Source organism: Lissotriton vulgaris, chromosome 11 (genome assembly GCF_964263255.1).
Source record: "Lissotriton vulgaris chromosome 11, aLisVul1.2, whole genome shotgun sequence".
Taxonomy (NCBI): domain Eukaryota; kingdom Metazoa; phylum Chordata; class Amphibia; order Caudata; family Salamandridae; genus Lissotriton; species Lissotriton vulgaris.
In genome coordinates this window covers 571,905,335-572,049,513 of record NC_141699.1, presented here as the reverse complement: position 1 = coordinate 572,049,513, position 144,179 = coordinate 571,905,335, and positions in this window count along the sequence as shown.

The window sequence follows — 144,179 nt, the reverse complement described above, 5'->3', positions numbered from 1 at the left end:
ATATATATATATATATATATATATATATATATATATATATATATATATATACATGTACTGCTCTTACCTCCAGATCTAAATACCTTGAAACCTTAAAAATAAATATGTTGGCACATTTAATACAATAGATCGAAACTTATCTGTCTATACTTCTTTTCACAATATTTTGGTAGTGGATATTTTGGCTACAGTACATTTGTAGCATTATGTGTATGGTATAATATTCTAGTGGAGTGCCCCGTCAATGGACATATCTTATACACATGTAAGCTTCTGATTTCCTTTGAGAACTGTAGCAAAGGGGATTTTTATTCCACACTGTACACCTAAAAACGATAGTTAGAATTGTAGATAATTAAAGTAAGAAAATCCCAAAAGGGAGCTACGAAGTGCTATTATTTTAATGAGCCTCAGAGCATAGCCTTGATTTTGAAAATGGCCAAAGCTCTAGCCATAAATAGGTGTGCCTGAAATTGCATAATTGGTACCACTCGTAATACATGTAATTTGCGCTGCAATGATGCATATTGTGTGTATTACGCTTGGATGGTTGCTTGGATGAAAAACGTATTCAAGAAAAGCATTCAAATTCAAAAGTCATGCAAAATACATACACAACACATTGGATGTTCATCTGTGTGAAAAGTACACTCTCGTTATGCACTTGAATACAAAAATCACATGAGAATGCTGCTCAGTGTTTTGGACAGTCGTTTGAAGTACCTTTTCTACTCAAACCAACTCGGGCCCAAGAAAATTATTCGAATAGGTTAAGAGTAATTAAAAACAAAAATATGTGAAATACGGAAAATCCAATCAGCGAAAAATTTGCATAGATTACGTTTCTGGATATAAAAATATTAGACTTGTCTAGCCAGTTCTGCTTAAAGCAAACAAGAAACACTTCACTAAGCACAAAAATAACAGATGATACTAAACAGAACTTGGCACTGGAAAGATGGAACCCACCAGAGCAAAGGTTTGGCACAGGGAGTCAGTCAAGGAGCTCAGATGGCTTGAAGAAAATGATTACTTGGAAATGTAGACATTTCCTCAGTATACACCTCTTTAACAAAGAAACTATGTGTGTTATGTGTAGCTGGTCCATAGGCAGCAGATGGAACTCTCAATAAAAAAAGTTTAAAAAATGTAATTTATGTATGCTCGCTTCTCCTGAACCATGGGACCTCTGGTTTTCACTTAAATTGAAACAGATAACATCTTTTTAATGAGCTGTATATATAATGCACCAGACACTTGCCAAAACCCTCAATCGTGAATTTATGACTAGCGTTTTAATACCTCATTGACACTGAGAAAATGAATTAGACCTGAGCAGTAACAGGATATTAATGAGAAACTGAAATGCTATAGCCTATTTTCTTTTCCCCATTCATGTAGAGTGTGCCTCCCAGTTCCTTTGCCGTCCACAACCTCCCTACAGAGCAGAGAGGGACTTGACAGAAATAAATCAAACAATATTATAGCTGTGCTGCGAGTTTGTCAGAATTATAGTTTTTTTCCAAGAATATTCTTCACTTTGGTACTTGTTTCGGAAAAAGTTAAAAAAAATGTTGACTGGCTGTCATACTTCTATGATATGTATGTCTTTATTCCTCAGCGTACAATCACACACTGCTCTCTCATTGTGTCCTAACCTCTAATAACCACACCTTAACTCCTCCCAGTGAGTTACGTAATTCTATGTTGAGTCCACCCATAACCGCAAGGGTCCTTGTGCACATAGTTGCACAACACTAAATCTCCCCCATTTTAAAATAAAAATAACAAAATTCACATCATATCTCTTCAATCAGGCCTTAGGCACTCACACTAGCCGGTCAGATTGAGTGGTATAAGATGGTTGAGATGCACTCTGATTGGGCATTGATGGCACCGGTTCTGATGCATGATCCGGACTGCCAGGCGGGGTCATCTCATTCATGATTTTACGAGCTGACAACCATTGAGGGAGGTGCTTAAAGTGTGACGAGTCCTGTGTGATGGACTGTCCAGGACGATGCTTCATCACCATGTGTCCTTTGCACTTTACAACCCTCAAAGGATCAACAGCAAATGGAGTGCCTGGTTTCCTCTTTTGTTTCTACTTGACCAGGATCCAGTCACCTTCACTAAACACTGTTTCCTGAGCTTGTCAATGATGACCAGCAGATGTTTTCATCAGACACTTCACAAAAGTGTCATGACATTCATTATATCCACATTCAAGGTTTAATATACTGTCCATTGGCGCAGTTTAGTTCCGATAGCTCTCCCAAATAGCAAGGTGGCAGGACTCTCACCAGTTGTGGAGTAAGGAGAAGAATGTTATGCACGGAGGGATGTGCACAGGGCTTGGTTTAACTTGATTCCCTCCATTGAGGCTTGTTGAATTACTCATTTGAGGATACCCATGAATCGTTCAACAACACCAGAAATTCTTTGCATTCTTTGCTATTGAATGCCAGATCATTGTCAGATTTGAGAATGGAAGAGATTCCACATGCTGCAAAAATGTCATCCAGCCGCTTGATGACCTCAGATAGTTGACAATAACTCCTCTGCTAAAGGAAAACATGAATACTCATCGATAACATCCATTAAATGAAATTCATTTTCTAAAGGTCCAAAGAAATCAACTGCAGCTCTTTCCCACGCATGTGCAAGAAGTTCAGACATTATCAATGGGTGGTGCAACACTTTGGGGTCAGGCTGTGCAAAGATGTGCCTCTTTTAGTTCCCACTCGATTAGCTCATCGAAGGGCAGATGCCACACTCATTTCTAAGGGCTCTTTTGGTGGATGCAATGCCATGATGTCTTTCATGGGCTAGTTTAATTAACAACTATCTTAGGCTATCAGTTATGATGACTCATGAGCCCTCAAAACAACAACTTCCGTAGTAATGGACAGATCATCCTTTAAATTGTTTGCATTTTTGAAATTCAACTTTGTCAGCAAAAAGTAGAGCATACTTCTTCCACAACTGAGTGGAAATGATGTCTATGACGATAAGCATGTTCCTATCAGCATCAGTAGCAGCAATGATCTGATCAATGGAGAGGGCTGCTGGAATGCTAGATCCCACACTGAAATTAATGAACTTCTTACCAGTTTTGGATGTTGAACTTTGCCGCTGTAATAGTACTCATGAAAGGTGTTGGAAATGGCCCTCTTTGTAGGGTTATACTCAAACCTTTTGCTTCCTGCTCCTTTCTTTTTCCTGACCTGTGGTTGTTGTCTATAGGACTCTGTACCCTTTACCACTGCTGATCAGTGCTAAAGTGCATGTGCTCTCTTTTTTATTTTTTTTTATTGTTTCAATCCATGTAACAAATCCGAGAAACTATATTACCTATTAGTCCAAACAGTGGTAGTTCATACTTAACTAAATATTTGATAGAGTGGCCTTAACAAGCACAAAAAAGAAAAGCCAAAAAAATTCCAGCAGCAGTAACCAAATCCTGATATCATTATACAGTCTAGAACGGTTGCTTATTTTATATATTGTATCATAGCCTCCCATATCTGAATCCCATGTTTTTGACGTTGACGTGATTTTAGAGCATGTAGACTATGGGGCATATTATCAACGGGGTTTATCTCCGCTTTTTTGGCTTTAAAAGCCAAGAAAGCGGAGATAAAATTATCTCCCTAGTACCTAGCTGTCGCTAACACCAGTTAGCGACAGCTAGTAGGAGATAGCGACCATCTTGGGCCCCGCTTTGCATGTCAGTGATATTTATCACTAATGACATGCAAAGTGGGCGTGCCAAGATGTTAGCGACTGGAAACAGTCGCTAACATCGCTATCTCCTATTACCAACTTTTGGAGATATTCGCGCTAAGCGCAAATATCTCCAAAAGCTAACACCTGCCCCTGAGCAGTTCTTAGCCATGTTATCCAATGGTAGGTGGATAACATGGCTAAGAGCAATAGCTCGGTAATGCATGAATATTGCTGACTTTTCAGCGATATTCATGCATTTCGGCCGATTTTTATCGCTTAGGAGATATACCTTGATAATAGCAAGGTTCCTAAGCGATAAAAATTGCCGCAGCTCGGCGATACAAATATCGCCGCTAAACCAACATAGCGATAATTATCGCTAGTTGTTGGTAATATGCCCCTATATTCCATATTAAACACATGGTGACATTCTGCCCTCCACATCTCGAATGTGGGAGCCTCCTTTTGAAGCCAACAAGAAGCAATACATAAACGTGCCAAAGCTGCTGCAATTAATAATAAATATCTACATTTATTCCATGGTTGGTCATTTGAGATATTAACCCCTATCCCTAATACCATCATTGCCTTCGTAATTGAAATAGGAAACCCTGTGACTTCTTGAAGAAACAATTCTATTTGTTGCTTAAATTGCCATAGTGCTGTACATTCAAAGAAAACGTGCACAATGTCTGCTCCCTCACTTTGACACCTGAAACAATTACCATCATTGTTTCCACCCCATTTCACCATACGTTCAGGTGTGTGGTATAAATCAAAGATAGTCTTAAAATGTTGCACTTGTGAGTTAGATGATAACAATATTTTTCTTGCCATATCTTTAGAGGTTTGCATCACCTCTTCATTAACCCCAAAACGTATAGCCCATTTGGAATCATGCATAGCGAGATCATCCTTTTGAGACTCCATAAATATAGAATATAATACTCTTATCTAAGCCTACTTTTTAATGGCCTCCACCATTGGGAGCGTCATGATTCCGTAGGTGATATCTACCAAGATAGTCGCGCAATTGCAAATACTTAAAGAATTCATGATGCAGAAGTTGATAACTTTCAACTAATTCCTCAAATGAGCGCAGCACCCCGCCCCTATAAAAATCACCCAAATGTCTGATACCCCACATCTTCCAGTGCAGCTTTTTATAATCCCAGAATACTTCAGGGAACCTTAAAGTTGAATCTCATGGAGTGTAAACATTCAATTGTGGGATATTCACACATTTATGTAGCCTTTTCGAAGTCTCATAAACTGAAATCATAACCTTAAACCTTGTCTTCTTGTAGTAACTTGGCTCAGAAAAATTCATTAGCACATTTCTAGCTTCTTGTCCTAACAGCAGTTGAAATATTGAAGGAGCTTCTGCCGAAATGGGATCTTCCCCTGTCAACAGGCTGCCGTAAATTTGCAAAAAACAAACATAATAGTAGAAACATAAATTCGTTACTGACCAGCCTCCCCTATCTAGCGATAACATTATATATTTAAAAGCTCTCCTGACTTTATGTTGCCCCCACAAAAATCTATCGCAAATGTATTGAATCCCTTGTAGCTGTTTGTTTGTCAACTCTAAAGGTAATGCTCTAAAATAATACAGTACTTTGGGAAGGACAATCATTTTTAAGACATTTCGTCTTCCAACTAGTGTCAAATGTAAGCATTCTAAACGGTCTAACTGATGCTTAACCGCTGAGATAATACTACCCCAAATAACATCAATTAATTCTTGTAGGGATATTTAGATTTTAATGCCAAGATATCGAGCTTTATCAGTTACCCGGTTGTCACCAAGACAGGCCAGATAAGTACACATTTTCTGAGTTTTGGCCACATTTCATTTATATCCCAAAACCTCCTCAAATTCAAGAGCCAGCTTTTCTATCTCCATTAAAGCTTGTGCAGGGTCTGCAGAGGCTACCACAATATTTTCTGCATATGCTAGAACTCATGTCTGATAAAGCCCACATTCCATTGATTTTATCATATTGCTTTGTTCAAGCATCAGGACAAAAGGGGAAATATATAATGCAAAAAGTAGTGGGGAGCAGGGACATCCCTGCCTTGTTCCCCTATTAATAAAAACTTGCTGAGATTCCCTGCCCATACAACAGATTCTGGCTCTCGGTGCCTTATACATACTTTGAATCGACTTGATGAATTCAGGCCCAAACCCCATCCTGCGCATAATTCCCCACATAAAAACCCACGAAACACGGTCAAATGTCTTTTCCGTGTCAAGGAATATTAGCCCCAGCTTTTTCTGATGCACATTAGTATATTCAATGAGAGCAATAACTCTGTGGATATGATTAATGGTGCTTCTACCTGAAATAAATCCATGTTGGGACATTGAGACCAAGGGCGTAATAACCCGCATAAGCCTGTTAGCTAAAATCTTAGCATAGATTTTCCCGTCAGCATTTATGATCCTGGTATATTAGGGGGCTTGTCCTTTTTAAACACTACGATTGTAGCCTCGTCCCAAGATGGGGGCCCATGTCCCAGCAGAGCTTCCAGGAAGACACCCAGCATATCAGTTTTCAGCACTGGAAAAAGTAACAGATAGATTTCTATGGTAATTTATCTGGACCTGCTGCTTTTCCATGTGCTAGCTGTCTTAATGCATTCTCAATTTCCTCAAAAGTTATTGCTTCATCCAGTAGTGCTTGCTCCTCAGCACATATCTGATTCAAAACTAGTTTTTGACAAAAATAATCAATATCTAATTCATCAGGGTCATGTTGCTGCTTGTATAGCTCTTGATAATACTCGTGAAAAATCCCCATAATACCCTACTCTGTTTCAGCTGTGTTGCCCGCCAAATCAGTCATAAATGGAATATTTTGAGAGGATTGTCTTACTCTAAGTCTTTGTGCAAGACACCGCCCAGTCGACTCTCCGTATTCATATCTGCTTTTTTTTTAAGTATTACAGTGAAGGGCAATTTCCTTGCACTAAACCGCATTTATTTTAGCTTTAGTGGATGCTATTTTACTATAAATACTTTTAACGTCTGCCCCCAATTCCACTTCACAAAGGTCATCCAATAACTGGTGAATGGCTATTTGCCCTCGTTTTAATTTGGGAAAGCCAAAACTAAATACCTCGCCCCGTAATCCTGCTTTAAGAGTGTCCCATACAATAGGACCAGAAGCTGATCCCCTATTTAGATCAAGGAAATCCCTTGTCAACCTAATCATATGATCTCTAAATGCCTTATCGTTCAGTAATTTTCTATTAAAAGTGAATGTCCTTCCACCCTTCCTCTGCCTAATCATGTATAAATTCAGCAGAAGGGGACCATGATCGGCCGTAATTTTGAGCCAGACCTGCATTTTTGCTCCAACTGTAAGTGCCTTAGACAAAAATATATGATCTAGTTTACCAATTTTTTATGCAGGTATGAAAAAAGCGTATATCCGGGATCTGACTGATGTAACGTCCGCCATGTATCCACTAACCTGTGATCCCTCAATATTTGAACAATGGCCTTAACAACTTTGGGTTTACGCCCGGCATACTTATATTTGGGACCTAAAATTTGACCCTCTAAATGAATGTTAAAATACCTGCAAAAAAACAATGGAGGGGCCATAATGCCAGTTCAACATTTAGATTTTCCAGTATGTCAGCTTCATCTGAATAAGACCCATAAACCGAACAGATGGTACACTTAGTTGTTCCTATTAAACATTCAACAATCGCCCATCTACCATAGTTATCAACCAATACCCTCCCTGTACCCGTGATGCCAAAATTGCTACGCCCCTATTAGTAGAGGATTGCCTAGTCGCAGAGATAAAACTATAACCTAATTCTTCCATCAGTTTGCGTTTGGCCCAGGTTATGTGTGTTTCCTGCCTGAAGGCACAGGAGATCTGGTTTCATTATACACAATTCTGCGGCAATCCTGCACATTTTATTGCTGTTATTGAGGCAGCAAACATTGAAAGCACATATCCAAATTCCCTTAGCCGCCATATCTCTGGTAGAGGGCCAGTACTAACAGATTCCTACCTAGTCTTTTCCAAATGTTTGTTAGTCGTCTTACAGAAACCATAAATACTTGTAAATGGATTGATTTTTTATGAAATGCACCCCCCACCATCCCCTCCCACCAACCCAGAAACCCCCACTGCACCCAGCCCCAGCACCCCCACCCTAACCCCCCTCCCCACTCCCTATCCCCAATTTGTAGGCAATTGGACCAACGGCTCTGTGATGCCCGGTGAGAGCCAACCCGTGTTCCCCCATCCTACCATCCTATCAATCCCAAACTAGATGGCATGATTCTAAATAAAATGCATTGCAAATAGTTGCTCAGTTCACTTGACATATACTATAACACAAACATAATATTGACACTGCCATTTATACCGAGTTATACCAGCTATAAAAAAAAAACGGCGGCATTGCACACGGCAAACATGACAGATTGCTCCTAAATACACATATAAACAATCATATTGAACCCAGATATTCTTTCGCTGTCAGCTCTGAAGTAAAGAAACGTGTTTGGTCCTTGAAAATTACTTTAAGGGTAGCTGGATTTAAAAAAAACACTTGGGCTCCCTTTCCCTGAAGAGGATTAATCAACTGACGTAGCTGCTGCCATCTTTTCTCCACAGTTTGATGACAAAAGTCAGGTCAAACAAAAAATTGCATTCCCTTAGCAGCCCGCTTTTTATCTGGCTGTGCCAGGTCATTTATTGCCTGGTGTGCCAGAAAATTTCTCAAGCAAATCAGAATTGCTTGTGGTCTGACATCCTTATCACCAGGTTTTGTAGGCCTCTGTTTGAATGGGAACCTATGAGCCCTTCTCATAATTCTCGGAAGGCTTCTGTGAATAATTCAGCTCCAAATTTGTGAATATCATGTCCCCTTGTGCCCTGAGGATTCCTAACATCCGCACATTTTTCCACAAGTTTGGTTTGTACATCTTCTTTGTATTGCTGCGAAGCGTTCACCGTTGCCCTTTGACTTGCTAGATCATCTTCCAGTGTGGACATTCTTGCTTCACCCTTATTCAACCTTTCCGAAAACTCAGTACAAGATGGGGGGGCGGAGCTAGCCAGCGTCTATGGCGGACGCGTAAGAGCAGAGCTCCGCGTCGGCGCCAACTATTATCCGACAAAGATCCTTGCTCAGCAAAGAAATCCCAGCGAAAACGGCAGGAATTGTCGACCCTACTCCTTCCGCAACTCCACCCAAAGTTTGGGGCCGATCCGCGCTCGGACGCACCATTTTTCAGCGGCTGCGAGGTGGCGAGAGACCAGGCCGCGATCCCCGACCTCGCTTGAGAGCCGAGACCAAGTTACGTGACCCGACGTGCGGCTGCGCGGACAAGCAGACCTAGACTCCTCCGGGTCCCGGCGAAGGCGGACCCCCGGACTCCACGCCACCTCATCGACACACAGAGTCACCAGCTGGCGGGGGTTCCCGGAGCCGTGAGACCCCGAAAAAACCCCTGGGCTAACTGCGGAGGAGGCGGCGAGCCGCGTGGCGCAGGTCGGGCCCTGACGAGGCGCCATTACCCAGGCCCAGTCGACAAACGAACCCCACAAGCCCTGGACAGGAGGTCGGCTAGGTACCAACTCAGCCGGCACCCCGGGCGGAGCCCGCCACGCTTTCCCGACCCAGCGGCATACTCACGCACTCAACGAGGGCTACGTGCTGCTCACCCGCTGCACCCCCCAACGTGGTGCGGGCTATAGACTGTCTGGGAAACGCGACAATGGTGAAGGGGGACAGGACCCAGTCGAAGCTGTCGTTCGACCAGCGCCGCCAGAAGGAACCAGGCCCTCCGGCCTCCCAGTCGCCAGGAGCGACCAACGACCCGGGCTCCTCGCTCTGCGCGGAAATAAAAGGCATGCTCACGACCATGGAGAAGGGCCTGCAGGAAGGTATGTCGGCCATTGGTAACAAGATCGACGCCCTGGCGTATCGCATGGACCGCATGACGGAGAGGGTGGATAAACATGCGGAACGACTCGACATGGCCGAACGCAGACTGACTGAGGCTGAAGAGGCGCAAACGGAGTGGGACGCCGATCGAAAGCAGTTTGGCCGCCTGCTTCAGGTGATACAGGAAAAGTCGGAGGACTTGGAGGCGCGCTCAAGACGATCCAACATACGAATAACGGGTGTGGCCGAGACGACCCAAACGGGTAAGATGGAACTTTTTGTCGAAAAACTACTTAAGACACTCTTGGGAGACGACATCTTTTCCCCAATGTTCATTGTAGAGCACGCCCATCGCACCCTTGGACCTAGGCCACCCCCGGGCGCAAACCCCAGGCCGATAATTGCGAAATTATTGAACTACAGAGACAGGGACACGGCGCTCCGTGCGGCCCGCGAGAAGGGGTCACTGCAACACGAGGGGATGAACATATCTTTATACCCTGATTTCACCACCAAAGTGCAGGAAGAACGACGACGATTTGTCCCGTACAAGCAACAATTGAGGGACCTTGGCCTGGACTACGCCATGTTATACCCGGCGCGGCTGCGCATTAACCGTCAGGGGCATTCTCACTTCTTCACGGATCCCAAAGAACTGCAAAAATCCTTGAAGGTGTGGATGAGGGAGAACAGAGGGAACTCAGACACGCGTGCAGCGGAACAATCAGGAGCGGAGGACCTGGAGGAACAGGACTGAAGAGCGATAGCGCTCTTACGGACACACCGGCAGGCCGCAGCTTCAGGGGCACACATGGCGCCGCTCCACTTTGACACGATACGCTCCCCCCGCTCAGTCTGGACTGTGGCATATCTGGACTCCCTGAGCGCCCTAGAGCGGGGGAGACCAGAGTGATTCGACTGGGTGCCCCTGGGCCCTCGCACTTGCGGCACACAGCAATCCTGGATGGGCTCAGCTGCCCTGGAACCGGACACGATGCAGGTCAGAGGCGGCTGGAGGGACGGGAGGGGGGAGGGCTCGGACAGAGAGCCGAACCTTGTTATGCACTCCTTGCTTGCTGAGCTAAGCCTCTAAGGCGCTGGCGTGAGGGCTATGTATGAACACTGCACGGAGATCCAGGTGGGACACTGGACGACGGACTGAACGAGTAGGCTACCTCTGCCCCAGCGCTGCCAGCAGTGACGGCTCAGATTGAGCCAGTTTGTGGTGTTGTTGAATGGGATTGCTAGAGGGTGGCGGGGGGGGGACACAGGGGATTCGGTCACACCAGGTTGGGGTCAGTTGACTGTGGGAGGTGGGTGGGGGTTCTTGTTCTGGAATTCGGAATGTTCGGGGGGGGTCTCAACTGTGTTCTGCAATGTTTAATGCCCTGGAGGGGACTGAAGGTGGGGGCGCAAGTGGGAGGGGGGGTTGTTTACTGCTGGTGCTCATTATATGTTGCCACTTTTCTAATGGCTGAATCGATACTAGGGGACCCACTGCTTAACACTGAAACCCTAACTGCGTTGACATGGAATGTAAGGGGTTTGAACGACTACCGGAAACTCCGTAAGGTGCTGCACTACCTCCAAAGACACCATGTGGACCTGGCTCTGTTACAGGAGACGCACCTACCCAACACCAGTAGAATGCTCACACATAGAGGTCTTCAGGGCAACTCCACTTATGCGGGCTTCACCTCACACGCTAGGGGAGTTCTCACGTGGGTAAATCCTAAATCTAAACTTTCACTCACGCTACTCAGAGCGGACCCGGAGGGCCGATTTGTGTTAAGCAAATGCACGGGTAAGGGACATAATCTCCTGATCATGAATGTGTATGGCCCGAATTATGACTCCCCAGAATTTTATGCGGCGCTGGCGGGGCACTGTGCTGAATGGCCCACTGATAAACTGCTTTGGGGGGGGGACTTTAATTTCACCTTTAGCCCTGAACTTGATAGATCGGGGGGGGCCCCCCAGGCGCCCAGCAGCAGCTGCGCAACAAATGCAAGCCGAAATGGTGAGACTGGGGCTGGCGGATGTCTGGAGGGAGCGGCATAGCGCGAGGGGGGGTTACACACACTACTCAGCGTACCACAACCTCCACACTAGGATTGACTACTGGCTCTCCCCTATTACTCTACTGACGATGGTGAGGGACTGCATAGTTCTCCCGCGGACGCTGTCTGACCACTCCCCCATTCTACTGGTTCTGAACACACCACAACCTAGAATCCCCCCGTTCACGTGGCGCTTCCCACCGTACTCTCTGTTAGATGAGGCATTCAGGGCAGAACTAGGGGAGGACATAGACACGTTCTTTTCCAGCAACGTAGGCACGGTGGATAGCTTCGGAACGGTTTGGGAAACCTTTAAAGTCTATGTTAGGGGTGTCGTCATGGCCAAGCATTCCAGTGTCCTCAGGGCTATCAGGAGTAGACTGTCACTGCTCGAGGGGCGAATTGCGGATTGTGAACGCCAACGACTGGCGGACCCGTCCCCGGCGGGGGATGAGACGTTGCGGGGGCTCCTGACAGAGTTCCACGAGGAGGCGGACAGAGAGGTCAGGCACCTAGGGAAATACGCAACGGCCCGCGTATACGGTGAGGGCGACCGGCCGGGTTCTCTGCTGGCCAGGATTATGAAGGGCGCCAGGCGACGCCAGGGTGTCACTGAATTGCGCTCCGCGGACGGGGAGACACTGACATCGCAGGGAGATATTCTGGCGGAATTTAAAGGATTCTACCAAGACCTGTACACCAGCAAGATCTCGGGTGTGGAGAGCCACATAGACAATTACTTAGACTACATCAAAATGCCGTTCTTAGAGAACTGGCAGAGGGAATTCCTGATGTCCCCTATACTCCGAGAGGAGATTGCGGACGCCCTAGACAGCATGAGGTCAGCCAGTGCGCCCAGAATCGATGGATTGACCGTCGCCTTTTATAAGGCGTACAAGGACAAGCTGCTCCCCTATCTCTCCACCCTCTTTGATGAGATCTGCGAGTATGGTGCGATGCCCCCTTCTATGAGAGAAGCACTCATAGTGACGATTTTGAAACCTGGCAAGCCGCCTGACCTCCCGGGGTCCTACCGCCCCTTGTCCCTTATCAACGTCGATGCGAAGCTGTACGCTAAGGTACTGGCAAACAGACTAGCGCTCGTCGCCCCAGAATTAGTTGCCCCAGAACAGGCGGGTTTCATCCCGGCCAGAAACCTCACGTATAACATCAGAACGGTTATGGGAGCCATCCAACACACCAAACACGACACCAAGGCAATCGCTGTCTTCTTAGATATGGAGAAGGCGTTCGACTCCGTTGAGTGGACGTTCATGCGCAAAGTCCTCAGGAAACTGGGACTGGGGGACCTTTTCCTCCAACTCCTCGGCGCACTTTATCACCAACCTACTGCGAGAGTTCGGCTGGGTGACGCCGTTTCGGAGGCGTTCACTGTGAGCCGAGGCACGAGACAGGGCTGCCCCCTCTCGCCGCTACTGTACGCGCTGGTCGCCGAACCGCTGGCTTGCGCGATGCGGGAATACCACTCCTACGAAGCCATCAGCTACCCTACCTACAAGATCGGTATCTCCACATATGCGGACGACACGTTGTTGTACGTCAGGGACCCGGTGAACAACCTCTCATCGGTCCTGCGGGAGGTGGTGAGGTTTGGGGCCCTTTCGGGACTGAAGGTGAACTGGCCAAAGTCAGTGGCTTTCCCTCTGACCCCTGTTACCGAACCCTTCGAGATGGACTACCCGGTACAATGGTCCACGGACCCGGTCAGATACCTGGGTATAAAGATACACACGGACCCAGACATAGTGTTACGCGAAAACTACGGTGTTGCCTATAGCAAACTAGTTGACGATGTGGAGCTCTGGATTAAGCTACCGCTATCTTTAATGGGCCGCATTGCCTTGATGAAGATGGTGGTCCTCCCGAGATTTTTGTTCCTCTTTCATAACCTCCCGATTGTCCTCTCCAGGGCTTTCTTCACGACCTTAAACAAACTCCTTATCAGGCTCGCCTGGGCCGGGAAACAACCTAGAATCCAATGGAAGGTGCTTCAGCTCCCATACGAGCAAGGGGGGCTGGCCGCCCCAGATCTGGAACGTTACTATAGGATAGCGCAGGCCTCTCACCTCCATACCTGGATACACGGCGACCCAGATATCCCGCATGTGATTCTGGAGCGCCTTTTCGCGGCCCCTACTCCACTCCCGGCGATTATCTGTAGCCCTGGCGACCGCAGGGTGGGCACACTGGATTCCATCCGTTCCACTAACCACGCTTGGAACTCCATAATACAGAGGCAAGATAAGATACTACTGTATGCTCCTAATATGCCGATACATTGGGCCCTTTGGCTTCCTACTTTGGCGGAACCTGGCGTACACAAAGCCCTAGCTGGTCTAGGGGCGCACACGCTGGGGGACCTTTTCCAACATGGCAAAGTTAAGACGTGGGATCAGCTGGTGCGGGGGCTGGACCGCCCCTCCCTGCTCCATCGCTTCCAGTATCACAGGGTGCGTAGCGCCCTGCTGGACTTTCTAGGCCCCGATATGGAGGAACCCCCTGTGATACCAGAGCTAGAGTATGTCATTCACACAGAGTCCCAGAAGAAGCTTACTTCTAAGCTTTACAATATGGGACACGCCCACACGGCGCTGCAGTACACTAGGGCGCGATTGGCCTGGCAGACCGATTTAGACATACACATTGACGATGGAATGTGGATGTACTGCTGCGCGGCCACCAGACGGATCTCGCTGAATGGGAGACACCGCCTTCTTCACTTTAAATTCCTGCAACGAGTATATTATACACCTGAAAGATTGCATCGCTATGGGCTTCGCGACTCTCCCCGTTGCGAGAGATGCCGCGCCCCAGTAGCGGACTTCATGCACGTGGCCTGGCTATGTCCGGGAATCAGTAAGTACTGGACGACTATTTTTACGGAATTAAGCAAATTAACGGGACAGGAACTGGACGCTGACCCGGCACTCGCTCTGCTGGGCTATACGAGGAATGTGCCGGCGCCGGTGCGCAAACTGGTCAGCATGGGCATACTACTTGCCAAACGGGTCGTGGCCTCCTGTTGGATGAAGGGTCCGCTCCCGACTCTCAAGCGGTGGGCTAACGACATGCTATACTGTAACACGCAGGCGGAGACATATAGCGAATTGCTCCCTCCCCGTAGCCGCCCCAAAAACTTCTGGGAGCTCTATCGCACCTATCTCTGCTCCAGGACGGACGACGACGACTTGGCCTCGGGAGGGGATGAGGGTCAGGAGGGCGCAGCGAACATAGATCCCCCCTGATTACAGCGGCAGTACCGCTTGCTAGACAGCGCTACTAAGTTAGGTAGAAGTTCAGCCATTCACAGTCTTACGGGATCATACATACACCTGGGCACTCAGCGGGAGATGCACACCACCACTCCACACACCTCTCCAACAGATTGCACCTTACACCACAGGGAACATGCAGACTAGAGACCGGTTACGAGAGGGCGGGGTTGGGGGTTGGGTTGTTAGTTGGGAGAAAATATAAAATTTTACAGATATGTCTACTATGCACAGCGCACGATGCAATGCCACTGGCATACCATCCTGGGACCTTCACCGACCGGCCTGTACGCTGGACAATTCCAAGCTGGGAGCTTCTTCTTGGTACCCTTGTTGTAAACACTACTGCCTCATTGGTAAGAAGACCTGGCCTACCGCCGGCCCGAGAAGGGATGTAGGTGAAAGGCCCTGTACGCAATGTAATGTGCTATTGTTTGATAAATAAATTAATTAAAAAACAAAAAATAAAAAAAAATAAAAAAAAAAAAAAAAACTCAGTACAAGATTTCGCTATCCGCCTAACAGTGTTCTGCAATTTACGACAAGCGACATGTGTTTTGGCGCTTTCAGTCGTGTCTGTGCCCTATGTTCACAAATACATTACCACTAATATTCGTCATTGGCAGTCGTTCAACTCCTTCCCTACCCTTTGCATTTTCAAAAACAGATTCCGTTGCAGAGTAGCTAAAAGAACCTTGAGACCTATGTTTTTGTATCATAGTGGTTTCAGGATTTCCTTCATCCGGATTTGAAGTATTAAACTCGCTGCCAGAGGTGGTCCCAGATCTCTCCAAAGAAAGGGATTTCGAACCTAAGTGTTCGTCTTCATCCTGATCTGATAAGTGATCTGACATAGAAAATAAATTGCCTTCCCCAGAATCGCTCTCCCTATTGATACCTTCCAAATTTGGAACAGCTCTCATCCACAGTTGTCTCTTCATGCTGCCCTATTGATATCACAGCGGGTTTAATCGTATTCACAACCCTTCGGTACCCACAGAATCAGATGTTGTCTCCTTTTGCTTTGTTTCCTCGGAGCAGTTGGCAAATGACATTTCCTCATCATGATGAGTTCACTTTACCAGGCTTCGAGTAGCTACAGAGGATAATTGTTTTTTTTTTTACAAGAATAATTGGGGTATTTGAGGTATCTTTTGGTATCTTTCGGTTCCTCAGCTCTTTCATCAGAGTCTCTACCAAAACTTAGACTACCCCATCTTTGGTATTGCTAGTGATATTACTAATAGAAATGGCAGCTCTACTCACTGCTTCGCTAATAGACTTGGTTTTTCCTCCTGGTCCAGTTTTTGGAGGCATATATGGTGAAAAGAGAAAACAAGCGTACTATAGGATAATCTAGAGCACCCCTAAAGCTGCTCCAGTTTGCACTTTTACCAGATTTGAACCCCCTGGTTCGGGCACCAGCAAATATCAGCAGATTTTCCACTCTAGCCACACGTCTCACGAGTCTCAAAGCCAGACTCGCTACTTCAATTAGTGCTGTGAACTGTTCAGCTTCAATTAACTCACTAAGGAAAAACCCAGAAAGAAGTCTCAAACAGTCTCAACAAGTTAAGGCGGAAAAGGCTGTAAAAGCGTTGTAAAGCGAAACAATGTTGCAGCACTCTGTTGCACTATTCATTAAGGTTGGAATGCAGATCTGAGTTTTAGAATCAAAAGGATTAAGCAGGAACAATGTTGTTAAAATCCCCTTGTCCAGATCCCCACTGAGTCCGCTGAGTCACCGGGAGCTCAGCAAGGGTTGAGTCACCTTCCTCAAGCTGTTCGCAGTCTCCTCTTCCCGTAGAGCTTCCCTCCGCACAGCAGCGTTACTGCACCGTTACTGCCTCCGCAATCAGTCACCACAGCTGTGAGATTCACTTGCTAGAACGCCGATGCCCAACCCACAAAAAACTGCTCGGTCACGGCTTCTCAATCTCAGCCGCAGCGTTCCGACTGACCAGCCATCAGCGTCGGCGTTAGAAGGGACCGAAGCCACCAAAGGCTTATCATAAGATACGTCCATACATAATGTTAATTGCTTGACGCCACTTTCCCTCAGTTTAATTTCAATCTCCCCTCAGCCATGCAGTTGTTGGATGGAGGAACTGCTCCGGAGCTCCTGACACACACGTTCAGCATGGACGCCATCCTGCCCCGAGTCTAAATCAAGTGCATATGCTCTCTGTGTAAATTGTTATTATGATTGGTTATCCATGATTGGCATATTTGTCTTACCAGTAGGTAGGTGCCAGTAGGTGCCAGGGCTGGTAATTCAAATGCTACTAGTGGGCCTGCAGAACTTATTGTGTCACCCACATGAGTAGGCCCGAAGAGATGTATCAGGCCTGCCAGCGCAGTGACTGTGCGCAGTTTGCTAATTGCCATGTTGACCTGGCCAATGTACCCACTTGCCAGCCCTAACCCTTCCCTTTTCTTACACATAGGACACCTCTACAGTTAGCCCAAGGTACCCCCTGGGCAGGGCCCAGGGTATGTGAAAGGAAGGACATAATGGGCAATGCTGTGTAACATGGTTACCTGCATATCTTCTCATAGAAGTGAGATGGAAAATTGGAGTCTGGTATCCCTGAACTCAGAATTGAAGAACACATCTTTTAGGAAGGAGGGTTTTTGAATTCTGTGTTTGAAAATAGCACTTTTAGAAAGTGGCCCACACTGACAAAAGAAGAAGTTGTGCACTGGAAGAGTGCACCCAGATCTGGTTTGGACTGGGTCCAGGATCCCTCACACATAGAGAATAAAGACTTTTGGGGTACAAATATGAGAGTTGAGACACATGAATTTTAGACTACTTTGGAACCTAGGAGAGACCTTTGCTGAGGAGAAAAGCTGAAGAGCTGAAGGAGAAGTACTGCCCTAGCTGTGTGTCTGGGGTTGGCCTGCAGTTGCTATTTCTGCCAAAGGAAGAGCAAGGGACTTTACTGTATGCTGTGTCCCCCTGCTTGACAAGGACTTTGCTGTGTGCTGTGTCCTGAAAAGAAAGTCTCCAAGGGCCTGAGAAGAGCTGGCCTTCTGCTGTGAAAACACTGGTATATAAAAGTTTCCAAGACTATTTCGTGATCAAGAGGAACCTGTTGCCAAAGAGGACAGCTGAAGAGACTGAGGAGAAGTACTGCCTTTGCTGTGTGTCTGGGTCTGGACTGCAGTTTGCTGTTTCTGCTGAGGAGAGGATCAAGGGACTTTGCTGTGTGTTGTGTCCCCTGTTTGAAAAAGGACTTTGCTGTGTGCTGTGTACATCTGAATGAATGAAAGTCTCCAAGGGCCGAGGAAGAGCTGGCCTCCTGTTTCTGAAGTCCCATGCATAAAAGGACTTCATCCCAGCTTCCTAAACTTTTTTTCTTTGCTGGATGTTCTGACCTGCCCTGAGGTGCCTGTAACTGTGTGTGAGGCCCTTGCTGCTGGGAGCTGGAAGCGTGACGCAACAAGGGCGAAGTGTGATGCCACCGCAGCAGCCACGGTCGCATCACCAAGGAAGTGTGCCGACGCTTCTGCGGTTCACTATCGCATCACCAGAGAAGCGTGTCGTGGGACTGTCGCATCGCTAAGGAAGCGTGTTGCCACTGCTGTTGATCACAATCCCATCACTGGAGAAGCTCAAGAAACCACCGATTTCGCAACTTGGCCGTCGGGCGTGCAAGCACCGCATCCACGTTGTCGCCTTGCAGCAGAGACGATATTTTATCGCATCGCAACCGGATCGCCGCAGCGTATTGAGGCGCCATCTTGCCGCATCGCAACTGGAGCGGAAGGAGAGTCAACACATCGCCTTCTCTGCAACCCTATTGTTTGTTCTGCATTACGCATCTAAGGTACTTTGAGAGAGGAGTGTCGCATTCACCATCTACAAGTTTAATTTTGTAACAACCCTTTCTAAAGACACTCTACTGAGTGTCTGTATGTTGGATCTTTGTTGTTTTGGTCTTGTTTAGTTGAGCTAAAGATATTATATTTTTCTAAACTGTTGTGGTGTCCATTTGTGGTGTTTTCACTGTGTTACTGTGAGTGTTAGTACAATTACTTTACACATTGCCTTTGGGATAAGCTTATCTGCTCATGCCAAGCTACTAAGAGGGTGAGCAAGGGTTATCTAAAGTGTATAACCCCCTTACCCTGACTAAAAGCAAGGGTCCCTATTTGGACAAAGGTACCTACCTCTTCCAACTACAGACCCCTGTTCTAACAAAAAGTAACCAGTAGAGTTATGATCTTTACCCAGCTTGTACATAATTGCATAGTCATAGTCTTGCAGTCATAACCTCCACCTCTCAATGCGAGGGGTCATCTTGGCTTTCGGGTTTCCAAAAATATTGAGCAGCACTTCGTGGTCTGTAATGATGGTGAAATTTTTTTGAATAGAAACCAATGAAAATGGCCCACACTTAAGCCAGGCTCTCCTTCTCCAGTTGAGAATAGGCATGTTCTATGTCAGACAGGCTTCGACTACTCTAGGCCACAATGTGTCTCGAGCATTTGAATGACCATTATGTTGAGCAAGGATTGCCCCAGCCCCACCGGGTTTGCATCAACTGTGATCTCATTATGTAAGTTGGGGTCAAAATGGGCCATCTCTGTTGCATTCTATGTTACATGTTTTATTCTTTTGAAGCTTTGTTCACAATCAGCAGACCACTGGAAATGGACATCTCGTTTTGTCAGGTCTATCAATGGGGCATTCACAGTACCAAAGTCGCAAATATACCTTAAGCAATAACTGGCCATTTCTAAAAAGGATTGCAGCATGGTGACATCTTGTGGGGGCAGGTAGCTGATAGTACTTGCACTTTGTCTGGGTCAGGAGTCATTCCCCCATCAGAGAATATGTGCCAAAGAATTCGAGTTTAATCTTGTGAAACTCACACTTTGTGCATTGAGATCTGCATCCGCAAGTAACTGACACACTTGCATAAGAGCCTTGCGATGATCCATTTGCATTGCCCCAAATACCAGTTGGTCATCACTGTCAGTAAAAGCATGTGCAACAGGTTGAAATATTCAATGTATAATATCCTGAAATATTTCGGCAGCTGACAACACTCCAAAACCCAACATATTAAATCTGAAAACACCAACATAAGTCGAAAAAGCAGTGATATACCTGCAGCTTTCTTCCAACTCGGGCTGATGGTATTCCTTGTTCACGTCAAAGCAGGAAATGACTTTGTTACTGTTCAGTTGTTTGATCATGTCCACTATGTGAGGACCAGGATGCCTTTCTCTTTCAATTACTTTGTTGGCCTCACACATATCAACACAGATGTGCATTGCACCTCCACTGCCCTTTTTTTGGCACCACCACTACGAGGAAAACCCATGGTGTAGGACTGGTGGAGTGCTCAAACATTTGGCATGCTTCAACGCAGTTTCTAGTTCTTTCTCAACAGCTTCTTGCATCTGAAATGTGATTCTGCTGTGCTGCTAGGCAACAGTTTGAATATCTTTGTTGATGTGAAGTCACACTTTCATTGTCTTGAGCCTGCCTAGGCCACGAAATAATGACAGAAACTGACTCATAACTTCAGATTGAGTGTGGAGTCTGCAGTTGAAAGATATCAGTCCCATTTCAGATGCGGGGCAAAACTGAGTAGACAGGAACAGGATGAAGTTCCCGGAAGAACATGAATTTATTCTTGCACTGATAGTGTTTTATGTCTTGTTGTCGCTATGAATGACCCTTGACTCTTCAATGGTTTAGAAGCAGCCCACATGTAAACTGTTGTGTTTGACATGTTGAGGCATGGCACAGGACCTAGGTTGCTAAACTTTTCGACCAGCATGATGTTAATCGACGTACCACTTTTTATGATAAAGGTTATGGGACAACCTTTGATGTATTTGGTTTCTCTTTTGCTTTGCAAACTATTATCAAGTGGTTTTCTTTACCTCATCCTTTGGACATTTGTCCTACATCTGGACATTTGCCTTAATAGGGAAATGAAAACCCACATCTGAAACACAGCTTTTTCTCCTTTGAAGGTGTCGACATGCATTCCTCTACCTTGTGCTCGCTTTTTATTACCAACGTGATTAATTTTTTGCTGTTCCAGTTTCCATATCAGAGGCTTGTCGATTTGCTCTTTCCTCTGCCCTTGCATCCATTTGTAATTTCTTTAAGCTGAGTGTTTCCTTTAACATGCTTCTTCTGAAAGAATCTGAAAGACAGCCATTGACGGCTCAGAGACGTATGGCTTCTTCATCCTTCAATTCACTAAACATGAAGTGTTTGATAAGCCCATTAAGTCTCTCAACAAACTCATCCATCCATTTTACCAGCTTACTGTTGTGTTTCATTGAAAATCTACCTTTCAATGTCAATATTCGGCATAAAGTTGAACTTGTCTTCCAATGCTTCCTAGATTTTACGGTATGATACTGCATCAGCTTGTGATATTTTCTTCATCAATTCTTTTACTCAATCACCAGGAAGGTTCTTTAAGTACTTAATTATTTTTTCATTGTCTGCTTCTTCCAGTGCGTCTATAAAATCATCAAACATTTCGATCAATTCAGTCCACTTGGTGTCACTATGCTGCTTCTTTGCCGTGTTGAATGGTGGTGGTGGTTTCAGGAACACAGCTGCATTGTACTTCATGCTTTTTTCTACTGCTGTTGAGAGCATATGCTGTTTAGACAGCCTGAATTCACACCTTCTGTAAGCACCAGCCTTATGCTTGAATTTGGGCTACCATGCCTGCTCGGAGGTTGTATGGCACTTTGTTCCTTTGTCTTGGTGAGTGAGTTTTCTGGTCCTCAACCCTAGTTGTCTTTGCTGTCATCTTCCTTCTTAATGGTGGGTGACAGTTCTATCTCTCACATTTGATCAGTGCTGTGTTTAGCTTTTTGCATCCTACCTGGTCATCACTGCCTTTAGTCTTTCATTTTGTATTAATAATGGCTCTGAATTATGATGTGGCGCAATATTTCTTCTTTTGGCCTCACCAGCGGGTTTCTGGTGGGCTTTCTCAATGCGCTCCTCTGCAGGGCTTTCAACTTCTTCAAGGGACCTATATGGGCTGGAGCGGGGCTTTGACTCATCCCACACCAATTTTGATCTGCTTCTCATAGACTTGGGCATATGTGGCATGCACAAGCAGTTTACTGTAGCGTTGGAAACTCTCAGGGAGAGCAGCTTTATCTCTTTGAGGCACATCCCCCACTCATCACCAGTTATAGCGTTCTCCCCATTACGAGAGCATACAAATGAATATGTCACACACCGAGCTTTGGATTGTACATCTTTATTTCTCAGTATAAAATCACACACTGCTCCATATTTACATCATAACTGCTAATAACCACACCTTGACACCTCCCACCGAGTTACGTAATTCCTAGTTGAGTCCGCCTAAAAACGCAAGGGTTGTAGCGTGCAGTCTCACAACAGTACAACATGGTGAAGCAACAAGAATGTAATTGCTCTGAAACAGCTCACATAATTGCAGAGGGAAAAGATTTGACAAAAAGGCCACCATATATAAACACACTTCATGGGAGCCCAACAGCTGAGATGTTCAACCGCGGAACTGTAAATTGAGTGCTAAATACGGTGCTGTATCCTGTTCTGAAATTATATATGATGTGGTTATATGCTTAGCAATTCTGAAAACAGACCTAGATCAATTTTTATGAATGAATGCAATCAATATAAGCAAACTCAAGTATGCATTACGAGGCAAACATTCTCAAATATTATTGTTCCTTATTTGCAGAGTCAGCACAGGCCTAATTGCACTTCCTTACAGACTATGCCGTTATCTTGAATAATACGATTCTGTGGCCCCTGAGTTTTTTACTCAACTAGGTAATTACTGTATTTGTCACACAATCCACAATCTGCTGCTGCATAATCGCAACCCAAGCAAATTGCTTCTATTACAAAAAGATCAAAAGTTACTCACAGGAGTGACACACTTGCTCCCACACTGCGGCCGACCATTTGCAATGATCCGTTGCTGGTTACTTTGGGCCATATTACTAAGGTGAAGTATTGTCGCTTTTTCGGCTAATTGTGCCGAGAAAGCGGCGATACTTCTAGCGCCCTATTAACAAGGGCATGCTAATGCCTGCCTCAAGCCCACTTTGCATGTCAGCGAGAAACATCGCTTATGACATGCAAAGTGGGCGTTTCCACGTCCAACTACATGTAAAATGTGGTTGGAGGTGGTAACACCCTATTACCAAGGCAGGCGTTGGGAGAAGGAGCCCTGCGATAAACTCGTTTATCGCAGGTCTCCCAATGCCTGCTCTGATCAGGTGTTAGGCATTGATAACATGCTTTTCTGGAAAACTGTTAAGATCGAGGGCGGCTCACTATACACTGTCTTTGTGGATCTTCGTGCGGCCTTCAATCTAGTCCCTCGCCGGAAACTGTGGAGTGTGCTTTCAGAATTGGGTATTCCTCCCCCTCTTCTGAAAATGATATTTTGACTCCACACTGAGAATTTTGCACAGGTCAGGTGTGGGAAAGATGGTTCTTTTTCAGCTAGATTCCCCGTTGGCAGGGGTGTAAGACAGGGGTGTGTCTTGGCGCCCACCCTGTTTTGCCTCTACGTCAACGGGGTATTCGCCCACCTGAATGCGGTCCCCAATAGCGACGCTCAAAGCTTGCTGGGTCTGGGATCTCTGCGATCATGTTCGCAGATGATACCTTATTACTTTCCAAGACCCCTAGGGCATCCAGCGAGTTCTGGATGGCTTTGTGTCTTTCTGTCAGGATCGGGGGTTAGAAATAAATACCCTGAAAACGAAGTTCATGATTTTTAACCATCCGATATCAACATGCCCGAGCCCGAGCCCCGCGATAGGTGGAGTCCGGCTTAAAAGAGTTCAGACGTTCGAGTATCTGGGTCTCACCCTTAATGAAAATATGACGTGGGTACAACACCACATAAAATCCCAACTAAAGCTCTCTCAAAAAGCGGGAGCCATTCTCAAGCTCTTAAATAAATCCTCTGTTAAACCAATTGGCCCACCTCTGGAAATGTATAAATTGCAGGCACGTGGGGCGGTAATTTATGGTGGCGAACTGTGGGGGTCACAAGAGTGCACCCGCGATCGCCGTCACAGAGAACATATTTTTAAGACAGTTGGTATTACTGCCTCCTACCACACCACTGCTGCCACTCAGGTTTGACCTGGGCCTTAGGCCCATAAATGAGGAACTGGGCCTCAAACCCCTAATTTTCTGGAGGTGAGTCTGGGTAACCCCAGAGCTTAAGAACTACAGGCAAGAGCTTTCAGAGGTCGTAAGTCTTCCGAATGCGCGGAAACTTCCTTGGTTGAAATACTAAGAGAGGAATTTGAGAGATTAGGCCTCTCGTCCATGTGGTCTGACCCGGAGCATGCTTGCAGAAATGTATTGCGCAAGTACCTGGTCAACTTTTACCATGAAAGTAACCTTACTGCCTGCTTATCGAATGTCCAAACTGGTACTCTGACCGGCACGTCTTTTTTTTATAACTAAAGATTTTTTCAAATTTGAGTCTGTCTTCGACGATGTCAGTCCAGTTGTTTTTAGGAAGTTGTATCTCCAATGGAGACATGGCTCTTTGCCAATCAGAGCCCTTACGAGCAAGTGTTGTTCACCTACTCCCAAAAATTGTCCTGCTTGTACCTCGGAGCTGGAAATTGAATTGCATGATGTGTTTTTCTGCCCTGTTTACCAGAAAGCTAGAAAGAAGTGGATTATTCCCATTTGTAAAAATTTGAAGATTAGGCATTGTTCTCAAGCTCATAGAATACTTAAAACTGATCTTTCTCCTCTAATTGTTTTTGCTGTAACTACATTTTTAGCAGCCATGTGGAACATTAGAAGGAAATATGCGAATATCGCTGGAAATAGGATCTAGTAGATACATTTGTGTAGTTGCCAGGGAGCTTGACCTTTAACTCTAGAAGGGCTATTAGTTGATCATGTATCTATCTATGTTTACTGTCATGCTCTTTGCTGTAATGAAGTAGCTCCTAGGATACGCCATGATTGTAGTTTTTACTGTGTTTTAATGTAATGTATCAATTTTTTATTGTTTAATCTAATATGATTTCTTTTATGACAACATTGTCGAAATAAAGATTTAAGAGAGAGAGATAACATGGGGGTGTGGATTATAAAGCTGAATCCACCCGCCCATATTATCAAGGCTCACATTAGTGCGTGACAACAACGCTTTTTTTCACGTGCTAATGTTCCCTATCACCGGCTATTGCCGGATTTAATATCGCCTATGTGTTGCGCATTGATAATGACGCGCTAACACAACGATAAAATCCGGCGATAGGGAAATGTGCGATGTGCGTTTTTTAACGCACATCTTGGTAATATGGCCCTTTATTCAGGTGTTAAATGAGGAGCAACTTTTCACCTAGACCGTATGAATATATGTTGAAATAAAAAAAATACTTCATAAAATTGTGGAATTTTATTTTTCTATCTCCATGTTCTTCCATTGCTGTGCATTTCCATTTGCCCAATTTATACAGTCAATGCCTTTTTACCTGTTCCTCTCTGCCCCTCTAGTCATCCTGTGTCATTCCTCTCATTCCTCTCTTCCTCTTCCGCTGTTTATATCATTTCCCTTTCTTTCTTCCTCTGTCACATGTCTTTGCTGTTCCTTTCTATTTCACCGAGCCTGCTGCCCCTGTTTTATCACCCTTTCCTTTCACTCCTTTCCCTTCCTCTGCAGTCCCTATCGCTTTCTCGCGTTTTCTCTGAATCTCAGCAAGGTTAACTCACAGTGACTCGCAGATCAATTATTCATGGCAGAAATATATCTCTTCGTCTCTAATTTATGGTGTGAGAGCTTCCTTATGTTTGAGAAAGGAAATCTCACCCATCAGGGCTCTTAATCGCGACCTGCAAAGCACCATGGGATGTAATCTGTGGATTTGTTACTGTAAAGTCACACAACAGCTTCATGTTCAGGCATCAAAAAGCCTCCTCCCGAAGGTCCTTATCAGCCAGGCAAAATAAAGACATAGATCTTCACTCTCACAGCTCTAGTAATCCCAAACTAGGTGTACGAAATTCCCTTAATTTACTTTTCTGCATTTAGGTGAAATTTAGGTACAATTATGCATGATTATGCAAAACGAAAATCCATCATTTTGCACTTTATTTTAGTGTTTAATGTGTGCTGGCATCAATTTCTGACACAATGATGCATTAACAAAAGCACCACGGACAACAGCAGCTTGCAATGTTTTGTTGCTGTGTTAACTGTAAACTCTCACAGCCATTGCCACAGATTGTTGTCATTTCTTTTACAGAGAATCACACATAATTATGCAAAGCAGCGTAATTTCAGGAATTTCGCATAACAAATGTAACAAAATACTGAAATATACAGGGGCTTTCAGTCAGCTTCATTCATTCACTGGTCTCTTTCAGTGCCATTCACATATACCGTCTATATACTTATGTGTCTATAAATTTTTTACTTTTCTCCTAATGTAAAAAGCAAAGAAAAGGAAAGACAAATTGAGCCTCTCTAATGCACTACCCAATACTTCGCCCTATAAATCTCTCAATATATCCTCAGCCTCCACTCTGACTCATCTCAAAACTCATTCTACTACTATGACCTCCAAAATAACCATTTCCCGAATCCTATCTCCTCTATCACTCCTTGCATCTCCTCAAACCTCCCAAACAACCCTTTTAGGTCGAGGACCTAAAGGCAGCGCTTGCGCAGTCTTTGGTCGGAGAATTAATGTTTTTTAGACGGGGCTTGAACCCGCCTCTCTCCTCCATCTCTCCTCCATTGGCTGGCTTCCTAAACGAAGGCCAGCCATTGAAGGAGAGGGGCATCACTCCAATCAAGCCCCGTCTCTTTCGGATTCGGGGCGTGTTTTTGGCGTTCTTTCCACCTGTGATGTCATCCGTCACTAAGAATGCCAAAACACGCCCCCAAGTCCGAAAATTGCGGAGCTTTGCGGCCGCCATTTTGCTGCTCCCTTGTCCCGTCCGTCTCTGGCATATATGCTGCTTTGGAGATCCGTGAAAATGTGCTGGGAGGAAGAAGGCTTTGGATCCTTGTCGCCCGTCAAATCCCCCCACGGCTACTTCCTGACCGCTATCACCTGGTTACCCATATTATGCTCTTCAAGGTTAGACATGGCTTGGTTGCGCTACAAAATTGTGTGTGATCATCGTAAGAGGGCAGAAACAGTTTTACTTAAAAAAAATAGCCAAATCTGAAAATACTTTTCAAAAGTACTAAAAAACAAAGTAGAAAAAGTGCGCAAAGCACGCATAGATTATAGGACAAATTATGGCTTGCAAATTAAAGCTGTGGAGCACAAATCACTTAAACCCCTTCTCATGTGAGAGAAATCGTTCACACCGGTCACGTAATTGGCTCCCTCCACATTCAAATTATTCACTTGAAGATAAGCTCCCACCAAAACTCTGCTGGGGCCTGGCTAATTTACTGCACAGATAGGGCACGTCTCTTGTAATAAGAGGCCGGATGCACTGGGGTCGGCCATTTATCAGAATTAGCCTTCTTTTCTCAATTCACAGTGAATTACACTGCCTACACTGCGTCTTCCTCCACAGAGCCCCAACCCCTTATGGCCGCCTAATGTGGCAGGCAAACAAAATGGATAGTCTCGCCTTGTCAATAAGGCGGGTGGCGCTCTCTGGGCGAGACGTTCGACTTAGCAGCAGGAGTGTGGCATTAGCGCGCTTGTCCCACGAATGTTAATCATCGTCAAGCTGCCTCTAACTCTGACATGAGCGAAATCACTAAATTTGTGCACTAAATGCATTGTAACAGGCTCATAAGAGAGCGTGACATATACGGTGGAGACAAACAGACAGCTTGTTTACTCCACTTTGCAACTTTATAAATGTTGTAACTCCGACGAACCATTCAGAATTATTTCTTGGCTGCCAGAAGCCGCACGCCTCTTGCATTCTGAATGCAGAGCATGAGTTTCAAAATCGTTTGTCATCACTGCAGAATGAGTAGAAACATGTCACTGCCGTCAGGTGGCGTTTGAGACGGCCACGTATCTGCAGGAGCAGTTTTATTTCTCCTGGGTGACTGTCCGTAGATGCGGTCGCTCGGGTTTACTCGAAGCTTGGCATGTGCCAGAAAGTGTTTTTAATGCACGAGTCCTGGCACGTTTAATAACCACTGAAATCTCATAAATCATCAGCCAGCCAAGTGCCAACCGCCCCGTTACGTGCTCTGGAACAGTTAACTATGACCACAGAGATGGGCTATACTTTTACTCAGGAACACTGCCTTGATTTCATACTTGATGGGTGAGACTCGAGGCTTAATGAGGAGGGCCTAGCCATATGGTATTACATATATCTATCAGTGATGGCATTATGCCTTTAGTTAGCAGAAGCTTGGATCATAAGTGGCTCTGTCTGTCTGTGGCTCTGTCTGTGTGTGGATCTGTCTGTGGGTGGCTCTGTCTGTCTGTGGCTCTGTCTGTGTGTGTCTCTGTCTGTGTGTGTGTGTGTGGTTCTGTGTATCTCTGTGTGTGGCTCTGTGTGTGTGTGGCTCTGTGTGTGTGTGGCTCTGTGTGGATAGTTTTTTTTGTAGGTGGCTCTATTTGTGGGTGGCTCTGTCTGTGTGAGGGTGGCTCTGTGTAGGTGGCTCTAAGTGAATGACTGTGTGGGTGGCTCTTTGTGTGTGTGTGGGTGGCTTTGTGCGTGTGGCTCTGTGTGGGTGTAAATGCAATAGGTCATGCATTTGCGAGCGATTAAGCTATTGGCATTGTAAATGACAATGCCATTTATTTAACGATTAAACTATTGGCATTGTAAATGACAATGCCATTTATTTATGATAAAAAAAAATCATGAGCAATGCCAATAGCTCTACCTTTAATAATGCAGAGACCATTGCATTGTAAATGCTTGTTAAACCCTTCCAGCATGTATACCTCCTTAGACTCATCCACAACTTAATTTTTCCCTTATCCAGTTTCAAAGACTCTTCCCTCCTCCATCTCCCCTTTACTGATCCCAAATCTCCTCTTACTGCTGTAATCTCCAAAAAACACTGTCTAGACACTTCCCTCTTCTATCCCTCCATCATCCTTTTCAATCTAACTAACAGACTCACATGTCGACTGTTCAAACAAATCCATATTTCCCTTTACTAATTCACTAATCCTTTTTGGGTTCTGGAGTAGCATGCTACTTGCCGAAAAGCAGTTTGACACCTCGTCAGGGTTAGTACGTTTTTTTATCAATACAATTAAAATTACAATATTGCTTCCACCCACCGTTGACTACAGAATCGGGCATCGGCGCAGCCCACTTCATCCATTATCTGTCACGCAGTGTGAGTAACTCCATTTTCCTAATTTCATGTGCCCATCAGACTGAAAAGAAGTACATCAGTGCAAAGACTGATGTGCCTAGAATGCTACTCACTTATTTTGATATCTTTACCATTTGTTTTGCTTTTCACATATGCTTAAAAACAATATGTATTTGCATAACAAATGCATGCTTGCAAAGGCCAGACCTATTTGCCAGTCTGTTACATATGCAGCTAGCTTGTCACCCTATTTTTGGCACTCGCCTGAAAAAATTAAAACATCAAAAACAGCATCGAATACCAGCATTGCAATTTTATTCTAACATTGCTTACATTATAAATCTAGCATCGCCATTGCTGTGCATTTTCTTCTCAGGCTCCTTTCATAGACTCATTGATTGGTAATTACAGAGGTATATCAGAGTTAAATGTCAATATGCGTGCGCTCTTGCCTGCCAGGCTATCCGGTTAACATCCTTTTTATGCAAACCGACTTGCAAAGTACAAAGACAGAATATTTTACTTCAAGTCAAAGCATTTAATATCCCACCACTCCAAACAAACCTGATTTAAGTAGCACATTAGATACATTCTAAATGGACACACAATGACTCCAAAAAGCAAACTCTTTACTCACATCCCTACTTCAGTGGCAGCCTGGGTTTTTCTTTACAGTGGTGGTCTGAGTGGTAAGGAAATCTTGCAAGTTACTGGTAGACTAGTGACCCTAAGACACATTATGTTGTGGCCAATAAACCCATTTATGTGTTTGTGTACAAAATGGGATTACAAATAGTGTGTATATCTGTTAGGAATTAGGTCCGGTCCACTTTCTATGGACATGCCTTTCCAACACATGACCTGCCTTGCTGGGATTTAAGACTGGCCCAACCCATGAATCAGTGCTTGGTATCTTACTACATTGGGTTCCAGGTTCTGGGTCTATTAGTCTCAGTCTTGTTGGGTTCACGGGCTCGTGTTCCCTATTCTATCCATTTTTCCTGTTTTTTGATTCCCGTTTTGTTGCTCACTTCTCTGAACCCTTGCCCCCCCCCCCACTTGTTGTACTTGTTTGTTATCCGTAAATCATCATACCAGTGACCCTGCCTCTGGAGCTCTGTTTTTGTGAAGCTTGTTGACTCGTACTTAGAGGGATTGCTGGGGCTCCAGCCCCCTCGGACACTCACCTGACACGAAGTACGGCGCATTGGAACCTCTTGTGAGAAGAGAGGAGCCACCCGGAAAAAGCTACGGGATTGCAGAGTAGCGTGCTTGGCTTCCGCAGTTTGTGTATCTGTCCACGTCGTTGTGGGCTGCTTGGTCGTTTTCCGATGCGCTGACAGAATCAGAACAGCGCGAGTTCGCGCCGGACGCTGTGTTGAGTAGTTGGAGTTTTTTTTGTCCTCTTACCGGGTATTGTTTGCTAAACCTGTCCCTAGGGGGTTTTTTATGCCATTGATTCGGCTTTTTCCCCCTATATCTGTTTTAAAAGAGACCTGTGCACAGAAGACATTCCTGGAGAATCCCCCTAGACAAACGAAGACCGTCACTGGGATTCACTTGTTTTCCTGCTACCTGCACTTCCCGAGGCCAATTCTGTCTTTGATACAAGTAAGGAGGTTATGTACTGTATATGGCAGAGTGTGGTCATAGATTAAGGAGGGAGGTTGTTTATTGGGATTTGGGGACACAAGAAGTAATTGTGCATATTATTCCTTCAGGTACAGAAGTGTGGAGGTGGTAGCAAGTGATTGGTCTGCTGTCCTGTTCTGGGGTGAAGCTGTCCTGTCGTCTCTTTCTCTTGTTTTGTTTTCCCACCCCCTGTCCCGAACTCAGGTGTTGTCTCATGGTTATATGTCCTATGAGTAACATTTGGGTCGGGGTAGTGGATTGGGCCATACTACGTTCCTGCAGTGTTGGTCGGGCCGGTGGAATCTAACAAGATCACAGATATATGGTCCTGTGATTTGTGGCAGGTGAAACACCCATGTGTTCTTTGCGCACTTCGAATAGGGAATAACAACTGCTATTGGTGCTTGTTAGACCTGGCACCTTGGAGTGGGTCTCCCCTCCATTTTTCTCTGTTGGCTCGTGTTTATGCTGGGTTTAGATGCTTTGGGCACTGTGCCACTGCTGTTCAGGGACACGGTGCAAGTGCTCCCTATTATAAATTGATGTATGGATTAGTGAGTCCATGATTGGTTGGTATGGTTTACTTGTCAGACCCTAGTATAGTGTACTGAGTGTGCCCTGGCCTTGTAAACCAACGGCTGCTGGTGGGATTGCAGCACTGGTTGTGCCACCCACAGAAGCAGTTGTAAAAGTGTGTCTCAGGTCTGCCATTGCAGAGCCTGTGTGCAGTCTGGTACTGCCATTTTGACTGGGCAAGTGCACCCACTTGCTAGTCCCAAAAACCTTCCATTTTCTGCATAATAGTCACCCCTAAGGTAGGCCCAAGGGCAGGGTGCATTGTAGGTAAAAAGTAGGACAAGCCCTGATGTGTGTGGCAAGTCCTTGTAGTGAATTAGAGCCTTTTTCTTTTTTCACTATTGCAAGGCTACCTGTTCCCCATAGGCCAGAATGGGCAGTTTGATTGGTACATCTTATAATCCTAACTGACTCAGGGAACTAGGTAGAAATTCAAGTTTAGTATACCTGAACTCAGAATGATAAAATGCATCTCATAGTGAAGTTGGTTTTAACATTCTGTGTTTGAAAATAAATACCACTTTTAGAAAGTAGGTATTTTCTTGATTAACCATCCAAGCCTGCCTCTGCTAGGTTGTGTATTTCTTATTTGGAGTTTGAGTGACAGGGGCTGGGGGATTCCAGGAGACAGGGTGAGTCAGGACAGGGCTGAATAGAGAGATCTGCCTGCAGATGGGAGAGAGGAGTTGCACCTTGGACCTGAATAGGGCTGTGCCTTCCCTCCACTATGCTGGCTCCAGCTCCTGTGGAGCGTCTGATGTCCCTGGTCTGCACTGTAAAAGAAAAGAAGGAGTCTTGTCAACAAAGTGCTCCAGGACTGACCAAAACTGGTTTGGAGTAGGCAAAGGCCTCTCTGCCTTCAGAGAACAAAGAGAAAATGAGTATAAAAGAGGGGACCCAGACCACAGAACTTTAGATCCCTTTTGAGAAACAAGAAGAAACTTTTGCTGAGGAGAGGAACAAGAGAGACTGAGGAGAGGCTACCCCCTAAGCTGAATTGCTGCTTGGGGGATTGGCCTGCAGTGGTTGCCTGACTGCCAACGAATGGAGAGAGGAACTTTGTGTGTACTTTCATCAACTTGTCAAGGATCTTCAAGGGCTTGAGAAAGAGCTTGCCTCCTGCCGAAGTCTCGGGGACAACAGACTTCATCCACCAGCTCCCCAAGTGTTCTTTGGAAGAGCCTGCAGTTGTGTTGGGCTTTCTGAGGAACTGTGTGTTGCAAAGAGCTGGAAGCACGACTCATGAAGGAGGAGCATGTCGCCGAACTGCCGCAGTCGCTTCACAACGTAAAAATGCCTCGCATCGCCGGAGAAGAGGATCGACGTCGAACCAGACGCCACCGTATCATCAGAGAAGCGTGTCACAGTCGCTGTAATCTCATCGCTGGGAAAGCATGTCGCCGCTGCAAGCTGTCCCACTATTGCCAAAGCCCCTCGCATCGCCAGAGAAGAGGATTGACGTCGCATCAGACGCTGCCGCATCACCAGGAAGGGTGTTACAGGGCCTGCCACGGCTCAGAAGAGTCATTGAGTCGCCGCAGGGCCATCAGCGTGCACGCATTGTGTCGTATCAAGAAGAAGATGCCATCTTTGTCGCATTGTACCGGATCGTCATCGTATCACGGCATTGCGAGCCGGATCGCCACGGAAGCGCAGTAGAATCTTACGCATCACCTACCCTCACAGAGAAGAACCGACGCATCCCCTACTCATCAGTAGGGACCCGTCACCCGACGCATCACGCGTTCTTGCGTGTAAGGAACCGATGCATTACCTTCCCTGCAACACTTTCATTGGATAGCGATACGCATCCTAAGGTACATTGAACTCAAAGTGCCGCATTTTACATCTTAAGAGAACTAAGCTATTTCTACCATTTTTGAAGTACAGTATTGTGGATTTTTGTCATTTGTAGTCTTGTGTTAAGTCTTTATAAAAATACTTATTTTTATACTGCAACTTTTGTGGGGTCCATCTGTAGTTTTGTCACTGGGTTACTGTAATGGTTCACAAATGCTTTACACACTGTCTCTGAGATAAGCCTGTCTGCTCGTGCCAAGCTACTAAGGGGGTGAGCATGGGTTATTTTAGGAGTGTACCCCCTTACCCTGACTAGACAAAAGGGTCCCTATTTGGTCAAAGGTACCTACCTCTGCCAACTAGAGACCCCCAAATCTAACATTGATGGTCAGCGGTGAGGATTTAGACTTGCATTTGTGACCCATATACAGAGATTGGTGAATACTACTAGTGAGTGTAGACCAAACGCAACCACAAACTTTTTGGTAGATTGTTTTTCCTGGGATTTTCTATTATTGCAAACAACTGCCAAGTTTAACCACCATGGAGAAAGCAGCATCCATAGCATCTGATGATTGTGATTGGGAAGAGGAGAAACTGGAATGCTACAATGTAAAACAGCTAAAGCACTTCCGCAGGAAATTTAAAGTCCAATAAGGATGAGTTCCAAAAGGTGCTGAGGGTGAAAGCGTTTTAAAAGAATGATGACATTAGGCAGTGGTTTAAAGCCTATGAGGTAGCCATGTCTTCCTACCGGGTCCCTGAGAAGGATTGGGGAGCGAGGTTGTGGGGGCGGCTCCTTAGTGAAGGGCGGAATACACTGTTAGACTTGCTCTCTGAAGTCCATAATTCTTACAGCCACATGAAAGATGCATTGAAGTCCAGGTATGGGTTGACTCCTGAATTGTATAGACAGAGGTTTAGAAATTGCAAGAAGTTGGAGTCAAGCACATGGGCAGAATATGTAACTTTCTTTTGCAGGGCATTGAATAGTTGGGTGAAAGGTAGCAAAGTTAATGATTTTGAGGGGCTCTTTGATTTAATTGCATGGGAGCACTTGTCAAGTAATTGTTTTCCAGAGCTAAGCCCCACCTAAAGCAAAGTGGTGCCTGGGACACTATTAACGGAGTTTATGGAAAATGGTGAGAAAGTTTAATTATCTACCCCTACAACAAATACATTGTCTGGAAACACTATTTTATATTAGTACAATTTCCCATCTCCACAGAGCGAGCACACCATATATTGTTCTCTTATTGATTTTTTATTTTGATTGGAAAGGATATAAAATTAAATTGGGGCTTGTGTGATTTATAGGCCCACTTCAAACGAACGAACACACACGTATATATATTTACACATTACTTTTTACATAAACATATATAAAACACATATATATATATACATACACACATAAATCAGAAGGATGTATTCAAACTATAGTAGCCCGATTTTTTTATAAACAGAGGATGCTCGCTAAATGTACAGACTCCGCATTCGTCTCAAAGTAAGCTCCACCAGACCTAACACAAGCAGTATACATAGTCCATGTCTCCTTAGACTATCTTCAAAACTTTTTACTCCTTGTGAATAATATTTTTTCATTAATTCAAATAATTTGGCTGGGATCTTCTTCAAACAAAATGTCGACGGGTTCACCCTGAATTTGAAAGCGTTCCAGAGCTAAGCCAGCACCTGATTGATAGAAGGCTGACTAACCCTAGGAAGCTTGCTGAGGAGGCGGACCACAGGGTGAGCCCCCGGGTCCACAAGGGTCACGTGGGAGACTCAGCCAAGAGAGGGCAGGGTCCCCAGCAGAAGAGTGGGGGGACAATGGTAAACCAAGGGAGTTCCAAAGAGGGCCCCAAAGTAATTTCCAAGGGAACCAGGGACAAGATTCTCAGCCTCCCCCTGAGAAAAAGCACCGGACCCGACAGGTAACCCTGTTCCTAGAGGACCCCTGAGGTGCTACAAGTGTGGGGACCTGGGCAATAAGTCTAAGGATCCCCGGTGCCCACAGTTTAGAAAGACAGCACCCACTGGTGCACCACTTCGGCAGATGGCGAGTGTAGCACTGGGGAGGAGAGTGGTGCCCAAGGTGGGTGGGGTCCCGCAGAGATGTCCCTTGTCTCTTTAGGAGACTGTGAGGTGGTCCAAAGGACCAAACTGCCTGATAACACTAAAAAGTAAAGGCAATGGGTGACCATCAATGGCCATAGACTGGAGGCTCTTGGAGACACAGGAGCCAGTGTGACAGCTGTCAAGTATCACCTGGTGTCTCAAGAGCAGGTTGTCCCCAATGCAATTTACCCAGTTGTTGCCGCTGACAACACAGAGAGCCGCTGCAAGGTGGCTCAGGTTCCCTCTGAGTGGGAGGGTCTCTGGTACTCTTCAGGTAGCTGTGAGGCCCGCCATGCCTGTTGACTGTTAGGGAACAATTTGCAGAGCTCACCTTGGGCGAAGGTGGAGCGAAGTGCTCATTTGGAGATGTTGTGTCTGCCTGACTGGGTGTGTTTAACCACTGGTCCATGACTGCCTGTAAGGGTGCTCAAGAGAACCTGGAGCCTGAGAAGGAGGTCCTGGTACCTGCCTTAGAGATAAGAGGCAGGGGGTATGGGAAACTGGCCCCGAAGTTTCCACGGTCGAGGAGGAGGCAGCCCCTGAGGGGGATGCCCTGGAGCCTACAGGAGAACAGGTAGCTGAACTGGGGGACCTGCCTGAGCTGACCCATTGGCAACAGGAAGGAGGACCCTCCAGGGAAGAGTTCTGTAAGGAGCAGAACAAATGTCCTTCTCTTGTGGGTTTTCAGCAGCAGGCTGCAAACCAAGCAGCAGGTGATCAGTCTGGATCTTATTGGCTCTACTGGGAGAATGGTCTCCTGTATAGTGAACCTAAGGTTGCTTAGCCTGGGTCAGACCATGTTCTGGTGGTACCCCAACACCTCAGAGCCTGCCTACTAGGGCTGGCTCATGATGTGCTGTTTGCAGGACCTTTGGGGCAGGACAAGACCTTTGAAACGCTTGTCACCCACTTTTATTGGCCCCAAATGCGCAAGAGTTCAGACACTCATTGCAGGACCTGTCAGACTTGCCAGGCAAGTGGAAGGAGTGGGAGTAAGCAGAAGGCTCCTCTCCAGCCATTCCCTGTGGTCATCACCCCCTTAGAACTGGTGGGTATTGATATGGTGGGGCCACTGGACCTCAAGACAGCCATCGGCAAGAGGTTCATCCTGGTCTTGGTGGACCATGCCACCCGGTACCCGGAAGCCATACCTCTGAGGACAGTGACAGCCCCTGTGGTGGGACGGGCACTGATGGGAATTTTCTCACAAGTGGGATTCCCTAGAGAGGGAGTGTCTGACCGAGTTACAAGCTTCATTTCTAAGTATATGAAGTCCCTGTGGCAGGAGTGTGGAGTAACCTACAAGTTTGTGTGAAGAGTGTGAGGTCCGAGCGCACTGCCGTTACTTTTGTGGTTTATATTTTCGATACGCCACTTTCGTCAATTTCAGAGCGTGCTAAACAGAGTGGCGCCTCTTGTCGTAGGCGTCTTAACTGAAAATCACAATGTAGTGCTTCCCATCAAGGCGTGAGAGCATCCCCTGGTGCACAGCTCATAGATACATCTGGCTATCCCAGAGTTCCTCCAAAATTCACTCCAAAAATAATATTTCACTTATTATAAATTTATTTCATTCATGAATTTTTCAAGAGTTCATATTTCATTTGCAATTGTTTTCTTTGAGATTGTAATCACTTTCAATCCATTAGTCCAGTGCATTACGGTCGTTGTCGACCTTCATCAGGGACAATCAGCTGAAACAAGGTATAGTAATACACATATCAATCGTCAATCAAATCTCAATAACATAATCACTATACAGTTTTACAAAAACCTTATAAGCCAACATTGTGTTCAAACTCGTGTTCATGCGTGATTCCCCCAGTGCATAGGTGTTACGTAACGTGAATATCACAAAATGATAATAATAATGCCAACTAGGCACTCACATGTGCTCATGTTCAAAAGTTCTTCAATAATGCACAACTGAAAAATGAGATGAGAGCAAACGGCGCGCTTTACATGAAACTCTTTTTAGGTATTAGTTATAGTTTATAAGAAAACGATATGCTCACAGTAAAATTGACTTACATATCAGACGAAAAACGCCTTTAGCAATCATCATTTCCTCCTTCCAAATGTTGCCGGCATTAGCAAAGCGTCTAACCAATAGCATTACTTTTCTTAGCATCAGTGTCAACTCAAATAAGATGATTAACTCTGATTGGCTCGTATCCCGGTCACATGATCGGAAAACTGGCCAATGAGAGGGCTGCTATACTCACGCTGATCAATGAGACACTTGCTCTGTGCACAATAAAGTTTTCTACGTTTCAAGTCATAGAATAGCGATTATCACGCTGGCTTATAGATTAATTAAATATAAAGATAAATGAAAATAAACAAACAAAACAATCCGAATGATAACTTGCATAATCAACCAGAAGGATGTCCAAACCTACAAGTTTACCACTCCTTACCACCCTATGAACCTATGAGGCATAAATGGGACGTCCTCTTACCATGCCTACTGTTTGCATACCGTGAGGTACCACAGAAATCTCTACGGTTCAGTCACTTTGAGCTTCTCTATGGTCCCCCAGTGAGAGGACCTCTGAGTCTGGTCATGGAAGGCTGGGAGCAATCTCCCAGGAAACCTCCCCAAGATGTATATAGCTACATGCTGACCTTCAGGAACCAGACTAGGCGTTTGAGACATCTCGCAGAGGTGCATCTGTAAGCCAGCCAGGAGGAGATGAAGCGGTGGTGCGACCAGAATGTCACTCTTGTAGAGCTTCCGCCTGGTCAGAAAGTGTGAGTCATGGCCCCAGTGGAGCCTTGTGCGCTCCAGGATAAGTGGACCGGACCATTTGAGGGGGTGGAGCGCAAAAGTCCTGTTACCTACTTGGTGGACTTGCGGTCTCCCAGGAACCCCTTGCGGGTCCTGCATGTCAACCGCCTGAAGCCCCACTTGGAGAGGTCCGAAGTGGACATGCTCTTAGCGATAGATGATGGAATGGAGGAGGAGACTGAGCCTCTTCCTGACCTCCTCCTCTTCCTGACATCCTGTCAGCAACAAAGCTAGATGGGTCAGTAGATGGTGTGAACACCTCTTCCACCCTGACCCCTGAGCAACAGAATGACTGCCACCAGTTTCTGGGAAAGGAAACATGGGAACCCTACTCACTTGGAGCCTGTATGAAGGCTTTTACAAGAAACAATGGCTCCTGTGGATAAATGCAAACTAATTCTGATAAAGATAACGCACAATGGCAATGAGGGTGATTGATATAGATGTCAAAAAAAGGAAGCTGTATATATGTATTAGTTATTTATGTAAATATATATATCAACAGTTTATACACAATTTCAGTAGCATTATAATCACATATGTAATCAAAAAGGTGATGGCGCGTCCCAAGTGAATTTTACCAAAAAAGAACCTAAACTGCTAAGGCGAAACATAATAATGTGTAGACAACATAAGGTTTCAAGTGTACAATTCAGTTGGAAAGAGACGACCCAATTCTAAGTATAAAAAATTGAAGTACAGCAGTTAAAATGTATAGGCAACTGTTGCAAAAGGTCTGTCTCTTTATCTCTCCGTTGACGATGTTTCGACCTGAATAGGGTATCCGGTCTATTCAGGACTGTTCGATGGGGGGCACCTATAAGATGTGATAAGTGTGTGTTAGCATGTGGGCCATCAGGAGCGAATTATCGTAAAAACATTGGGCAATTCCAAACAGGAATTCAGAATACCAGTTTCTGGGACAGTTTTCTGATCTTTTCTCCCTTATTCCCAGTGTAACAGATTGGTGCATCCATGATGTGGACACTGGAGATAGTCCTCCTGTGAAGCACAAAACTTACAGGGTGACTGACAGGGTGAGAGCTTGCATCAAGGAGGAAGTCTCAAAGATGCTTGCATTAGGGGTGGTTGAGTCCACTAACAGTCCTTGGGCCAGTCCAGTGGTCTTGGTCTCAAAGTCTGTCGCACTGGGTGCCACACCAGAACTCCGGTTCATTGTGGATTACCGAGGATTCAATTCAGTCACGAGGACTGACGCGCACCCCATCCCCAGAGCTGATGAGCTCATCGATCGGTTAGGGTCTGCATGGTACCTTGGTACGTTTGACTTAACATCTGGGTACTGGCAGATAGCCTTAACAGAAGGGGCACTTTATTCAACAAATATTGATGTCACTTGCGTCAGTTCAAAAAAGTTTAAGGAGGCCCCCTTAACTGTCAACTTTGGGACAGGGGAGATAGCGTAGGAAACCAAAGAACGTCCCACAGGGTTACCGCAAAATGGGTAGGAAATGGAGTAATACTCTATAATGCGTTTTGCACTAATTAGCAGTACCAATCATATACTTCTACTGGTTATCAAGGCATAGAATACAAATAATAAACACAATGTTATACTCAGAATACCACCAGAAACTATAAATGTAATAGCAATACCGGAACCGCTTTCCGCTCCGCTAGATTTTTGATCTAAGACGCTGGGCACACTTAGGTCTTAGTTATGACGTTGCCCTAGTCTAATCTAACTTTGCAATATATAAATGTAATATATATATATAGCAACATGCCAATAAGGAGTAATTGTTAAAATAAAAGCCAAAGGTCGATTGTATGCGTATTACAATGCTCCTCTATCTCGAACTCGGCATGGTTTTGACTCAATAGATAATATGCCAACAACTAGTAACAAGTGTTGGATAATGGTGTGAGGCAACTACCGCTGTAGGAGGCCTGCTCCGTTTGCTCAATGCACACAATATCAAGATTAATAAATATTGCAAGATAATACTTACCAGAGAGGTGCCTGTAATAAATGATTTAAGTGTATAATAGGTTCTAAAAGCCAAAGCCATGAATAAATAAGGAGATCAGTCTATTAGAAACGCTTTATAACTATAACTAGATACTCCAAGTCTAATTATTGAATTTCACTAGTCATGGCTGTTTCACATATACTAATCTAGACTGAACCACTAAAAAGACATTCTATCTTATTTTATCCCTAAAGAACCAGTGGCAGGACAATGCCCACCACGAATTGAATGTCAAATAGCTGCTATACCAGCATAGCGAAAAACACGTGTAACATACACAACTGCCAGTAATTTAAACCTGGGTAAGTACAAATGTCTAATTTATGTATCAAATAAGACCAGTAGACTATTGGTTACTACTCCTTACTTGCAATAAACTAATAGGGGCATTTATTTACAGCAACACAGGAAATATATATCGGTGGCTCCTACTACCAGAACAAGGTTTATCCCCATGCAATTTTAAGGTAGTAATTTTCAAATTATAATGCTAATCCTTTACTACTTTACGTTCTCTATCCAGAGGGCATACATTTAAAACTTAAAACATAATCTCACTGCCATTTACAGATATTCTGAGGATTTATAGAATCACAGTAAGAATTATTTCCAGTTCCCTACCGGATCATACAACCGGCAAATTGCCCTCCTGGATCTCTCTGGAGGCTACTTAAACTATCAAGGTAATCTCAGAAGTGGGTATAATAATCATGAAAAATTATCCTTTCGCAAACTTACAAACTGCGACCCACTAGTAAGTGCCCTAGATTGGTATTCAGGCACTCATGCAAGGTAACCGGACAGTGGGTATCATGAGTATCACCTACCCACATTAGTGATTTCCCCTATCACTATGATAATTAACATAGTGATCCACGAAATGGCAGCAATATAAATGCGCGATAAACTTTAGCAATACCGTACCAACCAACTTTTCCACCATTTTTTACAAGTATAATAACAGCACCGTTTGTCAAAGGCTATAGCTTAAAGAAGAAAAAATGTTGTTTTAGAAAATGACTCTGTATGAAAAATTGGGTTTACAAAGGATAGTAATTATATGTTTCCTTCTAGAACTTGGTCCTGAAGAAGGCTGTCTATTTTCCTGTAACCGAAACGCCGCGTCGACCCCTGTTCCTTTGAACTTTTTAACCTGATGCTTATGTGTTTTTTTAAAAAATGTCTTTTTTAGAAAATGTTACAACATGCTACTTGTATGTTTTTTAATGATTTGTTATAATTGTGTTGATAATTTGTCTCTTTGAATAAATTGACAATAATATATTTTTCTAAAAAAAAAAAAAAAAAAAAAAAGACCCCTGTTCCTTTGAACTTTTTAACCTGATGCTTATGTGTTTTTTTTAAAAATGTCTTTTTTAGAAAATGTTACAACATGCTACTTGTATGTTTTTTAATGATTTGTTATAATTGTGTTGATAATTTGTCTCTTTGAATAAATTGACAATAATATATTTTTCTAAAACTTTATTCTCTGATTTGTTTTTCACCTTTGACGTACTGTGTGCTTTATTGCTATTACATTTATAGTTTCTGGTGGTATTCTGAGTATAACATTGTGTTTATTATTTGTATTCTATGCCTTGATAACCAGTAGAAGTATATGATTGGTACTGCTAATTAGTGCAAAACGCATTATAGAGTATTACTCCATTTCCTACCCATTTTGCGGTAACCCTGTGGGACGTTCTTTGGTTTCCTACACTTGCGTCAGTTCACCATTTTGAAAATTGGACAGCCCCTACCTGCAATTTTGGATTTGATTGATTGTGTTTGCTGAAAAAAGAAAAAGAAAAAAGTAAAAACTTGGTTTTCAGAAATTGTTTTGGTTCTTGTGTCACCAGCTTAACAACAGCATTGTGATTGGTCGGAGCACCCTGGTTCTGCGCTCAAACAGGGACTAAGAGCATGTGCATGCTCTCCTTCCAGACTGTGCACTACAGCTGGGTGGAGAACATTCTAAGTGCACATCACTGTTTGGCCGGCCCATGACAGCTGGCCAAACTGTCATGCGCACTTAAGTGCACCAATCACTCCTTCCACTGTTGGCTGTGACAACAGCACCAACCAGATCCAAAACAGGCTCAGTATGGATAAAAAATGATAAGAGCATTGTGTTATTTTCATTTTATTTTTGCTTTTTTGCATTGCTCAGAGAGCAGCGGGGCGACACTCCTCCGCCTTAGAGGAGGAGCCGCTGCTGGCTACAAATTTGGGCCATCATACAATGTGGGTATAATATGATTTTCATTCATAAGTCAAGTCAGGCACTTTTCCCTTGTACCTTTTAAAATTTACAAGCACCCTCCCTTCTGGAATTTTGCTTTTTATAAGATTTTCATAGTTTTTCTTTCTTTTTTATAACAGGGATACCTTCATGTTCCTCAGTCCTCGCTTCCAGTGTATTAAATCTTTCTTCTAAGGCAAGTTAGGACAAATAAATCAAAAATGGAGGGTAAAGTTTTGGTATCCCTTTCTCCCAAAGGATTTTGGCATCTTATCCTTTTTCTTTCTTTAATGATCCTGGAGACATTAACAAGTGTATTGTGTTTAACCAAGTAGTTGCTGACGAGTTAGAGAACCTCTTGATCCTGCTTTATAATGGTAATACACAATGCTCCAAAAGCAGTGGTAATGCAATTTCCTCCATAACTTTAATATTCACACGTTGATTCAGTGGAGGAAGAAATACCACTGAGTTTGTACAACAAGGCAGGAATAATTTTGATGTGGAACTTCCTCTGACAAAATTACTGTTAAGAACGAAATTATATTTCTGTTGTTTGGCGAACTATGGGGCATATTATCAAGAAAAAGCGATAAAATTATCGCCGCTTTATCATCAGGGAACTGTCGCTAAAGCGGCGATAATGGGCTTGATAATAGGCCCTTGTGAATTCCCATAGCAGCCCAGGTTAACACCAGAACCTGGGCTGCTTTGAAAATTCACAAGGGCCTATTATCAAGCCCATTATCGCCGCTTTATCGGCAGTTTCCTTGCAATAAAACGGCGATAATTGTATCGCCTGTTCTTGATAATATGGCCCTATATCCCTGGCTCCCAGTTTTCTGCTCCTACTGATTTGAGAACTTAAATGCATACTGAAAACCACCTAACTCTACGTCTCCACTTGACTTAAACTAAGGAACAAATAGGAAATATGTTTGGTTTTCATTGATTCACAATGCTGTCAGGCAAGACTACCAAGCCAGTGGCTGAGTAGACTCACAGGCAATGTTGCTTAAAGCATGGACAATTTTCCTAATGATGCTTTAAACACCTGCATGTGTGCAGGTGTATGTTCTATAATGCTAATGGTTTCTTAAGAAGGCGTTGCATGTGAGTGATGGAAAGCGTAGGTCTTTTTATAGCTTGTAAACCCATAATGCATCCTAATGTGAGTGTATCCTCATTTGTTAAATAAATGCAGATCGATTTGTTTTACAAATCACAAAAGGTTGATGTATAAATAAAGATAAAATGAGTGAACATTGAAAATGTTTAAATTCAGAGCAGGATGTTTAAAATCAATGAATGTAAAAAAAGGGACACTTGATACTGTACCATGATTTCCAATTCAGGCCCCTGATTTCTTTGACAAAATAACAGTTGAAGGGCGGAATGCTGTACTATATCAAACATTCACCCCCAGTCAGAGATCTGGGCCTAAATCCATAATTTGTTTGCTAAAAACACCATTCCAGTTTGGACCCAGCCATATGCAAATCAGTCTTCACCTTGCTCTCCATGGGAACTATCCAACCCCAACTGCCAGACAAGGTTCTCCCTGGACGGGAAGCAAGCATCTTAGGACCGGTTTCGGGGTATCACTCCTCATCAGCCAGAATATCTTGAATCTAGTGGCATGGGGCCATATGTATGAAGCCAAAAATGAGTCGCAATCGCTGTGAATCGGTAAAAAGTAGCGTTTGCGACTCAAAAATCGCTAATCGCAATGTATGAAGCCAAAAACGCACGCAAAGTAAGGAATCGCAAATTAGCGATTCCCAAGCGTAGCAAAATGCTAAATAGCGATTACAATAGCGATTTCCAAATTAGCGATGAAACCTGTTAGTGAAAATCGCTAAAGTGGAAATCGCAATTTAGAAATCGCAATGGAATGTATCAAACAATCGCAAATAGCGAAATACTCAAAATCGCAAAATAAGGAATCGCAATTACCATCAAGTGGGAGCAGGTGGTAACCAGGCGCAAACTATAAATTGAAGCCCAGAATGCATGCAACACACTCCCTACCACAATGTCCGGCCTGTACATGATAGTGAGGAGGCGAAGAGTGAGTGCTCTGGCGCAGAGGAGGAGACGGCAGGAGAGGATATTCCGGTTGCGCACCACCATCTTTCAACGCACTGAGGAGGATATCTACACCCATTACAGACTGGAGGAAGACAGCATACTTGATTTGATAGAGGAACTCAGGCCCCACCTAGAACACCCCACCCGCAGGACACAAGCCATACCCACTCACATCCAGGTCCTCTGTTCACTACACCAGCTGGCCTCAGGTAGTTTCCAGGGGGTCATAGCCGCTGCAGGAGGGGTGTCACAAAGTGCCCTCTCACGCTTTTTCCATGCGTTCCTCGACGCCATGACACATAGGATGCAACATCACATACACTTCCCCAGCACCCCACAGTAACTAGCACAGACCAAGCAGGAATTTTACAACATAGCCCAATTTCCCCACGTCATAGGATGTATAGATGGAACACATGTTGCCATTTCACCCCCCTCAAACATAGAGTATGTATTCCGGAACAGGAAATCCTACCACTCACTGAACATACAGATGGTTTGTGATGCCAAAAACATTATCACCGATATAGTGGCAAAGTACCCTGGAAGCACACATGACGCCTTCATATTCCGACACAGTGGGCTATACCGTAGACTCTAAAGAAGGGAATTTGGAGAGGGATACCTACTAGGTAACAGCACACACTGTCAGCCCACATTTGACATGGCCAGCATGTGCATCACAGTGACTGACCTTTACCCATTTCCACCCACAGGGGACAGTGCCTATGCAGTCCGGGATTTCATCCTGACACCCTACCTGAATCCTGCCACTGCTGGGGAGCGGCGCTACAACCGGGCACACATTTCCACAAGAGGCACCATCGAGAGAACATTTGGGATTTTGAAGAGCAGATTCAAATGCATACACAAGAGTGGAGGAGCCCTCCAATACAGCCCTGAGATGTGCTGCAAAATTGTTGTAGCTTGTGCCATGCTCCACAACATTGCAACCAGGAAAGGGACACCTATGGAGTTGAGTGACTCCGAATCCTCTGACGTGGAGGGACCTGGACCCATACACATGGAAGCTGGCGTAGCTGCTCCTGCAGCTGGCCGACAGAGGCATGATGAGATCAGGCGAAACTACTTCTAGGTGAGTGAAAATTATACACTGACAACTTCTTGCTTTGCAAACGTGTTTACTACCCAATTGCAACAATATAACACATCCAAAACAAACATGGATGAAGTCTCCAAAACAAAAGCACATGTTTCCATCACAGTGCTCCTTAATCAGTCATTAGTGCAGCAAGTGCTACACTGTTGCTGGCCCCATAACTCCCCTGTGTGGTATTTGCTTTTTGATACAGTCTCTATTGTAGTGTGGCAGGCCTGGTGCTCCGGCCACTACGGCGCCTCTCAACAGTGGGTGGTGGTGTGTTTGAGCTCCGCACCGACTGTGAGTCCTCCTCACTCGGGGTAAGCACCCGGGTCCAGCAGTGCGCAGCGCACGCAGCTCGTCAAGGGTGGCAGTTGACTTCACCACTACAGTGGCTATGTCCTGGATACCATGGGAGAATTCACGCTGTGTCTATATGGTACGCCTTGCCAGCATATTGGTGGAGGAGGCCAGGCGATTAATAGCACGCGTGTAGTGGTCCATGCGGGCCATTTGTTTGCACCTGGCTGCGCGTTCCGCTCTCAATTCTGCAGTCAGCTCCTGCACAGCCCCCCTGATTTCCTCCCGTATTTCTCTGTTCCCTGCCCTGATCTCCCTCTGAAGGGCCTTCATGTGCTTTGCTTGCAGGCGGTGAACCTGCAGCATGTGCATTTCCAGGCCTGCGAACACAGATTCCTCTTGTTGGACATTGGAGCTGATGGCCGTGCGGGGTCTACGCCTGCCTCTGGACATTGGTCTGGACTCCTGCTGCTGGGGTACTGGTGCATTAGACTGCACATTTTCATTTTCATCCTCATCGTCATCCATAATCCTGAATGGCCTGACGTTCCTCCTACTTTGTCCCTGTGGCCGGATGAAAGGACTGTCCTCCCCATCTGATTCATGGCCATGGCTGCCTTCTCCTGAGGCTTGGGGTCCTGTCTCAGGTGCAGTGGCTGTAGCCTTCCCACTTGCAGGTGCTGTTGATAGAACAGCACACATTTTTTTGTCTTCATTATATGTGATGTTCTAATACATTTTTCACAGTCTTCCCGGACTTTACTTGTGCCATTCACCTATCCTGAGCTGAACATCTGTACAAAGTTAAAATCTGTTGCTACATTCTACATTACAGTCTATGGTGACTTCATCTCCCATAATGCATTGCTGTGTCTGCCTGTGTAATTGCTGTAGCCTGCCATGTGGTTCCCCTAATCCCTAGGTTGCTGCAGGGGGCTGCTGGGGGTGGTTTAGGGTGGGGAGGCATGCTTCTTACCTGGTCTAGCAGCAGGTTGTGCTGAGCTGTCGAGCACTGACACGCCCGCAACACTCTGTGGAGGCAGTGTGGCCTCTAATCACAAGTATACCCACAAGGGGTTGAGAGGCGCACTCAAATAGTATTCCCTGCTTTAACTCTTTTGACAAGGGTGCTACACTTAACACATGTGTTGGCTCCACATGTATATACCTAATTGAACCCGGAACAGGTAAAACCTGCTCAAGTGTGCACTCTTCCTAATGAACTCACTGTTCACAATTTCTATCACACAATAAATTCCAGTATCAAATTATACGTAAACTAAATATACCACAAACATCACTTTTGTTTGTACTGTTATTTACTTCATTATCTTTTTTTCAACATTTAGTCAAATAACCTGTATTCATACTGATCCTCAGTAGTTCAACATACAATTACAATTACTGTGTTACAATAATTTTCCATATTATTTACACTCATATGCATTTCCTCGTTGTATAGTTTAACATCATTATTTAACTGCTGAACCACGGTTAATTGCTGGCCCAATGCATTTCGGAACCGAGGTTCCTTCCTCAGGGGCTGTGTTCTGTAAATTAAAGAATTACAATTACTGAACGCATATCACAACCATTGATATTTACAATACATGAATGCTAGAGCTTTTTGGAATCTAACAATGCAATTATTAAACCTTCACTTGCGTTAACAATATTATGCCTTGATATCTCAATTTGCAATCTGTCAGTTCATTACTCCAAAAGAACATTAAATGTGCACTGTTCCTCATATTGGATTGTCCTATAAACCTGTAATGCATTGTCTTGCCAGTGTCTTTCTAACTCATAATAAACAATCAATAATAGCTATACACCCATATAAAATGAAATAAACAACCAATCAATAATATTGCATCAAATCAGTATTGTGCTGTATGCTCATTTGACAATGGATACCTACCTAATGTACCCATCAATTTGCGTAACCTATGGCATACGAGAAAGAACCTTTCCTAATTTCATAGCCTCACTGAATATTTAAACAAACATATGCGACTAGCCTTAAAACTCGATAAATTGAACCCCATTAAGATTGTGTTGCTTCATAATAGCTTGCGTTGTCAACTGTTTGTAAAGTGATGACTTACTCTAGTAAAGGAAATACGGCTTGTGTAGCAACCTAATAGCAAGTACGGTGTAAGAACCCGGTCGTCAGTTCCTCTTAATGACGTGCTATAAAAATAGACAAGAAGCTGTTATCGCTTACTTATACTATTGGTCTGAAGGGCGGATCAACAGGATCCCTATGTATTTTGGGGGTCATGTAAATCTTTGGTCTCCTAGGATTATGTGATGTTAACAACATTTTTAGATTGGTGTCAATTGTTCCTTGCTCTTCTGCTTGTGTTAGTATGTCTTGCAACATACTTTGCAATTTCTGAGTTAGGTCTCCATCAAGTACTATGTATGTATTGATATCAAATACATGTTTGTTGACTTTTTTCTCATAATACTCCGTGTCCATAGCTACCCATGCTCCCCCCTTGTCAGCAGGCTTCAAGGTTAACTCTTTCTTGTTGGAAATACCATGTATCAATTGTATTTCATGCTTCGTCACATTCGATGCAGATCTTTCTTTGTAGTTGAGTTTTGCACAGTCATGTTTCACAAGATTTTCAAACATATCCAATGTTTTGTGCGAACTAGGTGGCAAAAATGTGCTTTTTGGTTTTAATCTTTCACTTAATTCTGATCGTTCTTTTCCACTGTCTTGAACTACATTCGTAAAGTAGTGTTTAAGTCTTAATTTCCGCATAAATTTAAACATTGCGGTATCTGTGTCAAGTTTTGTAGTAGTTGCAGTTGGCACAAATGTTCTTCCTTTATTAAGGATCCCTAATTCTTGTGGAGTTAGCGGATATGATGAGATGTTTATGATTAAACTAGATTCTTCCCGCTTCTTAGTTGTTTTCCTACCTTGTCCTCTCCTAGTCTTGAAGTTTCTGGACCTGTTGTTCTCGGTGGGCTTGTGTGTACTCGTGGGGGACTCGTGGGTGTTTGTTGTAGATCTGTTGCCTGTAACAAAAAAGACGATGTGGATGACGATGTTGTTGCTGTCTTATCCCTGGTGTTTGTTGCGGCTTGGGCCGCTGCCGATTTAGTTACTGGTCCCGTGCTTTTAGTGGCTGGTGGCCTTGTCATCGATGTGTCTAGCTCCGTAGCTACACTTTCCTCTGATGATGATGTGGTTTTCTTATTATGAGTAAATCTTTTCCTGGCATAGATCTCTGCCCATGTGTAGACTTCGTTGAGCTTATAGTCCACTGTATCTCTGCGATACTTTCTGATTTTACCTTCTTGTAACTCCTTACTGTATTTATCCAATCTGGCATTCATTTCTTCTAATGTCGCACTCCATGTTGAAGTCTCTAATTGGCGTTCTAAATCTTTCTTTAGATTAAAGATCTCTTCCTCAAGTTCACGTATGGTTTTTGATAATTCTTCGACTATCAATAAAATCAAATCTAAAGAACATTTGTTTAGAATCGCAAACCATTTGTTCATAAATTTAGCATTCAGGTGGAATCTGAACAACATTGGACGGATTGCCAATCTTAAACCTCTAGGTATGCGCTGTGCTCTGTGGTATTGTACCAGCGTAGAGGCGTGTAGCCTTTGATTAACTTGACGTCTTGTGAGGTATTCTAATTGTTTTAATTGTTGCATTGTAGATCCCCCATGTGTATCAATTAATTTGACTTCATCTATCAAAGCATAAATGTCAGTTGCTTGAGCATCTGTATATACATGCGTTTCTGCCGTGGCCTCTACCAGCTCCTCCAGTGGTGTAGAGTCAGGGACGTCGGAGGTTCCCCCACCGGTGAGCTGGGACTGCTCCAGCCTGGCAGCCAACTTCTCCTTGGAGCGCTGTCGCAGGTCATACCAGCGCTTCCTCAACACTTCCACTGTCCTGTGGGTGACTCCTAGGGCATTCACTTTGGCTTGGATGCCCTCCCAAATCCTCCTTTTGCTGGCTTCTGGCACCTTGTGGGAACTCCTCCCAAATAATGCCTCATGGTGTGGCACCATTTCCGTGATGAGGGTCTCCAGTTCAGCCTCTGAAAACTTTAGCTTCCTCTTCCTGCCTGCTTCCCCTTTTTGCTGCTCCTGCAGGCTTGCTGGGACATCCTGATTTCCACCTTCTGCCATGGCTCCTGACTTCCAAACAACACTCTCACACTCTCTGTCTCTGTCTTGAAGCACCTTGGGTAATCACTCACTTCCTAGATAGTGATGTCATCATTATGCATCAGGATTGCGATTGGATGTTTCCAGAAAATCGCTAATTTGCGATTTTTCGCGTGGGAACATCGCAATTTAGCGATTTTTGGGCTGCGATCGCGCTATTTTGTGAAATACTGGTTGCGAACTCGCGAATTTGCGATTTTTTTACGTTTAAGGAATCGCTGATTTGCATCGCGCTAATTTTTAGCGATTTTCTCCGAATCGATAAAAATTTGCGATTGCGTTGTTACATCCTGATTTGCGATTCTGAATTAGCGATTCGGTAATATTAGCTAATTCAGAATCGCAAATCGTTTTCTTGATACATATGGCCCATGGTGAGCACAGGTCCCGTGTCTGGGCATACCCATCCCACTTGGGGGACAAATGCGAAAAGAACAGTTGATGGAAGGAATGCTGAACAATGTTAAACACTCACTACTAGTCAGATATCTGGGCCTAAATCTGTCATTTTTTTGCTTACCAAGCCATTCCAGTTTGGACTTTGGACCCAGTCTTATGCAAACAAGTCTTGATCCTGCTCACCAGGGGAACAGTCCCGCCCGAACTGCCAGGCCCATTGCTCTTGGACCAGAAGCAAGCATTCTAGGACATGTTTCAGGGTATCACCCTTCATCAGCCAGGATAACTTTAAACCAGTGGCATAAAGAGCACAGGACCCACGTCTTGGCATACCCGTCCCGCTTGGGGTGGGAACTGCAAAAAAAACAGTTGATGGAAGGGATGCTGAACAATGTAAAATACTCACCCCCAGTAAGAGATCTGATCGTAAATCCATAATTTATTTGCACACCACATCAAATCGGTTTGGACCCAGACATATACAAATCAGTCTTGACTTCGCTCCCCACTGGAATATTACAACCCGAACTGCCTGGTCAGATCCTCCTTGGATCGTAAACAATCACCCTAGGACCAGTTTAGGGGTATCACCCCTCAAAAGCCAGGATAGCTTGAATCTGTGTCATGGCGAGCACTAGACCCAAGTTTGGGCATACCCATCCCACTTGGGGTGACAAATTCAACAAGAACAGGGTCAAGGCGGATTTGCATATGTCTGGGTCCAAACGGGAATGGCATGGATTTAGGGTAACATTCTGGCCAGTAGTTGGCACATACTCAAGAGTGATCCTATCATAGGCAACTCAGTGTATGAGAGACCCAAGATCAACTACAGGAGGGGACTCAGCCTGAGAGACATACTATCCCAAAGTGACATTAAACTCACAAACTAAGTCAAGGAACACAACTTGCAGGGCTTCTTCCCACGCAGGCATTTTAAAACTTGCAAAAAGCGTACCATAGATTACTTCACTTCTAGGGGGGTTCTGACCAGGAACATCACACAGTTACTCACTTACAGCTCCCCACTCATGGTGTACATTTTAGAATGCTCCTGTCATCCCAGGTATGTTGGCAGCACCACACTCATGGTCAAGAAATGGGTGCTTGAGCATATGAGAGCCATCATCAAATGTGATCCCCATTACCTGGTAGGGAGACCTTTTCAAGAAAAACACTAACCAGACAGCTCACTTCTTTTCCTTTTTATCATTGAGAAAATTCCCTACAATCCCAGGGGAAAACAGGACACTTAGACTCAAGAAATGCAAACATTTAGAAACAACCTAGATATATAGAACAAGAGCCCGAGGGGGCTGAACTTAGATGAAGAACTTTAGTTACATCTGTGTGACGACTGACTGGGCATTCATGTCCTGCCTTTCTGTTGACATTGGATAGTACAATCTAAGGGTCTAATAACGACTTTGGCAGTCCTACAATAGACGGTGCATTGCCCCATCTGCTGTAGGACGGTCAAAGCTGTGGTGTTGCAGCCCCCTGATTAGGACTTCAATCTTGTCTGGCAGGCGGTCCTGTGGCAATCTGACCGCAGTGGTCTGTGAGGCTTATAGAAGAGCCTCACAGGCAGACCACTGCTGCCAGAGCACCAACAGCACCTTCCTGCACGTTGTGGACGGTGCAGGAAGGTGCAGCATAACTGTGTTAAGACCCCCTTCATTGCCATTCCGTGACTCTTTTCATGACGGCTCAGGGCAGTGAAATGGCAACTCAGAATATGCTTGTGGTGTTGGCTGCGGCACCGCCAACATATTCCTGCCAATGAAAGACAGTGAGCCCAGTGGGATCCTTAATGGTGCCCTAAACCTTTATGCTGTTGTTTTACCTTGTCTTTTGCCCAGTTATTTTATTTTTTAACCTGTTTTTTTTGTGTCCTTGATTTCAGGAGGCAAGGAAGGGGTTTTCAAAATTGATATGTGAAGGCAGCTGGACGTGTTTCCCTCCCCTTTTATTCATCTTTACAGGTTTGTATAGTTCACGTCACATATATGGACACTTTTCACTTGTATTATATCACATTGTTTCAGTCTCATCTATGATGGCCTCACATAATGAGGTTTTTCATGTGCACCTGCCCTCTATGACCTGATCTTTAAATAGACCATTGCTGCCTTCACTAACCATATCTTGATGTAGCCATCCAGTTAATATTGGGATGGAGTATTCTTACCTCTGAAGGCCATTGCAATTCATCTCCCCAAACCGTCTTGTGCCAGGTTATTATCGCCCCCGCATTTGTGGTACGAATTTACACATCCTGTACCTCCCAGTGTAAACTGGTTGCATTTAGTCCACCTGCTGGCTCTGTGCAATTGCACATGCTGCTTTTTCATGTCAACAGTGGATTGAACTGTGTATTTCTGTTGTTTTTTTACTATGCTGCTCAACACCAAGTGGGGGCGCAAGCTCGCACAATTCGAATACATTGGTGGCGGTATGCTTTTCATTGTGTATTCATATGTTTACTTTAGCTGGCATATAAGTGTGTATATCCCTTGCTCTTGCCTCATTTTACCTCCGCACTTGCTGTAGATTTGGCACTCCAAACACTGTTCAAACATGTCATTGCTTTTGACTTTTCTAACAACTGCTGCTCCTCTATAGCTGTACATTCAAGATTGATTTAATTTATAGTGGATCCAACCGGTTATTGATATTTTAATATGTAAGTGATTTAACTTGATACTGTTAGGCAGCTCACTTTGTGCTGACTGATACATGATTATGATACCAGCAGTCTATATGGCTTACACTGGGTTGCCTAGCTATAACATTATTTGAAAACATGTGTCCTTTTTTGACATCTAAATCACTATTCAAATACGCCTTAATTTCCTGTATTATCTCATGTGATCAAGACCGCAAATCAGTTAAAATGCGTTGTGAGTTTGTTGCAGTGAACTTGTACCTACACATTGGATCATGTCCTGAGTGTTCAGTTTTTTGTTTGCTTTGGGTGTATTGAAGAATAACTGGGTGTATAAGTGTCTGGATGAAGGATTTAGTAGGTGTGTGAATGACTGTATAAATGAGTGATTAAATGTATCTTACTGATTGCATGGGTTAGTGACTAAACTGTGTGAATGTCTGTATCAGTGTGTCAGTTTTTGTGTAAGCTGTTGCATGTGTTGGTCAGGAGCTACATGAGTGTCTATATGGGTTATTGATTGGTTGCCTGAGTATTTGTATGGAAGACTGAGTGTGTGTGTAGGTAGGTGGGAGGTGTGTAACTCTGTGCATAGATGTGAGACTATTTCACTCACTGGGTGTATGGGTTCAAGAGTGCATGTGGAAACAGCTATATGGGTGGGTGATTATGTGTATGGGTGTGTTGGTGAGTGAATGGATATCTCAGTGCTACATATTCAAGTAACTACATATGTAAAAGGCAGTGTATGTGAGAGTTAGAGTATATAAATGACTATATGTAAGAGTCAGTGATTGTGAGAGTGACTGCATGGATGAGTGTGTACTTGTATCAGAGATTGTATAAGAGTCAATATATGTTAGTATCTGTATGAATAAGTGAGGTTGTGTGTGTATAACTGTATAGGTGAGTAAATAGAAGTGTCATTATTTTTTGTAGGACTGACTAGATGTATGAGTAACTCTGGATGAGTGGAGGTGTGTGAGTGTCTGTATAGGTGTATGAGTGCTTATAATAGTGTTGTATTGATGAGGCACTGCATGTATGAGTGACTGTATGGGTGAAAGAGGGAATGTGTGTGTAGACCTAGGCATCAGTGAGTGGGTAAGTAGTAACTGGTATTAGTGCCTCTATTGTTTCGAAAATGGTAGTCTGTATTTTAGAGTGGGTGTATCAAAGGTTTTATTAAAGTGTGAAGAGGTGCATCCGATTTTCACGGGATGATGTCATCAGTGATGTCATTAGTGATATCATTTGAGATGTCATCAGTGATGTCATCAGCGATGTCACTGTCCATGTCATGAATGATGTAAAATGTGAAGTCATCAGCAGTGCATTGCGGGGGAACGAGTTATAGTTAGCTCAACTTACTATAACAGGGGAATTTCTATGGTTTTGTATAAGTGAAATGTCCAACTAACTATAACATCCCTGAAACCTATGGTTTTTTCTGTAAATTTCAAAGGTTTTTTAAATGCTAATTTGTAACTATAACATCCCTGAAACCTATGTTTTATTCAGTGAATTTCAAAGGTTTTTCAAAGGTTGTTTTGCCCTGCAGACCCTCCCCTTCACCTCGCACCCGCCTCCCAGCTGACCCTCCCTCCCACTGAGCACACAGCCCTGCTCCCGCCCTCGGCAGCGCTGTGACCGTCCTGACGCTCTCAGTAGTGGTCGCTCCCCAGGCTCCCTGCTCTGATCCTGGCATCGGTTGGCTCCCTGATTAACTCCTGACAGCGCTAGGCTGCTCATTTGATAAGTATTGTTTTGCTGACTGCCGTGCACGTTCGCGCTATTGTGCGACTAGCCCTGCCAATTTGCATATTTATTTATATTAGTTGCGCTCGCCGTGTTGCTCGTAGCCATAAGTGTGTGATTTGAAATAATACTTGAAGCGCTTGTCAGAATTGAGATTTGGAGATTTGCAGCGCTTTTAGTTGCAGAAGCTGCTTGATTGTAGCCCAGCCTCTCTGCAGTCTCGTTTCTGGGACTGCTACGGCCATTTTGTTGTTGTTTTGCCCTGCAGACCCTCCCCTTCACCTCGCACCGCCTCCCAGCTGACCCTCCCTCGCCCCTCCCCCTCCACTATCTGCATATGACAGATGCATTTTCGCGCAGCGTTCACGTGCAGCGGTCGCACCCCATGCGCGCCGAAGGTGCGCCAAAGGTAAGCCCGTCCGCGCCTGGACCGCGCACAGCGCCAGACCCCCTGGTCCCCGCAAAGCGCACTCCTCCAGCATAACGTATGACGCCGCCTCCCTCTTAGCCCTTAACCCCGGACGCACTCCTCTGTGCTGCGTAGCTGCCCCAGGTCACACCCATGGACCCTTTACCTGCCACTCCTGCAAATTTGCCTGCATCAAGACCCATACCACATCCACTAACCCCAAACACAGCTCCGACCCTAACCACCTGAAGTGCATCCTGCTGAACACCCGCTCAGTCCACAGACACGTCACCGAACTCTGGAATCTACTCGACACTACATCACCGGACGTCGCCTTCCTTACTGAAACATGGATGAACGCATCATCAACACCTGATATCGCCATAGCCATCCCGGACAATTACAAGATCATCTGAAAAGACCGCACCAACCAAACAGGAGGAGGCATCGCCATCGTCCTTAAGAACACCATCAAAATCACGACCAGCTCCGACAATAACCTTACAACCGCCGAACACCTCCACTTCCAGGTCCACACCGACCCTAGAACCACACTCAGAGGCACCCTCATCTACAGGCCTCCAGGAACCCGTAAACAATTCAGCGAAGACATCACCGACTTCATCAGTCCACATGCCCTCGCCTCCGAGAACTACATTCTATTAGAAGACCTCAACTTCCACCTGGACAAGAAAAACGACAGCAACACCACCACCCTCCTTGACAACCTGACCAACCTCGGCCTCAAACAACTTGTTGACACCCCCACCCATGTAGCCGGACACACGCTCGACCCAATCTTCACCTCCAGCAAACACATCTCCTTCGAGCGCACCACAGCACTCCACTGGACGGACCACAGTTGTGTTCACTTCAGCTACAAAACCACCTCAACCCACAACCCCCCACAACCTATCCGCCGAAGAAAATGGAACAAAATCACCACCGACCAACTCCTCACATCGCTCAAGCAAAACCCACCCGCCCTCTCATCGGACCCAAACCAAGCCGCCATCAAATTCAAACAATGGATCACTCACAGCGCTGACGAATTAGCACCCTTGAAAAACCATCACACCAAACAAGACAGTAAAAAGGCCCCCTGGTTCAACGATGACCTTAAGAAATCCAAAAAGTTATGCCGCACTCTCGAGAAAACATGGAGAAAAACCCAACCACCGACAACATGACGACCTTCAAGGCAGCCACCCGCACACACCACCAGCTGATCCGAGCCACCAAGAAATCAGCACTCAAGATTCGACTCGACAACAACGCCCATAACAGCAAGGAACTATTCAACATTGTCAAAGAATTCACCAACCCCACCGCAGCCTCAAACGACATCACTCCCTCCCAAGACCTCTGCGACTCGTTATCTTCCTTCTTCTACAACAAAATTGCCGACATACATAACGGCTTCGAAAACAGCTCCAACAAACTATCCTCGCCACCCCCCTCAGAACCTAAACCGCCCTCTAACAACCTCAGCGCCTGGAACCCAATCACCACCAAAGACACCATCCGCCTAATGAACTCCATCCACTCTGGCTCGCCAACCGACCCCTGTCCCCACCACATCTTCAACAAAGCAGACTCCATCATCGCACCCCATCTCCGTGATGTCATCAACTGCTCCTTCATCTCTGCCACCTTCCCAGAAAGCTGGAAACATGCCAAAGTCAGCGCTCTCCTGAAGAAACCCACAGCAGACCCCTCCGAACTTAAAAACTACCGCCCCATATCCCTCCTCCCATTCCCGGCCAAAGTCATTGAGAAAGCCGTCAATAGCCAACTCGCTGCCTTCCTCGAATCCAACAACTCTCTCGACCCCTCACAGTCCGGCTTTCGAGCCAAACACAGCACTGAAACGGCCCTCATCGCAGCAACAGACGACATCCGAACACTACTGGACAACGGAGAAACAGTGGCCCGCATTCTACTCGACCTCCCCGCCGCCTTCAACACTGTTTGTCACAACACACTCATACAACGCCTCAGCAACATCGGCATAAAAGGAAAAGCCTTGGACTGGATCATCTCGTTCCTATCTGGGAGAACTCAGAGAGTCCGACTTCCCCCGTTCAATTCAGAGGCCACCGAAGTCATCTGCGGAGTACCACAAGGATCATCACTCAGTCCCACCCTCTTCAACGTTTACATGAGCCCACTCGCTTCCATCGCGCGTCAACACAACCTCAACATCATCTCCTACGCAGACGACACCCAGCTGATACCCTCCCTCACCAAAGACCCCAACACCGCCAAAACCAATCTTCACGAAGGCATGAAAGAAGTAGCCGTATGGATGAAAGACAGCCGCCTTAAACTTAACTCAGACAAAATGGAAGTGCTCATCCTAGGATCAACCCCCTCTGCCTGGGACGACTCATGGTGGCCTTCGGATCTGGGCTCAGCACCCATACCCACGGACCATGCACGTAACCTTGGCTTCATCCTAGACTCTTCACTCTTGATGACCAATCAAGTCAACGCCGTCTCATCCTCCTGCTTCAATGTTCTTCGTATGCTCAAAAAAATTATTCCACTGGATCCCCGCCGAGACAAGAAAGACTGTCACCCATGCACTGGTTACGAGTCGACTAGACTATGGAAACACCCTCTACGCCGGAATTACAGCCAAATTACAGAAAAAACTCCAAAGCATCCAAAACGCATCAGCGAGACTCATTTTGGACATCCCTCGCCAAGATCACATTACCGGCCACCTGAAAGACCTCCACTGGCTTCCCGTCAACAAGAGAATAACATTCCGTCTCCTCACCCACGCACACAAGGCCCTCTACAAACTAGGTCCCGAATGCCTCAACACTCGACTATCCTTCTGCACACCCACCCGCCAACTGAGATCCTCCAATCAAGGCCTCGCCGCAGTCCCGCGCATCCAAAGATCCACCATGGGAGGTAGATCCTTCTCCTACTTGGCGGCCAAGACCTGGAACTCCCCACTCAACTCCGCCTTACACAGAACCACACCTCCTTCAGAAAAGAACTTAAAACCTAGCTTTTCGACAAATAATGAACCCCCTCCTCAAGCGCCTTGAGACCCTCTGGGTGAGTAGTGCGCTATATAAATTCTTGAACTTGAACTTTTAACTTGAAACCTATGTTTTTTTCAGTGAATTTCAATGTTTTTTTAAATGCTAATTTCGAATTTTACTGTTAATAAAACATATGGTTTTTTTCAGTGATTTTAAATTATCACTTTATTGTCAACCTAGTAAAAACCGCCAATATCTCCAGTTTTCCAGCAATAGCTTCCACAAAAAACAATTTGTCACAAATGAGAACAACAACTAATGGTAATAATATACAGAGTAGACCAAATTCATCTTGCAATTCCAAATGAACACTGAATGGCAGTCTACACTAAGCATGGGCTTAAAATCCGTTACGCTCGTGGATTTTGCGGATTTTCGGTAAACTCGCAATCCGCAATAGGTGCGGCGGGCAGCAACAATCTCGCACTCGCGAAATTACAAAAATTGCAATTCTGCACAAGAAATCCACTAGCAAGCAGCATAGACCTTCTGAAAATGATGATTTTTATCAAAATAACTCCTCAGGTTGACATTGGCCTGCACTTTTTTGGATTTGAGGCCTTTTGACTTTCTTTGGATCACTTTTGGATTAGAAATCAACTTTCACAAGTAAGCTTGGTTGGGGCATTACAGTTGCTGTAATGCTGTTCTGCAGAAAAACGAGTTTTGCAAAAGTGAAAGCATTCAGCAGGTGCAAAAGTTCAAACTCATCATTAGTAACCATTCCCTGTAGTGCTTCCTGACTGGGGCCCCTCCAGAGTTCAGTTGCTAGTTGCAACAATTGTATGACCCTGCTCTGACCCTCACAGCAGGCTCATGGAATAGCTACAAGTAGGCCCCAAAGGTCCTGGAAAAAAAAATTGCACTGCAACAGAAAGCAAATTACAGATAAGTAAGCAGGTGCCAGACTGGAATTTTAAAACAGTGACACATTAATAAATCAACCCCAAATTAATTCATGTCAGTTGAAGCAGGGCAGGTGTGCTTGCTTTTTCCCCCCATAATCTACAGTGATGATGAACCAGAGGGTGGCATTGATGTACCAGAGGGTGGCATGGGTGAAAGAGGGTGGCAGGGGTGAAACAGAGGGTGCTGGGAACCTGTGATGATGAACCAGACGTAGAAACAACATAATCGCGACCGTTGCGAGCCGACATGTAAGTTCGCAATTGCGAACTGGTACAAAACCCTCGCGAACTGGCAGAAATCCTTGCGAACACAAAAGAAAAAATACGCAAATTCCCAGTACAGTTGCTAGTTGCAACAATTGTATGACCCTGCTCTGACCCTCACAGCAGGCTCATAGAATAGCTACAAGTAGGCCCCAAAGGTCCTGGAAAAAAAATTGCACTGCAACAGAAAGCAAATTACAGATAAGGAAGCAGGTGCCAGACTGGAATTTTAAAACAGTGACACATTCATTAATAAATCAACCCCAAATTAATTCATGTCAGTTGAAGCAGGGCAGGGGTGCTTGCTTTTCCCCCCCATAATCTACAGTGATGATGAACCAGAGGGTGACATTGATGTACCAGAGGGTGGCATGGGTGAAACAGAGGGTGGCAGGGGTGAAACAGAGGGTGCTGGGAACCTGTGATGATGAACCAGATGTAGAAACAGCATAATCGCGACCGTTGCGAGCCGACATGTAAGTTCGCAATTGCGAACTGGTACAAAACCCTCGCGAACTGGCAAAAATCCTTGCGAACTAAAAAAAAAAATCTGCAATTTCGCGAGAATTCGCGGATTTTGCGGATTGCGAGTTCGCAAATTCGCAAAATTCGCGAACGCCAGATTCGCAAAATTCGCCCATGTTTAGTCTACACTGCGGACAGCAGAGCTCACAATCTGAACTATAACGTCCCTGAAACCTACATATTTCGACAGTGTATTTCATAAATGTTTCATGTTTTGTTCCATTCACCTACACTGCGAACAGCAGGGCTCACAATTCACATTGAGTCGCAATAGCAGATGACGCTGTCCAATAGGCAAGAGACATTGCTCCTAGTGTGGCCCCCCAGACCATGCATAATCGCTGACTGCGCACATGCTGAATGGTTCCGATGCCCCTATGTTAGTGGAGCACAACTCATGCACACTTTCTGATACAATAGTTTGTGTATAATTTCACATCTGCTGTCCAACCTCCATGTATCACAAGTCATGAACCCTTTACGATAGAATCTTTTCTCTATGATTTCATATCTGGTACCCGTACCTTAGTGCAGCACAAATTATTGACCCTTTTTGATTGAATCTCTGTGTCTGATGCAATGATTATTGTTGTACTTGTTGCCACCACCAACCATTCACGGAGGGTTGGCTTACACAATCGCCCCACACGCATCCACCACAGACGTCACTGGACATGATAATAAAAATTCGGCGCACGTGCGCGTACCCAGTTCCACTATCTATCTGTGTCCGTGTGTTCATTATGTATGCAACATTCTGCCCCTAGGCCCTACCTCATTACATAGTGCTCTGGACAGCGTATGAAACCATCTTACCTTTGATACTGGGGGAAAACTTTAGTTATGTAACTTTGTCTCTGTCATTGTATAAGTACGTACTTAGAGGCTGCATCATTAGAGTACTGCAAGGAGATTGTATACTGAATTTATAAGTGCGTGAGAATCGTCAGAGTGATTGTATAAGTACATATGTTTGTGCAGCCTAACTCCGACAACAACCTTCTCTCTAATTGGCTGCAATCCATGTGCCAAAAACTGAAACTTCAACTTTCAATGGCCCTGTACTGCTACAGCTGCAACACTCCACTGAATGTGCAATAAACATTCATATCCACACAGAGACCTCGTGTCCACCATCTTTCTTGTGTGGAACTATGGATGAATGTAGGGTCCGTGATTCCCCGTACCTTCCATGTTGGCCATGTTGTGGGACTTGGCTCACAGAGTGACACTTTGGCTTTTGCAATCCAGGTGACGGTAGCACTCCAACAAGGGCACCCGCATCCAGTGTGGTGAGATTTTTTCACCTTTCTATAGCCCAAAGCCAACTAAAAAGTAGCCCAACGAGAGGAAAGGAGGGGCAGGGACAGCGTCAAGCAGGCAGTGAATACATTGGAATTGATGTTGCAGAAGTATGCCAGGTAAATTTTTCTCATATAAAGCACTTTAACATACTACTTTGCTGGAGTGTTCTATATATATTTATAATCTGGCAACTGGCAAAAACCAAACTTTTACAACACAACCGGAAATATATAGCCCAATTGTGCATGATCTATCCCACACTGATGCCACAGCCACTCCCTCGCGGCTGATATACACCCACACCACACCCATCTAGCACAGGCGTCACAGGACAAGTGACCCTCCTAATATAAAAGACCATGCCCACGTGCTCTGCGCCATTTTAGAGTTTAGAGTATGTGGCCTCACTTCTTACTGAGGTTAGTAGCACCGCAGGCACTGAGCGGGTGAACAACCTGCAATGATGAAAGGTACACTAGTATGTCCTCTGCCATGGCAATACCAAGACTCAGTAGCAAATGTGACACCTGTTAGCTTGCAGAATGGAGCTGCATGATGTGGAGGGTTCCCTGACCGCAGAAAGGTGAGCAGTGAGGTCTTGGTTCACAGCATCGGGCAGATACCTCTGGGCTGCAGGAGTGGATGGAGTACAGCACCTTGAATGCAGAAATACGGCAGAGTGATTTAGGCATATGCACTCGTATATACTCTGCCAAAGCATCGGATTAGTAACACGAGGACTGGTGCAATGCCAGAGGAACCAGTGCTGACTTACAACTATGGGCTCTCACAGCTCGTGCCTTCCTCACGTTGCTTTGGGAATGTTTTGTTTTGAATGTGAAAAGGTTGAAAGGTAGAAGTTAACAGGGTTCAGTTATTCTTCCTTTATTCTTGCTGCTTACAGAACATTTCCTGAGGAATAAACCACATCAAAAGAATTACTGTCTCTGTCTTTTCATTCGTGCATACTGGTCTTTCCTACAATTATTAATTCTGTACTTTCAGATGTGGGAGCTTGAGGGTGCACTATGTCCCGGCACATGGTTGGAGACACACTGGTGACACAAAGGTGAGCTGCAAAGATTTTTTCCAGTGTCACACTCTCACTCTTTTTCTCTCTCTCTCTTTCTCTCTCTCTCTCTTCCTCTCTCCTTTGATGGACGCATGATGCACAATCTTATCTTGCTTTTTGTCTAACAGGCTCTGATTCACAAAGTGACGTCCCCCCAAACACCTCCACAGCTGAACACGTGTAGAACCTGCGATGATACGTGGCCATCCTGGCAATCAACACCTAGACTGAATTGGGAGCTCTGTACACCACGTGTACTGAGGCTGAGGAGGCTCCTTCGGCATGTGGTCGACTCTCTTCGACACACGCCGGTGGCGGAAGGTAAGTAGAGAGGATTGTTTGAGCAGCCGCGGGCCCTCACCTCCGACCAGTGGGAGTGGATGGGGTGCAGCAGCCTGAATGCGCAGCAGCAGGCAGTCAGCTCTGGATAGTGAGAGTGCATGGGGTGCAGCAGCCTGGGTGCGCAGCAACTGTTATACACCTCTGGGCAGTGCAAGTGTACGGGCTACACCAGACTGGGGACCATAATATCAAGAACTGCGAAATCACCGTTTCAGCTGCAGGAAACTGCAGCTCAAGCAGCGATAAGTGGCTTGATAATATGCCCTTGTGAATTCCCATAAAAGCCCAGGTTCTGGTGTGAAGGACATCAAACCTGGGCTTCTATGGGAATTCACAAGGGCATATTATCAAGCCCCTTATTGACACTTTTGCTGCAGTTTCCTGCTGCTAAAGTGGCGATAGTGTTATAGCCATTCTTGATAATATAGCCCTGGGTGCGCAATAGAAATAGATGGGATGCAGCAGCCTGGGTGCGTAATGCAGAAACAGTGAATTAAGCGTGTGCAGTTGTATATAGTCTGCAATTACTAATTCTATACTATCTTTCAGATAACTAAACTTGAGGGTGCAGTATGTCCTGGCACGTGGTTGGAGACACACCGGTGCACAAAGGTGAGCTACAAAGATTTTCTCCAGTGTCAACTCTCCCTCTCCATCTCTACCTTTCTCTCTCTCTCTCTCATTTTCTTTCTTTCTCTGATTTCCTTTCTCTTTCTTCCTCTCTCTCACAAAGTTTTTCTCTCTTCCTTCTATCTCACTCTTTCTTTCTTTCTTTCTTACTTAATATTTGTCTCTTCCTCTGTCTCTCTTTGCCTCTCTCTATTCCTCTCTCTCACTCTTTCTCCCTCTCTCTTCCTCTCTCTCTTCCTCTCACTCACACTGTTTCACTCTTTCTCTGTCTCTCTTACTCTCTTTCTCTCCCTGTCTCCCTCTCTCTCTCTTTCTCTGATCTCTCTCACACTGTTTCTCTCTTCTCTCTTCCTTGTATCTCACTCTTTCTATCTCTCACAATTTCTCTTTCTTCCTCTCTGTCTTACTCTTTCTTTTTGTCTTCCTCTCTCTCTTTCTCTTTTGATCTCTCTCATCCTCTCTCTGCCACTCTTTCTCTCTCTTCCTCTCTCTCACACTGTTTCTCTCTTTCAGTCTTCCTTGTATCTAACTCTTCTTCTTTTTCTCCCTCCTTTGCTGGACGCATAACACACCATATTATTTTTCTTTTTCTCTTGCAGGCTGTGATTCACAAATTGTCGAGGTATGACACACCAGGGCTATACAAAGTTTTATTTGTTGTTGTTTTGTTTTAATAAAATGTTTAACACACATAGTTTTATTTGTTGTTTTTTTGTTGTAATAAAATGTTTTATATGTAAATCCATACATGACTAAGATTCTTATTTGTCGAACCTCACAAGCATATCTTTTATTTAAACTCCAACACCAACCGATTTGTTAGGCTCCACAATTAAAAATGTTCCTGTCACATTTGTTTGTGGGGGGTGAGTGGGGATGGCGAACAAGGAGCTGCTGCTGGGGGATGTAGGAGTAGTGTTGGGTGTCTGACCTACATCACTGTTGCCTCTATTGCATGTCTTCTCAGAGACCTGCAAGCCGGCGGGCTGCTCATAAAAATGTGGGCCCGAGAAGTCGCACCGGAAGAGCTGCTAGCCCGCCAGCGGTTTGCAGAGGGAGACTTGTGAGCCCACAAAGATTGTTAACAGTATGCTTGTGATGTGGGAAGAGGGTGCGTTACCTGCTGATATGAGGAGAGGCTGCAGAGATCCGGTATGTTTCAGAAATGCCTCGAACAGATGCCAGCTGACAGACTGAATCACAAAGTGGCTTTTCAATACTCATATAGTGAGAAATATATGAACAGTTTGTACCCAGGCTCACATAGGGACAACTACAGCCCTTCCCCTCAACTCACAAAGTCAGAACTACGAGCCATCCGCTCCCAAAGGAACAGCAGTGTAGTAGCTTGCAGAGATACAGGAACAACACTGTACTAGCTCGCAAAGGTAGAGAGCTGCGAGCCAACCGACTGGCTTCTAAAGACATACCTCAGAAATAGTGATGTTGGGCAGAGGGAACCTCAAAAGGCTATCTTCCTAGTAGTGTCTTGGAGTGGAAGTTGTTCTGCCTGGCGCTCACCTGTTTCTCCTTTATTGTTAATAAATCTTAAACCTTCACTACGTCCAAAATTATCATTACACAGAGCTGAGCTATATTAAATTGCCCCCGGAACCTTTCTTTTATATTTTCCCTCGATGCGAGGCACAAGATGGCTGCTAACACTTCCTGGTGTGAAGTGTTAGCAGCCAATCAGAGGACACTTCCTGCTTTGAAGGGTTAGCAGCCAATCAGAGGCATGCTTGTGCTAGGGAATAAGGCATTGACCATATAAATATATATTTTTTACCTTTAATATCTTGAAAACTACTATACGGATTTACACCATTTAAAAAAACCGCACTTTGTAGACCAAGACCTTTCTCTCTGCCAAATTTGGCATAATTCCGTTCAGCAGTTTGACCTGTATCCTTGTCTAAAGTTGACTATGAAAAATTCATTGAGAAAACATGTTTTAACACCCCCTTTTTCTCAGCCCCCCCTTGACCAATCACCCCTAAACTTTCAAGATAGGAGCTGATCAAAAAAGAGAAACTTTTTGGAAAATTTCGTAAACGATTGTCAAACGACACCAAAGTTATATGCAGTTGAAGAGTTACAGGAAGGGGGCCACGCAACCCCCTCCCAATATGACTGAAGCCCCGAGACTGCGGAGACCCCAGCGGGCCCCTGCAAGCCCATACAATTTTTTTAAAGAAATGCCCCGGTAACCTAGCCCACCCAGGAAACTCATGAAAATAATACGTGGGAACCCGCAACCCCAGCGCTAATTGCGCTGATTTTTTTTAAAGAAATGCTTTTTTTGCTCCGAGGGACCCCCTCAGCAGGCCTAGGGGGTCAGAGGACTCCTACCCTGCTCTTTACATTGTTTTATACCTTTGTTTCTCTGTTTTTGGGTAACTTGCTTCTCCCGAGCCACAAGATGGCTGTCAACACTTCCTGGTTTGGAGTGTTGGAAGCCATTCACAGTGAAGCTAGCGCACGCGACTTAGGCTCTTCCCAGATATCTCCATTTTATTTTTCCAATTTCTCAGCAACTACTGAACGGATTTACACCATTTTAAAAAAGGTCGTTTTCTGACCCATGCACTACCTTCGTGCCAAATTTGGGGTCATTCCGTTCAGTAGTTTTGGCTGTACCAGTGCACAAAATCTCCTATGGGAAATTGATTTTTTTACTATTATTTTTTGAATTTCTCAAAAACTATTAAACGGACTTACACCCTTTCAAGAAAAGGTCGCTTTCTGAACCAAGTTCTACCTTTCTGCCAAATTTGGGGTAATTCCGTTCAGCAGTTCGAGCTGTAGCTCGTCACAAAATTTCCTATTCAAATTAACATGGGAAAAACGAGTTTTGGGACCCCCCCTTTTTTCTCAGCCCCCTCTCCACGATTCATCCCCAAACTTTCAGGATAGGAGATGACCTGGATGGACCTTTTTGGGAGAATTTATCAAGGATTCATCAAACAACGCTAAAGTTAATAGCAATTCAACAAATGTATTTCCTATGGAAACTAGGTTGCAACTGTAACTACCTACTGGCGACCACCAGTAGGTAATATATATATATAAATCCGTACAGTAGTTGCTGAGAAATTAGAAAAATAAAAGTTTCGATATCTGGGCGGAGCCTAAGTCCTGTGCCCGAGCTTCACTGTGATTGGCTGCTAACACTCCAAACCAGGAAGTGTTGGCAGCCATCTTGTGGCTCGGAAGAAGTGATTCACCAGTAAACAGAGAAACAAAGGTATCAAACAAGAGAAGGGGGCAGGGTAGAAACACCCTGACCCCCTAGGCCTGCTCAGAGGGTCCCAAAAGGACCCCCAGGGCCCAAAAAAGATATGTATATATTTTTAATTTTGGCATGTTAGCACAGTGGTACAGGGAGGGGTAGGGCATGAAATAGCAAGTGTGCAAACGCACCCCCTGGCACATTGTAAATTGGGGGATTAAGTCCCCTTCAATCCTGAGGGTCCCTGGGACTAACTAGCCCACCTGGTACTTCCAATATGCGCCAGGGAGCTGCGTTGCAGAGAGGTGTTCAAGGGCCATGCCCCTTTTTACACCTCTCTGCAACGCAGCTCTGTGGCGCTTACAGGAGGTAGCTGGTGGGCTAGTTGGCCCAAAGGGACCCTCAGGACTCAAGGGGATTTAATCCCCCAATTTACAACGCTTCAGGGGGCGTGTTTGCACAGTGGTGCAGATAGGGGGTGTGGCCTGATGTGACAAGTGTGCAAACGTGTGGAGCGTTTTAAATTGGGTGTTTAAGTCCCCTTGAAACCTGAGGGTCCCTGGGGGCCAACTAGCCTACCAGGTACCACCAGTAAGTGCCAGGGAGCTGTGTTGCAGAGAAGTGGTCCAAGGCCATGCCCCCTTTTTGGACCACTCTGCAACACAGCTTTTTGGCATTTACCCTGGGCAGCTGGTGGGCTAGTAGGCCCCCAGGGACCCTCAGGACTCAAGGGGACTTAATCCCCTAATAAACAACACACCAGGGGGTGCGTTTCTGTTGTATTTGCACAGTGGTGCAGGGAGGGGCCGTGGTCTGATGTGACAAGTGTGCAAACGCACCCTGTGGCACGTTTTAAGTTGGGGGATTAAGTCCCCTTGAATCCTGAGGGTCCCTGGGGGCCAACTAGCCCACCAGGTACCTCCAGTATGCTCCTGGAAGCTACATTGCAGAGAGGTATTTAGAGGCCACGCCCCTTTTTACATCTCTTTACAACACAGCTCTTTGGCACTACCTGGAGGTACCTGGTGGGCCAGTTGGCCCCCAGGGACCATCAGGACTCAAGGGGAATTAATCCCCCAACTTAAAACACGCCAGGGGGTGCCTTTGCACAGTGGTGAAGGGAGTGGGCGGGGCCTGACATAGAAAGTGTGAAAACTCACCCCCTGGCACATTGTAAATTGGGGGATTAAGTCCCCTTCAATCCTGAAGGTCCTTGGAGGCAAACTAGCCCACCAGGTGCTTCCAGTATGCGCCAGAGTGCTACATTGCAGAGAGGTATTAAGAGGCCATGCCCCTTCTTACACCTCTCTGCAATGTAGCTCTGTGGTGCTTACTGGAGGTAGATGTTGGGCTAGTTAGCCTCCAGGGACCCTAAGGACTCAAGGGGATCTAATCCTCCAATTTACAATGCTCCAGGGTCGCGTTTGCACAGTGGTGCAGGGAGGGGGAGTGGACTGATGTGCCAAGTGTGCAAACACGCCCTATGATGCATTTTAAGTAGGGGGATTAAGTCCCCTTAAATCCTGAGGGTCCCTGGGGGCCAACTAGCCCACCAGGTACCTCCAGTATGCGCCAGGGAGCTGCATTGCAGAGAGGTGTTTAGAGGCCACACTCTTTTTACACCTCTGTGCAATGCAGCTCTGTGGCACTTACTGGAAGTACCAGGTGGGCTAGTTGGCCCCCAGGGACCTTCAGGACTTAAGGGGAATCAATCCCCCAACTTAAAACACGCCAAGCGGTGCGTTTGCACAGTGATGAAGGGAGGGGGCGGGGGCTGACATAGCAAGTGTGCAAACATACCCCCTCGCACATTATAAATTGGGGGCTAATCCCCTTCAATCCTGAGGGTCCCTGGGCGGCAACTAGCCCACCGGGTACTTCCAGTATGCGCCAGGGTGCTGTATTTACTCAGAAAGTAAACCACAATTTAATCTTGTAGGTTACGCGTTTTGACAGCCAAGCTGTCTTGATCACACAATGTGTTACACAGTCAGGGGGAAATACATAGCTGTAGAAAGGAATGATGGACTCAGAGTAATCTTGGCGGCCATTTCTAAGTGTACATAGAAACTAGAAACTGTGAATGTAATTGCATTGACTTCATTACATACCAGAGTTCAACAAAAAGTGTATGATAAAAACACTTCAATGCATTAGTAATTAATTCAAATACAACAAATAATTTAAATAAGAATTAGGCAATTAGTCATTTATATATTGTGCGTATTTAATTACCAAATAAATAGTTAATAAAGATAAAACAATGCGAGTAATTTAAATAATTTCCACACTATTACCCTAAAAACCCAAAACACACTACTAAATTATAAATGACTAATTACATTTAAAAACATTTTCATTAAACATTAAGAATTCTGGCTTATACTAAAAATAAAACAATGTGTATACTAATAGTAATAATAATTAATAAAATTAATACTATACATTAAATTGAAGGCAATAGCTAACACCAGTATATTGAAGTAGACAATATCATTTACAACAATTTTACAACACTAAAAAAATATATATTTTTGCCTTTGATATTCTGTTCCGTAAACGTTTGACTTGACAATATTTTTGATAAGATATTGTTACCCAGAGTATTTTTGATGCAATATTTTGGCCATTCACCCCTCTGTTCATTATAAGCCACTGTGATGATACTCTGGATTTAGGGCTTGATTACAAATGTGCAAAATGGGATAATCAGTCACAAAAGTGACACATATCCCATCCGCCAAATAGCAGTTCCATTATATCCTATGGAACTTGTAATTTGGGGGCAGGGACATCTGGCACGTTAGTGATGATGTATCCCATCAGCCAAACTCATAATCAGGGTCTTAGGGCCTAATTACGATGTTGGGTGAATGACCGCTGTGGTCTGGAACCGACCGACCATAGGCGATTGCCCTTTGTGGAAAAGGCCCACAGCACAAGCTGCCATTGGGAAATGGGTGTTTTCACACATCCCTGCACCGTGCGGCAGGCACCATATGGTGCTTGTCACACGGTGGAGGGATGCTTGGGGGGCACCATAGGTGTCTCTGAGGCCCCATAGCAGAAGGCCAGAGGGGAAGCGGGCCCTGGAAGGGGGCCCCCAAGACACTTTCCGAAAGCCTTTCCATGTCGAAAAGGTCAACATGAAAAGGCTGTCGAAAAGTGCTATCATAATCCTGAAAGCGGAGCTGAGCATGGCTCCACCATCATTAGGGGATTATGGTGGCTCCCAAAGCTCTGATTGGCTCCTTGAGCACGTCAGAAGCACATCAGAATACCCTTGCAGGTTTCACTCCGATCGCCATCATCCTAATACGGTAGTCAGACTGAAACCTATGATGTTGGGCGGAAAGCCTGTGACAGCTGGTTGGAGGCTTAAGGCCCGACATCGCAATTTAGCCCTTACTCTTCTTTTATTGAAAAGGTGTGTATAGTAAGTGCATAGAGGTAAGTCTGGGATTGCTATATCTAACTCAACATATTATGTATATCCTTCTTCAACATACACAAATATGGAGTTACGAACTGTAAACCTACACTTACATATATGTACTTATCTGGAACCTGCCCAGTCACTTGCCTCAAGCACATACAGAATAAGCATCTTTCTTTTAAAGAAATAAGTTCATGGACCTTAAAAATATGACACCATAATCCAACTACTGATAAAGCCATAAAGACTCAAGCATGCTTCCAATCTATCTGTGTCCTTTTCTACTCCAGCAATATTATAGGACGGAATGTCACAAGCCAACTTCAAGAACATATAGAACAATATCCTTGATGAACAGCATTTAAGATTTAGGCATTCAAGAGGCACAGCATCCACTGGAGTCACATATAAGAATCTTTGCTTCTCACCATAGACAAAGGTGCAAAATAAGCCCTTATGCTTCTGAAATATGGTGGACCTAAGAAGCCTATTGAAAATGATACTAAGCTAGTGCATATGGAGCTGTTTTTGTTGGATTTCTTGCATTTTGTCCGACTTTGGACAAACATTAGTTCTTGGTTCATATGTTTATCTCCATAATCGATGTCATACAGTGACCAAAAGGAATGCTTCGTTCTTGCTAGCTCTTTACCAGTTATCTACACACACTGTGGGGCAATATCTCAAGCATTGTGAGGACAGTTTCCAAATGTAAGCTGATACCACCCAATGCAATTCTTTATCTTGAAAACACAAGAAGACTAGGATATCATCAGCCACTGGTTGCATCACAAGTTAGGAAGGTTGAACACCAGCTTTCTCTGAGTGAATGGAGCCAAACACAAACTTGTGGTGGTGTTAGGAATAGAATTAGATGTATGCGAAATACACATAATTTGCTTTCACATAATTATGTCAAATCATTTAGAAATTACGTATTATTATGTAAAATACAAATCCATATTTGTCTGCTATATTTTAGAGTTTAATGCATCCTTGTGTCAATATTTAATGAAAAGGCTAACTTATCACAAAAATGTGTAAATAAATCAACAGCACCACGAGCAACAGTCACTCGTGTTCTGGTGAACCTATGATTTTGCAGTACATTTTTACCATGAATTGTGGGTATCTACACAAAGTGACATAATGGTGTAATTTTGTTAGTTTTATGAAACAAGCATAATGCGAAATTCCTGAAGTTATCAAAGTACATCAGTGTAATTTAAATTTCAAACTGGTTTAAGTAGTACCAGACTCCCTTCCCCTCAGCTTGCCCTATTACCTCAAAACATCCCTATCTTCTTCACGAAGAGTAAGAAACTTCAGTTGAGTATTGTCTTAAAAACTGATTTTCACTCACTTTAATGAAGGAAGCATTGTGGTTAAAAGTTTCAAAATGTAGTTTTTCTTCCTCTGAAAAATGTATGTTCTTCTCCAAACTAGGTTATGTCTAGGTGTGGGTGAAATGTTTCTTTCTGCTCACGGAATTGGCAGAATTTGGCGACTCAATGTTACTCTTGTAACACGGAGTTCTGGCCAAATTTTGCCAATCACTGCATGGTAGAAACTTTTCCTGCAAGGCTCTGGAAATGCGAACACGATGTGGTGTCCCTTGGTCCTATTTTTTAATGCAGGTGGTCGTGGGCGGTCACAATCACAGGGTTGCTTCCCAAGTAGATTTGCTGCCTCTCAAGGAGATTTTCTACTCAAGCGGCAGCAAAATCAACTCAACTAGGCTCAACACATGGTGCTGTTGGCACAGATTTTTCGGTGCTGCTCACAGTATTGGCACTACATTGAAGTGTGAGTTGCGTAGCATGCATATTTTCTCCCGTTGGCGGAACTCCGCAGAATTTCGTGGAAATTTTATGCAACTCAGTGGAATTCAGCAGAGTAAAACTCCACAAGACTACTCATCCCTAGTTATGCCATGGGTTATCTCCTGCAATGTCATCTACACAGGGCTCCCAATAAAATTCATTGGCAGCCTACAAATTTATACATAACCAGGCAGGTAGAAATAGCTTGAACGTGTGCAAAGGCTATTACACCACCACTAAAAGCACTTCCATGGCTCCAGTAGGTTTCATAAATCAAGCTTAAGGGACTTGCAAACTTCAAAAGAAACACAAAATATTGTGCTTCCTTTGAGAATTTGTGTTGTACCGAAGAACAACACATCAAGGTTGTCAATAGTAACATTGGTTTGACCTTGAGAACCAGGAATGCAATTGGAAACAGAAACAAACTATCGCTGAAAATAACCCCTTTCACCTCCATCATTAACAGCAATTTCTGTTGCTGAAATCTCAGCTGAGAGCACAGGTATGCATTCTTTTATTATCCAAATGAAGTCTCACTTAAATGGCAATTATTGACATTCCTGTAGTTTTCAGAGTTTCTTTTTTCTAAACCCGTAAGCAGTGATTCTCTGCAAACTGAATGTACATCCTTGTGGGTGACAATATCCCTTTACAAATGCTAGCTGGATCTCAAAAGATATGATACCAGAATGTCCTCACTAACATATTGTATGACAGAATTGTAGTGTCTTAAATATCATTTACAAAAATATCTTCTGCTTAGGGCCCAATATTTATGTTGTAAGACAGTGGTTCTTAACCTGTGGTCTGGGGGACCCTGGGGGTCTGCAAAGCCTATTCAGGGGGTCCGTGACTGCTTAAAAAATGTAATATTATTAGCAGATCGATAAAGTGAATAGCAATAGAGAGGCAAAATGTAAAACTAAACATTTTTAAAAACGGAATTTGGGTATAATTTAGGTAAGATTGTTTGTGGGAGCATTGCAAGTGCATCAAACAGAATATAGTATGGACAATGAGTGGCCTCAGTTGAATTTAGGCAAGTTTCAACATTCTCATTATTATTTTTTTATCCATATTTGCTTGTGAAATAAATAAAATATGCCATCATTTGGGTATTTGTGATGAATGGTTGTTTTTATTTGTGTATTGTTTTGCCGTTGAAATCATTGACAATTCTTGGGCTACTGTCCCTGGCTTCCAGTAATGAGTCAATGAGGGCCCCTGATTCGAAAGATAATAAAACAAGAGGTGGCCCCCCTGCAAGGTAAGTGGAGGGGATCTGTTGTGTTGTGTGATGGGCCCACCGTGGTGAGTGAGGGGTCAGTCTACACTGTGGGGGCAATCTAAGTGATCTACCTCTTGGGCACGTGGCCTAGGCCTAGCAATGAATACACGGACACCTGGGGTATATTAGATGGTTACTTGCGCCGCCGCCAACTGGCGTACGTACGCTCGTAGACCCTTTTTATTAGCCGGGTCACGTGGGTCTACGCTGTGCGCCGGTTGCGCCACAGACGTAGATAAACTAGAACACAACATTCCTTTCTAACCACAAAAAGAAAACAAGCAAGAATGAAACAGTCGGACAGTTCTGCATGGAAATGTTCAGGACGCCATCAGGTGACATCAGCATACAGTCTAGGAATGGGTATGTGAAAAACAATCAAAAATAGTGGAACAGTCTTACATGAAGTAGTCTGGAAGGCGGCGAGACGGCTCTGGATTCCGTCTCAGGTGGTAGCGACCTGGACCCCTGGTCGGCATGGCACCAGCCCCAGCCGGGGATGGTTGTTGATGTTCACTGGCTCCAGGACTGCCTTCACCCTGTTCCATGCCAGGGTCCTCGGGTGTGTTCGGACGATGGTCTTCCTCTCTGGTGGAGTCGAGGGGCTCTCGTTCCTCAAAGTTGTCTGAGGCTGCAGGCGGGGACAGAGGCTCTTGGCTGCTCACTTCTGGGCTTACTGGGGGCTTCGAGGGAGAGACCGCCGCGGCCTCCGGATGAAAGATTTTAAAGTGAGATATGTTGCGAGTGATCACCTCTCGACCGCGGGCCGCTATTACTCGAGTTCCTTTCACGTTGACTACCCTCCATGGTCGGGATTCATATGTAAGTCTGAACTTCCCACTGGTGACGCAATTCTTTAGCAGTACCAGATTTCCACGGGTGATCTGTGGAGCTTTGGCTCTCCGACGTAGGCTTGTCTGGGCATATGACTTCCGCCGTCGGGCTTCAATCTGTTCTTAGTTTGAGGATGCCGATTTCCAGCTAGGGTGGTGAGGAATGGAGTCCACGACCACTCTCCCCATGAGAGCATGTCCTGGGGCGACTCCTGTGGTCGCGTGGGGTGTTTGCCGATAGCTCCTTAGAAATGTGAATATGGCCAATTCCGCGGATTGCCCTTTCTCATGAGCTATTCTGATGACCTTGTTGAGGGTCCTCATGAAGCGTTCGGCTTCTCCCTTAGCTTGTGGCCAGCGGGGCGTTATCCGGCGATGTCGTATCCCCAGGATGCTCAGGTAGTTGGCGAATTCCTGCCCTTGAAAGGGAGGGCCATTGTCAGTCCATAGTTCTTTGATCAGACCATGGGTTACTATGATTTTCTCCAATCTGGGGATGACCTCCACCGCACTAGTGGTCGCTATGATTTCCACTTCGGGGTACTTGGAGTAATCATCAATGGCTACCATGGTGTGCCGTCCATCCGGAAGGCTGCCGAAATCTAGACTGACGCACTCCCAAGGATGTTGTGGCCTGGGTTCCACAACTATGGGAGCTTCTCGTGGGGCGTCTCCTGTGACTTGGCAGGCTGCACACGATCTCACCGTGGTCTCCACTAGATCGTCCATGAGGGGAAACCATACCTTGGTTCTTAGCCGGGACTTTGTTTTCACCATTCCCTGGTGGCCTACATGAGCCAGCTGTACCATGCGAGCCGTGAGGGCAGATGGTATTACCAGTCGGTGGCCCCGCAGTAGACATCCGGTGTCATCCTTGTTGAGTTCCTCACGCACATGGTATAGACTTTCCAAAATGTGTTGCGTTTCTGGGGTCAATATCTTCCAGCTTTCCTGGGCTCGGCGCCAGTTTCCACTCTGGAGCGCTTCTCGGGCCTTTTGCAGGCAGTCATCCGCCTGAGTGGCTTCTGCAATACTCTCCAGAGATACCGGCAGTGGGCAGGATCTGGCCGTGATGCACCTCACATAAGCTTCAGTGTCCGCCGCATCTTCCATTTCTTCCCTGGTCGCAGCTCTCGGGAGTCGGGACTCGAGAGATAGTCCGCCGGATTTCCTGACCCTGGCTGGTATTCTACTCTGCAGTTATATTCTTGGAGTTGAAGCATCCATTTCTCTATGTATGGGGGAGGTTTGTGGATGTGCCTGAGAAGAGGGCTACCAGCGACTTGTGGTCCGTAGCTACTGTGAAGGGCTTCCCATATACATACAGGTGGAAATGCCGGCACCCCCAGTGGATAGCTATTGCCTCTTTCTCGATTTGCGAGTATCTTTGTTCGGTCTCTGTGAGAGAGCGGCTCGCGAAGGCCACCGGGGTCCAATCTTCATCCGCTCTCTGTCTTTGAATCAAGACTGCTCCCAGGCCGACGGGGCCCGCATCCACGGTGACTAGTGTTAGTTTCCGGGGGTAGAAGAAGGCCAGGGTGGTGGCGTCTGAGAGGGCCTCCTTGATCTCCTGAAATGCTTTAGCTTGTTCCGGTCCCCATCTCCACGGTCTGTTCTCTTTGGTGAGGTCTCTCAGCGGTAGTGTGAGGTTGGCCAGGTCTCGGATGAACCTCCCGCAGTAATTTACCATCCCCAGGAAGCTGCGGACTTCAGTGACAGTTGTGGGAGGAGCAGCGGCTTTAACGTCTTTCACCTTGTTGGGATCTGGGTTAACCCCGTCAGCTGAGAAGGTGTATCCAAAGAATTGTAATTTGCGTTTCAGGAACTCACACTTCTCGCGATGGAGGGTAAGGCCTGCCTCTCTGAGTCTTTTGAACACTTGCAATAGCCGGGCATTGTGTTCCTGCACTGTGCCGGCATGGATCATGATATCGTCGCTGACGTTGATGACTCCTGGTATGTCAGTGATCAATTCCTGTATCACGTTTTGGAATACTTCCGCTGCGCTGGACACACCAAAACTGAGACGAGTGTATCTCCTGAGTCCCACATGCGTGGAAAAGGTCGATATGTTACGCGACTCTACATCGAGCACTAGCTGGTGATAACTAGATCGGAGGTCTAGCTTTGAGAACCAGCTTGCCCCCGCCATTTCCCCTGTGAGATCGTCAATTGTGGGGGTTATGTGCCGCTCCCTCTTGATGGCCGCGTTGGGGAGTCGCATGTCCACACATAACCGGACAGCTCCTGGTTGCTTCGGTTTGCATGTGACCACTATGGGTGATACCCACAAGTGGGGCATGTTACCTTTTCTATGATGCCCGCTTCTTCCAGCTTTTTGAGTTCCTCCTCCACGAGTGGTCTGAGATGAAATGCGATCCTGCGATGTCGTAAGGCTACCGGTTGGACGGTGGGGTCGATGTGGAGATGTATTTTGCTCCCCGTGAACTTCCCTATACCTTTGAAGATGTCCGCAAACTCTGTGACGAGTTGTTGGATGGATTCCTGGTGCACCCCAAATGCAAATGTGACAATTCCCAGTTCTTCTGCCGCCCGGCATCCGAGCAGCATGCCTTGTCCATCCTCCGCTCCAAATATGTTGGCTGTGATGGAACGATCTCCGTGCGAGATGGATGTTTTGAATTTCCCTCGAATTTGGAGAGGGGTGTCCTGCCCATACGCGAAGACGGTAATGGGTTACGGGCTGAGCATGGGAGGTGGGTCCATGGTCTGGTACAGCGTGGCCGCTAGGAGATTGATGGTTGCTCCGGTATGGACCACAGCCATGAGGTCCTGGTTGCCTACCTGGATGCCACATTGTGGTAGTCGCCTGGTCTGGCTGACCGCCGCACCAATCATGTGTACCCTGTGGACGACCCTCTCCTCTTCCTCGTCATCGTCCATGTCACTTTGACTAGGGCCTCCCTCTGGTATGGTGTTCACCACTTGTCTTGGTTTTCTGTACTTTTTGGACCTACAGACTTTTTCGAAGTGGTTGAAATGACCACACCCCGAGCATCGCTTTCCTTTGGCCGGGCATTCTGTTGCTTGGTGGGGTGGTCCTCCGCAATATCCGCATATCTTTCCAGATGCGCCGGCTGTCGCACCGGTGCTCTTCTTGTTCCATTTCGTCGGGGGCTTTACGGTCACTTTGTTGACCAGTTCGGCTTTCACCGGGGCCAGAAGGGCCGCTTCCATGTGGGCCGCTCGGGCCTTTGATAGCTCTTTGGTTCGCCCTAGGGTTAGTATGTCCGCTGGGGGCTTCCCTGATTCTCCGAGGATGCGTTCATTGAGTTTGGCTGATGCGCACCCCTGAATAATCTGTCCCCGTATTTCTTCAGTGACGTCCGCGAATCCACAGGTTGATGCCAGATTCTTTAATCGGGCGTGGTATGTGTCTAGCGACTCTTCAGGCAGCTGTCGTGCCTGTCTGAAAATGAACCGTTCATAGTCCTGATTAGCCATAGGCTGGAAGTGCTTGTTCAGAGTATCAATGTGCGGTGGGTCTTCGGCGACGCTTCCATTAGCGTCTTTGCAATGTTGTGGACATCTTTACCCTCAAGGTGCAGAAACATGGCTCTTTTCTGGTCCTTATGGACTTTGGTGGCTTCAAAGAAGATTATCAGCCTGTCAACCCAGTCCTTCCATTTCGAAGCTAGTGACGGTGGTGACCCTTCCACTACGAAAGGTTCAATGGGCGGTATGGTGGCCATGTTTGTGGTGATGTTGCGCTGACTAAGAGATAGTGCGCGTGCCGTTGGCCTTGTTGGGCCCTCTGGAGTTCTGTGCTCCTCGCTTTGAGTGGTGGATTTTGCCACTGCTTATTGGGGTATGAACAGGCTCCTAGCGTGGAGTGCAGGGGATCTTTTCCACGTAGGGTAACGTTTGTGCCACCGTGTGTTGATGACTTGGGGCTGCCAGTGCTTGTTGACGTGTGTGTCCTGTTGTCTGGTTGCCCTTGGGGTTGCCAGTGCTTATTTGGCCGCGTGTCTTTACTTTCTTGGGGAGAGCGTCTTGCAGCTTTTACGTCCCTTCCAACCGCCGAGTACCTCTGGCACCCTCTTCCCGGGTAGCACGGAGAGGGACGGGGGCGTGGCCACAGCCTCGTGGCGGTAGTGCGCTTCAGCGCATCGGCCGTACGCCTGGATGCGGTGCTGCCTGTGGTTGTCGGGGCTTCTAAGAATCTGCGCAGGAATGCAGGCGGGCCGGAAGCGGGGCGGCAGGTTGTGAGTAGCCGCGCGTGCACCGCCGATACGCGCAGTGAGTCCCCCGTGTATGGTGGCAGAGTTGTCCCGGTTGACGGTCCGGGCGGATGCTCCCCAGCAGGCGCAGCTCACCTGATGATCTGACGGGCACCAGTGCAGTCCCGGTCGATGGTCCGGGCGAATCGCTGCACCGCTGTCGGGGCCACGGGGCACGAGCGCCGCGAGCCGAAGACAGAGCTCGCGGCCGCCCCGCGGGAAGATGGTGCGCACACACACAGCGAGGGTGATCTCACCCTCGTCGCCAGCTGTTGTGTTGTGTGACGGGCCCACCGTGGTGAGTGAGGGGTCAGTCTACACTGTGGGGCAATCTAAGTGATCTAACTCTTGGGCACGTGGCCTAGGCCTAACAATGAATACACGGACACCTGGGGTATGTTAGATGGTTACTTGCGCCGCCGCCAACTGGCGTACGTACGCTCGTAGACCCTTTTTATTAGCCGGGTCACGTGGGTCTACGCTGTGCGCCGGTTGCGCCACAGACGTAGATAAACTAGAACACAACAGGGATCCTCTGGACTCAATTAGGAGTTCTCCAGCCAGAGTATTGTGCTGAGGGGGCCCCCTGGAGCTTGCCCCCTTTACTGCGGGACTGCGGTGGCCTGTGTTACGCCACTGACTCTGAAGTCAAAAGTTTAAGATCCACTGTAAGAGGATATTTATGCCTGTGATATTCTGACACACAGTAGATGAAAATGTATGCGGAGGAGACATGGTTTAGATCGAGCTGCCATCTTTGCAACCTGGGGACCCAAACATGAATCCTGGCCTTGGCGCTAGACCCAATCCATGTGATTTGGGGGCAAGTCACTTAATCTCCCTGCGTAAAAAAGTATTTGTGTGATCCCCATTGTTTGTACAGGATCTACAATCTTCTCCCAACCCTTGATGTAATGTACAGAGCTCTGCTGATTTAGAGGGAGGTTCACGCTACAAAAATACCTATACATGCTGACACTAAACTGTTTTCCTCCTAATTTTTCCCTTCCCTTGGTACAGTTTAAACAGGGTGACAACGTCCCATTTTAATGTTAAAACCCAAATGCAGAAAACCTTGTGAACTAGAGGTGCTAATTATTGTATTCACAAAAACTACGGGAACTTAAATATTTCACACTATAACTGAGAAAAATAAAATGAAAAGTTCCCTATAAATACAATTCTGCATGCCGCAAGAGCTAGACCTGACCACTCACCCCATATCCTGCGGGTGTGGGTAATTATGACTACTAGTCACAGGCTAGGGCTGATTCTTTGGTTCAACGATTCTTTGGCGTCAAGGGCAAGAAAGCCCTGACTTGCAGCCGTGTTTCTCTGCTGTTGCTGAATTGAAGCCATGGGCACTTCCATTAAGACATAGATGGACACAGGTGTGGGATCCCTAGATTTTTGTTGTCAGAAAGTCGATCAAAGAACGTGTTGAACCCGGATTGATGTGTGCAGAAATCTGCCTATAGCAAGGCAAGATTCACAAAAATAGGAATGGGCCCAGTTAAAAACTTCATTACATCTCGTATTTTTATTACAATAGTCAGGATTAAATAGGAAACAGCAGATGAAACAGGAGCCCTGTAGGATTCTCAATGCCAAAATGTAAATATAAAATGTATTTGGCAGCAAACAAATTACCCTAGGTATCATTTTGCTACCATTGCCAACCCAACAGGGCCTCGGGTTTCCAGCTTTACGCTCTGCGCTCTGACCCTCAGTTTGTGTGCCAGGCCGATTAGAATTCTCTGCAGTTTCCCTACCTACCAGCCAGTTGTGAGGATGTTTCACATAGAGGTCAATTAGGGGTCGCCTGCAGCAACAGCTGCTGCTATCCCTTTGTGAACCAGCTTGCATTTCCTGGCCCCCTTCGAGACACCCCTAGCTATCAATCTGTGTTACCTCTGCTGCTTAGATCTGTGATGATTGTAGTGTATTATATGGTATGGTTGTTCGACCTTACCTTGTAATACACTCGCAAAACTGTCCTTGGTCCAGTCAGGCTCGTTTGTAAAACCTTTAGCTCAACCCTGTGTAGCTGTGGTTTCAAACAGCAAGGCTTAAACAAATAAACTAATGTAAAGAATGTAGGTTCCCCAAACAATGAAATAAAAAGGCACACAAGAAAACAATCCAACATCAAATTTTTAAAATATGATACATTTTAATGAATTTTTAGACACCAAGGTAAGCAATTTCCACCAGAGAGGTCCAAAGATAAACATTTTAAAGTGAAAAGTAAATCTCAGCTTCGTTTTCAAAAGCACAAAAAAGTATTGTTAACTGTAAAGTTTAGAAACTTTTGAAAAGTTTGAAAGAGGTGTGTTTGGCTTTTCTAGCCCAAGTGGGGCAAACAAATCCAACAGGGAGAAGGTCAGGAGGGCAACTAAAGAGTATTTGAACAGTTACCTGGTCAATAAAGCTGTCTCAAGTCTAGTCCCACAATTTAGATCAATAAAGTGGTCCTGATTATGTGGATGCCGAAAGATGGCCTGGGTGCTGTGTGCTCAAGGGTGGTGTCCTTGAGGATATTCATCAGTTCACGAGTAAGGTAGGAAGACTTTGGCCACAGGGGTAAATGCTCCTCAAAGTGATCTTTGAGCCAGTAGGAGGACAGCTATGGCTCCACACACAACAACTCCAGCTGGTGTCCCTCTTTGTTGACCAATCTGGATTCAGATGACACTCTCTGGTCGAGGAGAATCGGGTGGAACTTTTGGCCTTTGAGGATCAGTCTCTTGGGGTGCTCAGCGGCAGTCAGTGGCGGTTCCCAGAAAGTGGCAACTGACTTGGCAGAATGCTTTGATGACCCTGTGCAGGTTCTAGGGGGTCACTCAACTGACCCTTGGAGGCACTTCTTTGTTCTGGGACTCAGGAGTGACTTTTCCGTGAGCCAGGACCCATGGAAACAGTCATCTCTCTACAATGCCCTTTCTCCAGTTCCATTGTGATCTGAGGTTCAGGGGGTTATGGGTGTCAAATTTCTGCTGAGAAAGTCCCCTGGGGGATGACGCAGTCACTAGTCAATAGGCTTTCAGAATTCCTCCTGACCTGTATTGGAGTCTGGCTATGTGTGGTATCTAGCAATTCCAGAGTGCACTATTCTGCCCACTCCCAAGATATCTGTACCCTTCCTTGGATTTTAGGAGCTTGGTAGCCACTATTAGATGTGCAGTTACCTGTGGGCTACACTCCTACAGTAACACTGGTTTAGAAACTGGTCTCCCCTCTCTGTTCCCACTGCCAGTCTGTCTCCCTGAACTGTAGTGTAGTTCCTAAATTCCCAATAGGCTCTGCGGATTGGAATAACATAAACGACAGTGTAGACGTAGGACTGAGGTCGACTAGGTCTCTGTTGAATATGTTAGACTTAATTATGAAATACCAGCTAGCTCAGAGGTCACTAGAAACATTCTCGAGTAAACAAGAAGGTGCTACCTTTCTTTAATAGACCAGAAGGGATTAGTTTCTGACAACCGCATAAACATGACAACTTTGCTCCCCCAGAATAAGGAGTATATCTCCAGAGTCGCAGAAACAATAGATAGCTATTTTACTCAGTTAAACGTGCATGCTTCGTTTCACCAGAAGTGCAGAGAAATAGAGAGACGGGGGTTTTCAATAAAAGTGGTTATTTATTAAGCAGTCTACTTTCTCATGAAAGAGAAGTGAATTGCCACAATTGCAATACTTGTCATAAAGTAAAGTGCGTACAGTAAAATGAGTATTATTAAATAATACTGTAAAAGCATGTATATGGTTTCTAAGCCATAAGATACTTAAAATGGATACAATACATACAATGATAAAATAATGACTAAACGTACTCAACTGGTGTTTCTAAGATATGCCTACCCCAGTGTACCTAACCTAAGCCTAGTACAGGGAAGGAGTAGATGAGTTACAGTTTTTGCTAAGAATCTGAATCAAGAATTCTCTAAGGGTCTAATCAGCTCCGTACCTTGGTTATAGAATGAAGGAGGTCTTGTATTTCTTTCTCAGGACTCGATCTCCCAGCAACCCGCAAGGGTGACAGGGAAACACTGGAGCTGGATTTCTCAGCAGGAGAAAAGACAGCGTCTCTCTCAGTGCGTCAGTGGGAGGGTCGGCTTCCTTTGACACTCGTATCAGCAGGGCGTCGGGAAAGTAGATAGCCAATCTGCTCCAAACCACCGTGTGTTGCTTAAGGCAGATGCTGGTATATTTATACATGGAAGGTGCCGAGTTTGACGTAAGGTTGGACATAAGACGTCACTAAGAACTCACAGTTCTTTCAGGACTCCAGGAGTTCTAGGACAAATCAATACAGAAGCAGGGGGAATTCCCGGGCTGCTGGAGGCTTGATTTGTTTAAGAACGCGTTGTGCTTTCTAAGAGTCTATGGGAATAGCCTTTGCCGTATTTGGACTGCATTGGCTATAGCTTAATACGGGTATGATTCTTATGCCTATATAAGGAGATGATTTGATATAACCACATAAGGGCATGAAATCAGGAATATTTACTAGAGTCCTAGAATCATCTACAACACCCACTCCACATATAATGTCCATCATTACTAAATACTAAGCAATGTTTAAGCATATCTATGCATGTGTTTTCCATCCCACTCCAAAATACATAAAATGCATTTGAAATGGTATATACACGAAAATGAGTATTAAATACGTTTTTTGTAAGCAGTGGTGTCATTCAGATAATGCATATATTGTACATTTTAGAATGTTGACTGAATAAATCACGAAATTTACATTTATGAAATGGCTCTTAATACAGAAGAAAAGGTCGAGACCATTTCATCACATAGTTATACAAGACTGTACATGTGCTAGAGACTAAGTAAAAATATTGTCTCTAGAGTTTCCAATAATAGAAATCTTGTTCTCTAATAATAGTTCTACTTTAAGCAGAGTATCATGTGCCAAGTAGGTAAATATTATGGGAACTGGAAATAATCAATTTCACTTTCTGGGAAGAAAAAAATAGTTCCAAAGTTTTTTAGGTTCTGTTTACCAAAACCGAAGGCCGAATTCAGATTTCAGGGAAAGCCGTCTGCTTGTTTTTTCAACAGTTATTCTTGTTGTTAGGAGAGAACATTAATTCAGATAGGCTGTCAAAAAATTTGTCTACAACAGTAGGTGAAAGTTGGGCCTGTTCCGAAAAAGTGGAAATAGTGCATATGTGAGATGCATTACCGTCAGCGTTATCTGGATCAGTAATGTTCACAGAAGGTTGTACCTGTGTACCGCTTTCATCTCGTACCTCACCGCCACCTAATCGTAATGGTGAGGTCTCATCAAATGCCGTCATCAGAATGGGTAGCCGCTGGGGACAACACGTTGCATGAGCCGTTACCGAACCAAGCAAAGTATCGATATCCATAGGTACTGCTGATGGAAGTGTGAGACAGATATCTAACACGCATTCTTCTCCACAAAGCAGGCATCATAGAACAGGTAAGATGCAATCTTGCCAGATTGGTCTAAATGAAAAAAACCAGGTAGTATCCAGATCTCTTAGCCGAGCCAAGCCGAGGACTTTAGTAATCCGCTCTCTGTATTACATTGCTAAGATCGTGTCTTCCATTGTAGCCTGAGTTTTGTCTTTGACTTGACTTGCCATATCGGAGCAGAAGGAACAATAATAAGATTCCTGCTACGAGTCCCAAGATGAGAGGCATGCTGTCGAACACAGAGTGCACGAAATTAGGGAAGATGCTCAGGACTGCTTCAAAGGGTGCTAACAGTCCCGAAAAAATTGTCTTAAATACATGTGCAATGGTATCAGACATGTTTAAGATTTGGCTTAACATTTCTACAAAATGGATGGGGCAATTTGTTGATAATAATGTATGTATCTCTGCTGCAGTCCTTGCAACTTGCAGATCATACGCTTCTCTAGACGAGGTTAAAGGCACAGTTGTTTGTAAAAGAATAGACTTCATTCTGCTTAAAGTATCAACTCGAATAGAAGAGATATGCAAAGAAGGCCATATTGCTGCCTCCATGTCTGGCTTTTTGTTTGGATACAATACTTGCATACAACAAGTGACCCTGGAAGTAATGCTCATGAGATAGGCCGTTCCTGGCACCATGCCACAACAGCTGTGGTCATTTATTATAACGTAGCTGCCGTTGGAAAGCTGTCTGAAAAAAGGCTCTATCTGTGTAGCAGGGGTGCCGTGCAGGTGGCATGAAAGGTTATTTGATGAACCTTTGCAGGCTCCATGTAAGTTAATTCCTTGACACAACAGAAGTGTACCGCTTAGTGAATTTTTACAGTTGTTACCAATAAGGAATACCTCTTTCTTGCCCCCACTCCAACATCTATGTGTGTAAGGTAAATTCCAGGTTGAGTTGATGTACCCTTTACCCAACCTGTTATACAGTCCTGCTGGTATATACTTTTGGCAATATTGAAACTGAAAAGTCGTTATCGGAATTGTATTGGTGCCATGTATTATCCATTCAAAGACAGGTTTTTCGGAGACTGTCAATGGTAATCTTTCTAGTTTTTCAATGCTCAGCACCGTATAGTCTGCCCCTCTTTGTGCCAAAGAGATTTGTTTATCAGTAAGGTTAAAGATAGAAAATAATGACGTTGTGTTTATCAGGCGCCATGGCAAATAGCCTGAACGCAGATTTTTTAACGTCCAGCCTAACTGTACAATAGAACGTAATAGTGACTGGCCATGTTGTAACATTAGCATATCCTGTTCTATTATATCAATAGCAGATGATACAATGCTGTCCAGTGAATACATTCTGGAGGACAGAGTCGTTAACCCATTGTCCACTACAGACAGCGATTTATCCAAATTAATACGATCAATTTCTCATATTTTTTCTGCAGTTTCAATTTGCGTTACTTTCCAAGATTCATTGTAAGCTGCGTATATACCGGTGTATATGAAATGTTTTTGACGCTGTTTGCGAGGTCCCAGTAAGAAATCTCGCAAGTCAGCACCTTCTTTAAGTAAAGTCAAGTGTTGCTTAATTTCAGGTAGTGTGGATTTCTGTAGCCATTCGAGGCATAGTTTTCCTACACTATAGGTTGTTATTATCCCTGGATGTTGTCTCTGGGAATATCTTGGGTCTGGCCTATTCTGTTTGAACCCCTGTATTTTGTTCAGGAATCTATCTTGACAGTTATTAGTGTCTGTGGGCCAGATCAACCAGTTGTTCCAATTAGGAAGTGTTCTGTTATGTTTTAAAATATGGGATACGTCTATCTCCACTTCTGTAGTGCTATTACTATCAGGTATGGGTTTTGGTATAGACGGTTTTTTTAAGTCCTTTATCCTGGCTAGGCCAAGACAGGTCGTTTGTTGAATGGTGTCATTCAGGAACATTATTTGTTCTGGGATCATGTGGGCTCTGAATAATGATTCTAAACCTTGTACCTGCCAGTCTTTTGTATCCCAAACAGTTTTTATCTCAATGTTGTTTTTCCAAAATTCAAAACCAAACGTAGACATTTTTTCATAAAATGTTCAGAATAAATCAGTTTGGTATTTGTCAAAATGTTTTTCATTCCTGCTTATTCCTAATTTAAAATAAAACGTTTCTGGATCAGTGATATTAAATCCTGAAAAGTATGGGAATTTTTCATAAAATGTTTTTCAGCTGCCTTTTGGCAGAGTTGGACAATTTTCCCATTGATTAGAAATAAAAAGATTTCTAGGATTAGCCGATTTATGCAAATAGTGATGCCCATAGTGATTAAAGCAATACATCCATACTAATATAATAAAGAAAGAGCCCAAACCTTTGAGGCGGGTAATCTCAGGAACCACAGAAACAATCACAACACCCAATACAGCGTTGGAAAGGGCAGTTGCAGCAGAAGGACATAGGCTATGCAGACGCCCACCATATACATTTAAAAGGTAAAAGAACCATGCCAGCAAAGTAGTCCCTTGTGGGCATGTCTGCGTTGTGCTGTGGGTGTGTGCTGGGGGCGTGACAAACGCTGTGGGCGTGTGGTACGTTCCACCTTCATGCCATGTCTCATATCGTGTGCTGTGGGCGTGTGCTAGGGGCGTGGGCGTGTGCGGGGCGTGGGATTACGGGAAAAAAGCGAGCGTTGTTCCCAATATTTAATTTTTTTTTCTTCCCAGGTTCTGTACATTACAGCTCCGGGTGTCCACCCTGCTCCCTTTAAATACCCCTGCACCCCATAATCATAACCCACCCTAACTCCTTAAAATACCCCACACCCTTAAACACTAACCCATCTTAATCCTATAAATATACCCTTATGGCCGGGATGCCTGTCACCCCCTCCCAACACAATCCCCAAGGATGGGAAGACGGACGCAGTTCTGAACGTTTGGAAGGCGGGAGGGAGTTACCCTCCCGGCCATATTTATTAAAATATGAAACAAAATTAAAACATTAAAATAACAGTTTCATATCATGTACAATTTTCATTTATTACATTATGATGAAGACACGTTGATTGGCTAACCTTAACAAATCTCTAGTACAAAGGTTTTCCTAGCCGAGTCTAACATCCTGCCAATGCATACTTTTCTAAATTAAAATTGTACATCCTAGCATTACGGGCCAACGGCAAGGTCACAACCGGTGTCAGATCCCAACTACCAGAACTCCCCCCTCACGGTATGAGGGGCGGGCGCACAGAGGACTGTACCTCTGTGCCAACTCCTATTTCCCTTGTCGTCGCGGGGGCCCTCTATTTAACTCGACGCCATCTTAATGGTCGTCCGAGGACTCGTGTGAGGTGTCTAGAAGGTAGCGTGGACCCCCCTCCCACCCCACACTGCTTCTCATATCCGCCGTCGCGGATATCCTGGCCCCGGGAAATTCATAGGAGGGGCATCGAGCCACCTCCTCCCCTGGAAGGGGCCTATGACCACCTTCCCTTAGGCGACCCCATACTTAGTGGGTGCCGCCTCCCCGTTTGAGGGGCCAATGGCCGCCTCCCCCCGGGCGCTCCCATCCATAATGGGTGGCGCCCCCCCTCTAGGGATCTTGAAATTACTGCTCACCGATCATGACCTTACCGCCCGACCAAAATAAATACGACGTTTGTTTACCTACTAAGAAAGAAAAATTAACCTCTAACTGCAATCCTTTATTACTCATACATTCGACACTTCCTTCCACTAGACTGTTATACTCCGCTCCACAAGGAAGGAAAAAATTGTTATGAACAAATCACTTATTGCAGTAACAAAATTGAAATTTTTATTAACGACTAAACCAGGAGGAAAGAGATGCTTATCAAAGCACAACATTTTATTGCAGTACTAACTTTGCCATAAGGGGCTGGTGGGTGGGTCTCAAAAATTGCTCTTTGTTCCGTCGAGGGCTCACGTGCAACGAGGGGTGCAGCTTCCTAGCACAGGAACAAGAGGATGCTTCTTCGGATTGCTGCTCCTTTTATTCCTCTTCGGGAGGGCGTGTACCCTCCTCCGGTACGCCTACGGGGCGTGGCCAACGGTGTAGGTGTCTGGGGCAACCCCTCTTGGGCAGGAAAAGGCGCGCCCCGGCTACGCCGCTTCGGGCATACCAGCCGTGACACGCCCCCCGCACAAAATGGTTTCCCGGGAGGATCCGGGCCCCCGACCATACGTTCGGGGGGACCGAGTGGTCGCCCCTTTCCATATGGCCGGGATGCCTGTCACCCCCTCCCAACACAATCCCCAAGGATGGGAAGACGGACGCAGTTCTGAACTTTTGGAAGGCGGGAGGGAGTTACCCTCCCGGCCGTATTTATTAAAATATGAAACAAAATTAAAACATTAAAATAACAGTTTCATATCATGTACAATTTTCATTTATTACATTATGATGAAGAAACGTTGATTGGCTAACCTTAACAAATCTCTAGTACAAAGGTTTTCCTAGCCGAGTCTAACATCCTGCCAATGCATACTTTTCTAAATTAAAATTGTACATCCTAGCATTACGGGCCAACGGCAAGGTCGCAACCGGTGTCAGATCCCAACTACCAGAACTCCCCCCTCACGGTATGAGGGGCGGGCGCACAGAGGACTGTACCTCTGTGCCAACTCCAATTTCCCTTGTCTTCGCGGGGGCCCTCTATTTAACTCAACGCCAACTTAATGGTCGTCCGAGGACTCGTGTGAGGTGTCTAGAAGGTAGCGTGGACCCCCCTCCCACCCCACACTGCTTCTCATATCCGCCGTCGCGGATATCCTGGCCCCGGGAAATTCATAGGAGGGGCATCGAGCCACCTCCTCCCCTGGAAGGGGCCTATGACCACCTTCCCTTAGGCGACCCCATACTTAGTGGGTGCCGCCTCCCCGTTTGAGGGGCCAATGGCCGCCTCCCCCTGGGCGCTCCCATCCATAATGGGTGGCGCCCCCCTCTAGGGATCTTGAAATTACTGCTCACCGATCATGACCTTACCGCCACAGGCCGGATAGTTGACCGGCTATCCGGCCCCCCCACAAACTCCTACTAAAGGTCATGCATTTACAAACCCCTTAACCAAGCTACGAAGTCTCCTATGAGTAAGACATTCCCCTCCCGGGACAAATGGACCCCATCCTCGAGATACATGTGATCCCCCCGAATACATCCATGCGGAATACAGTGCAACTGCGCTGAGCGAAACAACCTACCAAGTTTGTTATTGACCTTCTTCACTGAATGGGTCAGTGCTGACACAGAGAGGCCCCCCCGCCACACCTTCCTGAGAATCATGTGGGACCATGCTATCGTGCACCCCGGGATCCTTCTCGCCAGCCAGCTAACAGTAGATAGGACTCGCTCGAGTAGTACTCGCCGACCGAGTGTCACTAAGTCATTGCCTCCCAGGTGAACTATGATTACAGACGGCGGTGACCTTGTCCGCCCTAACAGTTCCTCAATAAAACATTGAAACCGGTCAATACAGAGCCCGCCCCTTCCGTGGAAGGTCACCCTGTACCCGTATTCCCCAGCTGCGTGAATCACGTCACCTGCTTTGAATACGTCCCCGGCCCGCCTCACGTATGAGTGGCCCACGACCCACACCACTCTTTCCTCAGCCGGTGATCTCTGACCGCTGGTCCCCAGGTGCCGGGTCGACTGCACAGTCCGCCCCGCATCGTATGCTCGCGAAACTGTAAACCAAACAGAAAACAAGAAGCGTGAGTGCATGACATTGGCTTCACAACATGTGCAACCGCACATACCTTTTATAACAGTTCGAGGACCATCGTCCCAGCTGTTTCACCTTCTCAACACTCTGACCCCTGGCTGTAGCCTCGGTAGCAGCCCCTATTCTAAAGGAATGGGTCCCAAAATCGCCCGGGTCCAAGCCCGCCACTGCGATTGCCATCGTTAGCACCCGCTGAAACTGGAACCTCGTCAGTGGGGTGGCGTCGATGTGTCTCAGCAAGCTTCCCCCCCATGCATCCGCCCTTCGCGCCAGATATTCCTCAACGCACATCACCGGGCACATGGGGGACCCTCGCATGCGCTGGACGATAATACTGTCTCCCATAGCACCCTGGTCGGTCTTGGACCTGGCTATTGTGATCACCATTGAATCACCCTTGATCAGAATGTGATCCCGACACAGGCCTCCCTCTACATCTTTCTTATTTCTTGCTACCAGCTCGCTCACCCGCATAGCCCCATGGAACGCTAATGCGAAAGCGGCCCGGAACAGCACTGCCTCGAACTGGGAGGAACATGTCGTGGGGAGTATCGACATCAGCAGGGACAACCTCTCTAACTCAATCGGGCGCCTTTCGTCTACTCTACGACCCTGAAGGCGTTGCCAACCACGAAGGGCCTTCTTTACCAAAAAAGACGATGTGGGGTCCTCGATGCCATGCGCCTGCGCCATGAATGAAATGGCGGCCCGGTGCCTATTGGCCGTTGCCGCTGATCGGCCTGCACTGTATAGTGCTACAAGAAACTTCAGGACATACTCCTCCTGACCCCAATTGACCCCCCCTGCCGGACCCAAAAATGCACAATAGGAACAAAACGCTCCTTCGTATGCCTTCCATGTCCTGGGGGTTAGGCTTGCTGCCACGAGGTCTTGTAATCCGGGGCACCGAGTAACCAGAGTGCTTCGGGAAATGGGGCCGCCGCTAGGTCCGCGGAAGGTAGATAACCCCTGAAAGCCTGCATGTGTGAACGAGAGAGTGCATCAGCCGCCTGGTTGAGTACCCCTGGCACATGCTTCGCCCTGAATTGTACGTTCAGTCTCATGCAAATTAGTACAATTTCCTTCAGTAATCTCAATATCCACTTGCAGCGCGCTGCCTGACTATTTATACATTCAACAACAGTCATATTGTCGGACCACAACACCACAGAGCGATCTCTGAACTCATCCGGCCATGCCATCAGAGCCACCAAAATGGGGAACAACTCGAGAAACCCAATGTTACCTGTGAGACCGCTGGTGTGCCACCACATCGGCCATGTTTGCGCCGACCAGCGATTACCAAAGATGGCGCCAAAACCCACGCTCCCCGCCGAGTCGGTCCACAAACCCAGCTCGTCCGAGGACGCTGGTGGTTTGGTCCACACCACTCGACCGTTGAAATCCGCCAGGAATGCCAACCATATGCGCATGTCCTGGCGAACTTCTGCAGACAGTCTCGTGCAATGGTGTCCTTCCTTGAGACCGACCATGGCTTGTGCAATAGAGCGGGAAAAGGGGCGGGCCATTGGTATCACTAGGAGGGCAAAGTTAAGCTGGCACACCGCTTGCTGTAGCTGATGAAGCGTGACTTTTTCTTTGCTGATGCACAATTCCAAGGAAGCCCTGAACTTCGCTACCTTCCCCACCGGCAAACGGAAACATCCCTCCACAGAATCGAGCTCAATGCCTAGAAACTCGAGTGAAGTCGATGGTCCAACCGTCTTACCTGGTGCCAATGGCACCCCGAATTGCTCCATGAGAGTGCAAAATTCTCGTAACGCCTGCGCACACTGAGTGTCGCCGGCTGCCCCCAAGAACAAGAAATCGTCTAGGTAATGCATAACCTGGAAATGGCCCGTGGCCTGGTTAACGCCCATTGCAGAAAAGAACTGAACATTTCAAAATAAGCACAAGAAATGGAGCAACCCATAGGCATACATCTATCCATGTAGTAACGTCCTTGAAAAACAAAGCCTAACAGACGCTGATCCTGTGGGTGTACCAGGAGCAACCGGAACGCTGACTCGATATCTGACTTCGCCATCAGCGCTCCGGGCCCCAGGCGATTCAACATGGCGACGGCATCATCGAAGGATGCGTACCGCACCGAACAAACTCCCGGGTCAATCGCATCATTCACCGAAAGACCCCTAGGAGCTGACAAGTTGTGGATCAACCTAAACTCACCCGGGTCCCATTTGGGGACTACTCCCAACGGAGAACAGATGAAATTAGTGACTGGCGGGTGCCTATATGGCCCAGCGACTCGGCCAAGGGCAACCTCTTTTGCAATCTTTCTTTCCACCACTGCTGGATTATGCTGTGCCGAAAGTTGGTTCCTACACAATGCTTCCCCCGAAAATCCCCCGCCGGGATGCGGAAACCGTACGAGAAGCCGTTCCTCAACACCCCGGCGGAGACATGATAGGGTATTCATTTAGCCAGGGGATCATTGCCATGATATCTACGGGGGTTGGTAGCGGAACTCCTTGGTCCACCTCAGACCTGTTTGGATCCTCCTCTACCCCCCGTATCACCATTCTTGGCTCTGCACGCACTCTCGGGGTGAGAAGAATTTCCGCAACTTGCACACTCATGTCTGAACTTACACGTCCCTTGTGGCCTAGTGCACTTGCCCCTGTTAAAATTCCAGCAGACCCCTTTTCTACCCCCATTCCCACCACTCCTTGGCTGGTGGTCACCAGCGGGGCCCGCTTGAAAGGGCGCCGCCGGCCGGTGGCGGGACGGCCCGACCCATTCCCGCCAAGCGAGGACGACTCTGTCGCGCCCGGCAGGAGCTGCTTCTGCCAAGAGATGGAGTCGAGACAATCCCACATCAGAGATGAATCGTGCTCCTTGGCTTTGCGAAACTTCATATCATAGCCCAACCATTCATCTCCCTCATAAGATTCATAAAAATCCATTATACGTGCCTGATAACAGGCCAATTAGGTCAAAACCTCGGGCTGACGTTCTCCAATAATTGCCGTAAACATTGCAAAGGCCTTGGCCCAATTTGAGATAGTTTCGTCAACCCTAAATTCCGCCATTTTAGCACGCCACACACTCGGATGCCACAAATCCTTCTGAGTCTTAACATACTCCATCTCGTGATGGTCGGTCAGGAGAGAAAACATATTCACATATTTATCAGCCCAAATCATCTCTTTTGTGGCCAGCGGTATATGTTGGACCACCTTTTCCCTTCTCGAGGGCAAAGACCCCTCCCTTGCCATTGGCAATGCCTGCTTACCCGGCTTCATTGCAGGTCCCGCCGCTTTGTCGACGCCGGCTGTTGGTCCTTCCGAGGTCACCTGTGGGGGGACAAGAAGGAGATTCGCCTTCACGGCATCTCGTGACTGCCGCAACGGCTGCATTAGTTGTTTGGCCTCTTCGGCCGTGTCTCCCGGTGCCGTAGCACCCCCTGTGTTCCTGCCGAGCCATGCGGCTAACTGGGCGGCTAACTCTGGAGGCATATCCTCCCCGCTGGCGGGCGTAACAACGACCGGAATCGGTTGGCCCGCATCCGGGATCGGTACCGGGGCCTCAACTGGAATGACCGGGCTTGCCGGGGGTAACTCGGGAATCGGGACCTCCCCCCCAGCTGCCCGATCCCTGATCCTTTTACCTCTCCCAGCGGGGACGACTTCGGGCAACGCCGGTCCTAAGACCTTCTTTGGTCTGCCCGTATTGTTCATTGCTGCCATCTGCTTCTTCATACTCGCCATATCTTTCATCAGCATGCGAAGCATCTGGTCAGTCCCTGGCTTCTTTCCGGCCTTCCTGCCAGGCATTGTTGTCGGATGTTCGACCCTTGTTGCTCAAGATGGTCCTGGATCCGAAAGTTCAAAGTCACTGGAAGAGAAACACAAAAATTACAAGTTCTCAAAAATTGCTCTTTGTTCCGTCGAGGGCTCACGTGCAACGAGGGGTGCAGCTTCCAAGCACAGGAACAAGAGGATGCTTCTTCGGCTTGCTGCTCCTTTTATTCCTCTTCGGGAGGGCGTGTACCCTCCTCCGGTACGCCTATGGGGCGTGGCCAACGGTGTAGGTGTCTAGGACAACCCCTCTTGGGCGGGAAAAGGCGCGCCCCGGCTACGCCGCTTCGGGCATACCAGCCGTGACACGCCCCCCTGCACAAAATGGTTTCCCGGGAGGATCCGGGCCCCCGACCATACGTTCGGGGGGACCGAGTGGTCGCCCCTTTCCAGTATCCAAAAAACCAAACCTATCCCTGAACCCTATAAATACCCCTGTACCTCAAAACCCAAACCTACCCCTGAACCCTAAAAATACCCCTGTACCCCAAAACCCAAACCTAGCCCTGAAACCTAAAAATACCCCTGTACCCCAAAACCCAAACCTACCCCTAAACCCTAAAATACCCCTGTACCCCAAAACCCAAACCTAGCCCTGGACCATTAAAATACCCCTGTACCCCAAAACCCAAACCTACCCCATAACCCTAAAAATACCCCTGTACCCCAAAACCCAAACCTAGCCCTGAACCAGAAAAATAGCCCTGTACCTCAAAACACAACCCTACCCCTGAACCCTAAAATACCCCTGTACCCCAAAACCCAAACCTAGCCCTGAACCCTAAAAATACCCCTGTACCCAGAAACCCAAACCTAGCCCTGAACCCTTAAAATACTCCTGTACCGCAAAACCCAAACCTACCCCTGAACCCTAAAAATACCCCTATACCCCAAAACCCAAACCTAGCCCTGAACCATAAAAATACCCCTGTATGCGTGGTAAAAGCATATAAAATGTAATGCCATGCGTTATAATGGCATTGCGGAGTCATGGTACTTTCGTAATGAAAATATGCGGAGTGATGGTATGCGGAAAGAAAGTTGCGGAATAATGGGTGTTTACCCTCCCCCGGTAAGTATATTGGAGGCACAGCGGCCCACATCTCCAGCAACAAACTCATATTTTTTCACCACTGATTTGAAAAATGCACAGGTCTCTCTCATTGATGGCCAGCACCGACATACACTTTTAGACACACCTCCCGCCACAAGTTCTAGAATTGCGAACTTTAGAGCTGGGGAGCTACGTTTGAATCTCGGCATCAGCTCAACATCCTGTGATTCCAGGCAAATCGCTTTGTCTCCCCGTGCCTACCACAAATGAATGTGTTCTTTTGTAATGTAAATTGTGCTCATGCCATGTTGTCGAGTTTGCGCTATATAATATTGCCAGGAAAAATAAAGTAGGGAAACTCGAGTTCACACACTACTGAACGCGCACTCTTAAGTGCATCAGCAGTGCACTGTGAATCAGAGCATTTCACAGGCGTGTCACAGATAAGAAATGCTATCAAAACGAAATCCTACAAAACAATATACTACTGTCGGCAGCAATTCATACCCGGACAACGTCGGGACGGGCTGCTAGTTTCTTCATAATTTGATGAACCTTGTAAATAATCATGTTCTGTATATTTTGCTGACATTTCTAAATCTGACATCATATTGTTAATATTTTCAAAGTCCCAATCATCAGAGAAAGTACTAGGTGATACAAAGTCACTTAAAGAAACCTTGAACTGATGTGGATATTTCAAGAGTCAACCGGGCCATAGATTTCGTAATCAGTAGCGTCCCATGCTCCACCACCAGGTATAGGAATGGCTGTGATGTTCACTGATGATTGTTCTCTTTTTTCAATGTGAGAGGATCTGTGAGATTTTAGAACCAAGTTGATGTTCTGACTTGCTGTGTCCATTTACTGTATTTTCAATCAATTATTCTTCCCAAGCTTAGAACCAAAATAAGCCAGAGCAGGAGGAAAAGTACACCTAACACAATCCATAATTCAATCCACGGTGAAATAAGATATGTTTCCCCAAGTTGATGAAAGAGTTCTGTAATTTTGTCTTTAAAAATTTTGTTTGCTGGCTTCTCTTCATGTTCACTAGGATCTTCGGAAAAGTCTTCGAAATTGATGAAATAGCCAGAGGCAGTACTGTCAATTGTTTGAATGGCATCAGGATTGTTATTATTCTTTGTAGTTGCTTCTTCCTTTGTCATGTTAGTATAGTCAGAAGCTACATCATTGTAGACAGGTGTTTCTTGACGAACTGTTGCAATTTGGGTTTCAAGAGGCACAAGTTCCATGGCTTTGTTGCATAGTCCTTTTTTATTCACTGCAGGTTCAAATGTGATTAGTCTCTCAGTTTGAACCTCTTGGATTGTAGCAAGCTTTGGTCTTCTGCTACTTCTTGGGAGTCCACTGGGCCTACTACTTATTATTGGCCACATGGTTGTGGTTTTACCAGGTCGATTGATACAACTCTGTTCTCCTTTTTACCAGCAAGGGGCAGTAATACGACTGATCTTGTTCCGCTGATAGCTAAGACAGGTACTGCTTTTCTGTAAGAAGGCCAAAATTCCTTCTTTACCGCGATTTTTTCTCTGACCAGATCCCCAATCTTTGGAATCCAGACAGGTCTTGCTGGGACAGGTGGTTTTTCTTCAGTGGCCGTTGGCTTTAGTTTTGTGTTACTTAGACATCTTCTTGTTTTATTCAAGTCCTGTAAAACAGTCAAACGATCTTTGATATCAAAAGCTTTTTGTTCCACCACTGAAGTCTGACAATCGAGATCTCCGATTATCATTCTTGTACCAAACAAAAGTTCATACGGAGTGATTCCACCCAGAGAATTTCTTGGCAGATTATTAAGACTACATTGGACACTTATTAGATGTTTGACCCACCCATCACCCGAACCTAATACCCTCGCTGTTGTAGATTGCTTTATGTCACGTTTTTTTCTCTCCACTACCGCATTTCTCCCAGGATGGAATGGACTAGAGTACCGCAATGCAATGCCCAAGCTGGTCATGGCCTCCTTGTAAGCTCGAGACCAGGACCCTGGTCAGAATGTAGCATGCCAATTGCGTATGTGCCGATAAAGACTCGCAAATCTTTTATAACAGTTCTGGCGTCAGCCGAGCGCTGGGGCCACATCCAAATTAATCTTGTCTTAATATTTATGGGATCGCATTTGTCCGGTCGGAAGCCTGCGTGTAGATAATCTAATGCTGTCTAATAGAGGTGTCTGGGCTGGTCTTACTGTGCTAGAATCAGATATCTGGTCCGGTTCATAACTGCGATCTCTATTGCAGTCCTGACAATCCATTTCAAAGTTATAAACTTGCACGCTTTCAGGATCTCTTGGTGCCTCAGACCCATTCCCATGTGTGCTTCTTGAATCAAGTAAGCCCTCCGGTTCATGTTTGGAATTACTCTACCCCCACTCCAGGGATTTGAGCAAAAGGAACGGAGTTGGCATCAATTATGTATGTATTTCCGAGTGGATAATTTAGAGGTAACGCTGCATAATTGCCTTCCATTGAGGCTTTTACTGCTAGTAGCGTTTCTCCATCTATTTGTTTTTTAGAACGCTTTTTTGTAGCTACGGAAGCCGGTTGATCAGCTGCTGCTGTGGCTTTATTAGCCAATGAATTCCCTGTAACGTGAACGCCATCACGTTGAAGACTCTGCGTATGTATCACGTGAGTCTTTCGTAGTTCTTTCTGTAAAAGAACTACTTGGTCCCATAGTTTTTTATGTTTTATTGTACCATCTGTCTCATCTTTGTAATTATTTTCAATCCAGGTCTGCATGGAATTATTGTAAGATTCAACGAAGTAATGTGAATCGCACACTATTAGCGTGGGGATTTCGTGATCTGCATTTTCAAGCGCCATCTTAAAAGCCTGTAGTTCAGCTTGCTGAGCTGTACAATTCTGAGCGATTCAGTTTTAGTGATTAACGGTCTAAATTTTCCTATGCTCCAACGACCGTTTACAATCGCACATGCCGCAATGTAAACTTTTTATCCACAACGTAGTGTTGTGGAAATCTGTCTGTGTAGATTACACAGGTGTACTGTTCCAGAGGTAGAATTTCAGCTGGCAGAGGACATTTGTATTCGTATTGGAAAAATTCTTGCATTTTTAAGTTAGGATCAAATTTGTATACTACATCTGATGCAGCAAGAGAATTAACCCATTGTATCCATCTCGGATGTTAGGCTTTAGCATTCGGAATGCTTGCTCTTGTTACTGCTTCTAGGGCAGGTATCGGTATAACGATTATTATGCGTTTACCTTGTGCCAGGGCTCTTTCTTTTGCTACAGCAGTTTGTACCGCAGTTAGAATCTTTTCAGTGGAACTGAATTTCATTTCAGCTTGTGTGTACAAGTGTGATTTGCAAGCTATTGGTACCGTTTCTCCCTCATTAGAGGTTAGGTATGTAAATCCGCATCTTCCTGGGATGGCTCGGATTACAAGGTTGCGTTCGTTCGCGCGTGTTTGCAGTTTTGTTTTAGTTAACATGTCTGTTTGTAATTATCGTAAAATTTCTGTGTGCTTCTGAGTCCAATTAATTGCTTTGAAATCAGGTTTTATAAGTTCGTAGAGCGGTTTAACCCTCTCTGCATAATTTAGAATGTAAGTTCTTCCGAAATTCAGGAAACCTAGAATTGATTGTAAGTTTTTCAGCGTTTTTGGAGCTTGGAGTATTGCACACTTCTCTAAGAAGTTGTCTGCTAGGCTTTTCCCTTCATTTGATAACTCATATCCTAAAAATAGGACCGTGAGGTGGGCAATTTGTGACTTTTTAAAGTTAAATTTGTACCCTTCAGATGCAAACCCAAGTATTATGGTGTTCACTCTTTTCAAGTGTGTCTCCAGGTCATCGTCTGTTAGATAGATACCGTCGACATAAGATAATGCCTCACTGGACACCTGGAGAGCTGCCGCAGTGTGGAGGGCGGGCCAGGGGTACTACAACCCCCTGCAGGCACCGCGCCCACCGCGCACCATTCGCAAGCGCCAGGAGGCGCATAAAATAGGCGCACACCCTGCAGAGTGGGGGAACTTTTCTACTGTTGGGACCTGCTGTGGCCCTTTTCCTTTTGGTGTATAGCTGACTCCACTGATTACCTGCCCCCTCGCTGTTGCCGCCGGAGCCATCCTGCATCCCGCTTCCCGCCGCACGCCTCCCTGGACACCTGGAGATCTGCCGCAGTGTGGAGGGCGGGCCAGGGGTACTACAACCCCCAGCAGGCACCGCACCCACCGCGCACCATCCACAAGCGCCAGGAGGTGCATAAAATAGGCGCACACCCTCCCTCGCGGGACGCCGGGCTAAGCCCGGGCAAAGAGCGGGCCGTCTGTGGCCGTCCGGGGACGGAGGTGGACGGGACGGGCCACCCCTATTTCACCTCTACAAGCCCCCTAGGCTGTTGGGAAGGTAGGACATCTTCACTATGTCTACAAACTGTGACAAATCGGTATCTGCGGGGGGCAGTAAAGGAACACTAGAGAGCTACTTTACTAGGGCTGCTACGGACCTGGATAAGGATATCGTGATGGCAGAGCGCAGGATTGAGCGTCGTTGCTCCATTGAATCCCTGAAAAATAGACCTTTGTCGGATTTGGTGCCTGTATCCGTTTTGCCGGACACAGTCTCTGACTTATTCAGTGAAGACCCACTGTCTTTGGACAAATTCCCCTTACTTCTTAGAGACACTTCGCCACTTCATGTTGTTGTAAATACTGCTCCTTCACCCAATGTGCTGTCCCCAAGCATTCCTATCACAGGACTAGATGTAATTAATGTGCCTTCTCTTCCAGCTAGGGAGTTACCTAAAAGAAGGGCAAGTTGCCCTATGTACCCAAAGCTCATGGCCCTCCACCATCTAAAAGGAGAAGGGGGGGGGTACCTCAGAGGTGTAAGCTCAGTCATTCTGACTTTGGCAAATCCCTAAAAGCTAATGCTCCAGCTGTATCTATGGCCAAGGTCCCAGTAATTTCTGCTGTAGTGGCACCGGCTTCTGTGGTGTTAGATACAAATGATATAATGCCTGTTACCGATTCATTATGTGAAGCGAGGCCAGCCTTTCCCCCTCTAGAGAAAGCCTTATCGTCTGGTACCCCTTGGGATTCTATTGAGCACCTATTTAGGTCCTTTATGCACCCAATACTAGATATTCTGAAGAGGGTGGAACAACGGCTGGGGAACCTTGAGTCATTGTTTGCCGATAATGCTGGGGCAGGGCCCTCTATGATCACCGAAAAGCCAGTCTCCCCACTGATGGTCACAGCTCAGGCTCTAATTGCTCCTGTCCCGACCCCGGCAGCCCCCAAGGGGCCCTATTAAGGGCATTAACAAAGTTAATAAACCCCCTGTCAATACCCATTCGGGAGCACCAGCAACCCAGCGAGATTACCAACAGGTCCCTCTGGTGACAGCAGTAAAATCAGCTGCACAGACTGCTGGAGAACGTCAGAAGGGAGGGAATAATCCGACCTCCCTGAACAAGCGAGTGGGTAGGGGAAGGTTGAGTCGACCTACCAATGATAAATTGCAGGGCCCCAATGTTGAATTACCTCCCGATGCTGTGCCTTTTGTGGTTGTGCGTACAGGAGTCCCTACCCTAGAGGTTGGTAAAAGGGAGGGGTACTCCCAGTTAAAAAATAAAACTATGCACTGGCTAGGACAAAATAGACCACTCCCATATTATATTAATGGAGAAATTGTTCATGTCTGGTGTCTCCCCTGGTTGGGCAGCAGGGAAATTTTTTTAAAGGGAGACCTTATCGTAATAAATTTTAGAGACCCAGAGGCAGTCAGATTTACACTGAATGGGCCCTCGGGGAACTTGAGCAATGCCATAGTTCCATATGACTTAACATACTTCTATCCAAGATCCCTTGGGACCCCCCCTTTCTACCCTGGAGGTCTAGCTGATACACAGCGTAACATGTACATGCCATCTAATAACAGTTACACGGAGAAAGTTCCTAGACCCTTGCCCATCAGGAACGATCTTGGGTGGAACATCGTTCCCGTTAGAAGCTATAGTATGCCTCCAGGGAGGTTGGATCACTTACATGGGAACAGGAGAATGGATCATTTGATTCCATTTACCCCGTTAGAAGTTTCTAACAGATTTAATATTTTCTCCTGTTTCGATGGGTGTGATTGACAGCCGGGGTACTCTGTTAGTGGTCTACTTGGCATGGTGACTCTAACATCAAACTCTTTATTACATCCAGCATATGAGAGTCTTTTATCAGTGCAATCCACTGAGCCTGCAACTGCACTCCCTTCAGTTGACTGTTGCTCATTTCTAGTGGGACCCGAACAGGGGATATCAGTTGGTTTAAATGTTGATAAAGCCACCCAGGGTGAATCATTATTTTCAGTCTTACCAGTAAGTTCCCTACCTTTTTGCACTGGTGTCAGCCCAACTCTCTGTTCATCCTGCCCAGCCATATCTAGCTCGGCGGGAGGTGGGAAGGGGGCAATTGACCAGTGTATACCGTTGCTACGGATATGCTCCTGGAATATTGCTGGCCTTGAATCAAAGCTTGATCTGCCTGACTGGGGGACCTTCATAGACCACTCTGATATTTGGTCCTTCCAGGAAACCTGGGCCACTCGGCCTATATTTCGCGCTGGCTTTTTGAACTATTCTAGACCAGCTGTGAAAGGTGCAAGGGGCAGACCAGTGGGTGGTCTAGCTATTTGGGTACGCCAACATGTGGGAGTAACAGTGGAGGAGCTCCTGTTGGACAACCCCGATATGTTGGCCATACGGGTAAACTCGTCTTCGGGACGGAATATGGTGATTGTAAATATCTATATGCAGGGCATCCAAGGGGGAAAATGCTCACCTGTTGCACTCGTGTTGGAGGGTCTCTTAAGTTCATTGCCGGTGAATACAAATAGGGTGGTATTAGGGGACTTTAATAACTGTTTTGAACCTCTGGGGCTGGATGATGGTATGCTCACCGAAGATGAGGATTCTTTATGGGGCATCCCGGGTTTGGAATTACAACCTATTAAGAAATGGTCCCAATCAGCCATATTTTTGAAGGGTCTATGCTTGAATCAGGGAATGCGTGCAGTCAATGGGCGATTGAAGTCCGATAGGATGGGGGCAATGACCTACGATAATGGCAGATCTGGCTCCCGCATTGACTATATCCTGGTGAATGTGGAAATGTGGCCCAGCCTACTGGATATGGTGGTAGTAAGTAGAGCCGAGAGTGATCATAATCCCTTGGTTCTATCGATCAAAGAAGGTACCTTTGCAGAGCTCTCTGTGGCAGAGGCGTCCCTGCCACAGGTCTCACTATCTAATAACGAAAGAAGGGTTAGTTGGCCTAAACTAGCCCTTGATGAGGAGGTTCTGTCAAGGATTAGAACCATGCTTGGGGATACAATGCTTCAAATCAGTGGGTTCTGCCAAGAGTCGGCCCTTCTGGACAATATCACCACATTACATAGGGATCTCTTTCTAAATCTTAAAACTCTTTTTGTTAAGAGCACTGGCCCTAGAAGAAATAAGTTGAAGCCCCTAACCTGGTTTGACAGTGCATGCAGGGAGTCGCAAAAGGCACTGCATGCGTCTCTAAAGTCAAGAGATCAGAGCTCAATCCGCAGCTGCAGGGTTACCTACAAAGCTGTGCAGGCCACTGCCAAGAAGAACTGGGACGAGACCCGATGGAAGGAACTGTTGGAGGCTTGCCAGAGTAATAACATGATAAAATTCTGGCGGCAGCTTAAATGGGGCAAATGCCCACAAGATACATCCCCCTCAAATTGTGTTGAGCCAAGGGAATGGGTCGAATACTATGGGAACCAATTCAAAGCGAATGCCATTAGTTCTGCCACTCTGCTGCCCATCACTACTGACAAAGCCCTGGTTTTTACTTCTACTGAAGTGAGGGCTGTGTTAAGGGTTATCCCGGGGGGTAAAGCACCAGGACCTGACTGCATACCAGCTGATTTGTTTAAGCAGGAACAGGACCTTTGGGTCCCATACATTGTTCTTTTAGCCAATGCTCTGGCAAGGGGTGCGAAAGTCCCTGACTCTTGCCTGGGGGCGGAGATCCTCCCAATTCATAAGAAGGGTGATCGCTCAGTAACAGCTAATTATCGACCTATTAGCCTTATTGATGCTGTACAAAAGATTGTGGCTCGCCTACTTCTGGGTAGGATCCAGAGTTGGATCTCTGATTATGATGTTTTAAGTCCTCTCCAGGCGGGTTTTCGGCAACATATGGGGACCCTAGAGCAAGTTTTTAGAATTATGCTATTATATTGGAAGGTGGTCTACCTAGGGGGAGGTCTGCTGTTTGCGGCATTTGTGGACCTTAGGTCCGCTTTCGACCTAGTGCCTAGGATTAAGCTCTGGGAAGTCTTGTTCGATTTGGGCATGCCCAAAGAGCAGGTGGCGCTGCTTATCAATCTGCATTCAAACACCTATGCCAAAGTAAGATGGGGTGGTCCAGGGGTGGTCACCGACAGTTTCAAAGTCGCCAAGGGGGTTAGACAAGGGTGTGTGTTGGCCCCCACCCTTTTTTCTTTGTCTATTTATGGGGTGACTAAGTATTTTTCTAACTTTCCAACGGACGCCCCCTCCCTTGCTGGAAGGAAAATTCCCCTCCTCATGTTCGCGGACGACACTCTTATTATTTCTAAAACGAGGCAGGGCCTTCAGTCCGTGCTGGCCCGTTTTGAGTGTTTCTGTAGCGAGCATGAGTTAGAGGTGAATGTCTGCAAGACCAAATTTATGGTTCTGCGAGGCCCCAAGGCTGTGAAGGCCAAGGTGTCGATGAGCGGAGCCATTTTGGATCAAACGGAGGTCTTTACATATTGGGTGTCACATTAAGTGAGAACTTGAGCTGGAAACCCCAATTGGATCTTATGACCCTGAAACATGCTAAACTTGGGGGAGCCTTATTGAAGGAGCACGCAAAATCTCTCACTAAACCTCTGGCCCCGTTGATAAAAATCTATGGCTCCAAGATAATTCCTGCAATTATCTACGGTGCAGAACTGTGGGGGTATAGTGATTTATCCACTCCGAGGGTGGCACAGAATAGGTTCCTCAGAATGGCAACTGGTCTCCCACAATCAACACCTTGCTTACCCCTGCAGCTTGATTTAGGTGTTAAATCTATCGAGGACGTGGTACGTTATAGACCACTGGCGTTCTGGCGTCGTCTGTGGACTACACCCGAATTAACCCTGTTTCTGAGGCCATCGTTGAGGTGAGGGGGCTCGTATGGGCCCACAGGGTACCCTGGTTCTCTCATCTCAGGATGCTTTTGAAAAATCTGAGCCTGGAGGCACTATGGGTTGATCCAGCACGTGCTACCTTTCCATCAAAAAAGGCACTCAAAGATATTTATTGGCACTGGATCGCTGAGAGGAGATCCACCATGGTTGTTGGTCCTACCATGTCACTGGAATTTTTGGTTGTTAAGGATGTCCCTAAATACGAAGCCTACTGGGACTTAATAACCAAGCCAAATGATCGTAAACTGTATCATCAATTACGAGTAGGCTCGTTACCCGTGCGGGGGCTTACGCACTCCTGGTCGACTGGTGGCAGCGATAAGTGTCCGTTCTGTGTAACAGCAGTAAAAAAAATTGAACACTTTTTCTTCTGCTGCCCTATGCACTCGTTACCCAGAAAAGTTTGGCTTTTACCAGTTTGCCGCTTATTAGGTACTAGATCTGTTGTTGCAGCGACTAGGATTCTAAAAACTGATACTTCTGCCCCTATCGCCATTGGTGTAGCAAAATTCGTGAGTTGGGCTTGGTCAAACCGCATTCACAACCTTGGTAAATGAAGTTCCCATTGTATATGTTTTTATGAGTTTTTACTTGCAACTTAGTATTGCTCTTATGTAGTCAGGGGTCCTTTGTACATCATTGTCTAAATTTAATACTTTTTTTAACATGGTTTTAAAATGTAACGTATTTATTATCTTATATGTAAAATCGTATGAACTGTTTTTTTATGTATTTTCTCTTTTATGATGCAAATCGAATAAAGACCTCTTGACTGACTGATAATGCCTCATCAACATACGTTTGTAGTCATTCTGTTACCCTGGCTGAAAATAATCCTGGGCTATTCTTGAATCCTTGTGGGAGATGACAAAATTGCTTTTGGGTCCCCATACTGGAGAAAGCGGTCAAATACCTGCTTTCTGGTGCTATGTTTTGACAGAAGAAACCATTTGAAATATCTAATGTTGTCTTGTATTTTTTGCGCATGATATTATTCATTAGTGCTGCACTGTGTGAGTTTTGTACTGCAAATGTTTTGCAACAAGAGTTTAAGTGTCTGTAGTCTAATACTAGACAATATGAATTGTCTTGTTTGGAGACAGGAAACAAAGGATTGTTCATTTGTGAGGTGCATGTTTCAATCAACCCCTGGTACTCAAGTTGATCTAAGATCTCCCTGACTTGTTTTTTAGCTTCTTGCTTAACAGGATACTGCTTTTGTGCAGTAGGTTGAATTTTTATCTGGATTTTATGGTGAGGAGAATCCTCATCCCATCCTATCTGATTCTTATATAATGCAGGGGCTTGGGCCACTGCCCATTTTCTAGCATATGTGTATTTTTTTATGAATTGGAATGTGATTTGAGAAGGCATAATCATTTCTACTGCCATGCGGGCACTCCCTGACAAACTCTGGTGGGCAGTCCTTTTGTGCTAGAAGGATATCATAACCTTTAGATAGGTTCTCCCAGAAGAGACCTCTTATTTTCCTAGTTGTGTCCCCCTCTATACGTAATGTTATTTCATATAATTTATGGGGCACACTAACTCTGGTATCTGCAGTTTCCACTTGAATGTATTCATTCATGTCTACTGTCTCCAGAAGATTCATCAGGATCTTACGAGCTATGGTCACTTCTGCTGTGCTGTCTAGCATTGTCTGGGCCCATTCTCCGTTCTTGAGTTGTGTCCTCAGAATCCTCGGCATGTTTTACTTTAATACTGGCTACCTTCTTTTTGGGAAACTGTAATTTTTTAGTTTGATGAGCAGGTTCTTTGTCTTTGGACTTGACACGTTCTTCTTTATGTTCTGACCGTCCTCTTCTTTTCGATTTCTGTGAGGAAGTCTGAAAAGATCGAGAGGGGGGTGTATCAATATCTTGAAATCTGTCAGGTTTTCTTAAATGTTCCCTATTTTGAAGGTTATATCTTTTTTCAGAGGGCTCCCGTTGTGGAGACTTGCCCCCCCCCCGTTCTGGAGATTTATCTCTCTGTTGGGGAGTCCTTCCTCTGGACTGAAATTGTTTTTCTCTTAATTTTTGGCGGCAGGTTGTACCGTCAATTATCAATTGAACTAATTGCCTATATGCTTTTGTTAATTGTTTTAGTTGAACTAACAGTTCTCTGTCTGATATTTCTTCAATGTCAGGATGTGGTGTATAGCTGGCTAGAACCGCCATGTGGCTCCTGGTCTACCTAGTGGACCGAGCCTTGTAATGTGATTTTGATGTTTTAGGGCGCCATTGAACCAGATCTCATGCTCCTGGTAAGTTAGTGGAATTTCAACGTCCTCGAAAGGAAAGTATTCTGCTGGAGATTCCTCTGCTTTGTAGTAGTGGAACTCGTGGGTTACAGCATTTGCTGCAGGAATATTTATCCATGAATAGAATACCTCTGTCTGCCGATATTCATGTGCCTCTACCACAAATATAACTGTACCACCTCTCGATGATATACCATTTTCTATAAATGTTATAGTTATGGTTTTCCTTACAATTACCGGGATGAGTATTGCATCCGGTTCATTTTCATTAAACCCTGTAACGCCTTAACTCGGTTGATTCGCATCTACTGCAGCTCCACCGGTTGCGTTGTTGTCGCCGTTAGTTGACATTGTTTAGTGAAAGTTTGCAGAGCAAGTTTCAAGGAAACAAAGATTAAGTGCACAATATTTTGGAACACTGTATCCTTCAACGTTAAATAAACCAAAAACTATTACATAGGAATCTCTTCCTACTAAGTTCTGGCGGATATTAACCTTTTTACCCACTCCAGACGTCTATTGGAGTTTTTACAGGAAAAAGGGCTCTGTGTGAAAAGCACGACTGAGTTACTCAGTCGTGCTCAGGGGCCATCAAGACCCACCTGTTCCCCTCTCCTTAGGCCACCTCTATTCCCACTCTTCCCATCCTCAGTAGAGTGTCTGTGGTTGCTTAGCACCGGGACGCCTCTTTGCTGCGGCAGCTGTTTGCGCTTTACCAAATTATAACATAACATAACATGACATAACTCTATTATCTAGCGTTAAATTATCGCCTTACCAAACGTTGGGCGCCATGTAGTGTAGTTCCTATATTCCCAATAGGCTCTGCACATTGGAATAACATAAACAACAGTGTAGACGTAGGACTGAGGTCGACTAGGTCTCTATTGAATATGTTAGACTTAATTATGAAATGCTAGCTATCTCAGAGGTCACTACAAACTTTCTCGAGTAAACAAGAAGGTGCTACCTTTCTTGAATAGACAAGAAGGGATTCGTTTCTGACAACCGCATAAGCATGACAACTTTGCTCCCCAGAATAAGGAGTATATCTCCAGAGTCGTGAAAACAATAGATAGCTATTTCACTCAGTTAAGCGTGCATGCTTCGTTTCACCAGAAGTGCAGAGAAATTGAGAGACGGTCGTTTTCAATAAAAGTGGTTATTTCTTGAGCAGTCTACTTTCTCATGCAAGAGAAGTGAATTGCCACAATTGCAATACTTGTCATAAAGTAAAGTGCATACAGTAAAATGAGTATTATGAAATAATACTGTAAAAGCATGTATATGGTTTCTAAGCCATAAGATACTTAAAATGGATAGAATACATATAATGATAAAATAATGACTAAACATACTCAACTGGTGTTTCAAAGATACGCCTACCCCAGTGTACCTAACCTTAGCCTAGTACAGGGAAGTAGTAGATGAGTTACAGTTTTTGCCAAGAATCTGAATCAAGAATTCTCTAAGAGTCTAATCAGCTCCGTACCTTGGTTATAGAATGAAGGAGGTCTTGTATTTCTTTCTCAGGACTCGATCTCCCAGCAACCCGCAAGGGTGACAGGGAAACACTGGAGCTGGATTTCTCGGCAGGAGAAAAGACAGCGTCTTTCTCAGTGCGTCAGTGGGAGGGTCGGCTTCCTTCGGCACTCGTATCTGCAGTGCGTCGGGCAAGTAGATAGCCGATCTGCTCCAAACCACTGTGTGTTGCTTAAGGCAGATGCTGGTATATTTATACCTGGAAGGTGCAGAGTTTGACATGAGGTTGGACATAAGACGTCACTAAGAACTCGCAGTTCTTTCAGGACTCCAGGAGTTCTAGGACAAATCAATACAGAAGCAGGGGGAATTCCCGGGCTGCTGGAGGCTTGATTTGTTTAAGAACGCGTTGTACTTTCTAGGAGTCTATGGGAGTAGCCTTGCCGTATTTGGACTGCATTGGCTATGTCTTAATATGGGTATGATTCGTATGCCTATATAAGGATATGATTTGATATAACCACATATGGGCATGAAATCGGAAATATTTACTAGAGTCCTAGAATCATCTACAACAGAACCAATGGGCAACTCTTCAGTATTGTGATCGCCATCTGCCCACCAAAGGCAACTTCCCCTTTGAAGCTCGCCTTCTGGGCAAACACCCTGATTAATTTCCTGCAAGGGTTAGCTAACACATCTCCCTGTAGCAGGCTTCTATTGTTCCTGAACTTGGGAGTTGTTCACATTACTTACCAGGAGGGAAGAAGGCTATCTGGTGGCCAGCAACATGTGGAAAGCCACTGGACAAACTCAACAACAGAGTGGCAGCTTTCTAAATATTCTGGCACATGCATCAACATAGACAATAGAGATTCTTTATTTGCGATTATTAAGGAATCGCAATTAAAGAATTGCTATTGCCTATGTATGTAGGAATCACACAAAAATGTGAGATTCCTACTAATTCCTCAATTGCGACTCACAAGTTGCGAGTCACAGTTAAGAAATTGATTCCCATTCATTCCTATGGTCCCAGAGGCCCATAGGAATTAAAGGGGATTGCATGCATTATTTGCGATTTCAAGGGTTCAAGGGTGTCAAAAGGATACCCTGTTGCACCCCTGAAATTGTTAAGTGAACACATGTCACATACACACATTCCCCAAGGGCATGTGTGTGTGTAACCAGGCATCTTGGTGCATTTTTCATAGTTTTTGCAAATTACCATTCAGTTTCATTTGACTGTAATTTGCAACCCCTAATAGCGAAATCGCAATTTCAATTTGCATCATGTATTGCATTCAAGGAATCACAATATGCGATTCCTTAAATGCAATCGCAATTTAAGTAATTGCAAATTCTGCGAATACTTATATTGCGATTTTTGCATTTGGGATGACGTATCCCAAATGCAAAAATATCGGTCGCAAACGGGCAGTTTCTGAGAATCTGCCCGTTTGCGACCGTTTTTTTCATTGATGCATGGGGCCCGTTGTCTTTTCTTAAAAATGACCATAAATTTGTCTTGAGCATCGTCAGGTTTAGTGTCACAATTTATTTGATTTGTAGAAGTACCCATATTAGTAGCCCCATTCAGAAGTTAGCCGGCTGAGAGGTCGGCCGGTGACTCTGTATTTTCCAATGGGGCTCCTAACCTTTCCACAGCAAAAACAACAATTTGTAGGTTTTGTCATCAGGACATATTAAAAGGATATGTTCTACTTAAGAATGTACAGCTCCCTACCTTAGGGCTCCATAGGCCTTCCGTAAGGGAGGCTTACCTACACTGTTAAGGGAAGTGGTGCCTTTGCCATTGGTTTAAATGGTAAAGTGAAACTAGCAGTTGAAAACTGCTCTTCCAGGCTGCAGTGTAAGGTTGTGAGCCATTTTTTACTTTGTTAAAAAAAACATGGTGGCACCAGCTGTGCCGCAACCCAGGATGGGGGGATCTGTCTTACATGCCCTGGGGACCCCTGGTACCATAGACTAGGGATTTATAGGTAAGTTAGCTCTTGCCAAATAGGGATAGTCAATTCATCATACATGTTGTAAGGGGTTAGACCACTGGGACTGTGGTCTGGTGAAGAGACCTCAGTGCACTCTCAGAGACGAAAAACCAGTAGCATCTATTAAAAGCTTTGGAGGTCATCATGCAAAAAAGAGGCATTTCATTACAAGAACATTTTGCAAAGTATGAAGGTGATAATGAATAAACTGGTAATTAGGATAGACTGATTTCAAGTGGAGTTTGAATTAATTGCCCTTAAACTAGTAATAGTACCTGCTAGCAAGAACACACTGGAATATTCAGGCCGGAAATATGAAATTTCTATAAGCAAAAAGTGGTTGCAAATTATACACTGACTTTTTGCAAATGGAAAAGAAATTTGCAAGCCAACTGACTTAGTATTAGATGAGTTCACAAAATTCTCAATAGAAGTGGGTTGCCATCCGACCTACCTCATCAAAGTTCTTTGGGTAGGTTGCAAACTGCGACCCACTGTTCTTTGATGCTAGCACAGGGATTGTGGCCTGCTGGGGTCAGTAGAATATCATGTCTGTGATCATGTTTGAGTAAGGTTAGCTTTTTTAATATAACCTGTTTTGTTTAAAGGAAGCTGCATTTAAAAAGCACTGTATGTTTTTGTTTTTTAAGTTTGCTTGAGGGTTGGCAATGGTCCCCTGAACAACTGTCTAATCCCTATTAAACCTTTTTTTACAGTCACAAAAGGTAGAAGGTCCCTAGAAGACCCCTTCCCATTTGCGAAAGATTTGCCACCAAAACTCTGTAACTTCTCAATGATTTGCAGCCAGTTTTCAGTCACAGAGCACTGATACAGATCATAATGAAATGCTATTTATAAGGGACATCCTAAACACATCCCTTCTTATTGATATGATAATCAAAATTGAGCATAACTCCAACTACTCAACCACCCCGCTGTGCATGGAAGAAGGCCTTGGACTTCTGAGGGGTTTGAACCCATGACTAGGCATCTGGCCAGCCCTGTCTCCAAACTCCATGGGCAATCACCCCCGCTCTGTGCATGGCCATGTGGAGTGTTGGTTTGGCTCAACTTCCAACCCAGTGCAGGGAACTAGACCCCACTGTGCCCAGCCTATTGCCTGTGGAATGACGGCTCGTCGCAGGATCAGTCTATGACCACACCATTTGAATTATTCTTTTTTGGGCACTGCAGCGCCAGTATTGATACTGCGGTATCTCAATGGGGGCCTCACTGTTTCTTGTAGTACTGGGTGCTGGTATTGCAGTTCTGTGAATGGCCACAGGGTTTGACCTTTAGCCAGGCCCTGCGATCCACAGCCTGCAAGTGGCCAAACCAACAGTGGGATCTAGCCACAGGGCCATGCACAAGAGGAGGTGCACAGTCTTTGACCACACGCAGTGAGGTCAGGATAGAGCTTGTGCCCAAAGTGCTGTGGGCAGTAAACCCCCTGCTGCACATGGCCTACAACTGTGCACAGTGGGGGGTTGGCTATGGGGCTTGCATCAACCCACCACAGGCGTCCTACCCCCCTGCCCTGCATGGCTTAAGAGCATGGGCAGCGGGGGTGAGGACACAGGGCCTGGCCAGAGTCAAGGCCCGGCACCCAACCCCCATGGCTGGCCAACCTGTGATGAGTCCTAAATCTACATTTCATTTAAGAACATGTTTTAACTACTCCAGAGGTGCCAGTGATCAAAATTCACCACATGGCACCTCAGAACTCTGCAAGTTTCCCTTAGAGACATTTGCATGGTATGCTGTACCTGAGGGTGAAACATAAGCAGTGACTCTCTCAGGAGTAAAGTGGTTGCTCACAGGAGAGCCACACCTTGTCCCGTGGGAGTATCGCAGTACCCACGGCACCCAAAGAATATATGTTTGGGCTGGGCAGCCCTCTGGGTCCCTCCAACAAGTTTCAGGGGGTTAGTGTGTCCCTACCCTGCCCCTTTTCCAACAAATTCAAAACACTGTAATTGAGGCCATCAAGTCCTGGAATGTCATTCACATCATTTTACTCTGGTAGAGCCAGTCAATCAGATCACTTGATGAAAGATAAAGCCCCCTCAGCTAACCACGGTGTGTGTTTTTTTTTTTTTACATTTTCAGTACCAAGGACGCTCACCAGACTCCATCTTTACCAACCATCCAGAGGTACCTATTTTTTTACCCCCTCATGACAACCCTTAGCACCTCTTTAGATGCATATTTCTCCAGTTCCCTCTCTCAAGTGCTGTGGATTAGGGTGTCCCTACCCTGCCCCTTATACTATTTTTTTCTAACAAATTCAAGACTCAGAGGCAGAATACTTGAAGACTGAAAGTGGGGTCACAATATTTTTCTCTGGGTTGAGCCAGCCAATCAGATCATTTAATGAGAAAAAAGCCCCCTCAGCTAAGCACAGAGTGCTACTTTAAAAAAATTCTGGTACTGTGTACTGCCATGGGAGTCCCGGTTTCCCAACCATCCAGATGTACCTACGTTTCCAACCCTTAATGAACACATTCGCAACTCTTTAAATACAAATTTCTCAAAAACTAGTAAAAGGATCTCCTCCAAACAACAAAAAGCAGTCTTTCTGAGTGCAGTTTTAACTTTTTGCAAAACTTTGGTGTATTTCAGTTCAACTGTTTTTTTCTGTACCTGCAACAGAAGTTTCCTATGGGAATTAACATGGGAAATCAATGTTTTAGGACCCACCTTTTTTCACTGCAAAACTTTCCAGGAAGAACCTGAGGTGGATTCACTTTTTTCTGAACATTTTGTGCAGATTTATTAAACAGCCCCAAAGTTATAAATAAAATAAAAAAAATAAAACAGTCTTCCTAAATACCTGCCAAGCTATCTCTTAGGAGGGTCTAGGATTATGGCAGTGGGAATTTTCTGCTCCTATGTTTTGACAAATGGGGTAACCAGCACCAAAACCCTTCCCTTCTACGTTAATCAGTGAAGTTGCATTTAAACAAATGTACTGCTTACAGGCTTTAACACAGTGTAATAAAAATAGAGCCTTAAATGCCTAATCACTTAAACCTATGCTTTTCCAAATATGTAATTCAGGTCCACTGTTTTGGTTCATAATAAACAGATCAAATATATGACACCTAACATAACTTCCCAATAAACCAATCAGACCTATAGCTTTTACCAGTGACTTGTCATAATAAGCTGCTAAGGCTTACTATGTCAATCATAATTCTTCCCACAAGAAAACCATCAGCATACATCAGAGCATAATAAATATCTACAAAATTACAGTTTCAAAATAACATAAGCCTTGTCATATCTTTTTACAATATACAAATCAGACTAATGGCGGCTGAAATTACTTTTACTAATGAGCCAATTAGGCCTATTCCCATTATCATCAGCTTGTTATTAGAACTGACTTGGGCCTTCTGCAGAGTGCAAGAGATTTTCCACTAGGCATTCATCAGGCCCATATTGATAACATTATAACAATAATAATTATAAAATAGACACAATTATACTTAGCAAAACAATATCCGACTCTCCTAACAGGAGTTAACAAGGATTATCACAGTGCAAATCCTGAGCTCCCGTATATTTTTCAGGGGGGCTAACCAACAGCAAAAAACATGGGCCCTTATTTATGAGGCCTTGCATCAGTTATGCGCAGCTGGTGCGTCACTTTTTGTGACGCACCAGAGGCGTACAAAATGCGCCTTGTTGCGCCATATTTAAAAAGTGACGCATCTAGGTAGATGCGTCACTTTTTAAACCCCTGCGCCACATTATACCTGCGTCAGGTATAATGTATGCAGAGGGGGCGTTCCCCCGCAAAAAGCCTCGTAATAGTGACGCAGTGAAATCTATGAGATTTCACTGCGTCACATTTAGGATGCTGTTGCGTCAAAATCTTGCGCCTGCCTCACAGCAGGCATAAGACTGACGCAGGCCCTTTCACCTGGGGCGTGCCCCATGTGAATGGACGCATTGCTGGAGTTGCTTCACTTTTGTGATAGGAAGGGTAGAATTGCCTCCAAAGGAGTTTGTTGTGCTAGCTAAGTTATTTTACTTATGTAACTGAATTGGAATAGATAACTTAATTATCCTGGGTGAAGTTAATTAAACAAGCTTAAATGAGCATTCATAGACTAAACTAAACAAAACAGTACTTTACATAAGACAAACACGAATAGACATGTGTATAGGCAAAAGGTGAATTTTATCAAAATTGAATCATCAAGGGAAAAATACAAAACATAAGGAATCAGCAAAACAGGAATACAGGATAAATATAATGAAATAAATCAAAAAATCTCTGTAAAGCCTGTGAGCGGCCTATCCAAAAATAAAGATTATGAGAAAATCTTCTTTGAATAAGGTTGAGGTCAACCTTATCCAAAGAAGATTTTCTCATAATCTTTATTTTTGGATAGGCCGCTCACAGGCTTTACAGAGGACCTCAACCTTATCCAAAGAAGATTTTCTCATAATCTTTATTTTTGGATAGGCCGCTCACAGGCTTTACAGAGATTTTTTGATTTATTTCATTATATTTATCCTGTATTCCTGTTTTGCTGATTCCTTATGTTTTGTATTTTTCCCTTGATGATTCAATTTTGATAAAATTCACCTTTTGCCTAAACACATGTCTATTCGTGTTTGTCTTATGTAAAGTACTGTTTTGTTTAGTTTAGTCTATGAATGCTCATTTAAGCTTGTTTAATTAACTTCACCCAGGATAATTAGGTTATCTATTCCAATTCAGTTACATAAGTAAAATAACTTAGCTAGCACAACAAACTCCTTTGGAGGCAATTCTACCCTTCCTATCACGTTTGTACTCAAGCCCCCAAAGGTTTACTGGGTTGCTCACTTTATCTACCACACGCTTCACTTTTGTGACACACTCCAGCAATGCGTCACTTTTGCGCTTACAGATGCGTCAGAAATACTGACGAATCTGTAAGTCCTTGCGACATGATGCGTCATACATTAAATATGACGTATCATTGGTGTCGCAAGGAGTGCGCAGTGAAAAGTGACGCATCGCTGTTTTCACGCAGCGATGCGTCACTTTTCATAAATGAGGCCCATGGCTACTATCGCAATCTGCGAGATTCTGTACAACAAAGTATCTGTACAAAGGCTTTCACACAGTGTATAACATTGGAACCTCATAACGCACATTAACTTTAACAAATGTTTTGCCTCATAAATAAAACTGGCCTTCTGCCTTTGTCCTAACTTTTCATAATACACATAAAAGGCCTACAGTATTGAAATAATTTTTACTGATAGAGCCAATCTGGCTGATAGCATTTATCATTAGTTTGTCATCATTATCAGCTTAGCCCCACTCTGTTAAGCATAAGCTTTCCCCAAAGGCATTTCTCTAGCATAAGGTAAAAACATTACAAACGTAAACCAAATTACAGTTGACCACAACATACTACCCTTTCTAAGACGCGGCAAGCAAGATTATCACAGTGACGATCCACCCCAGACTATGTCAGACGGAATGACCAACACCCAAAAACTTTGCCTTTTATAATAATCAGTAGATTCCATGTAATAAAAAACCTACCTACAGGTTTAAACACAATGTAGTAAAAATTCACATGAATGCTTTTTGCGTTAATGTATGCATTTCACAATATATATATATCAGGCCAAATGCCTTTGTCATAACTTTCCATAATAAATGTATCAGGCCTAAACCTTGATCACTGGCTTTTCTCCACAACCAACGCAGTATACCTTTCCACAGGGTAAAGATTGCACCACAAGCAGTCTTTTTTCATCAAAAGCACACAGGGCCTTATTTATGAAGGACTTGCGTCAGTTTTGCGCCGCTGGTGCGTCACTTTTTGTGACGCACCAGCGGTGTAAAAAATGCACCTCGTTGCGCCATATTTAAAAAGTGGCGCATCTAGGTAGATGCGTCACTTTTTAAACCCCTGCGCCACATTATACCTGCGTCAGGTATAATGTATGCAGAGGGGGCGTTCCCCCGCAAAAAGACTCGTAATAGTGACGCAGTGAAATCTATGAGATTTCACTGCGTCACTTTTAGGACGCTGCTGCGTCAAAATCTTGCGCCTGCCTCACAGCAGGCGTAAGACTGATGCAAGCCTTTTCACATGGGGCTTTCCCCATGTGAAAGGACGCATTGCTGGAGTTGCGTCACTTTTGTGACACACTCCAGCAATGCGTCACTTTTGCGCATACAGATACGTCAGAAATACTGACGTATCTGTAACTCCTTGCGACATGATGCGTCATACATTAAATATGACGCATCAGGAATGTCGTAAGGAGTGCGCAGTGAAAAGTGACGCATCGCTGTTTTCCCGCAGCGATGCGTCACTTTTCATAAATGAGGCCCACAGCTTCTGCCCAGCCAAATGCCATCGTCAAGAAAATCTACATGTGGGTGGAACCAAAGTCCACCTCTCAGTAGTGCTTCTAAAAGCTTTTCTTTCTGTGATCAAATAGGGAACAGCGTCAACTGTAATGTAAGTCAGTCCTAGAAAGTACAAATTAATATTTTGATGGCTGTTTTCCCTCAAGAGGGTTTTTGTAACAAGACCTTCATCTGAGGTGAAAACAGACAAAAAAGTTCACAGTTCTGCAGCTTTGGGAAGTGAGAAAAAGCATAGCCTTTGTCCAGGTCCATCAACTCAATATAAACAACATCCACTTATTTTAGGTAGCCAACCAGGCTAATAACACATATTTTAAGTCAGCTCCAACTATTGAATCATAATTATGCATCTTTATTAGATGCAGAAGCAGCAAATAACTAGTAGGTAGTGGGCAGGGCCACAGAGTACCCAAACCGTTCCCTGGCAGGTGCTAGCTTTTCTTCCTCCCCCTCGTCGCCACACTCAGTGGTACAGCAAAGGTGCCATGGGCCCTAATGCAAATAAGAAAAATGTCCCTCGGTCCTTGTTTTAGCAGAAAAAGGGAGCCATAATTGCCATGCAGTGGGAACCTCACACCCCTGGCTTCCAGGGCCTCTGTACCTATTGCACTATTTATACCCATGTCCAAAGCCAATGATCCCTTGTGGCTGAGGGAAGTCCCTGCAGCTTCATGCAGAAAAAGGGAGGGGTTTCAGCTGTTCCCTGTGGAAACCTTAATTTGTTTCTGCAACAGATGGTAAAAGGAAAGGCCTCTTTTTGGCTAATCGCCAGAGGTTTGGGATTGATGATGTTGGTTTTTCAAATCTGAAAGTGCACTAAGGCCTGCTAAACAGACCTCAGTGTGGGTTCTCTGACTCTTAAAGGTATATGTTTGATTGGCTTACACCCAATTGCCATAAGTTACCTTGCCTATTAGTCCCTAGTATATGGTATAAGGGGTACCCAGGGCCTGTAAGTTAAAGTGGCCTCCAGACACTTCAAAACGTAGGTTACCACCATGAGTGGAATCAAGTAAAATGTGTCTCCCAGCCTAGCGCTGCAGCCTGAAAGAGCAGCTTTAAGTTGTTAAGTTGACTGTGCCATTCAAACCAATGATAAAGTCCAAGGCTCTCTTTTCAATATATATAATCACCCTTAAGGTTGACCTATCGAGTCCTATGGCAGGGTTCTGTATGTTAAAAGGTGTGATAAGTATTTTTATATGTCCTATCAGTAAATATCCCAAATTGTCATTTTTACTGTGGAAATTCTAGTAGCCCCATTGGCAAGCACAGGTTTACACACTGACCATGCTGTTCTAACTTCGGAATGGGACAACTAAAGGTGGTACTTAAAGGTAACAAAATAATCATCACATTAAACCCGACTTGATGCCCAAGTGAAATCTAATGTAACGTTTGAGTACATGAAACTTTTAGAAAGTTGCCACTTTGTTGCCCAGGTTTTCCAGTGGCCATTTGCAGATGCTGGCCATAAGACAGACATATGCCCTCCTGGAGAGAACTGTGAATGACTCCTAGAAGCAGGAACAATGGTAAACATCCATTACAATGCAGGCATTGCAACTCAATGCCTTTACAAAGCGATCAAGACAATGCAGGATCCATTACAGCACATGCCATTACAACACATATCCCTCACTGACCAGCACCTTCCCTGAGGTAAGCACCCAGCAGTGTTATTTATTTATTTATTTTAAAGTTTTATAAAGCGCAAATCAGACCCTTGCGGGTATCAGCGCGCTTTACAGGGTAGGTGACATTATTACATATATACAAAGAAAATAGCATAGGGTTCAGTGCTGGTCCTTGATGTTAGAACCTACTATCATAGATAGATACATGGGTATTAGATGAACAAAAATACCATTCAGTGCATAACAAGCACAAATATAGTTACAGTATACAGGAGAACAGACTGGACAATATACAATAAAAGATCTGTGAAGAAGAAATGTTATGTAGCAATAAAGTCATAATCCATGCTCAAGTAAATTTAGCCATGCGGAGCGATTTCAATTCTTTTTTGAAAGATGCCGTATAAGGATTAGGTCTGGTTTCTGGGGGTAGCGCATTCCATATTCTGAACGCAATCCCTGAAAAGGTTCGGGTATATGTTTTCTTCTTGTTGAATTTTCGCGGTTTCAGTAGAAGGGTTTTAGCACTTCTTGATGCTCTAACCCCACATGAAGGCTCTAGTTTCTGTACCAAATAGCTAGGTGCATTGTAGTGAAAGGCTTTATGTGTCATAAAGGTATGCATTGTACTAGTTTTCGTTGTAATGTCATATATTCAGGAACAACAGAGGTATTACATTGGAAGAGGTGTCACCTCTCCCTGGCAAGCCACCACAAAGTGCGTGAGCCCAAAAGGCGTGCTTCAAAGGGGAAACCTCCTTAGGGCAAATGGGGAGCACATACAGGAGGGGCTACTTTTTTGTTCAGGTAGACAGGCTGGCATCAGGACAGGGAGGGAAAAAGAGTTGAAAAAACTTTTTCCTGTGGGCATGTAACCCTCAGGTAGCCACACCTAGAGTGTGGGCTACCAATCTCCTCAGCATATTACAGCATCTTCAACATCTTGTATCCCTTGTATCAGGACCACTCCATTGAGGTCTCTGCTGGTTTTCCCATAGAGCTTGGAACTTAACTTGAGACCGCTTTGTTGATCAGGTACCTCTCCTAGAAATTCCTACTGCCCCCCTTGACCTCCTCCCTGTCACAGTTGGTCACCCAAAGTGGGCCAGAGTACCGAAACACAACTTCATACACTTTTTACAAAGCTTCAGAATTTTCCAGTTACCAATGCTTGTTGGAATTTTGAATGAGCAATCTGTGATTTATGATTTACTTAAAAACCTATATCTCCAGAATCCTCCTTTGTATTTTGTTCATTTTGGTGTCTGCAAATTTGTATAAATAAGATACATTTTTATACATTGGTGTTGGATTTCTTTTTTGTTATGTGACTTGCTTATTTAATTGTTTTGTTACTTTCAAATCCTCCACACATGTTCCTTTGTTTAAGCCTTCCTGCTCAAAGCCAGAGGTACCTTGGATTGTGCTAAAGGTTTTACAAACTAGCCTAACTGCACCCAAGACAGTATTGTTATTGTATTGCATGTGTTTTGCATGGTGAGGTCTCACAACCCCACCATATAATACACAGCTTTCCTCACAATTAATTAAACGGGAATTGGTGGTGAAGTTATTGGCAGATCTTACAGGCAGGATGAGGACTTTGAAATACCTTTGGTTGCTGATGTAACAACACTCCTTTCAGTCTAGAACATTGGGTGGCAGCTGGTTTACTAGCAGAGGCTGGTACTAATGGCAAAGCCTTTGACACCTACCATTTGCACAAGTTCTGAAAGATCCCTTATGAAAGGTAGTTCCAAAGAAAAAGAATGTTGCCATTGTCAGCCTTCAATGTGAATATCAAAAAGAGTGACAGTGGTCACGAAAATGACACACTGCATCACCACCTCTCATCCCCTCCTGCCCTTCTACAAGAAGGAGCTGGCCGCGCGTACACCGTCTGTGTTGCAGTACACGCAGTGTCTGTTTTGTGAAGTAATGGGGGAGTGCAACCTTGTGTCCCAATACTAGATGATGTTCAGACTGAGCTAGGACATTGATAGTTCACTTCTATTTTCACGTCCAGAGATCCCAGTTGAGCGCCTCCTCTTTCATTGATCTGTGGTGTTGTTTGAGGGAGCACAACATTGGAGTCCCAAGTCTCCTAAAACCCTTGTTGTCTTTGTTGATCATTATTACACTCTACAAGACATCACCCACTGTGTTAAGCATGGAAGAGCTGACACCACCAATGCTAGTGTATTTTCATCTAAAGCTAAAGCTGGGCTCACCTACAATTAAGTTGAATGGCTTCTAACACCGATGTCCGGCACCACAGCGCCCCTATTCCAGCCACTTCGATTGCGTATGCATAAGAGATGTGGTGACCAGCCCTTGTCTGTAGTCTTGACCTCTCCTACCAGAAATCACTTCCGCTAGTTGGCATTCTTGAGCTCATCACCAGAAACTGCCCTTTTTGAGCAGCTCTGCCTTGAGGCTGGGGAGTCCCCGGGGTTTACTCTCAACTTTCTGTATAATAATGCCTCGCTTGACTTCGGAGTCAGGTTGACCAAATTATTGGTAGGGCCAAGCTTCATTTCATATGAACAGCTCCTATGATGCCAGGTGCTGACCGCGCCAAGAGTGTTGGTACACCTGCCAGACTCCAGAGCCATGGACACACCATTCATATATTAATTTTGTACCGTGCTAACCGACAAGCGATGTACACCCAATGTGTTGTGTCTGGAAACAAGTCCTAAAAAAATAGGTTGCGGGTTAATTAGCATAGTCAATGACGCCCCCCCACCAAAGGAAAAGCTTTTACTGTGAGGACTGTGAAATGTACAATTTAAAGTGTATCTTTTACACATACTAATAGAAAACTAAGCAAATACAATACTCACAGTAATATCGTTTTGAAGGGAAGGAGGCAGGGGGAAATTTGGTTGGTACATTTAAAGAGGGTTAATGTTCAATTAGTAAAACAACTGTCAAATGTTGTAAGTGATAATGCTTTCGTACTTACGCTCCAATATGAAAGAGAGATGGCTTGCAACTGCAGCTTACCTTCCACTTCCAAGCAGCTTTTAGCTATGCTAATCAAGCTGTTTAACACCTTTCAATTATCTTTCATAAAGTAGGTGTTTGTGAATATATCGTCCTCTACACAACATATTGCTCAAAGTACGTGAGAGCCTTGTTGGTAGAAAGATCAGACAAGGACAAAAAATGTGAAAGGACATTGGCCGCAAATCTACCTACTAGTAGGCTTACTTGTGGGATTTTGTTGTAGGGCAGCACAGCATGGTTCACAGCACAACAAGGAACCTTGCAGTACTACCCTACCTTCCTGCACTACCAGATGCCGAAGCGAGAGGACAGGACTACTATGATTTTTAAGCAAGGCATTGCATTCTGTCTATATTGGCACCATTTCTGCAGCCTAGCACCAACACAGTTGCATCCAGGATTGTTTTTGTGAAGGAAGGTGCACCTTCCTGCCAAAAACAATCCTATGAGGTGTTTTCCTCTTTCTCTGTGTGCTGCAGAATATACCACTTTACGTGGTGCAAAAGTGAGACAGGGCTCTTACAAATAACCCCCAAATCCTTATGCCTCCTGAGGGGAGGCGTAATGAGCAGAAATATCTTTATTTTCTGCAGGATGTAGCACACATGGAAAGAGAAAAAAAACGAGGAGAAATAACCATATCAATCCTAGTTACACCACGCCTCAGGAGTCGTACAGATTTGCTGATTTCCCAGGTTAATATTATTTTGTAATATGAGACAATGTCAAATTCCATGGGTGTTGCGAGAGAAAACTCACTGCAATGCCCAGGTACTGCCTCACAGGAGCAAAGTAAGGCAATGCAACGATTTGCGCTGTGACGCCTTACTCATGATTTATGAGGCCTCTCAAACCACGCAGATCGGCTTTGCATGACTTCATAAATTTAAATAAGAGCCCTGCGACATGAATGTACCACTTTAAGTAGTGCAAAAGTGATGCAGAGCTCTCAGAAATAAGGGCCTATGTGTGCTGCAGAATTCTGCACACATAGAAAGGTGAAAAATGAGGAGAAACAAAGATCTTTCTCCTTGTTACGGGGCACCTCAGGAGGCATAAGGATTTGGGGGGTTATTTGTGAGAGTCCTATCTCGCTTTTGCACCATGTAAAGTCGTACATGCGTAATGGGGGGCTCTCAATATGATTTATGGAGCCACTTTCAGTGGCCTCATAAATCTTGAGTAAGGCAACGCAGAGCAGATCACAGGGTCACCTTACTATGCACCGGGGAGGTGCTCCATGGGCTTTGCGGTGGGTTTTCCCACACATCACCCATGGATGTTTACTCTGTCCCAGATTTACTAAATCAAGTAAACCTGGGGAAGCACCAAATCTGTACTCCTTCGGATATGAGGCATAATGAGGACAAATATGTTTATTTCTCCTCGTTTTTTCCTCTTTGTCTGATTGCTGCATTTTGCAGCACACATAGAAAGAGGAAAACGCCTCTTAGGATTGTTTTTTAGCAGAAAGCTGTCCCTTCTGGCACAAAACAATTCCGCATACAATGGAGGCACCCTTGAAACATGGTGCAAGGGTGCCTGTGTTGGCACTAGGCTGCCGAAATGGCACCAGCGCATTCAGAAAGGACTTGAATGCATTGTATTGCCTAAGTACGGAACAATCCTGCCCTTTCACCTTGGTGCAGTGCAACAAGGTGCCTTGCTGCACTGTCCTATGCCAAACTACCATAAATGAGGGCCTAGGCTCTTCTCCAGGGTTACATGATCTTGTGAACCTGGGGCAGGGTCAAAATCCATAGATGTTGCATGGGAAAACGCACTGCAATGCCCATGGAACGCCTCCTGAGCACATAGTAAGGCAACACAGTGATTTGCTCTTCCTTGCCTTACTCCATATCTATTTGGTCAACCAAAGTCACGCAAAGTTGCTTTGTGTGGCCTCATAGATATGATTTTGTAATCTGCACTGCCTGAGCATGACGAAAAGTGATGATCCAGCGGTGCAGGGGGCACCTGAAAAAAACCCTATGCCTCCATTCTGACCTCCTTCTTAAGGCTCACCCTCCAGACTGATCATGGCTAAACTTTGATTTTGACCAAATATTTGACCAATGCAAATTCTGAGCTATTATTCTATGCCTTCCGAAGGACTTATGTTGTTTGCACTACTGAATATCAAGGATAGGAATATCATGATGCAAAACTATTATAGACAAAATATTGAAGAGCAAAATACAGAAAGGTAATTGCATATTGATGAAGTATAGATTTATTAGTCTCAATTACACATCTACATACCTTAAAGAAATAAACATTGTCAAGGTTCATATACATGGAGTTAGGTATAGGAAATCAGGGCCGGACCGGGAACCGAAACCAGCCCTGGCAGACTGCTCGGCCGCCCTGCCTGGGGGCTGGTAGGGGTGCGGCTGACCTGTTTGATAGTGCCCGTTTCAGACAATGTTGTTACAGGGGACCGATATTGCCAGCCCGTGTAACAAAAATGCCCCCCCAGGGGCCCAAATCCGGTCCCACCTTGGTGGCCTACCAGGGAAACGCCCGGTGCCCGCATCGGTTAGTCCGGCCCTGTGGGAAATCTATGCTTACCTTTTAAAAAAAATTCCTTGATATTGCTATACTTCGATAATTCATCTTCGATATTCTGTGGACATACTCATGTTAGAATAAGAAGTGCATGGGTGTTCAGGCCTCTGTGCACACTGTGTTCAAGCAGATTTCTTAGCTGTATCAATCCTCAATCCTTGAAGCTGTGAAATCAGGATTCGACCTGGTCAGAGATCTGCAAACTTTTTTTGATTATTACAATTACTAAAAAAGCCATCTACATTTACCCTGTGCTGCTCTGGACTACTGCATTGCACCAGTCACATAATGTGTGTAGGCTAGAAGGCCTTGCTATAAGGTCCCTGGTATAGCACCATCCCCAGCCAGGAAGCATGTAAATAAAAATATCACACACACAGCTCTGGATCGTACGCCTTTATTCCTAAGCATCCGATCTCACCATGTTCTCTGATTAAGTCATAGCCATTAATCACCACACCTAACACTGCCCAACGAGTTACGTACCGCAAGGGTCCTAGCACACCTAGGGGCCGATTATGATGGCGGACGGACCTGAGTCCGTCCGCCACCATAGAGTAGGAGGGAACCTCCGCATGGCCTGCGGAGTTCCCTCCTGTGCAATTAGGATGTGACCGCCACCATGGCGGTCACATCCTCTATTTTTACCATTGCGGCAGGTGTGGCTTCAAGCTGCCTCCGCCGCAATGGTAAAAATGCATACTTTTCATTTGTATGCAGAAAGCGGCAGGCACCGTGCTGTGCTTGCCGATTTCTGCATACAAATGCAGGGGGGTACCATAGGTACCCCCCATGTGCACCCCCCACCCCCCTTCACCCAGGGGGCCCGCAACAGGCCCCCACAGTGAAGATACACATGCTTTTCCACGGCGGAAAAAACGCAGCGGAAAAGCATTTTTGACAGCCCATCCTAATATGGCTGACGGTGTCTGAGAGACACCGTCACCATATTAGAGCTTTTCCGCCGCGGTTGTAAGCCAACCGCGGCGGAAAAGCTGCGGACGGAAACCAGGACCCACCAGCCATCCTAATGTGGCGGTGGGTCTTTGGTGGGTGCGCTGCGGTTTTTCCGCATCCTCCGGGCCGGCTGTGGCTTCCGACGGCCCAGAGGATGCGGAAAAACCGCAATCCTAATCTGCCCCATAGTGTCACAACACTACACCTGGTAATTCCAATATGGGCAAAACAGAATGTAATTGCTGAATCCGAATTACAAGACCCATGGTAACTATGTAGAATGGTCGACTCATTAGGGTGAAACAGGGTGAAAAAGGTATTTGGGTGAAATACAGGAGAAAAATGAATAGGGACCAGAATTTTCAATTTCTCTGATAATTCCTCATTTCTAAGTGGGCCCTCAAGGTCCCATTTGCAATCCCGGTAAGGTTGCCCACGAGGTTTTCTACGCCCACTTTATCAATGACGGCAGGGACAGTGTTACCAGGGACTCCTTATTGTTTACGTTTTAGAGTGGCTTACCATACCTTTATAGTGCCCTCGGCTGCCGCTGTTTGTGGGTCTGATTCCATTAGTTTTATTTTTTTCGTTTTGTTCACTATCTAGATGTGTCACCTACCACTCTCTTGATTAACAAAAGGTAATTTTCCACCGAGGCCCTATTCTGAGAAGGTAGGCTTCAATTGTTCAACAAACAAAACTGGGTTTTCGGTATCCTGACCGAGCAATGGACGCCCTTTGGTCGTATTATCCTTTATAATTATAAAAAAAAAAAAGCTGCCGCATCCGATGTTGTATCGTGAAAGCAGAGTGTTGGTATAATTAATCAATTATGAAGATGTATGCACGCATTGCCATAGATTTTGAATGTACATTAAAACATTAGAGAGTTAGGGAAATAGGATGACAGCACATTGAAAGAGCTGTTAATGCTGTAGAGAGGGAAGCTAGTTTACAAAATGTAATATTTGTTATTACCACCCCCTCTGTTCACCCAACAAACACACAAAATACCCAAAATGTCCTCAAGTTTGTGATAATAAGATTCAATTTGTAGTCCTGCTTTGACAATATCTATGTCCTCGGTGCATATTTCCCATTATTAATCCTGCAAATAGAAAGGCGAAACGCCAGCACTATACTTTATGAAATACAGTCATTGACAAAGCCAATAGGTTTGGCTTTTTTCAAATATATGTAACCTCACATAACATAACCCAAGCCAACATGAAATAAAATAATGTGGAAGCATACAGGAGTACAGCATACAGGCACACATGCATTCAAGAATAAGCTGTCACAACAACACACCAACAAGCATCCATTTTTACACAGAGTTATACACCTGGAGGCAAACTTGTCCTCAAATATAAGGCAGCCAGCTATGTACACTACAGTAGAGATGATCTGGTTCAACTGCACGTTATATTTGTTCCCTGTGTGTGAGAGTTAGGCGTGACTGCTGCTTTGCACGATTCATCTGATCTATGTGTCAAAGAAGCTTGCACTGCAGCTTTCCGGTTTTTGTTTGTTGTAAGGTTCAATCTGCATAGCTTGCAGCCATGTTTTACTTATTTTCTGCAAGGGACACACAGTGCTGCTGTTTGAGCCACAACGGTCCAGATGTGAATTATATCGTTTTAGTGAAACTTGCAACAGGGGCGGCTCCTCAGTAATGGCGGAGGAGCATCGCCCCACTGGTCAGTCAGTCACAGAAAAATAAAATGATATTAAAACAATAATATAATTTTATTTTTCTGTAACTGACGGTTCTCTGGCTGATGGTGTGTGCATAAAGGGTGGGACCAGGCCATGACAGGCAAGAGTGGTGGGCACTTAGAAGTGGGTATGTAAGCGTGGCCGGCCGTCTTAGGCTAGCCAAATAGACATGCGCACTTTCATTTCTCCAACCCAGCTGTGTTCACAGCCGGGTTGGAGAAAAGCCGCAGGCTCCCAGGCAGTGTCTGAATGGCAGACCAGGCCGCTCAGACCAATCCTGGTGCTGCTCTGAGATCAGCGTCTGGATTGGGTGGGAACCCTGTGCCTTCCCAGAGACTGCAGTGAGTGAAGCACCGTGGTGGATGTCAGCGTTGGGGCAGTGAGAGGTACTTTAAAAAAAATATTATTTACCCTCAATTCCCAGACCCATCCTCGCCACTCCCCTCCGCGCCCCCCCCCCTACCACACTTTTGCTGCACTGCTGTAAAACCGGCCCCCATTAACAAAAACGGCCTGACCGGTTCAAAACGGCTCCCACCCTTCCGGCCCACTGGGGAAACGCCTGGTGCCCCCTACAGCCTGCCCGGCCCTGACTGGTGTTGCCGGTGCTGTGCCTGCTGTATGTGAAGGAGCATCGCACTTGCAGCAGTTCAGTGTGTGTTGATGGGATCACCCTGCTGATGACTGCATTGAACATGGTCTACCTGCTCCCAAAACATGCACTGCTGCACACGCTGTACCTCTTCTGTGTGTGGCGGAAGAGTGCAAGAAAGCAGGCTATATTACCCCTATACTATTTGATTAGTGACTCGTTTGAGGACTTTTTCATTATGCAAATACAAACACAATCAGCTTCGTCATAGCTTGTCCAGTAATATTGCCTGTTTTTGAGTGATAATATATCACATCTTTGAAACAAAACACGGCCTCACTGATGGCAAAACTGAAGGATTTGGGAATTCATGTATCTGTACAAATGTATTAATTTTTAAGGTGACAAATGGACCTGCTATGTAAGATGCCCAAGGAGTCTTTCTGACTGGAACTGATGATGAGGAGGAGATTGTAATTGTGGAATGATAGGTTTATTGACTGTTTTCATAGATTAATACATCTTAAATGGCCGACAGAGATAACTATTTATTTCATAATGGATTTACCCTTATTTATAGAAATCCAAGCGAGTCAATGATAGGTTAATTGCATTCTTCAAAATGCCACAATACGTCTTCTTACTACACAGTGTGCACATCGCCAGCCAATTTTTACTGCCTTGTTTCTTGAATGCATTTTTATTTTTAAATATTTTATAAAAATAAAAAAAATAGACATGTAAACAAAAATACCAATAAAATCAAACATACGCCCAATAATCATATTATTGGTATTTTTAATAATAATAATAATTATTATTTTTGTAATGAAAGCAATACTACTTCTATCACTAATAATAATAATAATAATAATAATAATAATAATAATAATAATAATAATAATAATAATAATATGTTCTGTCACATGATTTCAGGTTCATGGCCCGGATTGTGAGTTTCTGGAGGAGTCGGTTGTATTTATCACACACTGTAAAATCCGAATCTGGCTAGGAACGTATTGAGTGTGACAAATAGCTCCTATTCCAAATGTAACATACTGACCACATCTAAATCTGCAGGTTACTGTAAATATCGTACTGTTTTCCTCTGCTAAATTACTAAAGGTTTGACCTGCTAAATTTTAACGAAGGGTCAGTTATTTAACACACCCGGTAATTCCCAAGTGGGGTAAGTAGCACAGAATATAGAATTCCGACCCCTGCACAAACAAGGGTTTGTGCGTTTGTGCAGGGGCTGGAAAACACCGACCAACTAATAATCAGGGCAATAGACCTGAAAAAATAGGTGTAGTTATACAACTCTAATTAGGCTATTTTTATCAGCCCTTGGGGGAATGAAGGTTGAGTGTGCTTGACCTAATTCATCTCAATTACTTTAAATTTGCAGAGAGCTCAAATCAGCAGGTGCGTAATTTAGGAAGCATGGTTTATGAATTACACATCTCTAGCTTGCTTGCACGAGTGGTACCTCTTGACCTTTAAAAGTAGAGAAGCACAGACCTATGCTCGCAGTGGAGAGCGAGCCTGACTTCTTCTCAGAGCTTTCAGGGGACATTCTCACACTCACTTGGATGCAGTATTGCTCTCTCCAACATTCGCTTTCAGTCACATTTAGTCACTTTCACCTACTTTTATTTGCACTTGCGCATTTTCTTATTGTGACTCACTCAGCCTCACTGACTCACACAGTCTCACTCATTCTTTATCTTTATCTTGAGTAATCATAAATGTAATCTGTTCATATGTGTCCTCTATCTCTTATGTGTCCTGCACCCCGCCCCCTCTGTATCTTTTGTACTTTGTGATTCCATGCCATTGTACACTTCTATGATCCCTGTAAAGTGCTCTGATACCCTAACGGGTCAAGTTCACGCTCTATAAAACACAAACATAAAATAAAATAATAAATTCTCACTCTGCCCCACTCTTTCTCACTCATTCGGATTCACTCACTCAGACTTACTCAGTCTCATTTAGTCCCACTCTGACTCACTCACTCTGACTCACTCAGTCTCACTCTGATTCACTAAGTCTTACTCATCCCAGTTAATTGTTCACACTGACTCACTTAGTCTCACTCATTCTCACTCAATCCCACTCATTTTGACTCACTCAATCTCACTCTGTCCCACTTAATCTCACTAAGTCTCACTGACTCACTCAGTGTCACTCAGCTTCAGCCAGTCTCTCTCATTCTCATTCTCACTCAGTCTTGCTCATTGTCAGTCACTATCACCCATTTTCACTTAATCAATCACTCTAACTCACCAATTCTCACTCAGTCCCTCTTATTCCCAACCATTCTCACTCAGCCTTACTCAGTCGTACTCAATCTCACTAAGACTCACCCCGTCTGGTTCAGTACCACTCATTCTCACTTTGACTCAATGAGTCTCACCAATTCTCACTCATTCTCATTCACACATTCTCACACTGACACACTCAGGTCCACTCACTCTCCTTCAGTCCCACTCATTCCCACTCAAATATTACTAATTCCATATCCATGTGGTTCACTCAGTTTTACAAAGTCTCATTCTAGCTCACAGTGACTCACTCGGTTCCCCTCTGTCTCATACAGTCTCATCAACTCCCTCAGTCTTACACAAAGTTAGTCTCTCTGTCTCACTCAATTTTGCTCATTCTCAGACAGTATTGCTCATTCTCACTCAACTACTGACTCACCCAGTCTCACTCATTCTCAATCAGTCCCATTTATTTTCTCTCATTCTCACTCATTCTCAATCGGTACACTCATTTTCACTCAATCTTAAGCAGACTCACGTATTCACACTCAGTCTCATGCATTCTCATGCAATCTGACTCACTTTGACTCAATCAGTCTCACTGAGTGTCACTTACTCTGGCTCACGTAGACTCACTCAAACTTTGACTCACTCAGTGTTACCCTTACTCACTCAGTCTCACACAGTAACACTTGGTTAAACTCACTGTAAATGTTCCCTTGCTCCCACTTTCTTCCTCATGCTCACTCTTCCTATCACTCAGCCTCCCTTGTTAATTCTAACTCCTTCACTGACTCCCTTACACTCTCACACATATGCACAAACATATATATGCTCAGACATAGATGTGCTCTCCCTCAAAGACATACACACTCACATCCACATACTTCATTTAAACACTTTTTTAACATGTTTGTTTTCCTACTTCTTCCAGTTTGAACCATTACTGGAACAGGAAACAGAAACTTTAAACCTATGCAGCTGTAAGTACAAGATGTCAGCCTCTTCACTTTAACTACCCTGTAGCAAGTTGGGTAAGGGTCAGGTGACAATCTGATTGATCTGCAGCCATGGACACTGCAGTGCTGATGTCTACCTTTAGCTATGATATACACTATTAGCCACTCTCTACACAATAGAGCAGCCAAGGGTTCAGGACATGGGGGACAACCAGGGGGACACATGGGAGACAACACACAGGGATAAGACTCACTCCAACAGACAGAAGCCAAAGGCAGGGTCCTAGGTGGGTCCAGTTTGTACTGGTCATCTGGGTAGTTACAGAAAGGGCCTCTAGACGCATGTTGGATGACTGCAGTTTAAACAGGAGGCCACTCAACCGACCCCTGGAGTCATTTCTGAGGTCAAAGGTTGAAGGTTAGCAGGCCCAGTCTATTTTCAGGTTCTTTAGACAGCATTGACGTCCTACTTCTGATTTGTCACAGGTCTATTAGTGTTTTGAGGAGAGGTCTGGAGGGTACACATTTATTCCCAGTACCAGCCTGTGGGTAAAGGGAAGTCTTTGTGCACCTCCTTAACCAGTTCTGGTTAGTTTCTTTACCAATGGGGGCTGGTGACATTTGAAAGTGGTGAGGCGTAAAAGTTCGCGATGTATCCCCTATGGCGAGAGAGCGTAGCGAGATTGGCTGACCACCATAAGACGCACATGGAGCTAAAGCCTCAGGTAGCTTCTTCTACACCCCTCAAAGCTCCTGGTGATGGAAGAATATGCTAAAGGCAGTGGAGAGGGATAATGAACAATAAGGTTAAGGTAAACCATATTAAAAGGCAGCTGTAACAGAAAAGGTACAGTGCGGTGGAAGAACTCTATGGAAAGGTTAGCTTCTTGTGATAAGGCACAGAATAGGGATGAAGACCATGCTTAAGGCAGCTATGAGGGATACAGCGCAGTATAGCTTTCAATGGATATGCTAAATGCAGCAGTAAGGGATTCAGCACAGCATAGTGATTGGACAGCCATGCTAAAGGCAGCTGTGAGGGATACTGAACAGTAGCGTGTTGTGAAATAAGACATTGCATGGTTATAAAGAATCATCCAAGAGACCTGTCAGAGCCCAACGTCATAACCTGACACTGGTACTGGCTCATGCATGAACAACACTTTGCATGTTGAGACTTGTAGTTTCGTTTGGTTTGGACAGTTATAAGAAATTTAAAATTATAGCAGGCGGGGGGAGGAGCCAAGCTCGACACCGTGATGGCCGCACGGTAGCTCGGCTCCGCCGGCCTCCCTGCCCAAACTCGACTATCCTGCTACATATCCTGTCCCAAAAGGAAAACAATTTACTCATGAAGTTCTGCTGACTCTTACCATCCATCCTGGTGGATCCGGCGCTCAGTGGATCTGCAGCGGCGTCCTCCGAAGAAGTGCGGCCTCCTCGGGAAGGAGACCGGGGCCTCGCCTTCAGCTAGTGGCCGGCGAGACAGTGTCGGCGGCGGCCTCGGGAGGAGGATTGGGGCCGCCCGGAAGATGCCGATGTGCGAAGAGCCCGGAGGCAACTGAATGCGCCTGGGACAACCGTCCGGTGCTCCCGAGGTGGTGTGCAGCAATTTGTGTGAAGGGGACGCCGTGCTGTTGGCTCCCCCCTTTGCTGCCTTGATCGGCCATTCCGGGCTTCATCGATCGGTGGAGGAGAGTGGCTCCGTCGAACGGTGGCGCAGGTGGATCCCCCTCTGTTGGCGGTTCTCATTCCTGCACCGTTGGTGCTGTCTGCATGCTTGAGGGGGATCCCGTGGGGGCCCTACAGGTGGCCCACCCCTGGAGTCGGTTACGAAGAGACGGCGCTGTATTCGCGAAATGGCGGCTGACACCAAACCCTGTAAAACGCCCCGGATGCCGATTCCTTGCCTCTGCACTACAATGAGGCCTGCACAGGTGAGCGCGAACCCACGATTGTTGACGTCCTGCAAGCTCTAAAGATTTGGGGACTGACCCTGGCCCAGGATTCATGTGTACAAGACATTGCGGTGTCCGCCATTGCTCCCGGGTCGTCCCTTGGGGATGCGGATGGGCCTGAGGTGGCCGCTGATTGTTCCCCGCTTTCTGGTGGGGGTAGCGATATTCCGATACGTAAGCGGGTGGAATTGCTGGTGGACATTGACACTGGTATATACGACTGCCATAACCAGCTTCTGCATTGCCATCGACGGAGCAGTTCCCATGGACTGCTTCCATTGTCCGTCAAGCGACTTCTCCACGGCCTTTCCTCACCGCCTTGTTTTATGCCCACTACATTGACGTACATCGTGGTGTTAGCAAAGAAAGGACTGGGGTGAGCCCGGTTCTTACTCCGGAGGACTATTACTCGGTGCACGTAGTTCAGGACTGCCACAAATTGTAATACTTAGTTAATTCCTTAATATACATGGATACCCGAAAACTTGTCAGCTTTGTTTTGGGTCACGCTAATGGTTTGTGCGGGCGGGGGGCGGGGGCCGGGCTCCCTGTTATATGATATCCTCCTTCCATGCTTTCTTTTTTCTCTTTCTCTTTCTTTTTCTCTATCTTGTCTCATTCTATATTTCGGGTTCATAATTAGGGCGACAGGCACGCTGCTGGGGGGGTAGGCCGTAGCCTTCTGCAGGGGTGCAGGGTGGGGTGGGTGGATTGGGGTCTGTTAGATAGTTATTTGTTTCTATGGCTCTTTTGTATCCTTTTGTTGGGTCCCCATGGCTGTGCGTGATTCCCGCGGGGTAATTACCGGGGGGGAAGATTAGGTATTCTAGATAATATGGTATTTTCGGCTCTGTTTATCCTGACTTAGCTTCCCCGCCCTAAACATGTTTGCTATTTGAATTATTGATTGCCATTGCCACCGGGGGGCGGGCACAGTAACGTGGAGTCCCCCTATTCCTTTTTTTTAGTATTTTTTATTTTTTATTTTCTGGGTCGGGTTGTATAATGATTGCAATTTTTTTTCCGCCTCCCTGATGGTATTTGCTGATATGGGAGTACTGTTTTGAATGTCTCTGGGCACATGAGGTTGCGAGTGGACACTACCAATGAAGAACTGCAAGGGCATCTATGGCCCGCATGCTTTGGACTCTGATTAATGACTAATATGACGTAGTTGGTTTTGTTCCCCGCCATGTACACCAGGTCGCTTCTTATACAACTGATCCTTTAATTTTTTCTATATAAAAATTAACCTTCTCTGATCCTTTGTTGAGTGGTTCCCTTTAGTCAGCATCATGGACCCGCAGCGTTAGGATCTATTGTTTAACCACTCTGTGCCTTTAATTGACAATGGTGCTCTCCAGTTTGCTCCGTGGCCGGCCTCCGGGTTGTAGGCCCGTATTTGTATGCATCCATTTACACAAATAAAGGTTTTCAAAAATTAAAAAAATTAAATAAAATAATTATAGCAGGCAAGGTGTTTGCAAAAATTCCACATCTAGCTTCAGATACTACACATCAAGATATGGGAAATTGCTACATAGCAGGAATTATTTGCAATACAGCCATGAAAGCCCACGTTTGACTCCAGTTCTTACCTGTCAGGAGGAGAAGAAGGGAGCCAGGCCTAGCAGGCAGGGTACTGTGGGGTGCCGGTCCCCCATCAGCTGGTTGTTGCACACATCGCAGCCCTGAAACAAGCTTTTCTAAACGAATAGGACTATATTACTACACAAAGAAGTGGAGTCTTTTTTAGCAACCTTAAAATAATGACAGGTTGAGTAAAACATAAGGTTCTTAACCTATGCCTGCAATTTGCATGCAGTTCCTTGATACCTGCTCATAGGTAATTGTCAGATATTAGAAGGTGTGCAACTTATGAACTGCAAGTTATAAAAGGACTTTGCTGTCAAGCGCAGCAAACAAGTTACCTATCTACATTTTTTTTCAGAGTTTTATATAGAGCGATCTAGACCCAAAGGTATCTGAGCGCTTTACATGAGCACCAGTTGTGTTACAGACGGACACGTTCATTTTGTTAGGCACAGGGAGATTAACAGCCTTATTCATGAAGCCGAAATCGGCTCGCAAAGGGCCAGATTCTGAGAATCTGGCCCTTTGCGAGTGCGATTTTTGCATTTGGGATTCATCATCCCAAATGCAAAAATCGCTAATTGCGATCTCGCAATTTTGCGAGGAATTTCATTTAAGGAATCTCTATTTGAGATTCCTTAAATGCAATTCATCATCCAATTTTGTTTTGCGAATTCGCAATATCTGGCCGCAATTTATCGCGAGGTCAGACCTCCTGGTAAATTGCGAAAACTCAGAAAAATGCTTTTAAATGCATTTTTCTGAGTTGCATGTTACACACACACATGTCCTTTGGACATGTGTGTGTGCAACACCTGTGTGAAATTTCATTTGAGGGGTGCTACAGGGTGTCCTTTGGACACCCCTGGCACCCTTCAAATCGCTATCTTATTTGCGATTGGCTAATTGCTAATCGCAAATAAGGAATACTCCCCATTCATTCCTATGGGCCTTTTGGCCCATAGGAATGAATGGCGAGTTATTCCTTATTTGCGATTAGCAATTTCCTAATCGCAAATAAGGATTATGTAGGAATCGCATTTCTTTATGCAATTTCTACATGAATCCCGTTTTGCGAGTCCTTAATAGCGATTCGCTATGAATCGCTATTAGGGGCTCGCAAAACGGGAGAATGATGAACCAGGCTGTAAGTGATTGCCCAGAATCACAGTATATTGAGCTTCCTTGCGGAGACTCGAACCTGGTTTCTCAGCTTCCAGGTCGACTACTCTAGCCATCGGGTTACATCCTCTCCCCAATAAAATACAAATATGCAATTTTCATGTTACAGGTGTGTTTTGCAGCAGGCACATGAACCTCTATGATTCTTTAAGTGAAAACTGTGATTGCACAATACACAGAACTCTGTAGCAAGCACACTAACCACCAGAACTATCTTACTAACGTTATTATCCCCTGAAAACTGCTGGGTAAACAAAGATCTCTGCAGAAGGTGCCTTCACTCTAGGAAGATATTTTAAAATACAGCCTATTTCTGACCAATTAAGTAAGGCAGAACAGAGATACAGTTACTCTCACGTTTGTCTTTGATGCTAATTTCTTTGCCACTGAATTTTATAAATAATAATGTATGAGCTGATCATCTGACTCGCTTTTCACGACTCCGTCCCTTGTCACTCCACCCCCTTGCCTCTGACTTCTAATTTGTGGGTTCCCAAGGTACAATTACAGCACTGATAACAAGAGAAGAACTCTTTATCTCTTTGCGCCTGCCTGACGTGTGACTTAGGGCCATATGTATCAAGCTAATTAGCATTCGCAAAGGCCGAAATTCTGCGAATTTCGGCCTTTGCGAATGCTAATTTGACAAATGGTATGTATCAAACATGTTTGATGCAAAATAAGGAATAGCAAAATTTGCAATTCCTTATTTTGCGATTGCACTTAAGGAATCGCAAATTTTGCGATTCCTTAAATGCAATGTATCAAACAAAAAATATTCAAAAAATGCCATTAAGGATTTGCAAATTACCACCAACTTCTAGTTGGTGGTAATTTGCGAATTCTTTTCAAAATGCTTTTTTCCAAAAAACAAAAGGTGCCATATGACGCCCATACATGCCCTTAGGGCATGTATGTGCGCCATATGCCCCCAAATGTCTTTTTCAGGGGTGCTGCAGGGTGTTCTTGAGACACCCCTGCACCCTTGAAGAAATTCCTAATTTGCGATTAGCTAATTGCTAATCGCAAATTGCACCTTCATTCCTATGGGCCTCCTGGCCCATGGAAATGAATGGGTAATTTGCGATTAGCAATTTGCTAATCGCAAATTAGGAATGGTAAAGAATCGCTATTTAATAGTGATTTTGTACATACATACCGTTTTGCGAATTCCAAATAGCGATTCCTTAAAATTCGCTATTTGGAATTCGCTAAACGGTAGTATGATACATATGGCCCTTAGTCTCTCACAGCCCTGTGAGCCTTTTAGGATACTTATGGCAACATACATCAACTTAAAACCGGTCACAAACAGGCAGATTCGCAGAATCTGCCCCTTTGCGACCGGTATTTGTGCATTTGGGTTACATCATCCCAAATGCAAAAATCGTAATTTAAGGAATCACAAAATTTGCGATTACTTAAATTGTGATTGCATTTTAGGAATCGCAAATTGTGATGCCTTAAATACAATACATTAATATTTACAAAAAGGGGTGGTGAGGGACAGAGTCTCTGAATTAAGCAGAAAGCTCTCACCCAGTCAAAAGATCAGGGCTAGATCCAACACCGTTTTTTAGCTCACTGCACCATCCCAGTTTCAGAACCTGGCTGTATGCAAATTAGTCTGTTCCTGTCCCAGTGCATGATGGGAACAGGACAAACCAAACTACAGAAGCCAATTCTTACACTGGGAAGGAAACAAGCTCCCGGGGACCGGTTTCTGGCATTACAGCCGTCTTCGGCCCGGTTTGCTTGAATCCTGATGGTGCAATGAGCAAGGGTCTCACATCTGAGAATACCCTTCCACGCTTAGGGTGGACAAAAATATTTACAAAAAGGGGTGGTGAGGGACAGAGTCTCTGAATTAAGCAGAAAGCTCTCACCCAGTCAAAAGATCAGGGCTAGATCCAACACCGTTTTTTAGCTCACTGCACCATCCCAGTTTCAGAACCTGGCTGTATGCAAATTAGTCTGTTCCTGTCCCAGTGCATGATGGGAACAGGACAAACCAAACTACAGAAGCCAATTCTTACACTGGGAAGGAAACAAGCTCCCGGGGACCGGTTTCTGGCATTACAGCCGTCTTCGGCCCGGTTTGCTTGAATCCTGATGGTGCAATGAGCAAGGGTCTCACATCTGAGAATACCCTTCCACGCTTAGGGTGGACAAAAATATTTACAAAAAGGGGTGGTGAGGGACAGAGTCTCTGAATTAAGCAGAAAGCTCTCACCCAGTCAAAAGATCAGGGCTAGATCCAACACCGTTTTTTAGCTCACTGCACCATCCCAGTTTCAGAACCTGGCTGTATGCAAATTAGTCTGTTCCTGTCCCAGTGCAATACATTAAAGCATAAAAAATTGTCATTTCGACAATATGAATCACAAATTACAATCAATCTAAATTTGATGGTAATTTGCGATTTCTTTGAAAAATGCACAACAGTGCATTTTTCAAAGTCCATGTTACACACACATGCCCTTGGGGCATGTGTGTGCGCAACATGTGTATAAATTGTCATTTCAGGGGTGCAATAGGGTGTCCTTTTGGCACCCTTGCACCCTTGAAATTGTGCATGGCATTCCAATTCATTCCTATGGGCCTCCAGGCCTGTAGGAATGATTGGGAATCCATTCCTTAATTAGAACTTGCATTTTGCGAGTCACAATTAAGGAATGTGCAGGAATCCCACTTTTTTGTTTGCAATTCCTACATGCAAAGCCAATTGCGATTGTTTAATTGCGATGCCTTAATAATCGCAATTAAAGAATCACAGTTGGTTTTTTTGATGCATGAGCATTTAAGTCTAAATCTGCAGATATGTTTGGCGAAAATTATTCCTCTCCTAAATCAACAACGTTGTTGGTCAACGCAGTGCTTTTTCAATACTAATAGGCGTAAAGAACGGCGAACATTTCTTTCTACATAACAAGCATTCTTTTGCAAATTAATATTATTAGAGTAAACAAGGTACATTTTTAGGCTAAATGAGCCCAAATAAATAGTGCAAATGAGTAACACGTTGTCCAAATGTGTACCTTGTCATGTTAGCTGCCAAGTGCCAACAGAGAAGAGAGACGAAAAAATGGAGGAGGGAGAGTGATGAGCAGGGGAGAGAAAAAGGAGAATTGTGGATGCAATGCACAGACACATACATACTTACAGCCATGCACACACAAACACACTAAATCATGCACGTGCAAACACACACTATTAATAAGATTTTACCTCTGCGTGATCCTTCCTCCGAGATTTTGACTTCTGATAGGATATGGGAATGAAGAGTGATAAGCCCCAACAATACCTCATTTGCAGACATGCTGCACTGCCCGAGGCAAGTGCTTCATGTCGGCTAAGTATTGTGTCAGGTAGGCTGAAGAAGCTACCGCCTGACGCATGCACAGTTCAAAGGAACAGTGGAGCCCCCTTTGCTGCTGGTATGATGCTGCACTATTATTTGGAAATCAAAAATTGTTTCACAAGAAAGTGCAACACAATGTCAGCAGTTGGTTGGAGATGGAGGCAGGCTTCAGAGGTTGACGCCCTGGCGCCCTCTATGGGCAAGCCACAGCTGATCTCTACCCTCACTTGGTTTGGTGCCATCCTGACTAGACAAACAAATGGGAGACAGGCCTAAGTGTGAGATTCATCTTCCATTGACAAGGTAGGCATCCTTTGAAGCTCAGGACGGGGCTTGGCACATCCTGTCAAGGGATGTGTCTAATTTTCCACACCAAGAGCCGTTTGCCCACTGTATGGGATCAATACACATGTTACAACACGGGAGCCATCAGGGGACAGGCGACAACTGGACACTGACAGGCCAGCATTTTGGTTTTGGGCAGGAACATGACAACCTTTTCAAAGTGTCATTTCCAAAATAGTGATATCAAATCTGACTTCATCATTAAGTTGTACTTTAAATTACTATTAAAATGAATGCATGAGCCATTTTTCTAGCTGCTTCCAAACTGACTTTCACACTTATTAGATGTAAAAGGGTAAACCAGTGTTAGCCTATGGAAAGAGCCAGGCTTCGCTGAAAAAACACTTTGGAGGCTTTTCACTGCCAGGACATGTAAAACATAAAATATAATGTTTTTCTTTTTATATACCATGCACTGTACCCTATAGGTCTTTAGAGCCTACCTCAGAAGTGACTTATAAGTATTAAAAAGGAAGGTTTAGGCCTGATGAAAGGTTTCTTTTGCCCGGTCGAAATGGCTGTTTTCAAACTGAATACCCAGGCTGCAGTGGCAAGGCCGGAGCCATGTGTTACAGTTGTCCTTTAGTGAGAATCACAATGAGTGCTGCAACCCACTAGTAACATTTAATTTGCTGGCCCTAGTCACATGTAGTACCATATTCTAGGGACTTGTAAGTAAATTAAAGGTGACAGTCAGTTATCTGCAAATGCTAGCATGTTTGAATGGGACGCCTCATGCGTTTTCCTGTTGGTTAGTAGAGGTAAAGTGTACAGAGGCCTATGGCCAACAAAAAAAATGGGTTCAGCTGCAGAAGGCACATAGATGTGGAATAAAGAATAGTATATCTATTCCTTCCCTTGTTCACTTACCTGTAAATATTTTTGTCCTTGATATTTTGGCTATGGTATTAAGGTATCACAACATTCTATACTCAGTCACCCATACTACAATTGTGTAGACCAATATATAGTATAATACGAACACAACTGAATCTTCAAGCATACCTAACTCAGAAATAGGCAAAAAGACACATGAATGCACAATGACTGAAGTCTACATATTTATTGTGTGTGAGGTTTGTATGTGATTAGAATCAATCTTTCCAAGAGAGTATTTGTTAGAAATGGAGGTCTCTAGTTGGCAGGGGCTTGCACCTCTGTCCAAGTAGGGGTCCTTCTTCCTAGTCAGGGTAAGGGTGTTACACTCCTATAATAACCCCTGCTCACCCCCTTGGTAGCTTGCACGAGCAGTCAGGCTTATTTTAGAGGCAGTGTGTAAAGCATTTGCGCATAGCCAACAGTAATACTGTGAAAACACTACAAAAGGACACCACGCCAGTTTTAGAAAACTATCCAATATTTTATATACTTAAAACAAGTCCAAAATGATAAAAATCCACAATGCAGTACTTAAAAAGGTATACTTTGCAGGAATACTTGAAAAACACTGTTCGTATGAGTCAGTAGCTGTGTCCGATGCAACAGCAATGCTGAAAACAACAGAGACTAATAGTTACATCCGACTGCGTCGGTATGGGCCAGCGAAAGCGTGGACAGACTCAGTAAAAGTACCTTTCTCATTGCGGCTGACATTGTTTGTGCGAGCTGGTTGTGGCAACCTTCGAGGTTGCATTGCAAAAATGGAACTGGTGCAGCGTGCGGTATCCTCTCGATGCGGTGCAGGCTGCAGCTCGATGAAGTTTGTCCTGATGGTGTCGGTGAGACCAAGGCTTACGGTGCGGGGCAAGACGGCGCTTAATGCTGTGCTGGCAGGAGGCGGTGCAGGCGACAGAGCTGATTAGCGGGAGCTGGTGTCGGTCAGCCCAGATGGCTGTGTGGGACTAGGCGGTGCATCGTGAAACTTACGAGTTGTGCCCCCAGCCACGATGGGATGTACCATGTTACAACGCATACCGTTACAACTACCTACTATTACAACGAGACCATTACAACGCATACCATTACAACGCATAGCGCTTTGAGGTGCTGGATAGTGGTAAGTATAATTTACTATTCTAACTCCAGTCCCCGTGGACACTAGGGAAGGTGTTGGATAGTAAATTATACTTATTCCCTATCCTAGAGCGCCCCCCAGCGCAATGCGTTGTAATGGTATGCGTTGTAAAAGATGCGTTGTAATAGTAGGTAGTTGTAAAAGATGCGTTGTAACAGGTGTATACCGCCACGATGCGGTCACGGGTGGCGAAGTCAGCAGCAGCAACGGCGTTGGTGAGACCCGGATGGTGAAGTGAAGCGAGGCGGTGTGGAGTGCCGTGCCCATAGGTCACGGTGAAAGCAGCGGCTCTGTGGCAGTGGCATCGGTTGTTATAGTCGGTAAATTCAGGATTGCGGTGCGAGATGCGGACGGTGTGGTCTGTGTGCCATCAGGACACAGAGTCAGCAATGAAGTCAGTCGCGTTTTCCCCTCTCTTTGGCAGCTGAAACAGTGGCTCCAGAAGCGGCACCCAGAGGTTGGTGAATTCTTTGCAGTCCCTGAGACTTCAGAACAGGAGGCAAGCTCTACTTCAGGCCCTTGGAGATACTCAATAAAGAAGCTGCAGAAAGTTCATTCCAGTCCTTTCACTGCCCAAGACCAAAGCAGCCATGGCAGGTCAACACAGCAAAGTGCTCAGCAAAATGGTAGTTCCTCCTCACAGCTTCTCCAGCTCTTCTTCTTGGCAGTCTGGGGCCTGGGCCACAATATTTATACCACAAAATACTTTGTTCTCTGGAGGCAGAGAGTGTCTTTGCCCAGTCCAAACCAGTTCTGTCCTCTCTCGTGCACCTTCATAGTAGGAGGTGGAGCCACATTGTCAGAGGCAGATAAGGCCCATTCAGGTGAAAGGAAATCTCCTCTCCTACTCTAAATACAGCCCAGGTCTATTCAGCCCAGTCCTGACCCATCCAGACTCTCTGGAGCCCCTGCTGCTCCACAGCCCCTGTCAACCCAAAGCCAGATAGTCAATACACATCCTAGCAGAGGCACACTGGATGGCTAAGCAAGAAAATACCTACTTTCTAAAAGTGGTATTTTCAAATCCAGAATGTGAAAATCACCTTCACTAAAAGATGTATTTTACCATTCTGAGTACGAGCATACTAAACTTTAATTTCCTACCTTGTTCCCATGGGTAGTTATTTTTATAAGATTTTATAAGAAAACTCCCCATTCTATCCTTTTGGAACATGTGGCCTTGCTGTAGTGAAAAATGAAATTGACAGTATTTCACTTTCAGGACATGCACAGACACCGGACCTTGTCCTACCTTTCACATATATTGCACCCTGCCCACAGGGTCCCCTTGGGCCTACCCTCGGGGGGACTAATATGTAGGAAAAGGGAATGGTAGGACCTGGCAAGTGGACATGGTAGTAAAAGAACTGCACACAGATACTGCAGTGGCAGATCTGAGTTACCTTCTCAGGGCACTCATGTGGGTGGCACAATCAGTGCTGCAGGCTCACTAGTAGCATTTGATTTACAGGCCCTGGTACATTCAGTGCACTTTACTAGAGACTGACTAGTAAATCAAATATGCAAAATATTGAAACACCAATCCATAATAACAATTTACAACAGGACCACTTGCACTTGAATACTGGACTGCAGTGAGAAAGGCCGCAGAGACACTAAACCAGCAAAAACAGAGTCAAAACCAAAGAGGTCAGAAAGCAAAAAGACAGAGAAAACACGCCAAAAGATGCCAAGTCTAACAGGATTCCTTAGGATAAATTTGAATTCCTAGATGGAGGAGTTTGAACTAATAACTAGAAGAACAGTTTTCAAGTGACGGGGGGTGGAAGCACTATAATCTTGATGGAGCGCAGAGTGGGTTGAATGGGAACAAAAACATATGGTAGGCAGATCGTACTTTACAGGTAAGGTTATAGCCAAGAAGGTAGAAAAAAGGTAGACAGGTGCTAAGTCATGAGTATCTTTGTAGATGAGTTTTAGTAACTGGTATATACTTCTGCTTTTGGTCAGAGATAGCCATACTACAAAAATCAGCTGATTATAATGGAAGATTTGGTGTCCTGTGTTTCCTTTCTAAAAAAATCACATTTGGGAGCACACTATATTCAATCAATAATAAGAGGGGTTCCATTGATGAAAATGGAATACTCTATGGATAGTCATTCCTCTGTACATAAAGGTGCGGGAAAGCTTTGTTATCACACCTACATACAGGGCTGGACTGGGCACCGAAACTGGCCCTGGCAAACATCTCGGCGGACCCCACCTGGGGTTGAGGGGAGGTGTAGCCGAGCAGTTTGCGATGGCAGGTTTCGGATGATTTTGTTGCAGGGGCCGGTTTTGCTGACCCCCAGTAACAAAAATGCCCCCCCAGGGGCCCAAAACCGACCCCCCCACCTGGCAGCCCACCGGGGAAATGCCCGGTGCCCGCTACGGCCAGTCCAGCCCTGCCTACATAGACGTATGTAACCAGAAAAAATCAAGCTTTGCGAAGCCAACGAAGGGCCTTGATTTCTCGCACCTAATTGAGGGATAGTGAGAAAAAAAACTACAGATCCACCTCCTGGTGACAATATTATGCTTTATGATGTGTAGTGGGGTGGATATCTTAATCAGGTAATCATTGTGGATCCTGAGTAAAAACCTAAGGGTTCCTGAGCTGTCCATACTCACCAGCAAATCAAGGGTAAAGGCCTACCGTGGCTGGGCAAAGCTCAGCATCACGTTTTGTTTTTGAACAGGTGTTCGGTGAAGAGAATGGACACCGGGGATTAGCTGAAACAGCACAGCACAACAAGGGGAGGGGGGCAGGGTGACAATAGACAAGCGATCTTGCAGGAGTGTGTGGGGTAGAGCGGGACCCAGGACCTCTGTAAGTTTTTGAGGGGTCTCAGTGAAGGGCATGGGTGGAAGCTGCTAAATGGTGCCAGTCTGACCTATTGTCCTTAACAGCGCCTTTCAGTAGCAGAAACCTTTCCCATTGCCGCGAAGAGACATGCAAGCCTCACACAACCTTCCTTTTTAAACTTTGTGAGATACACGGCTATGCTTCACGAATATCTGGTGAAAAATTTAGGAAAACTGTCCAAAATTGCAAGTTGCAGTACTACAAAGCTTACAGTACTCCACTGCACACTCGATTACGAATAAATTGAGCATGGTGATGAAGATGAGGGGTGGATATGCAACCAAATCTGAAATAAGGAGAACAAGAGCAAAGTGCCTGAGTTGACCAGGAACGAAAAATAGGAATTAGTTCTTAGTCAGTTTTTGATAAATGATCCAAAATGACCATCAACAGCTTTGGTCACAGTCCAGAAGCCGATCTCCTAGCCAGGCTATTTACCATTCCACCTCTGACTGAGAATTAGGTGGGAGATTTACTAACATTTGACACAACGGACTACAGCTGCACCGCATGAAATAGAGAGAGCAGCAAAGCACCATATCTACTTAGATATGGTGCATTCCTGCTCTTTGTCTTTTGTGCTGCTCGGCTCCATTGCAGACTCCCTTGCACAAAGTAACTGCCTTGCGTTACTCCAGATTTACTAAGCCATGCGGAGTCACACACGGTGGCTCTGCCCCGCTTACTAAATCTGAGTTATTGGCTTGCATCGCCTTGTGTGACACAAGCCCTTCAAAATATGGGCCTAGGTGTGTTTGAAGTTACAATGTTGTCCACACAAAGGTTTTTGAAGGTGACAATCTGTCTTTTATGAAGCTTGCAGTATTGGTGAACTTCACAAATCATATAAGAGAGAAAATTTCTCCCCAAAAAATTCAGGGTACATATTTATCTGAAAGTCATTCAGCAAGTCACCTTGCTGTGCTGAGCTGCATTACAGGGAATGGGCAGGAATGCGCTGTGTTTATAAGAATATGGCTCATTCCTGCCATTGCCCCAGTGCTGGTGCAGTTTTGGGGGTCTAGCGCCAATGAAGGCACCCTTTCACCATCGTGCAAGGGTGCCTGTGTTTCATGCAGGATTGATTTTGTACAGGAAGGGGCACCTTCCTGCACAAAAATAATCCTGAGAGGCATATTCCTGTTTCTGTGTGTGTTACAGAATGCAGTACACATAGAAAGAGGAAGTAACGAGGAGAAATACATGGGCATATTACCAACAACTAGCGATAATTATCGCTATGTTGGCTTAGCGGCAATATTTTTGTCGCCGTGCTGCGGCGATTTTTATCGCTTAGGAACCTTGCTATTATCAAGGTTTATCTCCTAAGCGATAAAAATCGGCCGAAATGCATGAATATCGC